Source organism: Salmo salar, chromosome 06, assembly GCF_965601325.2.
Source record: "Salmo salar chromosome 06, fSalSal1, whole genome shotgun sequence".
Lineage (NCBI taxonomy): Eukaryota > Metazoa > Chordata > Actinopteri > Salmoniformes > Salmonidae > Salmo > Salmo salar.
Window position 1 is genome coordinate 62,230,660 of NC_138296.1, and position 144,179 is coordinate 62,374,838.

At 42.3% G+C, this 144,179-nt stretch overlaps 1 protein-coding gene across 11 annotated transcripts; it reads right to left on the bottom strand.

Moving 5' to 3' along the window:
- Nucleotides 1-26,596: 26,596 nt before the first annotated feature.
- LOC106607720 (ephrin type-A receptor 7) lies at nucleotides 26,597-102,362 on the bottom strand. 11 transcript variants are annotated; one of them, XM_045720777.2, is made up of 17 exons: nucleotides 102,164-102,362; nucleotides 100,444-100,508; nucleotides 96,513-97,182; nucleotides 81,334-81,489; nucleotides 75,384-75,719; nucleotides 47,031-47,155; nucleotides 42,980-43,148; nucleotides 42,155-42,263; nucleotides 41,124-41,179; nucleotides 39,044-39,157; nucleotides 38,418-38,603; nucleotides 36,465-36,526; nucleotides 35,864-36,073; nucleotides 35,391-35,540; nucleotides 33,625-33,818; nucleotides 32,697-32,852; nucleotides 26,597-32,424 (listed from the first exon to the last, which is right to left on the bottom strand). In XM_045720777.2, exons 1-17 carry the CDS (start codon nucleotides 102,255-102,257, stop codon nucleotides 32,310-32,312), a joined length of 2,967 nt encoding a protein of 988 aa, XP_045576733.1. In that variant the 5' UTR covers nucleotides 102,258-102,362; the 3' UTR covers nucleotides 26,597-32,309. The 11 variants fall into 11 exon arrangements, with proteins under 11 accessions (XP_045576733.1, XP_014060459.1, XP_082832923.1 ...); XM_014204984.3 differs by having other exon boundaries at nucleotides 35,391-35,606; nucleotides 39,044-39,169; XM_082976797.1 differs by having other exon boundaries at nucleotides 35,391-35,606; nucleotides 39,044-39,169; nucleotides 42,119-42,263.
- Between the last annotated feature and the right edge of the window lie 41,817 nt (nucleotides 102,363-144,179).

Genomic DNA, 144,179 nt, shown 5'->3' on the forward strand with positions numbered 1-144,179 from the left:
CCCTCCCTCCACCCAATTCTCTGTCTGCAGATGTGTGCTGCAGCTGACAGCTGAGTTCGTCACGGAAATAGAGTAAACAATTGTAAATAAAAGTTACATTTCTTGTTAACAATTACTGTTGAATGGAGACCAGGAGGTTAAGCTAGTAATCAGTGAATCTGCATAAACGAGAGAAGTAATGAATTATGTAAACTAGAGGCATTCTCCCCAAAAAGTAAGACATAGGTTGTTTCCCAAAACGCATATTTACACTGAACAAAAATATAAATGTAGCATGTAAAGTGTTGGTCCCATGTTTCACGAGCTGAAATAAAAGATCCCAGAAATGCACAAAAAAACGTATTTCTCTCAAATTTTGTTCATTAATTTCTTTACATCTCTGTTGATGAGAATTTATCCTTTGTCAAGATAATCCATCCACCTGACAGATATGGCATATCAAGAAGCTGATTAAACAGCATGATAATTACACAGGTGCACCTTGTGCTGGGGACAATAAAAGGCCACTCTAAAATGTGCAGTTTTGTCACACAACACAATGCCATATATTATCACAACTCAGGATAAGACTCAGATGCAGACACAGGAGGTGGATAGTATGATTCTCAGAATATTTATTATAACAAAGGGGGCAGGCAAAAGGCAGGTCAAGGGCAGGCGGAGGTTCGTCAAACAGATCAGAGTCAGGCAGTTACAGGACGACAGGCAGGCTCAGGGTCAGGACAGGCAGAAAGGTCAGAACCGGGAAGATTGGAAAAGAAAAACTTGAACAGGAAATAGGAGACGTGCTTTGAGACAGAGGTTTAATCCTAGACACATGAAAAGTGGGATGTACACGGAAGGTTTGGGGCAAAAGAAGACGAACAGCAGTGGGGCTTAGGATTTTAGCGGGGTTAAAGCGAGGTTAAGGTTTACGGGTGGAAAGCCATACTCTCTGCCCAAGACGATAGCGGGGAGCAGGGGTCCGGTGGCGGTCCACCTGTTGCCGATACCTGGAGGTGGAGGCCGAAGACTCAATGAGGGTGCAGAACGCCTTCCAGAACCGGGACGAGAACTGAGGACCGCGATCGGACACCATGTTGACCGGAAGTCCATGGATCCGGAAGACGATCCATGAGCACCATGAGCTGGGCCGTCTGCTTGGCTGAGCGTAACTTAGGAAGGGGAATGAAATGGGCGGCTTTGGAAAACCTATTCACCACTGTAAGGATAATGGTGTTGCCATCTGACAGAGGGAGAACAATGATGAAGTCCAGGGATATGTGGGACCAGGGGCCTTGAGGAACATGGAGTGGTTGAAGAAGGCCAGCCGGAGCTTTCCGTGGAGTCTTATTCTGTGTAGAGTTCAGGCGGCGACAAATGCGGAGATGTAAGGAACCATGGTGGGCCACCAAAAACGTTGTCGGGTGAAAGCCAGGGTCCGACGAGAGCCAGGATGGCAGGTCAGTCTAGAGGAATGTGTCCATTCCAGTACCGGGGAATAGGCAGAGTCCTGGACAAACATCCGGTTAGCTGGGCACCCCCCCCCCCCCCCCCCCGGGCTCTATATACCCCAGATGACTGCAGCCGCTAGACAGGAGATAGGGAGGATGGTCTAGGGGTCAGACAGTGTAGCAACGGGGCTATACAGGCATGAGAGCGCGTCAGGCTTCACATTCTTGAACCCAGGGCGGTAGGATATAGTCAAATTAAACCGAGTGAATAATAGGGCCCATCGAGCCTGCCTTGAGTTGAGGTGCTTAGCGGTGCAGAGATATTATGGTCAGTCCACACTAAGAACGTGCTCTTGAGATGAACGGGAAAAAACAAGTATGTCGTCGAGGTAGACAAACACAAACTGGTTCAACATGTCACGGAGCACATCGTTGACCAGGGCCTGGAACACTGCGGGAGCAGTCCGAATGGCATAACAAAGTACTCGTGGTGCCCGCCAGCCGTATTAAAGTCTGTCTTCCAATCGTCTCCTTACCGTATCCGAAACAGATGGTAGGCGTTCCGAAGGTCCAACTTTGAGAAGATCGTCGCCCCCTGGAGAGGTTTGAAAGCCGAGGAGATGAGTGGTAGAGGGTAACAGTTTTTAACCGTGATGTCATTAAAGCCCAGGTAGTTGATACGCGGGTGCAGGGTTTTGTACTTCATCTCCACAAAGATGAACCCTGCGCTAGCGGGGGAGCAATGCAGAGGGAGAGATGTAGCGAGGGCCTTGTTGAAAAGTTCCCAGAGGTTCTGGTACTCCGTGGGAGTGGTGGAGAGATCTGAGGCTTCTCCCAAGCTGGCAGGAAGACATCCCGCTCAGGTTGTGCCGACTTCGCCCATGGCAGAACGGGCTCCAACCCATGACAGAACCAGTAGCCCAGTCGATCAAGGGATTGTGCCTCTGGAGCTATGAAAACCCCAAAACCACGGGTACATGAGGAGATTCAATGAGCAGGAACTGAATAGACTCACTGTGATTACCTGACACTTGCAGGTTAATAGGAACCGTATTGTGGGTGACTCTGCGAGGTGGGAACCATGGACGAGTGAGTGTGACTGAGAACATAACTCCTCTCCCTCCTACTTTCCCGTAGCCGCCCATCGATGTGTATGGTCAAGGCTATGAGAGAGTCGAGGTTCATGGGAAGCTCCCGGGCTGCGAGCTCGTCTTTAACCACCTCCGATAAGGAACATGTCGAATAGAGATCCCGGTTTCCAGGCAATCTCGGCGGCCAAAGTGCAAAGATCTACTGCGTAGTCTGCCACACAAAGGGAGTCTTGATGCAGTTGAAGTAGGTTCCGAGCAGCCTCTCTCCCAGACAACGGCGAATCAAACACCTTTCTAACCTCCGCCACAAACTCCTCCAGTTTGAGGCAATTGTTGTGGATTGTTGCTCCCACACCACCATAGCCCAGGCGAGTAGCCCATCAGCGTTATCAGGTACACTATCTTCGAGCAATCTGAGGGAAACAAAGAGGGCTGCAGCTCGAAGATGAGGGAGCACTGGGAGAGAAATGCCCGGCAGGTTCCTGGATCTCCAGCATAGCACTCCGGAGGAGGTAAGTGTGGTTCTCGGGAAGCCAGGGCAGGCTGGAGAGAAGTGTCACTGGTAACGGGATTACTGGGAGTCTGGGGGGTTACTGTTAAGGCTTGCTGCCTAGTAGATCATCTCCGGAATTGCTCCAGCAATGCAGTGAAAGCGTAGTCATGGTGTCCCGCCAAGGTCTGGAGTCTATCCATAAGGGTTTAACCTCTTGGGGCTAGGTGGGACGCTAGCGTGCCACCCGTGGTGCACTCCATCAACAGCAGGTGCATTTCAAGAGCGGCAAATTTGAATCCAAATAAATGTCAAAATTCAAATTTTTCAAAAATACAACTATGTTACACCATTTGAAAGATAAACATCTCCTTAATCTAACCACGTTTTACGATTTCAAAAAGGTTTTACGGCGAAAGCATAAATTTAGAGTATGTTAGGACAGTACATTTACAAGAGTTGTGTGTAATGTTTTGTCAAGTCAAAGACAGGGTCACCAAAACCATAAAACCAGCTAAAATGATGCACTAACCTTTTACAATCTCCATCAGATGACACTCCTAGGACATTATGTTAGACAATGCATGCATTTTTAGTTCTATCAAGTTCATATTTATATACAAAAACAGCGTTTTACTATGGCATTGATGTTGAGGAAATCGTTTCCCTCCAATAACCGGCAGTCAAGTCAGCGTCAGAAATTAAATAATTAAAATTAGAAAACATTGGTAAAATATTATATTGTCATTTAAAGAATTATAGATTTACATCTCTTGAACGCAATCAACTTGCCAGATTTAAAAATGACCTTACTGGGAAATCACACTTTGCAATAATCTGAGCACTGCGCCCAGAAAAATACGCGTTGCGATACAGACTAGACGTCATGTTGGGGAGATCTAAAATCGAAAATACTATGTAAATAATCCATTACCTTTGATTCTCTTCATCAGATGTCACTTCCAGGTATCACAGGTCCATAACGAATGTAGTTTTGTTCAAAAAAGCTCATCATTTATGTCCAAAAATCTCCGTCTCGTTAGCACATGATGTAAGCCAGCCGGACTTCTCGTCATGAACGAGGGGAAAAAATATATTTCCGTTCGTTCAAACATGTCAAACGTTGTATAGCATAAATCATTAGGGCCTTTTTTAACCAGAACATGAATAATATTCAAGGTGGACGAATGCATACTCTTTTATAAGGTATTGGAACGAGGGTACCCAACATGAAGTAGCGCGCCAGGTGTCTAATGGGACATCACCGTTCCATGGCTCTTGTTCGGTCAGATCTCCCTCCAGAAGACTCAAAACACTTTGTAAAGGCTGGTGACATCTAGTGGAAGCAATAGGAAGTGCCAAAATATTCCTAAACCCCTGTGTTTTTCAATGGGATAGGTTTAAAGTCAATACAACACATCAGGTATCCACTTCCTGTCAGAAAATGTCTCAGGGTTTTGCCTGCCAAATGAGTTCTGTTATACTCACAGACACCATTCAAACAGTTTTGGAAACTTTAGAGTGTTTTCTATCCATATATAATAAGTATATGCATATTCTAGTTACTGGGTAGGATTAGTAACCAGATTAAATCGGGTACATTTTTTTTATCCAGACGTGCAAATGCTGCCCCCTAGACCCAACAGGTTAAAGTAACTCCTTGTGTCTTCCAATGGTGGCTCCTTTGAAGGAGACAGCGTTGCGGAGCTGGTCCAAGTCTGCTGGGTCAATCATGGCCAGTTCATACTATCACGACTCAGAATATGACCCAGATGCAGACACAGGAGGAGGATAGTACGATTTTCTGAATATTTATTAGAACAAAGGGGGCAGGCAAAATGCAGGTCAAGGGCAGGCAGTGGTTCGTAAACCAGGTCAGAGTCAGGCAGGTACAGGACGGAAGGAAGGCAGACTCGGGGTCTGGACAGGCAGAAAGGTCAGAACCAGGAAGATTAGAAAACAAAAACTTGATAACGGGAAAAACGGGAAACACGATGCTACGACCGGACAAGACAAGACGAACTGGCAACAGAAAATGCAGGAATAAATACACAGGGGATAATGGAGGAAATGAGAGACACCTGGTGGAGGGTGGAGGCAAGCACAAAACAGGTGAACCAGATCAGGGTGTGACACAGATGTATCAAGTTTTGAGGGAGTGAGCAATTGGCATGCTGACTGCAGGAATGTCCACCAGAGATGCTGCCAGAGAATTGAATGTTCATTTCTCAACCATAAACCTCCTCCAATGTCGTTTTAGAGAATTTGGCAGTACGTCCAACTGGCCTGAAAACTGCAGACCATGTTTAACCACGCCAGCCCAGGACCTCAACATCTGACTTCTTCACCTGCGGGATCGGCTGAGACCAGCCACAAAGACAGTGGATGAAACTGTGGGTTTGCACAACTGAAGAATTTCTGCACAAACCGTCAGAAACCATCTCAGGGAAGCTAATCTGCGTGCTCGTTGTCCTCACCAAGGTCTTGACCTGACTGCAGTTTGGCGTCATAATCGACCTCAGTGGGCAAATGCTCACCATCAATGGCCACTGGCATGCTGGAGAAGTGTGCTCTTCACCGGTGAATCCCGGTTTCAACTGAACAGGGCAGATGGCAGACATTGTGTATGACGTCATGTGGGCAAGTGGTTTGCTGATGTCAACATTGTAAACAGAGTGCCCCATGGTGGCGTTGGGGTTGTGGTATGGGCAGGCGTAAGCTACGGACAACGAACACAACTGCATTTTATTGATGGAAATTTGAGTCCACAGAGATGAGATCCTGAGGCCCATTGTTGTGCCATAAATCCGCCGCCATCACCTCATGTTTCAGCATGATAATGCACAGTCCCATGATGCAAGGATCTGTACACAATTCCTGGAAGCTGAAAATGTCCCAGTTCTTCCATGGCCTACATACTCACCAGACATGTCCCCCATTGAGAGTGTTTGGGATGCTCTGGATCGACGTGTACGACAGCATGTTCCAGTTCCCACCACTATCCAGCAACTTCACACAGCCATTGAAGAGGAGTGGGACAACATTCCACATACCACAATCAACAGCCTGATCAACTCTATGCAAAGGAGATGTGCCGTGCTGCATGAGCCAAATGGTGGTCACATCAGATACTGACTGGTTTTCTGATTCACGCCCCTACCTTTTTTTTAAGGTATCTGTGACCAACAAATGCATATATATATTCCCAGTCATGTGAAATCCATAGATTAGGGCCTAATAAATGTATATAAATTGACTGGTTTCCTTATATGAACTGTAACATATATAGAAATCAACTGCCTACAAACTGGTTGAGGAAGACGAGGAAGTAGACGAGAAACATGCCTCCACAACCGACATCTCAGATCATACAACCTATGAGCACAGGCCAAAATCTATATGGAAACATTCTCAGTGCTAGGGAGAAAAGAACATCCTGTAGAAATTCTCCATATAGGTCAGGGTGAATTGCCATAAGTTGATTTAGATCCTTTTCCAGACAGTTCCCTAACTGAAGTATGATTTACACTCATCTAAGTCATATCAGAAATATCAGTGGCACCCCACATCTCTCCCATTAACCCTGGAGGGCTGATCAAGCTGGAATCAGGGCATGATGGATGTTGGTGGGATTTCAACTTCCCATGACCCTTTGCACCACATACCAAACTTCACTGGCAAAGGTGACTGGGAGCTAACCTAGTTTACATTGTAATAACACCCCACCAAGGTTATTAGGGGACATGTACTCCATACATCATCGAGGCTACAGCTGTAAGCAGATTTTCAAACAGGGGCTATACACCATGGAGAGCAGCTTACCTCATGTACCATAAGTTCCTTCAACATAAATTCTCAATATTCGTACAAGTCCGACAAGAGTTCTGTTGCTAGGTGCCATTTTAAATACTCTCTACATTGTTGGTTTATCAAGCGGGAATCGATCTGTGAGATGGAAAATACAATGTGTCTGGGGCACAACAACTACTCGGTACACTTTCCAAGAACAAAACAGAACCATGTGGCCCTTCCTTTTCCCCCCAATTCTAAGTTCAGCACAGTCTTTCCCATTAACCCATGGGGAGAGTACTGGGCCTCGATCAATAGTGGCCCCATTAGGAACACCCGTGGAGGGTGGGCTCATGGCATTGACTGGTCTTTAGCCATCATAATAAGAGTCTGGTAGCAGCAGTTGTGTAGTGTGTAGTGTGTAGTGTGCGTGTGTGCGTGTGTGTGTGTGTGTGTGTGTGTGTGTGTGTGTATGTGTGTAAGGTGTAGAGAATCAGAGCAGTTGGTCAGTCCAGTTCAAGTGTTCAGTAGTCTGATGGCTTTGTAGATATTGTAGAAACGGTCGCTGAGCCTGTTGGTATCAGACCTCATTCCCCGATACTGTCTACCCAACGGTAAGTGAGAGAACGGCGGTTGCCCTGTGTGGGGTCCTTGATGATGCTGCGGGCCTTCCTCAGGCACTGTTCAAGTAGATGTCCTTGATTGGTGGGAGCACGTTCCCAGTGATGTACTTGGCTGTCTTCACCACCTGCTGGAAGGCCTTGAGATCGTGGACAGAGCAATTCCCATACCAGGCCGTGATGCAACTGGTCAGGAAGCTCTTGTATTTTGAGAGGATCCGGCGTGGCATGCCGAAAGTAGAGATGCTGTTTCTCCCTCTTGACAAGAGTGGTGGTGTTGGTCCATGACAAGTCCTCAGTGATGTGAACGTTGAGTAACTTAATCTTACATCTAGACGTTCCGCTAGCAGAACACCTGCTCCAATATCCAATGATAGGCGTGGCGCGAATTACAAATTCCTCAAAAATCCAAAAACTTCCATTTTTCAAACATATGACTATTTTTACAGCATTTTAAAGACAAGACTCTCCTTTATCTAACCACACTGTCCGATTTCAAAAAGGCTTTACAGCGAAAGCAAAACATTAGATTATGTCAGCAGAGTACCCAGCCAGAAATAATCAGACACCCATTTTTCAAGCTAGCATATAATGTCACAAAAAACAAAACCACAGCTAAATGCAGCACTAACCTTTGATGATCTTCATCAGATGACATGCCTAGGACATTATGTTATACAATACATGCATGTTTTGTTCAATCAAGTTCATATTTATATCAAAAAACAGCTTTTTACATTAGCATGTAACATTCAGAAATAGCATTCCCACCGAACACTTCCGGTGAATTTACTAAATTACTCACGATAAACGTTCACAAAAAACATAACAATTATTTTAAAAATTATAGATACAGAACTCCTCTATGCACTCGCTATGTCCGATTTTAAAATAGCTTTTCGGTGAAAGCACAATATTCTAAGTAGATAGCCCGGCATCACAGGGCTAGCCATTTAGACACCCACCAAGTTTAGCCCTCACCAAAGTCAGATTTACTATAAGAAAAATGTTATTACCTTTGCTGTTCTTCGTCAGAATGCACTCCCAGGACTTCTACTTCAATAACAAATGTTGGTTTGGTTCAAAATAATCCATAGTTATAGCCAAATAGCTGCGTTTTGTTCGTGCGTTCAAGACACTATCCAAGGGTGACGAAGGGTTACGCGCCCGACGCGTTTCGTGACAAAAAAATTCTAAATATATTCCATTACCGTACTTCGAAGCATGTCAACCCCTGTTTAAAATCAATTTTTATGCCATTTTTCTCGTAAAAAAGCGCTAATATTCCGACCGTGAATCTGTGTTTTAGTTCAAAGAGAGAAAGTAAAAACATGAGGTTACCCCGTGCACGCGCCTCAGTATGATGGTCCTCTGACCGACCACTTACCAAAGGCGCTAATGTTTTTCAGCCAGCGGCTGGAATTACATCATTCAGCTTTTTCCCGTGTTCTGAGAGCCTATGGGAGCCGTAGGAAGTGTCACGTTACAGCAAAGATCCTACGTTTTCAATAAACAGAGCCAAGAAGCCCAAGGAATGGTCAGAGAGGGTACTTCCTGTACAGAATCTTCTCAGGTTTTTGCCTGCCATATGAGTTCTGTTATACTCACAGACCCCATTCAAACAGTTTTAGAAACTTTAGGGTGTTTTCTATCCAAAGCCAATAATTATATGCATATTCTAGTTTCTGGGCAGGAGTAATAATCAGATTAAATCGGGTACGTTTTTTATCCGTCCGTGAAAATACTGCCCCCTAGCCATAACAGGTTAAAACTGCTGACTCTCTCTACTGCAGTGTCGGGGCATGTTCCCTCCTCGGCTTCCTGATGTCAACAATCAATTCCTTTGTTTTGCTGACACTGAGGGAGAGTTTGTTGTCCTGGCAACACAATGCCAGTTTGCTTACCTCCTCCCTATAGGCTGACTCGTCCTTGTTGGTTATCAGGCCTACAACTGTGGTGTTGTCAGCAAACTTGATGATGGAGTTGGTGTCGTGCAAAGCCACGCAGTCAGGGGGGCCCTCTGTTAAGAGTCAGTGTGAAGCAGGTGTTGTTGCCAATCAGGAAGTCCAGAAAAAAATTATGAAACAATAAAGCATTTTCCTTTTTAGATAAAACTATACTAAATATGTTCACGTCACCAAATACCTGATTAAAACACACTGTTTTGTTATGAAGGTCTACAGTAGTCTCAACAACACACTCTAGTCTAGCACCATTGTGTAGCTGGAGGACAGTTATTCCCCCTCTTCCTCTGGCTACATTGACTTCAATACAAAACCTAGGAGGCTCATATGCCTTAACCCCTTCCATAGATCTACACGGCAATTATGACCACTTCCCGGAGGAAAGTAACCAATCAAAGCTTTTGTAATATGAACTAACGTTGTCCATCCAATCATAGGATTAGGAACAGAGAACTAACTTAGTGTGGTGTATTGTGGTTGTGCCACAGAGCCTTATGGGGGTTCTATGTGTTGAGAAGCTTGGTGAGTTGGTGACATATTGGATAGAGATTGAGAGTGAAGAATGATAGTTGAGCATTTTTAGGATATTATTAAATTCAAACTTCTTTCTTCAAACTACAGGAGATGGATTCTATATTGTTTTCTTGGTTTTAGAACTTTATTTTTGTGTTGAGTTAGTGCAATTAACTTTAGTAGCAAGTGCTAACGTTAGCTAGCTGCCAGAGTGCAGTTCTCTCCTCCAGAATGGCTAGCTAATGCAAGCAACAATGAGGTGGATTTTTTGTTGAAGAATCCCTTTCATTGGCTACATCAGATTCAAGCTCCTTGGAAAAAGCCTCATCGAACATGTAATGGACAAATGCCCGCATATTCATACGGCACAACACAATGAGAAGGTAAGAAGATACAGGGTCATGAGCAGCTTATCGGCAAGAGTTGGCTTTTACTAAGGGGCATGATGAGAGAGAAAGTTCAGCTAAAAAAGGCAACTAAACTCAGCAAAAAAAGAAACGTTCCTTTTTCAGGACCATGTCTTTCAAAGATAATTCATAAAAATCCAAATAACTTCACAGATCTTCATTGTAAAGGGTTTAAACACTGTTTCCCATGCTTGTTCAATGAACCATAAACAATTAATGAACATGCACCTGTGGAATGGTCGTTAAGACACTAACAGCTTACAGACGGTAGGAAATTAAGGTCACAGTTATGAAAACCTAGGACACTAAAGAGGCCTTTCTACTGACTCTGAAAAACACCAAAAGAAAGATGCCCAGGGTCCCTGCTCATCTGCGTGAATGTGCCTTAGGCATGCTGCAAAGAGGCATGAGGACTGCAGATGTGGCCAGGGCAATAAATTGCAATGTCCGTACTGCGAGAAGCCTAAGACAGCACTACAGGGAGACAGGACGGACAGCTGATAGTCCTTGCAGTGGCAGACCATGTGTAATAACACCTGCACAGTATCGGTACATCCGAACATCACACTTGCAGGACAGGTACAGGATGGCAACAACAACTGCCCGAGTTACACCAGGAACGCACAATCCCTCCATCAGTGCTCAGGCTGAGAGAGGCTGGACTGAGGGCTTGTAGGCCTGTTGTAAGGCAGGTCCTCACCAGACATCTCCGGCAACAACGTCACCTGTGGGCACAAACCCACCGTCGCTGGACCAGACAAGACTGGCAAAACGTGCTCTTCACTGACGAGTCGCGGTTTTGTCTCACCAGGGGTGATGGTCAGATTCGCGTTTATCGTTGAAGGAATAAGCGTTACACTGAGGCCTGTACTCTGGAGTGGGATCGATTTGGAGGTGGAGGGTCTGTTGTCTGGGGCGATGTGTCACAGCATCGCCGGAATAAGCTTGCTGTCATTGCAGGCAATCTCCACGCTGTGCGTTACAGGGAAGACATCCTCCTCCCTCATGTGTTATCCTTTCTGAAGGCTCATCCTGACATGACCCTCCAGCATGACAATGCCACCAGCCATACTGCTCGTTCTGTGCATGATTTCCTGCAAGACAGGAATGTCAGTGTTCTGCCATGGCCAGCGAAGAGCCCGGATCTCAATCCCATTGTGCACGTCTGGGACCTGTTGGATCGGAGGGTGAGGGCTAGGTCCATTCCCCCCAGAAATTTCTGGGAACTTGCAGGTGCCTTGGTGGAAGAGTGGGGTAACATCTCACAGCAAGAACTGGCAAATCTGGTGCAGTACATGAGGAGGAGATGCACTGCAGTACTTAATGCAGCTGGTGGCCACACCAGATACTGACTGTTACTTTTGATTTTGAACCCCCCCTTTGTTCAGGGACACATTATTCAATTTCTGTTAGTCACATGTCTGTGGAACTTGTTCAGTTTATGTCTCAGTTGTTGATTCTTGTTATGTTCATTCAAATATTTACACATGTTAAGTTTGCTGAAAATAAACTCAGTTGACAGTGAGAGGACGTTTCTTTTTTTGATGAATTTACAAAGAGCTTGCAGAGGTAATTGTACGGTACGATACTTTACTTGCTGAGCATGTGGAAGTTTCTACTGTCTTCTCTGGGATGTCGAAATCAATTCAGAATTATTTGATCGCTTCCATCGCATCATCCATTAAAAGTGATATTAAAAAGAGAGTTTGATTTAGTGCATTTTTTTGCGCGAGCTTAAGTAGGCTTTTTACTTTCCTCCAGTATTTATTTAGAAAGGTGATTTAGAAAGGTGATAACACATAATCACTCCAGACAGACACAAACAAAAACTCATTACATAAATGTTGAAGCACCCTAGACTACACCCAAACATTAGAGATCTGACATGCTGTATGGGATGAAAACGAGATTATTTTTCAGTCTGATCAACTGTAGGCTACTAATAATAGCAGCTGCATACATCCAATGCGCCCTGTCCATCTGGCCAGGGTAATAAAATTGGTAACGTTATGCATTTATAGTCCATTTGTTTGTCAGGAGAAAATGTGAATGTGATCAAATTTGGTTTATATTCAAACATTGGCTGGCTAGGCTGCCTAAAACTTTTAAATTCAAAAAGATTAACTGGAATGAATCACTCAACATAGTAGTTGTATTGGTCTGCATGATGCAAACGTGCATAAAGCAAGCTCAGCCCTGTGGATTCTATTGTCTAACAGTTGTTGTCTCTATGTCTGGGTAGAGGAAACCCGCCTGTTAGCCTAGTCTAAATATAATTCATATGAACAAGTATAAGGTTGCTGCAGTTTGACAGGGTTGTAATCCCCAGACCTGGAGTTTTTTTTAAAACCATGTGATCTGATGAGAAAAACTGGTCTCATCATAACCCACATAAAATATTTTTACAACGGATTCATCACTCTCATACCCTATAGGGTCCAGAGTTTTCCTGGTTAGCTTACCAGATAAGGAACAACTCTGGGACCCAGGGGGAAAAAATTGCCCCACCACTCTGGGACCTATGGTGCCACCAGTCTGTTCGCAGTTGTCAGGTATGTGGATGATCAGGGCATTGTTCAGGAACATTTCTTGTCAAGTGGGCGAGATGCTGTGTTTGACTTTGTGAATTCGGAGATATCTGAGTCTAACTTCATGGAGAAACTTGTTGCGCTGCTGTAATGGAATGCATCTGCTATTTGTATTTACACCTAAGTCCCACCCTGTTCCCTTATTAGCGGTCATGACCTCTCCACTCCACTACCATTGTCAACTCTCTCCTGGCATGAACTGCAGCCATGTCTCATGTGTCCGCTCATCCACTAGCACATTGAATGTTTCCTCTCCATGCACTGTGAGTAGACCTGTCAGTTTTCCCTCATTACTGTATGTTGAGTCAATCTCATACACAAACACATTATCAAACATCAACGATTTACTCCTTGCTTGGACAAAGTCATTCTTAGCTCTTTTGTCTAACTGTGTAGTGTATTGTGCTATAGTTTTTTGTCTTCCCAGTCAAATCCTGCCCCCAGTGGATGAGTTGAGCTCTTCTCCAACACCATCCATCCATGAGGAGCCTGTCCTGCACTACGAACACCTCAACCCCTGTCCTGCACTATGAACTCAACCCCTATCCTGCGCTGAAGTCAAGCCTCTGAACACCTCAACTCATGCCTCATACCCTCATACCCTCGTTCAATTTCTGCTGTGATCCCTTCCCAACACTGTGTAAGAAGCCCTCTCATTCCCATTCCCCATAATATTGTACTATAAATGTCTTTATTAAATGCTTTAGGTTAAAATAATTAATGTTTGACAATTTTTTAAACACGCTTTGTCGTGTCCGCGCCTATACCGTAGGTTTCCCATCCTCCTCAATTTTTCAAGTCACCAGTCTCCTCTGAACTGTACTCATCCATCAGGCCCTAGTTTATCTCTCCAGCCACAGCCACCACAGCTCCCTCTCCCAGGTACACAGCGCTAATGGCGGCCTCTCATCTATTCTAGTGGGTTTCAGTGTTATTATGAGCTGTGATTATTGGCTACTTAGGCAGCGCATTTATCAGCTGTGTTTATCCAAATCAAGCATCCTGCGAGAGGACAGCCAAACAGCTGTTGACCACTTTTGCTACTGGACTACTATGCATTCACTGTGTATTATTTCAGGTCTCAATGAATTGTTGCTAATTTTATTTTAGTCCTTTGGAGATTTTCTTGTGTTGTTTTTCACATTCATAAGGGCTTATGTACAATACCACTACAAAGGGATAGAGAGGGGAATTGCCGTTCATTTACATATCAGAACGAAAATTGGCACAAGAATGTAATCGTTTTTATAGGGACGGGGTATCATGCATGTATTGGTTCATAAACAATCATAAAGCAAGATTTCTTCTATATCACAAACCCTGGTCTATCACATTTACCCAGCTACCCCTCTGCTGCCTGAGCCCTTGGCATCTCCTATAGTATCTATTCATTTTACCATGAATAATGTGGCACATCTTGTGTGAGATGGAAAGATAATGGTGTCACAAAGCTTGCACACATCTCTCTATTGACAATGGGCTACTCTGTGATTTCACTGCCTCTTCATGCCTCGCATTGCTGGCCAATGAGAGGGCTATTTGCAAAGAAGATGCATGATTGACCCTTCGGCTGACCCTCAGTAGGGTAGCACCCACGCAGCTCACAATACTTGACCTCTTGGTGCAGTGGATGGTAAAGATCAGGTCTGATTTCACTGATTTGTTCCCCACTTCTCCCCCCCTCTCATGATTCCCTTGAGGCGTAAAAACAGAATTGCTTTTTATTTTCTCAGGTTTGATTTATTTCTATCCTCCCTCCTTAGAACCCAGCTGAGCAAGTGGTACCAATGCTCCAAGTCTGGAACCAATAGAACCCTGAACAGCTTTAACCCTCAAGCCATAAGACTACAAAATAGTTACCCGGATGATCTGCATTGACCCACTTTGCAGTAACTCTTTTGACTCATCACATACGCTGCTGTTACTGTTTATTATCTATCCTGTTGCCTAGTCACTTTATCCCTACCTATATTACATACTGTATCTACCTCAAATACCTCGTACCCCTGCACATCGACTTGGTACTGGTATCCGTGTAAGTAGCAAAGTTATCGTTACTCATTGTGTATTTATTCCTAGTGTTATCATTTTTTTCTATATTTTTGTCTGCATTGTTGGGAAGGTCTATAAGTAAGCATTTCACTGTTAGTCTAGACCTGTTGTTTTACAAAGCATGTGACAAATAAAATTTGATTTAATCAATGATCTTTGCACTTTAGCTGACTAACCCTTCCGTAATGTTATGGAATAGTCATCATCATGCTCTCATTACACTGCAGTGAACAGCAAAATGCAAGGAGATAGATAGGGAATATCTATGATGGTGAGCAAACACCATTGACCTATCTGAACCCAAGAATTCTGATTCTTTAGATTTCATAAGAAGGGCAGCTGGACATAAATGGCATTTCAAATCCTCCCTCAGCCCAAAAATGTTATCATGAATATATTCCACCATACTATGTGCAGCTACATGGCTTTGCGAGGCTCGTCTTCACAGTCAGCCATTACTGGGACAGAAATAGAGCCTTGACTAGCTCATGCCATATGAGCTGTCTTCGCTACTGACCAGCTAATGGCAGGGATGCCGTAAATCATTTCTCTCCACTGTGTCTTTGAAGAAACCATCAGATCTGCCAAATCCATCAGCCTTCTCCTCAGAGGCATTTGCCAGCCTGTGAAATTGATCATCTTCCCAGGGGATGGCAGTCCATAGAGTGGGAGCCATATCTAACTAGCCCCTAAATACTTAATGCTGCAAGGTGCCATGGGCCAGGCCGTAAAAAGGAAGCCGTGTGAATCCATGGTGTCCAGGCTATTCCCAATCAAATAGCTCGCGGTAGACTAATATGGTAAAAGCATCTGAAAGGCTTTTCATACACAAGTCATGCAGCACTCTTCATAAAAAAATGAGATATTTTGAAAGGTATTAAAATAAAAAGGATTATGATTTAGTATTCTTTGGGGTAAGACGAATGTCAGATTTGCATCAAAAACGCAAGTGACAATTATCCATTCATCTGCCTTGAGCAAACCAGGCTTCAATCAACTTAGCGTGAGTTTGCGAAGTTTATGTCTTTATTTCACCCTAATAAGGACTGATGATTCTTATCTTTAAGCGTTTGAATGTCAAGCAAAGAAATGACTCTGCTGTCATTATCTTAGGTGTGCAGACAGAGACTGTGGTTATTATCCGGAAACCTTTCCCTGCACTTTGTTAATTATTTCTCTGCGTTTCCAGGAAATATTACATAAGCAAAGAAATTATAACGTTTCTGTTTGTCTTCTGAAGGGAAGTCGTGTCTGAGGTAGATCAGTTAAATTGATGACAGATTGTCTCTTCAATTCATACAATCGTTATGTGAATTACATTCTCTCATTAATTCAACTCATATTTCTTTTAAACACAAATGTGTGTTTTTAAAATGTCCTTGTATTGGATTTTCATGCTTTTAATTTGCATACAATCCTGTTCATTTGTCTTTATATGTCAAATAAATCGAGCCCCAGAGGATACATTTCTTCCTTCGAATATAAATATACTTCCTGATGTAATGATCAAACCCGACTGAAGCGTAAATGGAGACGTTTGAGTTTTGGCTCATTCTTCTTACCTGACAGAGTTGGTGCAATATCACGTCCACTGTAGTCTCAATGACATACCTTACAACAACAGAAGACATATGTTTTAAAATAGTCTTCAATTACATATATTCACATGTTTTGTGGAAAGACTAAAGACAGACTCTCAAACAATGCTATTAACGATCTCAAACAATGCTATTAAACATCTGCAGGTTTTGCTTAACAGATATCCTCAAATTATAGTGTGTTTTTGAATGTTTAATCAAATCCTTAATTGCTTTTAAAAAAAAATATCTTTTAAGAAAATATGGTCAGTCTTTACCTGACTAAAAGAGAAGGTATATAATATATTTCGTTTACAGGAACTCATTCTACAAGTTGTGTAGAAAAGGACGGGGGGCTAAGAAACTCAAAAGGTGTGATGCTAATTATGCTATTAAATATGCTATTGGACCATAAACATACAGTTGAAGTCGGAAGTTTACATACACTTAGGTTGGATTCACTAAAACTAGTTTTTCAACCACTCCACAAATTTCTTGTTAACAAACCACAGTTTTGGAAAGTCGGTTAGGACATCTACTTTGTGCATGACACATCATTTTCCAACAATTGTTTACAGACACATTATTTCACTTATAATTCACTATATCACAATTCCAGTGGGTCAGAAGTTTACATACAGTAAGTTGACTGTGCCTTTAAACAGCTTGGAAAATTCCAGAAAATTATGTTATGGCTTTAGGAGCTTCTGATAGGCTAATTGACATAATTTGAGTCGTTTGGAGGTGTACCTGTGGATGTATTTCAAGGCCTATCTTCAAACTCAGTGCCTCTTGCTTGACATCATGGGAAAATCAAAAGAAATCAGCCAAGACCTCCACAAGACCTCCACAAGTCTGGTTCATCCTTGGGAGCAATTTCCAAATGCCTGAAGGTACCACATTCATCTGTACAAATAATAGTACGCAAGTATAAACACCATGGAACTACGCAGCCGTCATACCGCTCAGGAAGGAGACACGTTCTGTCTCCTAGAGATGAACGTACTTTGGTGCAAAAAGTGCTAATTAATCCCAGAACAACAGCAAACGACCTTGTGAAGATGTTGGAGGAAACAGGTGCAAAAGTATCTATATCTACAGTTAAACGAGTCCTATATGGGCATAACCTGAAAGGCCGCTCAGCAACGAAGAAGCCACTGCTCCAAAACCGCCATAAAAAAGCCAGACTAAGTTTGCAACTGCACATGGGGACAAAGAGCGTACTTTTTGGAGAAATGTCCTCTAGTCTGATGAAACAAAAATAGAACTGTTTGGCCATGATGACCATCATTATGTTTGGAGGAAAAAGGAGAAGGCTTACAAGCCAAAGAACACCATCCCAACCGTGAAGCACGGAGGTGGCAGCATCATGTTGTGGGGGTGCTTTGCTGCAGGAGGGACTGGTGCACTTCACAAAATAGATGGCATCATGAGGGAGGAACATTTGGTGGATATATTGAAGCAACATCTCAAGACATCAGTCAGGAAGTTAAAGCTTGGTCGCAAATGGGTCTTCCAAGTGGACAATCACCCCAAGCATACTTCTAAAGTTGTGGCAAAATGGCTTAAGGACAACAAAGTCAAGGTGTTGGAGTGGCCATCCCAAAGCCCTGACCTTCATCCAATAGAAAATTTGTGGGCAGAACTGAAAAAGTGTGTGCGAGCAAGTAGGCCTACAATCCTGACTCAGTTACACCAGCTCTGTCAGGAGGAATGGGCCAAAATTCACCCAACTTATTGTGGGAAGCTTGTGGAAGGCTACCCAAAATGATTGACCCAAGTTAAACAATTTAAAGGCAATGCTACCAAACACTAATTGAGTGTATGTAAACTTCTGACCCACTGGGAATGTGATGAAAGAAATAAAAGCTGAAATAAATAATTCTCTCTACTATTATTCTGCCATTTCACATTCTTAAAATAAAGTGGTGATCCTAACTGACCTTAGACAGGGAATTGTTACTAGGATTAAATGTCAGGAATTGTGAAAAACTGAGTTTAAATTTATTTGGCTAAGGTGTATGTGAACTTCCGACTTCAACTGTAAATTATTAGGCTCATTAATCTATATGGTCCAAATAATGAAGATCCACACTTCTTTGAAAATATATATCATAATTTATTATGTTTACAGGCAATACATGAGTCAATTATTATGATGGGAGATTATAATACGGTTTTAGGTACCTCAATGGACCGTAAAGGAAATCACACTACAAACTATCACCCTCATGCACTTAAGGATATTAAGAATATTATGGATTTTGGAACTAGTGGATATATGGAGGCTTAAATATCCTGACCTAGTGAGATATACAGTATATGGCAGAGGCTCAGTCAAGCTGGTTGTCTTGACTACTTTCTTATGTCATTTTCACTGGCACCGAATGTTAATAGATAGGAGACAGAATGTGGTCGGACAATCAAATCATTTGTATACACGATGCTCTTACAGAATTTCCGCGAGGTCGAGGATATAGGAAATTTAATCGAAGCCTACTGGAAGACAACTTGTTTTTAACCAAGACAGAAGAATTTATAACAGACTTTTTCCCTACATAACATGGGTACAGCAGATCCCCTTAACTTAACTTAACTGACTTGCCTAGTTAAATAAAGGTTAAATAAAAAGAAAAGAAAAAATATTTGTGTGGGACACTTTTAAATGTGCCTTTAGAGGCTATGCAATTCAATACTCATCTTTAAAACAAAAACTATTTAGGTTATAATAGTTTCATCTTAACAAAGGAAATAGAGGAAGTAACAGTACAGATAGCAATAAAAAGCTGTAACATAGAGGCATAAAACAAGTCAGAGCAAAAACAAAAAGAAATAGAAAAAATAAATGGAAGAACTTATTCAAGAAAGATCAAGTGTATCATATTATAAAAAATAAAACCAATTTGATGGAATATGGGGGAAAATGAACCAAATAGTTTTTTTTTATGTTCACCATAGAAATGCTACTATAAATAATTTACAGAAACTTGTTACAAATGACGGAGTCATCCATGATTCACTAAACAATTTAAAAAAAGAGGAAGCAAAGTACTTTAAGCATATGTTTTCGTTTCAGTCTCCTCCATCTCTACTAACTGAAGTTAATTGAAAGGATTTTTTTGTTATTAATAATGTAAAATGAAGAGCTATACAGAAAGAGTCACGTAAAGACCAAATTACAGAGGAGGAACTTCTAGATGCAATTAAAGCCTTCACAGGGACTCGCACAATTGGCCCTGCGTCGTCCGGGTTAAGGTTTGGCCGGGATAGGCCGTCATTGTAAATAAGAATTTGTTCTTAACTGACTTGCCTAGTTAAATAATAGTTCAAAAAAACATTAAAAAATGTTTAAAAACAACAACAAAAAAGTCAGGGAAAACTCCAGGGCTGGATGGCATACCAGTTGAGGTATATCAAATATTTTTCAATGTACTCAAAGGTCCGTTAACATGTTTTAACCGCTCCAATAGAAATGGTAGACTCTCATACTCAGCAAGAAGATGATATTTCACTATTACTGAAACAGGACCCAGGTGGTAAAGATCCAGTCCACCTAAAAAACTGGAGACCCCTTATACTTCAGTGTTGTGATGCCAAAATCCTAACAAAATGCATAGCGTATAGAATTCAAAAGATATTGTGAGATATTAGTCATTCTAATCAGACAAGTTTTTTACATGGACCATACATAGGAGATAATATAAGACAAGTATTGGAAACAATAGAACACTATGACATCTGGGAGACGCCACACCTGGTATTCTTAGCTGACTTTTAAAGTACGACTGGAATTATATATAAATGCCTGCACTATTTTTTATTTTGGAGAATCTCTTATAAAATGGGTTAAAGTTATGTATACTCACCCCAGGTGTAAAATAATGAACAATGGCTACTTCTCAGAAAGTATTATATTGTCAAGAGGAGTAAAACAAGGTTGTCCACTATTGGCATATCTATTTATTATGGCCATCGAAATGTTAGCTATTAAAATCAGATCCAACAATAATATCAAGGGGCTAGACATCCAGGGCTTAAAAACTGGTGTCATTGTACGCTGACGATTCATATTTTCTTTTAAATCCGCAATTTAAACATTTTTACTTTTACATTACCGTGTAGTTTACTAATAAAATGGTTTTACAGTGAAGTGGACATACACTGTATTTAAATCCCAAAATAAATTATCTCACTGCAATACATTTTAATAGAAAGTTAGCCAAATTAGATAAGATCTTGGTACCATGGAAAGGACAACACCGTCTATTTGTGGAAAAATCCTTTAGTCATATCCCAATTTACCTATTTACTTATGGGCCTGGCTACACCTAACGACTTGTTTTTTTAAATTATATGAGCAAAAGAATATTCCACTTTACTTGAAATGGCAAGCCAGACAAAATTAAACGGGTCTATTTATATAATGAGTATGAATCCAAAGGGCAGAAATTATAAATATTAAAGCATTGGACCTCTCACTAAATGCTTCAGTCATACAAAAACTATACTTAAATCTGAACTGGTTTTCTAGCAGACTAGTAAGAATGGCTCACACCGTGTTCAAGAATGGCCTTTTCCCCTTTATTCAGATTACAACCTCTCACTTTCGGTTATTTTAAAAAGAAATCATCTCCAAAATATTGCTATTTTTTAAAACAAGAAAGCTGGTTGCAATTTATGTTTAATCCACCAGAAAAGACAGAACAAATATTACAAAAAATATTATGTTTAAACTCAAATATACTAATTGAGTAAAACATTTTTAAAAAAGGTTTAAAAACAGTATAATCTTTTAAATCATATCATAAATAGGACTGGTGGAATTATGTAACACATGCAGCAAAACAAATTACATGGATATGTCTGCTCTATCCAAAATTACAACCAACTGATTGCAGCATTACAACAAAAATGGAGGAGGTAAGTGGAAAGGGGAGGAGGTAAGGAACTTGTCTGTTGGCCCTGCATTAAAGACCAATCTTGGCTAAGAAAAATGGTGATGAATACAAAAGTATACCAGTTTAATTTAAAACGTGACAGCTGCGCCATACAGGTTGCAAAATAGCACAGTAGAAAAATATATGGCAGCTATAAATCAACTGGACGGTCTTCAGAGATAGATGGGAGGGGTTGAGGGAAGCTGAAGGCAAAAAAAGAAGAAAAAAGATAACTAATGTAAAATATACTGTGTCCGTAAGCTATAATTAGAAGCATAAATGTTGTTGTCCATTATTTTACTCAAATTAGGTGAGGGGTGGTAGGGTTGGGAGAAAATAATGAAGAAGGAAAATATATAAAAAATATATATATAAAAATAATATATACATATTTACAAAAATATATATATTGTGATTGGAAATGATGCAGACAACTATGTTGATAGAAGACACAATCTATCAGCAATATTAAATCTGATCTACTCCCTAATTTTTATTTATTTATAAATAAATACATTTATATTTTGGCTGCATTAAAACCCCCACAAACAAATACATTTGCATGCTCAACGTCATCATTATTTAGTCATCAACGTCGTCACCTTGGGATCAGACATTATAAATAGTCCCGTGCCCAGTCAATTACAGGCCCAGAAAAAAAAACGAAATTACAGGCCCAGATGACCTTTGATGTAGTCTCCCCCAGCAACATGTACCTTTTCTTTGTTTGGGGATTTTTTTCATGTGTGCAAATTACATATCTGCCCTTGTCTTTTTTTGTTCTGACAAGTCCACTAGCTCCAGTATTCATATTTCAACCAGAAGTGGGTTATATGAGGCATTAAGCAGCAAGGAAGGCACGTTTTCTAGTTAGGCACCTACTACACACCTGACTTACATTGTATACTACATAGAAGAAAACATCAGAATATTGGATGGTGAGCACTTCCGTTATAGACTTTATTGTATCAGAATGGAGTGTAGTTTTAGACTTTATTGTATCAGGATGGAGTGTAATTTTAGACTTGATAGTACCAGGATGGAGTGTAGTTTTAGACTTTATTGTATCAGGATGGAGTGTAATTTTAGACTTGATAGTACCAGGATGGAGTGTAGTTTTAGACTTTATTGTACCAGTATGGAGTGTAGTTTTAGATTTGATCGTACTAAGATGGAGTGTAGTTTGTTTCTTGAGTGTACAACGATTAAGTTGTTTGCATGCATTCAGTCTGGAATATCAGAGCAAGTAGGGCTGCAGTAAATGAATGATGAGCAGGTGAATGTGTATTTGCATTCTGTCCGAGAGCCCAGGATGACCCTACCCTGTCCTCTCTGTACTTTCTACAGTTAATGGAAACAGGAAGTTGGTGACCCACACTGCAGGTGCCAGCCCACACAGGCCTGTGGCCCAGCCAGAGGAGACTGAGGACCACTCCATGGCCCAGGGTGGGCCCAAGAAGACCATGGAGGAGGCCAGACCACCTCCACCACAAGCTTCTCAAGCGCTTCAAGCTCCGCAAGCCACACAAGCTCCTTAAACTCCACAAGCTCCACAGACCCCACAGTCTCGTGACAGGAGCAAGGCAGTGCCCCCAGTCCTGCCACAGCCAAGTCACAGTGAACAGGAGAGCCCTGTCAGTCATTGTGTAAATATTACTTAGCTATGTACATCCTAGCTATAACTCTGGGCTCCTGAGTGGGGCAGCAGTCTTAGGCACTGCATCTCAGTGCAAGAGGCATCACTGCAGTCCCTGTTTCGAATCCAGGCTGCAACACATACGGCCGTGATTGGGAGCCCATAGGGCGGTGCACAATTGGCCAAGTATCGTCCGGGTTTGGCCGTCATTGTAAATAAGAATTTGCTCTTAATTAACTGACTTGCCTAGTTAAAAAAAAGAAAACCTTTATTTAACTAGGCAAGTCAGTTAAGAACAAATTCTTATTTACAATGATGGCCTAGGAACAGTGGGCTAACTGCCTTGTTCAGGGGCATAACAACAGATTTTTACCTTGTCAGCTCAGGGATTCAATCCACCAACCTTTCAGTTACTGGCTCTAACCACTAGGCTACCTGTCACCAGGTAGCCTAAATAAAGGTTATATATATATATATATATATATATATATATATATATATATATATATATATATATTATATATATATATATATATATATATATATATAGATATAGATATTTTAAACCCAGTAGGCAATTTAATGCACATGAATCAAAACACCATATGAAAAGCTTTGGACAAAAATCTAAAAGAGTTCAACTCCCTGTTCACCCATGACTGCATGGCCATGCACGCCTCCAACTGAATCATCAAGTTTGCAGACGACACAACAGTAGTAGGCTTGATTACCAACAACAACGAGACAGCCTACAGGGAGGAGGTGAGGGCACTCGGAAGTCTGGTGTCAGGAAAATAACTTCTCACTCAACGTCTGCAAAACAAAAGAGATGATCGTGGACTTCAGGAAACAGCAAAGGGAGCACCCCCCTATCCACATTGACGGGACAGCAGTGGAGAAGGTGGAAAGTTTTTTAAGTTCCTCGGTGTACACATCACGTACAAACTGAAATGGTCCACCCATACAGACAGTGTGATAGCGTCTCTTCAACCTCAGGAGGCTGAAGAAATGTAGCTTGTCACCTAAAACCCTCATGAACTTTTACTGATGCACAATCGAGAGCATCCTGTTGGACTGTATCACCACCTGGTACGGCAACTGCACCGCCCACAACCACAAGGCTCTCCAGAGGGTGGTGCGGTCTGCACAACGCATCACTGGTGCAAACTACCTGCCCTCCAGGACACCTACAGCACCCGATGTCACAAGAAGGCCAAAAAGATCATCAAGGACAACAACCATCCGAGCCACTGCCTGTTCACACCGCTACCATCCAGAAGGCGAGGTCAGTACAGGTGCATCAAAGCTGGGACCGAGCGGCTTCTATCTAAAGGCCATCAGACTGTTAAACAGCCATCACTAACACAGAGATGCTGCTGCCTACATACAGACTCAAATCATTGGCCACTTTAATAAATGGATCACTAGTCACTTTAAATAATGCCACTTTAATAATGTTTACATATCTGACATTACTCATCTCATATGTATGTACTGTATATTATACCATCTATTGCATCTTGCCTATGCCACTCTGTCATTGATCATCCATATATTTATATGTATATATTCTTATTCCATTCCTTTACTTACATTTGTGTGTATTAGGTAGTTGTTGTGGAATTGTTAGATTACATGTTAGATATTGCTGCACTAGATAATTGAAGCACAAGCATTTCGCTACACCCGGAATAACATCTGCTAACCATGTGTATGTGACCAATAAAATTAGATTTGATTTGATTATAGATTAAAGGTTTTGGTCAGCTGTGAAGAAATGTAATCCATTTGGTATGACTGCATATTATTTTGTATGTTAGCTAGTAAGCGCAGAGACAGACAGATTGAGCCACAGAGGAGTCTGATTATCTCATCAACGGCATGTACCTGTAGCAGCCCAGCAGGCACAAGCACAGATCGGGCTGTACCTGTGCAGAGCCCAGTTATCTAAAAGGGTCATGATCTATTAACCTGTGGCGGCATACTGGTATTTATCTTAGCCAAGTATATTGAAATACATTTGAACTGCCTCTTAAACATTCTTCTCAATATCAATGTTGACCTTAGTATTTGATGTGAATTGTATGAATAGTAGGAAACTAGTGCTTCAGATTATTAAAGAAATAAAGACATTTCTTCCCCTTAATCCTCTACTGGCAGTCTTTCAGTTTTTCTCCCTCCCTGTCTGACGGTTGAGTTTAGTGCATTATATCTGGGAGATATAAGTTTTTCCTATTCAGACACGGAGAGAAGGCTTTTATAAAGAAGATCATTATTGTAACACCTCAAGCAACTGACTGGAAATAAAACCTTGCCTTTTCCAGCGAGCTTGCACTTTGCAGAGCTCCTTTTCTTTACTTGTTCTGTTGGAGTTTGCATGTTTTCAGCATTAATACTATGTCCAATCAGCCTGCAACCACTCAAAGTGTCCCCATGGTCGTGAGAAAAAAACAACCTCTACCAAAATACCTTTAACATAAATCTGACAAACTAGGAGTCATGAGGCTGGAAGAACACTCTGTGTTCCTATTAAATCAGTCCAACTTTACTGTGTATATCAAAATACCTAAACATTTCCCCATCCCTGTTAGATGGCAGGGTGATAAGCAGGCTGCAATGTACTGTAGGGATTAGTGGTGACAGAGGAGTAACCATGGATCCTCTCTTCCTCTCCCAAAAATGCATGGATGGGGGCCAAACTCCCCTGGAAACATACATTATGGATGTGTCTTAAATGGCACCCTATTTGCTATATAGTGCACTACTTTGACCAGAGACCTATGGACACTGGTGAAAAGTAGTGCACTATGAAGGGAATAAGGTTCCATTTGGAACGGATATTATATGTTTTATGATTGAATTCCATCAGCCTCTGGGACGAGATGTTAAGATTCCACCAACTTAATAAAATAAATATTACAATAATGGGAGATATAATCTTTATAAATCCATTAAGGTTCCTTTGTTTAGCCTAAGTCCCTCAGGATGGAGCTTAATTAGATTTTTTTGTGCAAGGTTGGAGGGCTGGTAATGTCTTTTTAATGACACCATCCCTTGCTGTCTTTCTTCATATATACTTTACCCACCCATGTCATTCCCCCCACACACACACACACACACACACACCACACACACACACACACACACACACACACACACACACACACACACACCACACACACACACACACACACACACCACACACACACACACACACACACACCACGCAAACACACACGCACACCATCACGCAAACACACACACACAATCACACACACACACACACCATCACACACACACCATCACGCAAACACGAAAAGGTCATGCATTCCATTTGTTTACATTCAATCAAAACAAGTTCGATCATATTCTTACTTGAACATTCAAAGAACACTGATTAATGATTTACAAAATGGTGCATGCTGATGGATATATAAAACGAGATCCTATGTAAAGACATGACACTAATTACGATGGAAAAGACTCCAATGAGAGAGGATTTCTATAGAGATTGTATTATATTTCCAAAAATATATGTACAGTCTATTACAAAGGTTACGAAGCAAAAAAGAAACGTCTATTTAACAAGAAATCGTCTAAGTAATGATTTTACACTTCTGCTGTTTGGGGAAAATACTCTTGACCAATGAATACTCTCAATACTCTCATCACAGAAAAATAAATAATAAATTGACAATTCGTATTACTGTACATTAAACTAAAAGGCAAAAATAAAAACAAAATACAATTCTAAATGGAAAACCTATCAGCTGTCTTTGGTCCTAAATGAGAAAGTATGTACAACTGAAATCTTCTGGGTGACAGTAATCATCTGCAAGTGAGATAGAAAAATATAGTGCATTTTCAATGTATTCAGAGCTCACTACAGAGTAATGTGTGTAAAAAGACAACAACAATATAAATAAAAATGTACAAGTTTTACAATTAGAACATATAAAAAGTTCCCCTCGGACCTCTGATCTTTCTGACACCATCAACAGTGCTGAACTCTTTGGAATTATCCACCATCTATGCAAAGGCGCGTTCACAATTTCCAACAGTTTGTCCAAAAGGTTTGCAAAATATTAACCAGTCCACTTCATATTTTAAATGACTTCTCATTCTTGAATCCAATAAACCCGCCACACAATCTGCCTTAAACTTAGTTGAAACACAATAACACCCCCATATATTGAGTTAAACATCCTCAACTACAAAATGGGTAAGAAACAAAGTAAAAGCGAACAGTAAAAGGTGACATTGCCCGTGAAGGTTACAGATGATTTATATGGCGGATCGATTGTATCCACGTCTTAATCTCAATTTGGCTCAAATTGCTGTCTCTACAGGACCCCTGACTCAGAGGGAGAGGGAAGGGGGAGTGGGGGCCTCCAGCACCGAGGTGTGAAGGCCCCCAGGGGCCCGCTGTTTGAGATCAGAGCAGGGGAGAGTAGACAGAGAGAGAGCGGGAGAGGGGGAGAGAACGAGGACTGACTGCTGCCTGCCTGTGAACTGGGGAGTTTTGTGCTGACTGAATGCCTTTGCACTGGTATTCAATTCAAAGGGCTGGCATAGACCCAATTGCTGAGCTTTGCTGTATGGATAAAGAGTGGCTCTGTCTGTCTGTGACATGGGGCCCAGAGCAGGCTGGGCAAGGTCTGATTCCCAGGTATCCCCCTACCACAGGGGTGAGTCCCTTTGGACTGAGCACAATGGAAATGTATCTAGGAAAGAATAGACAAAATCGCTAATGGCTTTACAAATCCTTAGCTTACAGCCAAAGTCCATGATGGTGTTTCAGGGTTGGCTTTCCCGAAGACCATTTCAGTCTCTACAGGCAAATTGAAGGGCATCTTAAATAATCATTGGAAAAACTGCAGCTTTAAAAATCTGTATCTATGATGAGTCCACAGGAACAAAGACAGCATCAGCTACAGCCAAATACTCTAACATTGGGTACATATATACAGTACCAGTCAAAAGTTTGGACACACCTACTCATTCCAGGGTTTTTCTTTATTTTTACTATTTTCTACACTGAAGAATAATAGTGAAGACATCATAACTATGAAATAACATACATGGAATCATGTAGTAACCAAAAAAGTTAAACAAATCAAAATATATGTTAGATTTTAGATTCTTCAAATAGCCACCCTTTGCCTTGATGACAGCTTTGCACATTCTTGGCATTCTCACAACCAGCTTCATGAGGTAGTCACCTGGAATGCATTTCGATTAAAAGGTGTGCCTTGTTAAAGTTCATTTGTGGAATTTCTTTCCTTTGCATTGTGTTTGAGCCAGTCAGTTCTGTTGTGACAAGGTAGGGGTGGTATACAGAAGATAGCCCCATTTGGTAAAAGACCAAGTCCTTATTATGGCAAGAACAGGTCAAATAAGAAAAGAGAAAAGACAGTCCATCATTACTTTAAGACATGAATGTCTGTCAATATGGGAAATTTCAAGAACTTTGAAAGTTTCTTCAAGTGCAGTTGCAAAAACCATCAATCGCTATGATGAAACTGGCTCTCATGAGGACCACCACAGGAAAGGAAGACCCAGAGTTACCTCTGCTGCAGAGGATACGTTCATTAGAGTAACCAGCCTCAGATATTGCAGCCCAAATAAATGCTGCACAGAGTTCAAGTAACAGACACATCTCAACATCAACTGTTCAGAGGAGACTGCGTGAATCAGGCCTTCATGGTTGAATTGCTGCAAAGAAACCACTACTAAAGGACACCAATAAGAAGAAGAGACTTGTTTGGGCCAATAAACACGAGCAATGGACATTCAACCTGTGGAAATTTGTCCTTTGGTCTGATGAGTCCAAATGTGACAATTTTGGTTCCAATCGCAGGTGAATGGTTGATCTCAGCATGTGTGGTATCCACTGTGAAGCATTGAGGAGGAGGTATGATGGTGTGGGGGTGCTTTGCTGGTGACACTGTCTGTGATTTATTTAGAATTCAAGGCACACTTAACCAGCATGGCTACCACAGCCTTCTGCAGCGATACGCCACCCCATCTGGCTTGGGCTTAGTGGGACTATCATTTGTTTTTCAACAGGACAATGACCCAACACCTCCAGGCTGTGTAAGGTCTATTTGACCAAGAAGGAGAGTGATGGAGTGCTGCATCAGATGACCTGGCCTCCACAATCACCCGACCTCAACCCAATTGAGATGGTTTGGGATGAGTTGGACCGCAGAGGGAAGGAAAAGCAGCCAACAAGTGCTCAGCATATGTGGGAAATCCTTCAAGACTGTTAGAAAAGCATTCCAGGTGAAGCTGGTTGAGAGAATGCCTAGAGTCTACAAAGCAGTCATCAAGGCAAAGGGTGGCTACTTTGAAGAATCTAAAATCTAACATTTTGTTTAACACTTCTTCGGTTACTACATGATTCCATATGTGTTTCATAGTTTTGATGTCTTCACTATTAGTCTACAATGTAGAAAATAGTAAAAATAAAGAAAAACCCTTGAATGAGTAGGTGTGTCCAAACTTTTGACTGGTACTGTATGTTTATCCACCTCTTCTCAAAATACTGTTAAACCCCCCCCTTTTTTTTTTTACACAACTGCAGTTGGAAATACCTACATTTTCCTTACTTTTAATGAGAAAGAAATGAGTGAACCAACCATTCGTCAGAGAATAATACAATGCTGAAGACATATATGATAACATTCATTTTGTTGTAAAAGGTGAAGACTGATGGCACCATTAGGTTGGCTTTTTAGCACATCTTCGCAGAGCCCATTCCTAATCTCTGTGCCCTGATTAGCATACAAAGGGCCAGGGAAGTAAAAAAAAAAAAAGCATGGAAACACTTTTATGCATGTTACATCACCCATACTGTTTGCCTGGCTCTCCTGAATGGCTAGGGCTGGGACGGTAAGTGATTTTCACAGTTTGATCATCGTAATAAGGAGTATCAGGATTTTCTATATATCATGATATTGGGTTATTAGATACTGTAAGTACCTCATATCAAACTGAAGGCCTTCAAATTCAGTGTGGTGCAATGGAAAGGATGATGTCATGACTAATGCATGTGCCTCTCTGCTGCTTGAATGTCATTTCACCCCACTGTTACAGCCATATATTCCAAATATAATCATACACTGTGACCTCGTTATTAAGTCATTAGCATATTCCGGGATACCATTTCGTAAGTGGCATTACTATTTAATGATTTGATAACTTAGTATACCGGTATATTATCCCAGCACAACAAACATTTCTGTAAAACCTAGCACCTTCAAATCTCAGAGGAGGACCATTTCTACCTGGGCTAATTATTGCTCTGTTTGGTCAATCTTCTACCCTACACTGACTGTGTCAATCATCAATCGTGAAATTCAACATACGCAAGTGTGCATGATTTTCAAGTTCAGGATGAATGGAGCAGGTTGGCATTTACTTTCATGAGTCTTGCCCTGGAGGCAGCTCTGCAGAGTGGTCACTAGCTGGCACAGCCACAAAGTCATAAAATCTGATTTTAAACCTAACTCTATCCTTAACCCTAACCTTGAGGGGTTGGGTTAAATGCAGAAGACACATTCCAGTTGAAGGCATTCAGTTGTACAACTGACTAGGTATCCCGCTTTCCCTTTCCTTTCCTTTAACCACACTACTAACCCTAATGTCTAACCCTTACCTTAAATTAAGACCAAAAAGCGAATGTTTGTTTTCATGAATTTTTACGATATATCCAATTAGGATTTTGCAGCTGGCCCATCTAGCGGAAACTGCTCAGTTCTGCCTCCAGGGCAAGATTCGTAACAATAAACGTCAACCTGCATGAAAGGAACAAAGAAAATGGGGAAACTTTCCATTCAACCCTACACAAGACCTGTCTCACTGAACTGCAAAAAACATTGCCATTGAACAGCCTAAAAATAATGTCAATACATTAGTCTAACACATTTTAAGGCATTATTACTTCTAGAAAGAACGTACACAGCATTTCCTAGACTCACCCTCAACCACTGTATTCACTAAAATACGAAACAAATACTGTTTGCTGCAACATTGTTTTGGGGGGGGGATTTCAATGGCAACACCGTTTGCGGTGGATCAAGTCATCTCATTAAGTTTCAATACAATCTTTCTGTAGAGCTATCTGTGGAAACTTTCAATTAATGAATTAAACAACGGAAATCAAAGTTCAGATTGAAAGCATATTGGACAATATGATCAAATGATTAATGTGGTAAACATGAACATGTAAAGAATGTTGCCACTTTGATGCTTGATATTAGATATAAAAGTTGTGATCAATCTTAAATCAATTTGAATGATTGGTGTCATACTGTTTCAAAATGTCTACATACAAATTTGAAATCAGATTTTTCCATCATAAAATGGGAGTATCTGTGTTCAGAAAAATGCATACAGCAAAGCACTCCTGTAAGCTTCAAACGACCAAGAGGACACTACTATCTCTGAAGTCACTTATCTGAGGTGCAGGATACCATTTTTCACTTCAAAAACATCAGGAAGAAAAAACACAACTCACTGCAAACAGTTAAAACAGCCAGTAGCGTCTCAAGACAAACTGGTCAAAGTACCTCTAAATCATTTCCACCAAAATGTTCAGACACCATATTCATCCTTTTGGATGGGAACGTTTACCCTGTTGTCAAGTCCAAAATAGAAAAAAGGAAGAAAAAAATTGTATGGGGAAAATAAAAATGAAAGATTACTGTACGTACCACATCATATCACTGTGGCTCCTGACACTAACAAAATGAACAAACTAGTAAAGAAAATACTGAAAAACCACCGCAAGGGGAATAAACAAATTGTTTGAAATCTTTTTTCTTTTTCCTTTTTTTTAAGTGAAATCCATTTTCATGGTGCACAAATAAAATCATTCACGAGGTTAAAAGAACAAGGTAATACGTATCAAACTCATTTTCCAAAGCTCCATCTCTGTTTGATATGTTGTTGAGAGTTCCTCAGAGCGTTTTAAGTTCGGCATCATGGTCAGGTAGTATTCTGTCATTCTCTCCTTAGTACCCGTTCTAAAGAGGGGTTAAATCCTTCGCCAAGGATCACAGGAATTATTTCATTCCGAAACATCCGGAAAAAAAATAGTCAGATAGGAGACGACATCACGTCACATGATTTTCAAAGATTATCCTGGGAGGTTTTTGCCTTAGTGCTGCTCTAGATAGCCCGTCCACAGGGGGCACTGTAGTCTGTCATCACACCTGGATTCCTGTGCCATGGAGATGCAGCATCTGGGCTCTCATAGTCTGTATGCTGCTCATGATCTTCTTCTGATGGCCCACTAAACTGATCCCCAAGCTCATCACATCCCTGCAAGACAAGACGGCCAATCATAAATCACAGCAGTGGACAACAGAGGGGCTCAAAACATCCCATGATGTATAGCAGCACCAGGTATTTCATTAATGGACGAATAGATCTGAAAACATGACAGGCTTGTTTCTGAATCACAATGATGAAATAAAAATGCAGTAGTGCCATGTCCAATGATATTGAATGAGAAAATAGTTATATGACAACTCTCCAGAACTGGCTATATTGGATTTGACCTCCACAAGGGTTTTAAAGTTCAGGTTCCTTACTCAATTGACATCCTGGCCACAGAGTCCAGTGAGCTGTAGCCAGCGGCGGTGAAGTTGTCTCTGTATCTCTCCATCTTGATGGCCTCCAGCCACTCCCCAACCGAGCGGAAAGTAGTGAAGTCTGGTGTGCTCTGATCTAACAGGGGACTAATCGGTCTGTTGGATGAGCAAGAGGAAGCCATTAACGTCTCATGCGAAAACTGAAACATTCCCATAACAAACACAAATTGAGCCGGGAGCAAAATACAAAGACAGCCAAAGACATCCCGGGGTAACAGTAAATTGCATGTGAAAAACAAATTAACACATTTTGAAAATTTCAATCGATGTCAAATTCAAAAGTGCCGATGCCATTTGATCCTCTTTTTCAAACAAACGTGTGTGCTATAAGTAACTATCAAAAACACTCAACATCATATGGATGGTAATTTTACTTCAAACCTCCACAAAATGGCCTTCAAAAATGGAAGCACTTTCTAACAGTTATTTTTTTTTGGGGGGGGGGGGGGGGGTTACGCTGTCAATCTCACCCAGGGAGATTGTGTTCTGAATGTAAATAGAGTTAATTTGACAAATGTCCCAGAGGGGTCCAGAGTTCCCACAGCACTTAAAAACCCCAGGAACTCATTACAGGGATTGATTTAAAAGCCCTGCTATTGACCATAAAGCCATGGAAGCTGCTTTGGCTTATTGATTCTCCGGGATTTATCTTTCATCTGTGAACTCCTGTGGATAAATCAACCCCTGGATGCTTTGGATTGTCCACTAATGTAGCTCCATAGGAAAGAAATATGAAGAAGCAATACAAATATACTTCCATAGTCTTACAGCTACTTCGGTCACATTTTATAACTGAAGCTGCTAATTTATTCCATTTGGAGGTTTGTAGTGCTCAGTTACAGGGTTTAATGAGACAAGCTTTCCTTACCTCGTGCAGGTTCCCACCGGGGTTTTCAAGGTATTGGGATTGCGAATCATCTTATCAAGGATGCCAACTATTTGATCAAATTTGGGTCGATCGGCCCTGTCTTTCTGCCAGCAGTCCAGCATTAGCTGGTGCAGGCCTGGAGGGCAGTCCATGGGAGCAGGGAGGCGGTACCCCTCTTCTATGGCCTTTATCACCTGGGAAAACCAAACCACAGGCAAGTCTTTAAGGGCTATTACCACTACCATTACCACCACATTAACACAAGTCACCATTTACTAGAGTTCATTTCCATTTCATTCTCTAATCAAGATGTTTGTAAACAGGAAGTGTCAGTACAAGTCTTGTGTGGTTCCCTATTTACAGAAGTGGTGCTTTGAGGAGAAACAGGCCTAACCAGATGTAATCACTCAGTCTCAGCTTGTTAAGATGATGGTGAGACCCAAGGACTCAGAGTAGCAGGACCCAAATTAGGAGATATTGAGAGTAGCATCTAGTGTCCCTGTATGGTACAGAGATGGGTCTCTAGAACACCTGCTCATGCCTGTCATATTATACAAATAGACCTGATTGTAATTAATTAAGCAAACAGTGGCTCTGTTTTCCCTTAGATGCATCCTTCATATTGTTTGTACTCTTTGTCTCATCAATAGACTGCATTTACACAGGTCTAATGAATAATGAAAATACACAAAGTTGCATGTCTTCAAGCTACTTCTATTCTCACTGTGTCAATAGTTCAAAACAAAGTCCATTGAAAGTCAACGGCGTGAGAACTTTAAACATTAGGGGCAATGGGCACCTTTGATTTGAGACTCAACCGTCTCTTCCTCTATTTCGGGGAATGTGAGGATGTTAATTTTCTGCACATATTCATCTGTTATTCCTGTCAGGGCTATTCAAACAAGACTGAGCTACGGAAGAAAAAGTGTCAAAGGAGCTGTTTGCTGACATCTTGACAGAGGAACTGTAATCTCTGACATTGATGCCTGTCAAGCACCCTACTTCCATAACCAATCATGTTTAGCATTTCTAACAGCTGATTGTTCAATCAGCAGGCTTCCCATTAGGAGGAGCTGAGTGTAATATAATCCTATTTAGTCTTTCTGCTGAGGAGAAGACTGTTTGTCCTACTGGATTATGTCATCTTTAACTTCGCCACGGGAGAAAACTACCACTGGAGCATCTTTCAGACAAGTACTTGCAAACAGTGGCAAATGAAACCATTTTACCGGTTATTAAGTATCATCGTTACAGACTTTCAAATCGGCGGCCAAACTCCTCTAAAGCCACTCTTACGATCAGCACGATGAACAGATTTGCAATGTTCATCTGTTCCAATTTAGACTGAAACAAAGCAACGACCGCAGCTAAAACTGAAAGTTCCATATGACTAACTAGTTAGCTCCGGCATTATTGAACTCTGACAAATAAGGTTCAATTATCATAACTCATTATAAAGGTTAAAAGCAGTTTTGAAGTCCAAAAAGTATTTTGTATGCCAAGTATTAAGTCTCTTTCTTTGTATTATCATATAAAAGCATTTTATGAATATCAATCTCTGATTAAAACAGAATGAATTAATACCTAACAATCCTCCTCATTCAACTCTAAATAGTCATTGTGGCCCACGTTTAAATCAGTCCAAAGAATTCAGCTAATTCTGTTATTCTGTTCATTTCTGTAATATGATGGCCAGTCTCTGAGTAACATGCGAAAGCTGACATGTATTTGGTGAATGATTGACGTCATGTAAGAGAGCAACTCACATCTTGATTGGACATGTCCCAGTAAGGCCGTTCACCATAGGACATGACCTCCCACATGACAATGCCATAACTCCACACATCACTAGCGGAAGTGAATTTACGGTACTGGATGGCTTCCATTGCTGTCCATCGAACAGGTATTTTTCCACCCTGTTCAGTAAAATGCAGGTCAGTGGCTGGAGTAAAGATCAAATTCATTATATCCTGCATCTTCCCCTAAAACATCAATTAGAATAGAGTTACAACTTTGCACACAGGGTCAGCAAAACTTCCAAACGTTCAAGGCTAAAACTTCACCAAAGAGACTGCAGGCCTTGCATATTGAATAACTAGGCCCAGACATGTATGGGCATGCATGCGTAGTTTATACTCCATTCCCATGCATTGGCTGTTGGCTTGATTTGAGTGTTCAGAGAGAGAGCTCAGGGAGTCTAGGCAGGGAAAGCAATACGGGGCTGGTTTAATTGACTCACCGTTGTTGTGTAGACAGCCTCGGGATCGTCATCGATCACTCTTGACAGGCCGAAGTCAGACACTTTACATACGAGATTGCTGTTGACAAGTACGTTTCGTGCAGCCAGATCTCGATGGACATACCCCATGTCGGAGAGATATCTCATCCCTGCTGCTATGCCCCGCAGCATCCCCACTAACTGGATCACTGTGAACTGACCATCATGTTTCTGTACACAACAGAGGAAAACAGTCAGCTAAGCAAAATCCACTCAGTTCACAAAGGTATTGCAGTGCTATTATTTATAGAATAAGGAACTCTTAATGCGAACATACTGTATTTCACATGTATAACTGGTAAGGGAGTTGCGGTTTACATTTTTGTTACATTTAACCTTTATTTAACTAGGCAAGTCAGTTAAGAACAATGACAGGCTACCCCGGCCAAACCCGAACGACGCTGGGCCAGTTGTGCGCCGCCCTATGGGACTCCCAATCACGGCCGGATGTGATACAGCCTGGATTCAAACCAGGGACAATAGTGACGCCTCTTGCACTGAGACGCAGTGCCTTAGACCGCTGCCCCACTCGGGAGCATTGAACGCGTTGAGAGGTACTCACCCTGAGAAAAGCGTCTAACGAGCCGTTTTCCATATATTCAATCACAATCATCACCGGTTTGCCTGAAAACAAGGGTGACACATCCATTATTTGACAACAACAAAAAAATGTCTTGCAATTGTTTATTAACGGCTTGCTAAAATACATTTCCGCCTTTAGTGTTATATTGAACCATTTGTTTCATTGGTTTGTAATTAAGTGTTAACATCTGTTCCTTATTTTAGGCTGTCTAAATGAGACAATATAAAGCAGGGAGCAAGGCTATTTTTATCAGAAACACTATATGTACAAAAGTTTGCGGTCACCCCTTCAAATTTGTGAATTTGGCTGTTTCAGCCACACCCATTTCCGACACCTGTAGAAAACTGAGCACGCAGCCATGCAATTTCCATAGACAAACATTGGCAGCAGAATGGCCTTACTGAAGAGCTCGGTGACTTTCAACGTGGCACCGTCATAGGATGCCACCTTTCCAACAAGTCAGTTCGTCTAGCAGGGCAGATTTCTGAGCTGCCCCGGTCAACTGTAAGTGTTATTATTGTGAAGTAGAAACACTGAGGAGCAACAACGGCTCAGCCGCAAAGTGGTAGGCCACACAAGCTCACAGAACGGGATCATCGAGTGCTGAATCTCATAGCGCGTAAAATTGTCTGAGTTCCAAACTTCCTTTGGAAGCAACGACAGCACAATAACTTTTTGTTGGGAGCTTCATGAAATGGGTTTCCATGGCCGAGCACCCGCACACAAGCCTAAGTTCACCATGCGCAATGCCAAGCGTCGGCTGGAGGGGTGTAAAGGTCGTCGCTATTGGACTCCGGAGCAGTGGAAACATCTGAAGTGATTTATCATGCTTCACCATCTGGCAGTCCAACGGACAAATCTAGGTTTGGTGGATGCCAGGAGAACGCTACCTGCCTCTATGCATAGTGCCAACTGTAAAGTTTGGTGGAGGAGGAATAATGGTCTGGGGCTTGTTTTTCATGTTTTGGGCTAAGTCCCTTAGCCCAGTGAAGGGACATTTTAATGCTACAGAATACAATGACATTCTAGGCGATTCTGTGATTCCAACTTTGTGGCAACAGTTTGGTGAAGGCCCTTTCCTGTTTCAGCATGACAATGCCCCCATGCACAAAGCGAGGTCTGGTATGGAAGAACTTGACTGGCATGCACAGAGCCCTGTCCTCAACCTCATCGAACACCTTTAGGATGAATTGGAACGCAGACCGTGAGCCGGGCCTAATCGGCCAACATCAGTGCCCGACCTCACTAATGCCCTTGTGGCTGAATGGAAGCACGTCTATTAGTAATACTTTTGGTCAGGAACAAAAAAAGTATGTGCACACCTGCTCGTTGAACATCTCATTCCAAGATCATGGGCATTAATATGGAGTAGGTCCCCCCTTTGCTGCTATAACAGCCTCCAGTCTTCTGGGAAGGCTTTCCACTAGATATTGGAACATTGCTGCGGGGACTTGCTTCCATGCAGCCACAAGAGCATTAGCATTAGTGACGTTGGGCACTGATGTTGGGCATTTAGGCCTCGCTCAAATTTGACAAACTGACTTGTTGGAAAGGTGGCATCCTATGATGGGTGCCACGTTGAAAGTCACTGAGCTCTTCAATAAGGCCATTCTACTGCCAATATTTGTCTATGGAGATTGCATGGCTGTGTGGTCGATTTTATACACCTGTCAACAATGGATGTGGCTGAAATAGTCCAATCCACTAATTTGAAGGGGAGTCCACATACTTTTGTATATATAGTGTGGTCTTTGAGTGCACTTGCTTTACTTTCTTGCTGCAGCTGTAGGCGTATGTGTGTGTGTGTGTGTGTGTGTGTGTGTGTGTGTGTGTGTGTGTGTGTGTGTGTGTGTGTGTGTGTGTGTGTGTGTGTGTGTGTGTGTGTGTGTGTGTGTGTGTGTGTGTGTGTTTGAGAGAGAATGCAGTCCTTACCTCTGGTCACCACTCCCTCCAGATGGACAACATTGGGATGGTCAAACTGGCCCATAATGCTGGCCTCACACAGGAAGTCCCTCCTCTGTTTCTCTGAGTAGCCCACCTTCAGGGTTTTAATGGCCACTGACATGTCCCGTTTCCCTGGGAGCTTCATCCGTCCACTACACACCTCCCCAAACTCTCCTGTGAGACAGACACAGAGACAAAACCACTCATGAGTCATGAACCTTCAGAAAAACTAGCAATCATGTTTTTTTACAAAGTGCTTAGTGTACGTTCAGAGAAAACAGCTGTGCTGCAGGAGATAATAAATTGGAGTAGGACATCTTGTTATGCTCAAGCTGTGGAAATATAGATACTCTCATTGACTGCATCTCTAAATCTGATGTGGCAGCAATTCATCAGCCGTGAAGCATCTTTGCTATTGTCGTACCTTTAAAAAAGATGCAGGCCCACACATTAACTGCAATGAACTTTTCCCCCCTTTTTGCAATTGCCCTATCAATATACAGCGAGGATAAACCATGTCCCAATTCAAAGTGTAAATATGTGGCTGTCATTGTGATGTATGAGTGTATGGTATGACTAAACAGAGAGAGCTGGGAGACACCAGCCAGACTCACCTGCTCCAATAACTCGCTCAATCTTAATGCAGGACGCGTCCAGCTCCTTGGCAAATTGATGGACAGCCCTGTTCGGGTCCTCGTAGGTTTCAGGGTCAATGTATGTTTTGGTGCCTGGAAATTTAACTGTAGAAAGGTAAGGGGATTACTGTTATGATTAAATATGCATACAGCATGCCGGGCCGACCGGGCGCTTGTCAGACACACCATTACCAACAGCAACCATTCAGAAGGAATTGCTAAACAGCCAGCTGATGGAAAGCACCTGGGTCAAAAAGCTCTTTTTACAAACACCCTTATACCAGACATTTATTATTTTTTCCTTTTTTATTTTTCCTCCAATAGAAATGAACACGTTATTATATTTTCTTCTCAACCTCCTCACAAAAGGACCAACAAAGGTTTGAGCAGCCTAGAACGAGATTTACTGCCAAGGTTGTCTGCTATACTGAGCAGGTTTTGGAGCTAGCTCAGACCAATCAAGCTCTGCCAGTGAATGAAAAGTCTGTTAGACAGACCCTGATATACAGTAATGCCAGTCATGAATGCAAGTTATTTACTTATGGTCGTTTCTGTGGCTTGATAACCTCCTGAATCATGCTGCCCAGGTAATGGTGACTGTAGTTATATCACAGTTAGATCAGCACAACGAGTACATGTTTTGAATCATGTATCACCATAAAATATGAAGTAACACAATGATACTGGATTGACTCATACGTATTCATGCACACATAGGGGAAATGCGTAGTACAAAGAAAAATAAGCATTTAGCTGACCGTGGTTTGAGAAAAAAAAATATGATATAACGCCACACTAATAAATGACACTGTTATGGTACGTGTGTGTTCCGCTGACCTAATTTGTTCATATCAAATTCCCCCTAATTACAACATAACCTGCCAACTTCCATACCACAAGCTATTTAATGAGATGCATATAGCTGAAGACAATAAAATACAAGGAAAACAGACACACCAAAACACCATAATTAAATTACTAATCAGCTCCAGGCTCAATAACGACAAGCCGAAGAAAAAAAATTCTGCAATATCCTCTGTTTGCGTCCTGGAAAGCCATATTGGCCGACCCACTAACAAACACTATGCATTGTTTTCCAGCTAGGAGCTCCAGCGATGGCAGCTGATATTTCCCTCCACTCGCTCCTATAATTGCTTCGTCCATCCAAGCTGTCACTGGATCTGATAGGGAGACGTCTTATCACGACTTCTCGCGCTACACAGCGGACAAATTAAGCCTACATGTTGAATTCACGCACTATCTGGCTTCTGTCGCCCTGGCAGCGTTTCCTCATTTAATATTGTAGAGCAAGTCCCTCTATTAGGCCCAACAACAGCGGAGCGCTCTTGTTTGTGTTTTCATCACCCAGTGTTTTTAGCAAGAGGACCTGCGCCTTCCTACAGCTTGATCTGTCAAATACTTAGCAGCCGAGGACCGTGGAACGCCAACACAGCCCTATTTCTACCGCTGTGGCCATGCCGACACCCTGAACCTTTGTTTCCAAATCGTCAGTTTGCCTACAGCAACAGATCATTACGGCTTCGCTTGGGAAGATGTCTGCGGCTGCATCTCCAGGGGCATCGTTAGGACTGGGTGGTGTGGTGTGTGTGTTGGTTAAAGGAGCGTGGAAGGAGAACCTTAGGATCGAGTGAATGTATCTCTATCTCTACTCCGAGGAACACCAGGAAACGAACAGTATACGGCGAGCATACGAAAGAGCCTGAAAAGTTAGGTTTTTTTTAATTTTTAATGAAATATTATCACTTTGAGCTCAGCCCTGGCTCACGGCTCTCTCGCAAATCTCATACGCATGTATTTGCAGTTTGGAACTAAGCCTAATGTCCTCATCTCAACAGATTTGTCCATTAAATCCCAAACAGATGCTAGTGCGAGGGTTCCTGTCTTTTGTTAGAATAAAAACCTATCAAATGAAAGGGATCAAACATTACGGCGTGGGGGCCTTGTTGATGGACCCATTTCCCGTGTCACGGCGAGGCCGTGCTGTAATTGAGGTGTTTCAATGTGTGCGTGTGAGCTGACGGGGAAAGAAGGGACTCACATTGGAAATACAGCTCCTCGTCTCCTTCCTGGTCCGCCTTGCTGTAGCCACAGTGTCTGACAGGGAGAGAGGTAGACACACAATCAACTGATTGGGCAGAGGCAGAAGGTAGAATGGTCTGTTTTGCTAGAATCTTAATGCAGCGAAGCCATAATGCAGTCTATACAGATACAGTACCAGCGGAGAGGTATGGGAACAATGTTTGGCTGCTGATGTTGAACTAAAGTACCCTTGTGTGGTACTACTACATGCTGTTCTCTGTAAAAGACTGATCAGCATTCCTTGTTATATTAATTTGCAACACTGATGTATTGAATGCACCCTCAAGCAGGTAATTCATTGCACTATACAATAGTGTTTGCTGGCAAACTGAAAAATGGATGGATGGGAAACATCAAGTAACAAATGGTTGACATGCAGGTTAATATGTCAAATGCATATAGAAATTCCATGTGTACAAGGCTCTACCCCCATGTAAGGCATGCTGTGATGAAATGCTATCCATATAGTAATGAAGCATCATTGGAGGAGTGCAGCAGGAAATGGCGGTAATGGTGACTGACACATAGGAGGGTTGCTCTGGTAGGAGATGGCTAGAAGCACTGCCAAACAGCACTTCATCCTACCCGAGTGTATTACTGTATAACACCACAGATGTAACACACGCACGCACACACATACATACACAAACACACAGTTAACGGACACACACTCACCATCACCCTCTCACTCGCACGCACACAGAAATATGAGCAAAAACCTTTCATTTTAGAGTACACTTGTCTCTATAATGGATCCATTACAACAACAACAAAAAGACATGCAAAAAATACGGTCCGTTTTTCTTCACAGTGTGAGGACTGGAAAATGATGCATCACAAACCATTAGCACAGCATGCCACAGATGATGGGTGCGTGTGGTGTGTGGTGGCCTGACTCCACGGCTATGGAGGCCAGTGAGTGACAGAAAGGCTAATTGACAAGCAGAGACTCACAGCAGCGGAGAGTCAATGGGGCCCGCGAGAGCGTACCTTCTCCCAATGATGAAGCCGAACACCATGAAGACCAGGATGATGGTCCCCGCCACGGCTACCACCGCGATGATGATGACGGGATTCTGCTCGCTGGAGACAATGGTGGCTGCTTGGAGAGGGACACACACACGCAAGCAGACACACACACACACACACACACACACACACACAAAGGGCACACAGTGTGAACTTTCAGCACATCAGACGTTGGAATCTACAGGGCATAATAGAACCAATGAGGAGTGAGCGGGGAGACTGATAACCCCCTTCTCGCCCTTTACCACAGAGACAAGGGTGTCTAGTTCTATTTCTAGCCTCCGTATGCACGGCTCCACTGTTTCAGAAAGTGGGCTTAATAGTCCCAGATGGTAATGCTGGTGCCCTTCTCCTGAAACAACGACACATTCAGGTTGGATTGTCTCCCATACAGAGACACATTACACCGCTAGACTATTTGCATTGACAAACCACCAATTGCTCAAAAGAATGGGTGCAGTGGCACTTTCTGCTGTCAGTGCAAACGGTGCATTACTGGGAGAATTCGTGCATTTTAAATCAAGTGAGTTCAGTTGCTATATAAACACCAGCGACAGAGGACGGCAATGATTTCTGAGCCCTGCCACTTTAGTTGAGACCTACTGCTCCTTGTGGACGATCCTCAAGCATATTTCTAAAAGGGAAAATTGGCGCTATGAGATCAGCAGTAACTCGACGAAGGTCTGAACACACTAATCATCTCTATAGAGTGTGTGTGTGTGTGCTTATGCGTGTGTCCGTGCGTGCCTTTGTGTGTGCACGCCCATGCATGTGTTCTGCTGGTACCTGAGGCCTCCTCCTTGGTGGTGACCTCCAGCCGGGGTCCGTAGGTGCCGTAGCCGGCCGCGGTGAAGGCTCGGATCTGGAACACGTAGGCCGTGCTGGGCTTCAGGTTGTTCACTGTGGCTGACGTGGACCTGGACTTCACTGTGGAGTAGATGCGATCCTTCTGGTCCTTTAGAGAGGAACAGACATTGGCTTTGTGTTATGTTATGTTAGTCCTGTCAATCATAGACACCAAGATACAGCCATTTTTTGAGCATAAATGTTTTGACAATGACAATTGAATCGCGACCCAACATTTATTGTGTGTGTGTGTTTGTGTGTGTGGCCTATCAGTGGGAAAGCTGGAATGTTTCTTCAGTTTGATACATTTATTGAAACTGGGGTGATGGGATGATGGTTGACAGGTCAACTCGGAGGACATGCTGGCTGTCCAGTCTGTTTCTGCTTTAAGTTTTCAGCACGGCCCTAGCAGAGAAGCCACTTTCACACAGATAGGTAGTGCTGAACGGTAGCATGATTCTGATTGCATGACAGGCGAGAGCAGGATACTCATTTCCCGGGAAGCGCATGCTCAGTCCGCAAACAAATGACAGCTCCACCAGCTGATCCTCTTCGTTGCCTGGCAACATGATGCTTACCATCTCCACTCGAAAGGGCTCCCGTATCCAGTCGTCTTGTCTCCTGTTATCCTCTGTGAAGTAGTTGCAAAACTTTCCTGGCAGCTTGACAAGATGCTGTTCAATGGGTTTTTTTTCAGTATGTCGCCGTGCGCTTTGTTGACCAGATTCGGAATCTCTACATCAGCATTGGGAAACATGTCAATCCCTCCGTTAGAAACATGACTTGCCCAAACGGTGAGCTTCATCTCGAAGGCATCTACTTTGTCCCTCTGTTCACATCGATTGTGCCCCCTCCCTAGCATTGACACATTGAGCGAATTCAGATGATCAAAAATATCTGGCAGGTAGGCTACCTGCGCCAGCCATTCCTCACAATCGAAATGTTCAGCCAGAGGTGACTTGTTTTCCGGAAGAAACTCAGTAATCTCCGCTCGAAGCTCATAAAAATGACCCAACACTTTAGCCCTGGAAAGCCAGCGGACCTCTGCATGATAAAGCACCTGCTGGTGCTTTACCGTCATGGCAGCTGCCCCATCAGTGGTCACACCGACGCACCAATCCCAGGCCAGTCCCACGGAGCCCAGGAGCATATCCATTGTGTTAAAGATATCCTCTGCAGTGGTGGTGGTGGGCAAATCAGCACTAAAAAGGAACTGCTCCTCGAAGTTATTATCCAAGACGTGTCTGACACAGACCATTAGAATTGCATGGTTGGCCACATCTGTGGATTCATCAAGCCGCACTGCGTAATGGCCATTTGCACTGATGCGCTGTGCTGTCTGGTGCATTATGTCCTCAGACATGTCCTGGATTCTCCTCATGGTGTCATTGGATAGGGGTGTGGTTTTAAGTTTGTTGGCGTGTGACTCTCCCAAGATTTCAGTGCACATATCAATCGCAGCAGGGAGTATGAGATTCTCTGCGCTGGTGCAGGCTTTTTTGCACTTAGCAATGCGCTGGGCCACAAGGTATGATGCGAGAAGTGCTTTTTCTTGTACCTTGTATACGTTCTTCAATGAATCTTGTGAGGCCTCCAGATATTGACATTTTCCTTTAAAAAAAGTCAGCTGTCTTATCTTTGTGGCTCGGATGCTTGGTGTCCAGATGCTTTTTCATTTTGGAGGGTTTCATGCTATCATTAGCTAACAGCTCACTGCATAGGACGCACTGCGGTCTACACTCACCCTGCCTGTCTTCTATACACAGCACCAGTCAAAAGCTGTCATCAAGGCAAAGGGTGGCTACTTTGAAGAATCTCAAATATAAAATATATTTTCATTTGTTTAACACTGTTTTGGTTACTACATGATTCCATATTATTCTACAAAATATTATTCTAGAAAATAGTAAAACTAAAGAAAAACCATGGAATGAGTAGGTGTGTCCAACCTTTTGACTGGTACTGTATGTAAAACCATATATGAGGAAGTCGGGGTTGTATTTTCTCTTCTTGACAGGGACCGGGTTGTCTGCCTTGCTGTTGACATTGGAAGCAGCAGTAGATGAAGTGGGAGCTGCATGTTTTAAAAACTTATCCATGATTTTACTCTGACAGCTAGCCTGCATGAGTTAAATGACAGTTAACTATTAACATGTGCAATGCCTGCAGAACACATCTGCATAGCTAGCTGTCAATCAAGCTAGCTGTCTGAAGAAATACTGTATTATCTGATTGGACGTGTCACATTTAAAACAAAACAATGTTGCAGAATGCCATTTTTATTGGATCAGTGTGTGTGTGTGTGTGTGTGTGTGTCGGGAAATCTGTCATTTCATTGGATCAGTGTGTGTGTGTGGGGTGAGGACGTTATTGTATTGGTCAGTGAGTGTGTGCAGCGCGAAACCCTGAGAGTCAGAGTGTAGCTAGCCTTTTCACCACTGCGGACGCCCTGCATGTGTAAAGTCAGCAACAATGAGCGGTGCAGCACACACCTGTGTGTAGCGGTAGCGGTGTGTACAGTCTGCCCCAATAAGCGGTGCGGCGGTATCCTTTCAAAATAAATGTTTTGGTGCGGTGTTTACCTTGCAAAGTAATGTTTTTTTGTGTTTTCTTATTATATATTTTATATATATATATGTCACGTCCTGACCGGTAAAGGGGTCTTTTGTCATTGTAGTATGGTCAGGGCGTGGCAGGGGGTGTTTGTTTTGTGTGTTTTGGGGTTTTTGGTCTAGGGGATTTTGGTTCTAGTTTTCATTTTCTATGTTCCGTTTTCCAGGTTTGGCCGAGTGTGGTTTCCAATCAGAGGCAGGTGTCTTTCGTTGTCTCTGATTGGAAGCCATACTTAGGCAGCCTGTTTTTCCTTTGGGTTTTGTGGGTGGTTATTTTCCGTTATAGTCTGTGAACCTTACGGAACTGTTTGCTGTCGTTAGTTTTTTCTTTGTTTACGTGTTCTCTTAAAATAAAGAAAGAAGAATGAGCACTATACCCGCTGCGCCTTGGTCTGTCCTTAATGACGCTTGTGACAATATATATATTCTTGCACAAGTCCCGCAACCCCTTAAAATCCTCCTGTGACCACCAGTTGAGAGTCACTGCTGTAAACGCTTTCTATCAAAGCCAATAGGCAGAAAAGAAGCTCTGCGATGCCAGGCTCGGAATCCGTTTGGAATCTACAGACTGCGTGTACTGTGTATTTTGTTGTTGATCTGTAAATTATTTGTCAGCAAAAACACCAAATGGAATGCCAAAGACTATTAGGAGAGAAGTCATGCTTGTTTCCAATTTTACAGCTGGGCAGACTACAGCCACAGTACGTGACCCAGGAGACTGATTCCTGGCAGCCTGAGAGGTCGTGCTCAACAGGGTCTGGAACCTCTGGAGCCATGGAATCTAGCCCTTTGATTTGTTGTGTTAAACCCACTCTCCTCAACCTCATCAACCTCCTCACTACCTTGCTCATTTGTTCAGAGTTAAAGCACACGGGAGCTCTATTATATATGAGGGGGCGAGGGAAGATACAGTAAGAGATTGTTAATGCTGGCAAGGTAGTGCAATGAAGTGTGTGCTGCCTGGCATGCGTGTGTGGGTGGCTGTGAAGGACCAGGGACTGATTAAAATCTTATGAGCGTCTCATTCAATTTTGAGACAAAGGACGCACTCGCAGAATCCTGCTGATTCCACTCGCAGCGTCTTGCAGATATAATGCAAAATGAAGAGTAGGCTAAATGAAACTAAGAAGAACAGGAGAGAGATAGGGGGAGAGGGTTGAGGAGAGCCAGAGTTGTCTGTGTCCAAAGCTGCCACACACAATCACAGACAGACAGACAGACAGACAGACAGACAGACAGACAGACAGACAGACAGACAGACAGACAGACAGACAGACCAGACAGACAGACAGACAGACAGACAGACAGACAGACAGACGGACAGACTGACTCTCTCTCTCTCTCTCATTAATGGATTCAGCGGGGCATCACACACTCACTTTTTCGTAGTACTTAATCTCATATTCGGTGATGACTCCATTGGGCTGCTCAGGCTCCTGCCAGGAGAGCTGGATGCTGCGCTGCTGCACTCTCTCCTTGATGACTTCACTGACTTGGGAGGGAGCTGTTGAAAAAAGATGTGTGTCAATACGTGATGGGCAAACATACTCAGAACTCACATCGTGGCACCTGTGTGCTGGAGTTTTACTCTATTAAGTATACTTCCTTTACTTTCTCAAACTCACATCGTCTCACACACACACACACACCACACACACACACGCGCACACACGCACGCACGCACGCACACACACACACACACACACACACACACACACACACACACACACACACACACACACACACACACACACACACACACACACACAGTCTTGCAAACTAACCTTGTGGGGACACACAATTCAGTCCCATTCAAAATCCTATTTTCCCTAATCCCTAAACCTAAACTTAACCTTTACCCTAACCCTAAACCTAGAAATAGCATTTGACCTTGTGGGGACTAACAAAATGTCCCCATTTGGTCAAATTTCTGTTTGTTTAGTATTCTTGTGGGGACTTCTGGTCCCCATAAGTATAGTTAAACATGTCCACACAGACACATACATACACACATACTCACTCCTCCACTAGCTGCTAAACAACAGTCTTTCTGTGGCCCTCGTGGCTTTGCTACCACTCTGATGAATATTCACATGGCCACTCTTAAATGTTTACACCTCATAATGGAAATTTCAATTACAGTAGAAACAGCGGAAGATAGCGTTATCTCAACCAGTGTAAAACTGCAACGTGGGTTATGAATGACAATTAAGTTCAATTCATTCCAGTGAGACTATTCTCCCCCATGGCAGAGGCATTCAAAAAGCATTTTAGAGAAATGTACCTGTTACCTTGTGACACCTAGTTTATAGCTGAGTAATTATCTGTTGCACTGGGCATGAACTCTGAAACTTTGTCTATTTTTATCTACTTCTACTGCGCAGATACTGTATTGTTGCTGCACCTGGTGTGACGAGCTGCGAAGTTACGATTGTAATTGTACATTGTAGCAGTTCTGAATATTGAAATTCTCACACATTTTTTATATGTCCACAGTTAAGCAAGAGGAAGTAAACACATCGACACGTTTCTTAAGCAAAGATAATACACTCAAGACATTGAATTCCAATATTTGTGCAGATGGGGCATGCATTGCTCATTGCTGGTGTGAGCTTGAAGATGGACAGATTGATGTCTGATACCCTACTTCCATCTACAGTATCAACCACACAGTCATGCCTCAAGACCAGTTGGCTTCTGAATGAAATGTCACTTTTATTTTCACAGAACCACAAATTATGACCGATACAGTTCAACTCCAAAACTTCAACAGAAAATGGAAAATAGTCCTCGTTGAACTTTAAGTTATTGATATTGTAAGAATATGTCGAAAATACACAACGCAGAGACAGAGGGAATGAGGTCAAGAAGATGAGAAGTCAATAGAATTAACAATCAATGGAAATAGTGTTTTTTTCTGTAATGGGGAATTATTTATCAATGGGTCAGAGTCATGGGACGAATTTATCTATACAGTGAGCCTGAAATAAGATACTTGTTATTTGGCCATTGGCCCAGTTGTACTGCAAGGACTTCTAATTGGTCAACCACATGCTAGGGCTGGGTAATAAAACAAGATCCTGTCCCTTTGTTCTGGGGAGATAATCACAGGAGAGAATCACTGGAGAGAACCACTGGAGAGAATCACTGAGAGCATCACTAAGGACAGGGGAGCATGACCATCTACTGATTTGTCCTTTTTGAATAAACCTATTTTCCTCCCCCTGATTTGCTTTGGGGTCTGTGTTATTAAAGAATAACATAAATTGCTAACAATATTGAGCAGCCATGCTCAAGTGGCGGACCGCAGTTCGGATTCGGACCCAGAACGGGTTCAATATGGACCGAGGGTCCCGACAAACACAAAAATCACATTTGTAGGAACTCAGTTGGGCTTTTAACTTTCTGCACAAGGTTCAAATTCGAAATTAATTTGCTAGTGAATGGGCAGTTATCCTCTTGTTATGTTTATCACTGACATAACAAAGAGATATTTTTAACCTGTCAGAAATGTCCAGATGATTAACTACTGGCCATGTTAGCGAGATGGGTAAGTTAGGCTAACCAGCTACAGTTGAAGTCGGAAGTTTACATACACCTTAGCCAAATACATTTAAACTCAGTTTTTCACAATTCCTGACATTTAATCCTACTAAAAGTTCCCTGTCTTAGGTCAGTTAGGATCACCAATTTATTTTAAGAATGTGAAATGGCAGAATAATAGGACAGAATGATTTAATTCAGCTTTTATTTCTTTCATCACATTCCCAGTGGGTCAGAAGTTTACATACACTCAATTAGTATTTGGTAGCATTGCCTTTAAATTGTTTAACTTGGGTCAACGTTTTGGGTAGCCTTCCACAAGCTTCCCACAATAAGTTGGGTGAATTTTGGCCAATTCCTCCTGACAGAGCTGGTGTAACTGAGTCAGGTTTGTAGGCCTCCTTGCTCGCACACGCTTTTTCAGTTCTGCCCATACATTTTCTATGGGATTGAGGTCAGGGCTTTGTGATGGCCACTCCAATACCTTGACTTTGATGTCCTTAAGCCATTTTGCCACAACTTTGGAAGTATGCTTGGGGTCATTGTCCATTTGGAAGACCCATTAGCAACCAAGCTGTAACTTCCTGACTGATGTCTTAAGATGTCTTAAGCAGTGGCTTCTTCCTTGCTGAGCGGCCTTTCAGGTTATGTCGATATAGGACTCGTTTTACTGTGGATATAGATACTTTTGTACCTGTTTCCTCCAGCATCTTCACAAGGTCCTTTGCTATTGTTCTGGGATTGATTTGCACTTTTTGCACCAAAGTACGTTCATCTCTAGGAGACAGAACGCGTCTCCTTCCTGAGCGGTATGACGGCTGCGTGGTCCCATGGTGTTTATACTTGCTTACTATTGTTTGTACAGATGAACGTGGTACCTTCAGGCATTTGGAAATTGCTCCCAATGATGAACCAGACTTGTGGAGGTCTACAATTTATTTTCTGAATTCTTGGCTGATTTCTTTTGATTTTCCCATGATGTCAAGCAAAGAGGCACTGAGTTTGAAGGTAGGCCTTGAAATACATCCACAGGTACACCTTCAATTGACTCAAATGATGTCAATTAGCCTATCAGAAGCTTCTAAAGCCATGACATCATTTTCGGGAATTTTCCAAGCTGTTTAAAGGCACAGTCAACTTAGTGTACGTAAACTTCTGACTCACTGGAATAGTGATACAGTGAATTATAAGTGAAATAATCTGTCTGTAAACAATTGTTTGTAAAATGACTTGTGTCATGCATGAAGTAGATATCCTAACCAACTTACCAAAACTATAGTTTGTTAACAAGAAATTTGTGGAGTGGTTGAAAAACAAGTTTTAATGACTCAAACCTAAGTGTACGTAAACTTCCGACTTCAACTGTATCTAAATATTGTAGTTTTCACAGCCAGATTATGTACCCATTGACCTCAACCCCCAGGGGTCCCCATTGATTTTGTTGAGTCACTCAGGTATCAAAACACACATGACATGGCAAAATGTTTAGAACTGCCGGAAATTTGCTAAAACTGCAAAATGTTCTATCTGCCCCATGGCATGGTGTTGATTTGGCAGGAATGAGCTTAAAAATGGCAAAATGTTGTCCATGCCAACAAGAGGGGTGGGAACAGTTTGGGGTCACATGGGTCACGAGGTTGGGGTTTGTTACTACGCCGATAAATTACAATATCAATCCGAACCTTTGACGTCTAAGAAAAATGTGTGAACGGACCTTCTCAAATAGTAGTTGAGTACCCCTTATATCCTATAAGATGAGATGGCAAAGGAATTCCCCATAGGAAGGAGGGGAGGAAAGAGCCCTGATTGTGTGGGAAGGAAGGAAGGTTGGTGTTGGAGCTAAAAGCAGATAAAGTGCTGATGTTTCTGTGTCATGCTGCTCAGTGACCCGGTGGGAGAGGGGCTCTCGGCCCTAACACGGCCTGACCCCAGATTTGTTTTAAGATGCCCTCCCCGCTAATGACTGCTGCTGGATTAAAACCTTGTTAGGGCTCATCTGCATTCCTGACAATAATGCACACAGTGGACAGTGGACACCAGAGACGCTGTCACAACCCCCTGTTTTGACATGTCACGTATAATCCCATCAATCCAACCAAAACACGTGAACAATATATCCTTCTCACGATGGCCGGGCAGTTACAGGGACAATTAAGTTTTCCTTTCCGGAGTCACAACAAGCAGTTAGGGCAGCTTAACTTGGACCAGCTTTGATGCTTGTTCTCTGCACCCTGTCATGTGACTAGCCCTTTAATAAGTGCAGACAGCCTCCCTTCTCCTGATTGATGTAAGTCCTGGTTTGAGTTTAGAACTGCCTCAAGACACCTCTAGTGTGTGTTCCTCTCTGAGGTTCTGCTCTGGCATTTTGTTTTCATATAAACGTGTCAATTACCCTGGGAGGATTTCAGCAGCCATTGATGTGGGTAGATAGATAGATAGATGCAATCTAAAGTGACATTTGTACAGCTGAAAGCACTTGTAGCTCAGTAATTGGATCTTTTTACACTTTACTGTCGGTTACTTGGTTCCATCGACTATTTGTTTGGAGGTTGAACGAAGACGCTGGCTATTGTGTGTCTCTCTCTCGCTCTCTCTCTCTCTTCAGCTAAACTAGGACAGCAGCAGCAGCTTGCGTGAGCCACCGTTCCTCACAGAAAACATGACAAAGCCAATAGAATAGATTGAGTCTCTTGCCTGAGATCTGTAATTATACTGAGGTGTTTCTATGATGAGTTGTAACACTGTGACACACACAACCAGACCTCATCATCAGCTCCACCTCATTTAGCCCCCTCTGGCCTTAGGCATTCTGCTGCCATGATTCAGTCAGTCACCCAGCAGCCCAAAAAATGTAACTCCTCCATCTCACTGCTCCCTCCCCTCCCTCCCTCCTTCACTTAGCCATGGGTGACATAGAGACAAACAATTTGCAGATCAGTTCCACAGGAGAGAAAACCCTAATTCCAGGATAGTAATTCCAAAAAGTAAAGGGTAGCATTGGCCTTTAAGAACCTGCTTCTCCCCTGTGGATTACTATTCAGGCAGCACCCTGTGACGGCCATTAACGACATACTTCAAATTATGGAGGCCAGAACCCAGTCAGCCACTCTGAGACTTTTAACATACCTGAGGGGCTTAGTGTACCAGAAAATGGTATAATTGTTATGCCTGTCTCAAAGTGACTGTTTGGGGGAAAGCATTTGTGCAATCGCTCACTCTGCAATATTAGAGATCTTATTAGTGACCTGGCAACACCTCCCCCTGTAAAGCTAACTGATCCAGAAACCCTCTCTCTCTCTCTCTCTCTCTCTCTCTCTCTCTCTCTCTCTCTCTCTCTCTCACGTGCCGCACTTGAAAACCTTCATGAATACATTATGCAGGGACATTTTAATATCCGCTTCTTTCACTCAGCCGGTTGGTTCTGAGTAAGTCTACAGTGGCGGAAGCAGTGTCAGAGGCAGAAAAAAATGGCAGCTCGTTATAGAAGCTTCTTTCTTTCTGCTCCTCTGCTTGGCTTGTGAACCAAACCAAGGCTATAAACTACTCGTCTTTTAATTACCAAACTACTGAAGTCACGCTTGAGTATCTTACGCCCACACTATTGATTGAGTATACTAGATGACTTACCGTACACCATCTTAAAAGCCACAGCTACTTGACAGCATTTAAATCCAATACAAGGGGGAGATTGCTGCGTCTATTCTTCAACAGGCTCTGCACAATAGACAGGAAATCTTCTGACAACAGGGACATTTTGAATCAAATGTTTTTGGTCACATGTGCCAAATACAACAGGTGTAGACTTTGCAGTGAAATGCTTACTTACGAGCCCATTCCCAGCAGTGCAGAGTCAAAAAGTAAGTCACATACATGATGAATAAAAAAAGGAAAGAGCAACACAATAAACACAACAAATACAATAAATAACGAGGCCATATACAAGGAGTGTCAGTACCGAGTCAATGTGCAGGGGTATGAGGTCGTTGAGGTAACTGAGGTAATAAAATATGTACAAGTTGGCAGGGGTAAAAGTGACTAGGCAATCAGAACATAATAAACTGAGTAGCAGCAGCTTATGTAAAGTGTGTCTATGTGTGAGTGTGGCGTCAATATGCATGTGTTTGTGTGTGTTTTGTGGGTGTGAGCGTATGTAGTGTGTACGTGTGTGTGTGTGTGTGTGTTAGAGTGTCAGTGTAGTATGCGTGAGTGTGTGGGTTGAGTCTAGTGAGAGTGCATAGAGCCGGCGCAAGAGAGTCAGTGCAAAACAATTAAGATAAATAAATAAGTAATATAGTGGTCAATGTAAATAGTCTGAGTAGCCATTTGATGAACTGTTCAGCAGTCTTATGGCTCGGGGGTAGAAGTTGTTCAGGTGCCTTTTGGTCACAGACTTGGCACTCCGGTACTGCTTGCTGTGCTGTAGCAGAGACAACAGTCTATGACTTGGGTGGCTGGAGTTTTTGACAATTTTTAGGGCCTTCCTTTGACACCGCCTGGTATAAAGGTCCTGGATGGCAGGGAGTTCGGCACTAGTGACGTACTGGCCGTACACACTACCCTCTGTAGCCCCTTGCGTTCGGATGCCGAGCAGCTGCCATACCAAGTCAAGTTGCTATCAATGGTGCAGCTGTAGAACTTTTTGAGGATCTGAGAGCCCATGCTAAAGTTTTCAGCCTCCTGAAGGGGAAAATGCATTGACGTGTGTTGGCGTGTTCGGACCATGATAGGTTCTTGATGTGGACACCGAGGAACTTGAAGGTCTCGACCCACAATACTACAGCACCGTTGATGTGAATGGAGGTATTTTTTGCCTTCCTTTTCTTGTAGTCCATGATCATCTCCTTTGTCTTGCCCACGTTGAGGGAGAGGTTGTTGTACTGGCACCACACAGCCAGGTCTCTGACCTCCTCCCTATAGGCCAGTTCAATGACCTCCTCCCTATAAACCAGGTTTTTTACCTGTCTCCTCGTCATCGTGTCTTCGGCAAACTTAACGATGGTGTTGGAGTCGTACGCGGCCATGCAGTCGTGGGTGAACAGGGAGTACAGGAGGGGACTGAGCACAAAACCCTTAGGGGCCCCAATGTTGAGGGTCAGCATGACGGATGTGTTGATGCCTACCCTCACCACCAGCGGGCGGCCCGTCAGGAATTCCAGGATCCAGTTGCAGAGGGAGGTGTTCAGTCCCAGGGTCCTTAGCTTAGTGATGAGTTTGGAGGGCACTGTGGTGTTTAACGCTGAGCTGTTGTCAGTGAGCAGCATTCTTACGTAGGTGTTCCTTTTGTCCAGGAGGGAAAGGGCAGTGTGGAGTGCAATAGAGATTGCATCATCTATGGATCTGTTGGGGCGATATGCTAATTGGAGTGGGTCCAGGGTTTCTGGGATGATGGTGTAGATGTGAGCCATGACCAGCCTTTCAAAGCATTTCATGGCTACAGATGTGAGTGCTACGGTGTGTTAGTCATTTAGACAGGTTACCTTGGTGTTCTTAGGTACAGGGACTATGGTGATTTGCTTGAAATCTGGCCTCCACAATCACCGTACCTCAACCCAATTGAGATGGTTTGGGATGAGTTGGACTGCAGAGTGAAGGAAAAGCAGCCAACAAGTGCTCAGCATATGTGGGAACTCCTTCAAGACTGTTGGAAAAGCATTCCAGGTGAAGCTGGTTGACAGAATGCCAAGAGTGTGCAAAGCTGTCATCAAGGCAAAGGGTGGCTACTTTGAAGAATCTCAAATATATTTTGATTTGTTTAACGCTTTTTTGGTACCTACATGATTTCATAAGTGTTATTTCATCGTTTTGATGTCTTCACTATTATTCTACAATGTAGAATTAAAAAAATAAAGAAAAATCCTTGAATGAGTAGGTGTGTCCAAACTTTTGCCTGGTACTGTACGTACGGTCACTGTGGGCACAACGTCTTCGATGCACTTATTAATGAAGTCGGTGACTGATGTGGTAAACTCCTCAATGTCATCGGATGAATCGCTGTTTCGCTAGTCTAGCATCCGCTTCATTGGACCACTTCCATATTGAGTGCGTCACTGGTTCTTCCTGTTTGAGTTTTTGCTTGTAAGCAGGAATCAGGAGGATAGAGTTATGGTCCGATTTGTCAAATGGAGAGCTTTGTATATGTCTCTGTGTGTGGAGGAAAGGTGATCTATAGTTTTTATCCCTTTAGTTGCACAGGTGGTAGAAATGTGGTAAAACGGATTTCAGTTGTCCTGCATTAAAGTCACCGGCCACTAGGAGCGCCACCTCTGGATCAGCATTCCCTTGTTTTCTTACGGCCTTATACAGCTCATGGAGTGCGGTCTTACTGCCAGCATCGGTTTGTGGTGGTAAATAGACAGCTACGAAACATACAGATGAAAACTCTCTTGGTAAATAGTATGGTCTACAGCTTATCATGAGGTATTCATACTCAGGCGAGCAAACCCTTGAGACTTTCTGTTGTTAATAAAGAGACAAACACCACCACCCCTGGTCTTTCCAGACTCTGAGGTTCTGTCCAGCCGATGCATAAAACCAGCTTGATTTATATTATTCATGTCCTTGTTCAGCCATGACTCCGAGAAGCATAGCATATTACAGTTCATAATGTTCCACTGATTCGATAGACTCGAACGGAGCTCGTCCAGTTCATTCTCCAGCGATTGCACATTCGCCAATAGAACATTTGGTAGTCTGTAGTCTCACCGCGCCGGCCTCTATAGGGCCTTGTCCGGGTTAATCAACATGTCATTCGCCTCATTCTCGTCCTAATCGAGGTTAGTGATAGCTGTTCTGATGTCCAAAAGCTATTTTCAGTCATAGGAAAACAATGGCGGAAACCGGTGGAGGCTGCTGAGGGGAGGACGGCTCATAATAATGGCTGGAACTGAGCGAACGGAATGGCATCAAACCATGTTTGATATATTTGATACCATTCCACCTACTCCGCTCCAGCCGTTACCACGAGCCCATCCTCCCCAATTAAGGTGCCACCAACCTCCTGTGGCGGAATCATTATACACCAAAAAAGTTAAGCTCAGCACCAAAAAATACACAAAGTAGCAATTGGTCAGGAGCCGGTAAAACGGCCGCAATTCCCTCCCGCGCCATTATTTCCCCAACACCATAAACACCTACAAACAACATAGACCTACATTGGCTTCTGATATAAATATTAGACTACGGAAACGGCTGTGATATCACACAGACAGGAACCAACTCAGACCTGTATTACACAGAGTAAGTTGTTTTTCGTCTGTCCAGCGTCCTCTAGATTTCCTCCTGTAGAGACCATAATTTTGATATTTATGACCCACTTTGTTAAGGCACTCAACTTTAATAGACTGGGAGCCTTTTTTTAGACATCTTTTCCAGAAGTCTATGAAAACATCAAGATCGGCGACAGAATGGTCCCAGGGTTGACGCTAACGAGCTATGACATAATTCTGATAACTTCCCATTTGACATTGTGACTCCCATAAGAGAGAAAAACTCCCTGGTATTAAATGTTGGCGGCGCCCAGGAGAGAGAGGGACGTTGAAGCAGTGGGCCAGGGGAAGTAGAACTGGTGTGTGTGTATGTGTGCGTGCGTGCGTGCGTGTGTTTGTGTGTGTGTGTGTGTAGGTAGTGGTTGAACTCCCTCATTGTTACACCTAGGTTCCCAAAGCTATATAGCTTGATTGGCTGTGAGGCAGTGTAGTGCTGCCTGGGCTGAAACAAGCCGGGGCCTTAGTAGCCTAGTAGTGAAAGGTATTCAAATCACTCAGTAGTCTGCACACTGGGAGCAGACATGAAAAAGAAGAGAGAGGTGAAAATTCCCTTTTTGTGTTCCGCGCAGTCAGTAGAGGCTCAGTGAGTCCGAAAATAAAAACCTCAGACAATGATAGGCTCGGCCTTTGATGAATGTGAGTGGAACTATCGGAATTGGCGTGACAAGGTTCTGGCTAGTGGGCCTCCACCCGTGAGTGTCCTCCACCCGCCCTCTCTCCTGCCTGCCCGCCAAGACCAGCCACACACGGAAATGTGCTTCCCCATCTGCCGCTCACAGCTTTGTCGCCTCCATTTAGAGCCGGGGAGGGAGACAGAGAGAGCGACCACTGCCGATGTAAATCGTTCAGCCAGTTAAAGTAACGCTTTCATTTTTTGAGGGCTTCAGCTTTCATGTGGATGACATCGCTGAGTGGAGTTCTTTGTAACAGAGAAATGCCCAAGCTCTGCTCTGCACCTTCAGCTAAACGAGGCCTATCTCCTATCACTGCCATCACTTGGCAATCTCATCCTCTTTTCAAACCAGACATCACGAACAGATAATAAGGATCTATGAATTGTAGCTAAAGCTATAATGTCTTATTCATCGGTAGGTTACACTTCATTGATCATCTCTATAGTTTATCTGATTCTAATTCCGTGTGAGGGCTATGTATAAATGTGGATGTGTGGAAATACCCATATATAAGTACCCTTGATGGGGTGTGCTTTAAAATAGAGTTAGAAACAGCTAGAGGACAGACCACTACCTGCATAATGACAATGCTGGAATATAGGACACCTTTGCAAGGGAGGTCACGGGGGCATCTGTTTCAAAGCAATTAGCAAATACTGATTTGGGGAGGCTTGCTCTTTCATGTTCCATCGGAGAACTGACAGCTCCACAACTGAGGGGCCAATGATGAATACATATCTAACACTTCAGTACTGACAGCTAGACGGGGCTTTCAAAATGACATTTCCACATCATTATTTTCCCACTCAAAGACCTTTTTAGGAAACCTAGCCTCCCCGTCGTATATTAATTTGTATTCTCCTGGATCAGTGGGATATCAAATCCAATTTTCTTGGCTTCAGAACTTTTCTGAAAGTGTCACCGTCTATCATGTACTGTATGTTACTACTATTTTTAAATATCATGTGACAATGATATACTATATCTTTTTAAAAAAAATTGAAGAAAAGCTTTCGGACTGGAATTTGAATCACCAATGAATAATTTCACGATCGCCCAATTTTGTGTCTGCAAAGAAATTAGATTGAATGCGTTTCAGTAGGTCTCCTGTGTGTCACCCTCCATAACAACATGAGTAGAGCCTTGTGCCGAGCTGTGAAGCTGTGTGTGTGCCTCATAGCAGAGAGTCCGCGGGGAAAAAATTTGCTCCAGACCCCTTTCATTTTCATGCTACACTGACGTGCACACATTGTGCGCCATGCGCAACATTCCCCCTCCATCGCGTGCTGACAGGGAGTCCGTTCGTTCGACCCTGCCCCTCGATGGCCGTCCCATGCTGTGTGAACACTGTCCTAATCTCTAAATAGCATTCGGTTGTGTAACAGATGCATAAATCACTGGTCAACTTTGTTACATAATTGTTTAGCCAGCAGGGACCCCACTTATTGAAAATCCACTCCGCTGCTCTGTGTCAGTGGCCAAATTAGGGAACAGGGCAACCAGGCTGGCAGCCTATCAACAGCCTCTCTGAGACACACCCCGATGCCTCCAAGAGAACAGGAGAGTTGAGGTTTTGTTTTCAAGGCTGGGAGCCAAAATAATTCTGTCTTCATTAGGACATTTCCCTGCTTAGCATAGTTTGGGCTAATGTACTAAAATGATGGCACAGACAATAATACATGTTTGAACCCAGAAAAAGAAAGACACTGCAACATACGGAGTAAACAAAGGTTTGTGTACTACAGTACAAACCACAACACTACACCGAGACCATGCATTCCCCCCTGAAGTCAAATTTGGCCTCTTTACATTTTTTATTTATTTATTTGATTTATTTCACCTTTATTTAACCAGGTAGGCAAGTTGAGAACAAGTTCTCATTTACAACTGCGACCTGGCCAAGATAAAGCAAAGCAGTGTGACACAGACAACAACACAGAGTTACACATGGAGTAAACAAACAAGCCAATAACACAATAAACAAGTCAATGATACAGTAGAAAAAAGAAAGTCTATATACAGTGTGTGCAAAAGGCATGAGGAGGTAGGAAATAAATAGGCCATAGGAGCAAATAATTACAATTTAGCAGATTAGCACTGGAGTGATAAATGAGCATATGAAGATGTGCATGTAGAGATACTGGTGTGCAAAAAGAGCAGAAAAGTAAATAAAATAAAAACAATAACTTCATCATAAAATGTGCATTTCTGTCAAATCCTCTGTTGCTCACATTGGGGAGTATACGAGAGCTCAATTTAATGCAATACATTTTACTAGCTGCCAAATGAGGGCTTTTGTTGACTTCCGTTGGCAATCAAAATTTCACTGACTATAAACAGAAGGCCTGGATGTGAGAGGAGAAGAATGGAAACGGCGCTAAACGCAAACGTGTTTCACGGCGGTCGTCAGAAATAAATGACAAGGTCAAAAACAGAGTGAGAGCTCTGCGGCTTTGTAAATAAATCTTGGTTTTGTTTGAGTCCATCTGAACTCACTTAATTAGATTAAATCCCAGTTGGAGAACAGAACAGAACAGCCTTCCTGGAAGATGTACAGTGCCACATCCCGGATCCCGGATCCTAATTGCAGCATTTCCCCGAGATCAACGGAATTCACCGCCCAATAATGAAGTCATAAAAATATGTTATGCCCGTGCTACTCCAAATCCCTTTTTTCTTGTGAGTCGTACTCTAATGATGATATCTAAGTCCTGCTCGGCACACTGAATGTCACAGGGAATCGTCTGTGAAACAACAGATGCGGCCCAGATGAGAAATGAAAGTAGCGGGACAGGCGGTAATGCACTAACGTAGACGCTTGGTTCTGCTTATCGCCCGCCTCAATGACCTTTCTACTGCAGGCAGCTGCCGGGCATGTCTTTTCAAATATACTAACAGGCCTAAGCAGAGATATGCGTTTGCATACACAGTGGCTTCATCATTTATCTTAATAAAACAAAGGCTCTGGCGTGAAAAGGCACAGAGGCAGATTACAGCGGTGGCTCACGTGGACAAACGTTCCTAAGAGTTGGTCTGACTGCAACTGTGGATATTTACAGGAATCCGCTGCTAACCAGCCGCAAGGCCCTCCACCTCCTCCTCGCTTCTATTAAAGGTCAAAGCACAGCCCCAGGCCCCCGGCGCATGCATCTAAATCCTTGATTGGATATCCAAGCCATACAGGGATTGAAACGCAAGATAATTCATAAAATGCAGTGTGCTGGTGACTGATGGGGCCCTGCTTGGGTCAGAATCCAGGCATGGCTATTATATAGGGGTTTGTAGCATTATGGCTACTTATCTATGCCTTCCCACAGAGGCAGCTCTGCCTGCCTTAAACTGCCTTAACCCCGCATACTCATTTCCTTATCAGCTGCGAATAAATCTTGTGTTTGGCAACGCCACGGCAAATATTAACATTTCAAATTAGACCTCCAAACAACCGTTTCGCAGGAATGGGGGGGGGAAATGTGATCACCGAGGGTTGGCATCGTAAACATCCATTCTACAAATACCTCTGTCATCACCAAGATGATCATATTAATCAGAGTTCTTATGCCCTTAATCACAGTCTTGGACAGCATCCATCGCAAGGAAATCATATCCATAGCCCCTCCAGCCAAGTCTGTAATTTTGCACTGAGCACTGGTGGGACGCATTGTGCTGATTGCCAACAGATCCAGGCCAAGCCGACAGGCCTCTCCCTGTCTGCCTCTACCTTTTTGAAAACACTGAGTCAGGTCCATACCTGTGGATTCCAGGCCAAAGGCAGACTATCTCTTCCCCCAGTGTGGAAAAGAACCCTGCCTACTTTAAACAATTTGGACAGATGCGGGGGTGCAGTATGTTGGGAAAGAAAGACATCATCATCACCTCTGGTACTGCTGTGGCCAGCGTACCAGAGTCTGTAAAAAGATAAAGCAGGAGCAGCACAATCATCAAGGCTGTGTTTTCAAACACCACGTATTTGTGGTAAAAGTGTATTTTTTTCCGTTTGGCAAGCAGACAGGAAATGATCAGTGGAAAGAGGGACACATCTGTGTGAGTGGGGACATGGTATCAAAATTGGCATCACGGAATCACAACAGTGAGATGAGAGGCGAGCTGTGTTCTATTCAACAAACACTTGAATGTCGACTAAACAAAAAAAAACTGAAAAACAGCTCAGATTATTAGTCCCCCCCAAAAAACGACAACAACTACAAATATCTTAGCCAACCCCAGTAGTTTTCACCACAGCTCTGACACCCTCCGATTACTGCCAGCTCTTGATTCAGGTGAACTGGGTTTCCAAAGCCACAGGTCACGCTCTCAGAGGGGAGGTATGCTGCCTCACAGCTCTCTCATGTCGGCCCGTAAACCCCCCCCCCGCAAATCCAATAAATGCCTCAGCCACAACCCCGCCTAGCAACACCTCATTCTACCTCCTATTTCGCCACGCGATCAATGAAACCTCCTTCGCTACCGCCGCAAACCACAACCCGGCTTGCGCTGAGGTGATAATGACCGTACATGGAAGTCGGAGGAATAGACCAGGTGGGCGTAGGACGGAGCATAACTCATTCCGCCCGTGACAGGCGAGCGTGCCTGTCCATGTAAAAAACAACATCGGCTTCAGCTGTGCCCCATCCGGGAAACGAAGAGAGAAGAGGAGTGCATTACTGGAGTTAGTGTGCCTAGCGATGAGGGACAGAGCTGGCACGCCCACCCAACTCCAAGCAGCCAGTAATGACGGGAAAGGCCCACATACTAGCAGCAGTGGCCGAGATGACTAAACCCTGCCTCACACACCCAGACAAACCTAGCCCTCAGCCCGCCCTCCACTGAGCCATATAGACAGCTAAGACACAGATTGCGCAAAACAGTCTGCTTAGTCACGGTATAGTTTTGGAGGTCGGCTTTTTCAGTCTGTCATCGACGGTGAGCTTCACTATCATTCATCTGTCTGATGTGAAGCAAGCTTGATGTCTTCTTTATGTTCAGACAAAAACAAAATGACAGGGCATGACGAAAAACAGACACACGCGCACACACAAGCATACATTGACAGGGTGTGGCCCCCTTAGCTCATTTTACACTTCAACATCATGCTTCAAACATAGTTCTACCAGAGAATAAAGTAGAAATACACAGTAGCGACGGTTCATTCATCTACACTACGTAGATGCGTTGATGATTTGAAATGTGATGGTCCAACCAGCCATATCTAGCTATTCCTTCTGTCATATTAGCTAAACGGAAACACAAACTGATTGTGACTTAATGTCTGCTTAAAATACACAGAGAAACCCAATGACTGTGTCTATGGTGCTTTCCCATATAACACCACAAGACATTACAACTCCTGCCTTTTGAGAGTCAGTTTGCCACATCTCCCCAGCTTGTAACAATCTGTTTTGATCACAACTGTAACCATGATTAATGATAGTGTCAGGTAAAAGCAGTTTTTTTGACACGCTAAAACGTACGTTGTTTCCAACCCTAAGTTGGGAATGAGTTGAACCGCATCAGAAAGGGCAGCCTTCCCTCCCCCTGGGATATCAAATGGCTGTGATGTGCTACCTGCTAAAACAATGACCTCACTCAGGTTGCTTAGCCGAACCCAGAGCTGACTAGAGAGGATATCTCTCTCTCTCTCTGCCCTACAAAGACCAGTCAGACAGTGTCCTTTGTCCCTCCTCCGCCCTACACAGCCAGCTTCCAGGACATGTGATTGGCCATAATTCGCAGGGCACAAATCGGCTTCAGTTTGCCGTGAGAAGCGCAACACCGCTGTAATACCCAGCAGATAACCAGGTTAGCTCCATTTCCCTAGAAAGCAACCCCCTAATCCTCTTCAACAGAATAACAATAAAAACGAGAGTTTTGAAGGTAGCCGTCCCACCTCTCAGCTGGTGGGATATTGGCTAAGCTGTACTGTCCACAACAGTATGACCCTTAACCCAGGAAATAGAGCCACAGGAGGTTCTGTCTGCTGATGTGAGAGGATGTGGTCTGTCTGCTGTTGTTTTGTATTCAGTACCTGAACTGCCTGTGGTTAAACTAATTCCCCCAGACCGCAGCTCTCAGGAAAATAACTGATCTTTCAACACAATAGCTGAAATGATTCTACTGCTACACAAGTCAGGGAAATCATTAATGGGGTATTACAAATGTAGTATTTTTTGGTATTCTGACAATACTAGTAAGTGCATGTGTGAGTGTGTGAATATGAATCTGTTCTCACATTTTGACATAGTGCCGGAGCCCAGGGTCCCTATCATTATGAGTTACATTGGCATCATTATTTCATGGTAATTATCCCTCAGAACGTTATTCAGTCACCTGACGAGAGGATATATTTGGTTACTAACTCTTGGCCTTTGTAATGACTCTTTCTTCTCCCCTCAATCTCTGACATAAAGCAATATATCGACACTATCAGTGTGGTAGCCTATGGCACTTTGAATAGAATACAAGGAAGTCTCTAGTACTGAATGACAAACGTTATAAAAGCTACAATTCAAAATTTGACTCAAGGTTGAGAAGCGTTTTTGTAGAGGACAGACCAGCTATATTTATGGAGTGGGATTTTGAAGTACCCACAGAAAAGCAGGACAGCTTTTTTGTAATTGTTCCATTAGCTGCATAATGTTTACTGATTTGGGGACCAAAGCGAGACATTTTAATGGCTTTATGATGAAGTTATTGATAGTTGCTTAAAATGACAAACCCAAGGAATGGTCCAATAAAACTCAGCAGATTAATCCGTTTCTCTGGTTGCATGAAAGGAGGAAACACGGCCAGCGGAAAGTATTGAAATGTAAGAGGGGAATAGAAAGGCTGGCAAAGGTCTTTGAAGTCTGATTAAAGTTTGGAGCTTGGCTAGATACAAAAAAAAAAAAACAATCTTACTCCAAATTTTCTCTCGGGAATTGTCATTTATTTCTCTCAAAGAGAAGGCAGGTGCAGTATGAACACAAGTGGGGGGGGGAGAAATTCCCTAATCTAGTACAAATGAAATCGCACTTTGGTCAAATAAAATTCTCAGTCTTCCAACTGGAACTAATCAGTAGTCAATGCCTTGAATCACAATCTCATTGTGTTGCTTCTTAGGGCGTTTTCACACATAATTCTTGGCTATAGTTCAAATCAGAGTTTGATTATTTGCTACATTCTATTGTTGGTTGGTTTCACATTGCCACAGTTTAAACAAACTAAACTGCCTAGACAAAACTTTGTGTCCATGCAAGTCCATTTGTTTATTGGAGAAAAATGCTCACGTTAAATCCATCTATTATCATCATGTAGCATCACTTACGTGTCCTAATCCTCATATTACTTTCGCTTTGGTCTTCCAACAACACGCGGGAGGAAAACAGCGCGACAGACGCTCTAACCGCGTCACGCAGTCAATACGGTATATTCAGTTGCCTTTAACCCCTGTATAACCCTGGTTTCCTCTAATCTGCAAATGGATGTTTCAGAGATATCAAGTTATGATAATGTGTGCATTTTATCAAACGCTCGCAGTCAAACAACAAATAATACAGTTCGAATCGAGTTATTTTCCGTGTGTTTGGTCCGCACCAAGGTAGGAATGGGAAAGGACCCGAGACCATCTTTTTTGAGCGAACCCCAGTGCTTTGTTTGATGCGCTCCTGATTCTGGACAGTGTTCACACCAGTCCAAACGAACCGAACTCAGGGGGCAAACGCATTCATATCCATATCCCACGCACTCTCCATTTTGCCTCGATGTGGATTTAGGACAGGCGATGAGGGGTAAGGGGGGGTAAGGGGGTGTTTGTAATGCAGATAGATATTCTACACCGAGTAGGACCACCAGCAATGCAGGTAGCACAAACACACCACTTTTACACAGATAGTAGATTTTTTTCCTAACAATGGGCCCAAAGGATAACAAAATTATCTGAAATTGGACTAAGGCGGCTAAATGCTGTGCATATTGGGGGAGTTAGTGACCGAGGATCCCTCAATTGAGAGATCAAGTAAACCTTGTTGATGAAGATGAGCCAGCTGTCACTTCTATCAGCCATTGTGTATTAGAGGGAAGGATTTGCCATTACAGTAATTGGTCATTTCTGTGCGTTGTGAGACAGTAAGGAATAGGCTTAGGCCTAAGTGGGAGGGCTGGACAATCGTTTGCTTTCAGGCCGTTGAGCTTGTCCCGAACCCCGTTCCCAATTACCCTCACAGCACAGTGACAGACAGAGGATTTCGCCTCTCTTTGTGTCACACCGTATGTTTGTCTTTAGCAAATCCAAATCCACTTTGTCACCAGTTAATTGGAGGATGTTGTCGTATTATTATGTAAATATCAGGAATGTTCACACAATTTAACATGAGCTACCTTTCAGTTATCTGGAGGTAACAAACGAACAAAACTACCAGTCTGGGAGATCAGCCTCCTCTCACCTGCAAGCAGCAAGCTTAGTAAAGCCATCGTGGAGCAGTATACCTTTACAGTATCAGCCCATGTGCCAGTTACCTGTAATGTCGTATCCACAGTGAAACAAGAAGGTCTTGCCAAAGTGTATTAGTCTAGCCACTATGTGACAGTATTTATGTTTTGGCCATGGCTAGTCAGTGGTGCGACAGCGAGGCAATTTGAGAGGAATTCAACACATTTCATTATGTCGGTCTCTGAGGACATCAGCTCCTCCAAGTTTCATTTAAATTGAATTTTTCCTGTGAGAATACTTTTCAGAAAACAATCCCCCAAAAAAACACAATCCTGGCTCTCTTCAAAGAAAAAGATATTGATAACTCCAGTAAGAAATATGGTCATTTTATATGCATGAGGAAACTGTGTGACCTAGAAAGCACTTTTTTTTTTGCCTAAGCTTTAGGCACATCCACACAATCACAACAAACAACAAACACAAAGAATATCAAAAAGACTGAATCTGGTCATGCAAGAATAATGCATCCCCAACACAGACTATTGTCTAATGTACTACCTGAAGAAATATCCTGAGACACCATAGAGGGTAATTAAGCCATTTATCAAGCAGTGTTAAGTTGTGAAACCATGTTTTTTGGCACCTGAGTATAAAAGTATTACATTTCACTGATGCTCAAGGTTAATTAGGCAATTAAATTCCCTACTACATGACTCCCTAGTTAATATAGGACACCGAAGGGACCCTTCAAAAAAATGGCTTTTTCTAGATCGTCTCACAGGACTGTCGAAGGATTTCGTTTAAGACAACCAAAGACGACCACAGAGATGACCCCACTCTCTCCTCTGGGCATGGATACTGAGGAAAGGAGGCAGGGAGGAACGTTGGTTTCAAAGCCCACAGAAGGTCACTTCTCGACAGTTTAGTCCCAGCTTCTCTCCAGCCCAGATGTGTCCCATCTGCTCCACAACCAGTAACCGACTCCGCGAACTCTGCGGACGCCATAATCTTTTTACTGTTGTTTTTATATCAAATCATTCAAAGCAGCCTAGCAGATGGCTGTCATATATTCCCCGTGCTTTGATAAAAGACAATGTGTTGTTGGTACTGAGCTGCTGGTGTAGCTACGTTGGGGAGGTGAGGGGGCCTCAGTTAGCACAGCTGAGGAGACTAGCAGCTAGTGAGATGAAACCGAGTCGTCGTCGCTGTAAGGCTTTTGAGGCGACAGCTTTGGGGTCAAGAGGTCGACCATAATTACCAGCGGGCCTTTTCAGAGGTGGCAACTGCTGTTTGAAGGTTTTCCTGGATTTTTGTTCTTTTTTCATTTTTCCTCCCGTTCTGAGCCGAAGTGTTCTTCTGACTCAAACTCATTATTATTTCCAAGTGTTATGATCTGAATAAAGGGGAAAGGGTGAAGCATGGGGTTGAAGACATAATTAGTTCCTCTCACTGCAGGAGACAGTGCGCTGATGAGACAATGAAAGAGTGAAACAACAGACCTGTCAATCTGCCTCTATTCTTTTAGTGACTAATGCTCACAGACACAGAGACAAATCTCTCTCTCTCACTGCTATCAAAATACATTGTTGTGTTATGCAACATACAAGTTCTGTCCAAATCCCTTCCCATAAGACAATCTGTTGTTCTCCCGAAGCTGAACAGAAAAGAAGAAGAAAAGTAAGTAGGTAGTTGTTTGCTTGTTGCAGACATGTTGCAGCTCCTGTTCTGCCGCACAGAGTTGTTTGAATAGAACTGTTCTCTCTGTATAAAAGTCATGGTGACAAGTTGAAATGGACTGATAATGGATATCAAATGTCCTTTAACCTCAGGCTGACCGAGCTGTTTTCCAGTGTGTGGCAGTCTAGCAGACAGAGTTAAACCTGTCACCCTGAGATAAACTGTCTTTGTCGTATGAAAGGTATCCCCCTAGTCTACACCCACAGCAGAGCTGGCAAAATACCCTCTGTAAAAGGAACAAACCATCAAGGTCTTGAGATTGGGGAATGGCTTCGTGGGAGTGTGTGTTTTTTTCTCTCAAGTCTATGGGGATTTGGCAACTATCAGGCACCTATGACATACATCACTATTTAGGTTTTATTACCAAACTCCTTTAAGTTCTTCGGCAGGAAATGAAACACTTGAATGCCTATTCTGCAAAGTGCTGGAGCCCTTTCCATCCAGGGGATCTAGCATGCACGAGCATGTGTTCCATATAAACACAGTGCCTGGGAGTCACAGGTGCATGCTGAGTTTGTGTGTGTGTGTGCGTGTGCGTGTGTGTGCGGTGTCAGAGAAAGAGAGAGAGTATATGAGTGTTTACTGGGGCCTCCCAGTCACCCCTATGGGCAGTAAAGGGAGTAGAGCCTCTGCATAGCGTCACAGGCCAGCCTCAGCTTGCTCTACTTACTGGTCAACTGGACTCATCCAAAGCAGATCTCTATGTACATCGTAAACACAATTTCTGTTTCAAGCACTTTATCTTAATAAAGTTGTTACAACATCATTTCATTCAGCCAAACTTATTATTATTTGATCCATTTGTCGCCATGAATATGTACTGTATGTATACTTGTGTATTGTACACATACTGTATGTATACTTGTATGTATATTTGTATTTGTATTTATTAGGGATCCCCATTAGCTCTTGCCAAGGGAGCAGCTACTCTTCCTGGGGTCCAAACACATCAAGACAGTTACATTACACATAAAACAAGACATAAAACAGTACATCATATAACATCGCTAAACCAACACATATCCACAACAGAAAATGCACAATACCACCATAAAATAAAGCCACAATGTACGAGTGTGTGTGCTAGCATGTGTGTGCGTATGCCTGTGTCGGTACCTGTGTGTGTGTGTCTCTTCACAGTCCCCGCTGTTCCATAAGGTGTATTTTTATCTGTTTTTTAAATCTGATTCTACTGCTTGCATCAGTTACCTGATGTGGAATAGAGTTCCATGTAGTCATGGCTCTATGTAGTACTGTTAGCCTCCCATACTATGTTGTGAAGAGACCTCTGGTGGCATGAAGAGACCTCTGGTGGCATGAAGAGATGTCTGGTGGCATGTCTTGTGGGGTATGCATGGGTGTCCGAGCTGTGTGCTAGTAGTTTAAACAGACAGCTCGGTGCATTCAGCTTGTCCACACTTCTTACATCTTGAAGGCGCCGGAGGTAATTACACACAAGAGTTTCATACTAATGCTGAATACATTCTCAACAACTCAGAGGTATACAAAAAGTGTGACGTCATTGAAAACAAAGGGTTATGCATTGCAAAATACATTCCTCTGCATAAGAATGAAGGCATTGTCTCTGAACCTGTGTTATGAGTAATTTTATCAGCGCTAAATATATTTTCATTATTTTCCATTCGCGTTTCATTGTTCGCAGGTCATGCTATTATTTATCCCAGCCCTCATCCGCTATTTCCACCCAGCCATGGACTGCTCCATTTAGGAGCTGTCAGTCAAAGAAACTCGTTAATAATAAGAGTCCAATCAAATTTTAAATTAACTATATTAGAGTTCCATTTTTGTGCTTAATGATATTTCTCAAGTAGACATTTACTTTGTAAGGACATTCATTTCACTGAGCTCATAATCTGTACTACATGGAATTTTCCTATATGCCAGTATCTCCTACATGCCAGTATCTCCTATATGCCAGTGGTCTTAAATGAATGAGTCATAGAGGAAAAATCTAGATTCCTTGTCCTAGACATAAAAAGTGAAAATTTGAATCGTTGGAACAGTTGAAAACTAGCTAGCTGGCTTAATCTGGCATATTTACAGAAATGTTGATTGATGTGCGTTGTCCCTGTCAAATACATGTAAAAAACATTATATGAATATGAAGGGTGTAAATGTTCTGGGACAGTGAAAAGTTCAGCTGCTGTTGCTAAGGTAAACAATAGGTAGCCTGGGAAAAACTTTGTAGCCTCAAACTTGTTTGCAGTTTCACAGGCGTCTAAATAATGGAGCTGGTTTCCATCCTGAATTCTGTGGGAAACACCGGCTAGAAGATAAAACCGAATAAGAATCAGCGCCGTAGCCTTTTCACTTTGACAAGATTCCCAGCTGGGCAAAACAACATCATAATCACAAAAGAATTGCAGTTCCCGGCAGTGTTTTCAATCCAGATATCAAATAACATTCTTTTCTACAAATGTTCACGCATCACTGCCAATGCAACACGCTTAGACACACACATAAACACAAAGAAAGTATAGAATGAGAGACTGAAAGTATAGAATGAGAGACTGCTTTCGTCAACATTATCCCAGCTATGAACGGGTAAGGAACAAAAAGTCATTTTTCGCAAATGCTATTTAGTGGACGGTAACAAATGTGTTTTTCACAGCTCCTCGACACAGCCTGCCTGTAACCGTGTCTGTAAATGTGTCCTTTCCGAGGCAAGAGAGAGAAACGGGGCTGTAATTCTGACAGAGCGCACGGAGCGCTTAAACTATGTGTGTTCTCAGAGAAAGGCCCCTCTGCCACTGGGCTGTCCACTGGTGGTGATAGGCACCAAGTCAAGGGGAAAGAGGGAACACTGTGGGGCTACTGTGAGAGAGAGCCCAGTCATGCACGCCAGATTCAGGGGGATTTAGGTAGCTCGTCTGCCAGCAATAAAAGACTGAAACAGGATACTTGGGGAGATTAATTACCTAGATAGGCCACGATAATGCCATTTAAATAGGAAAGTAATTAAAGTGCACCTTCCATGAAAATTATTCATTGCTGACGGATTGGGTGACAGGCAAATCAGGAGGCATTTACAGAAAGCTACAGGTTAAGTGCCGGAGCGCTTGTGCTTCGGGGAGACCACCGCTGTTTTATTGCAGCTGTTGAATCGGACTGCTTTGCCCAGCTCTCATCAAATTACTGCATGTGGAGGGACAGAGAAAAAAGAGGGGGGGGGGGCTCCCAGGTAACATAAAACCACTGACAAATGCAACAAAGGAGGATCCGCTTAACTTTAAAATGACACCGTCCACGATGGTGGTGGTCAGTGGGGAATCCTCCGAATCAATCCACTCTATCTAAGGCCACCATGACAGATTAGGACATTAAAAAGAATCAATCAATGGGCCTTTGTTTCCATAAGTGTTACTCTCACCAACACATTGAGAAATATCCACTTTGCAGTGATAAAGTGCAGATAAAGTGACCATATATATATTGCCGTTCGAGAACCACAGAGCATCAGCTTGCATGGTAGCCTGTTTAAACACTTCTCACTCCCGACATGTATCTAACTCATTTCACTGTGTTAAAGGGGCAATCAGCAGTTGCCACATCACTTTTTGGACTTTTATTTAATGATATGTACCCATTGATTCTTGAAGAATACAACTTATAAATGCCTCACGATCAACTGTCGTACCCCATCAGAACCCCTGATAAAAGCTTGTTTTACTCCAATGTTTGTAAACAAAGAAAATGTAAACAAACACTATATGGCCTCAAAACACAGTTCAAACTATCATTTCGATATCATGGATGGTCAATCCTTGCATCTATAGCTCGGTCAATTAATTTCTGAGAGTGATTACATTTCTCCAGCCCCTTCCCTCAGCTTTGTTAATGTTTCTACTGCTGATTGTCGCTTTAAGGGAGATTAATTATCCAATCATAGCACTAATATTTGTTGCTGTAGACCTTCATACAAATGAGTGACATCAAACAATAAAGTAGTCCTGACAATACTAGCAGCCTAACAACTTGTGTTGAAAGATGGATATTTGCTTCTCACGCAAGGCTAGAGCATAGAGGCTTTTCAGATCAAAGCGAAATGCTTAGCTTACACTCATGCGTGCCACAATGCATTTTCTCACCGAGTAAAATGGTGGCAAAGGGAATAGCCCGTTGTTCCCTTTGAATGTTTAAATAGGTTTGCACTTGAGGACACTCTGATCTCATTTGAAATAAATATGAAGTTACACAACAATAGTCCTGAAGGAGATGATCTAAAAGGAAACCCAGAAAGCAACACTGTTTTATCTGAATCCATTCATCTGCAACAATTGATTCAAAAAAAGGCTATCAACGTGCAATCTATTACAGTTCCACCATGAAGGAGGATGGAATGAAGAATAAAAGACAACCCCCAATTTTCATTGAAGTGTAAATAAAACATATTGCTAAGTTATATCCCAATCCCACGCTGACTCATACTAGAGGGCTCGGGAACACAAATAGCGGCAGTAGAAGTTTCTATCGGTATGTAACCTGTTCGCTGCTCCTGGCTAATATGAGCAGTCAGCATTAAAATCAATTTCCACAGCTTCCCCCTTTCCATCTTCAAAGGTGCAATGTACAGAAATCGCTTCGCCATTTCCTGGTTGCTAAAATTCTAACAGTTTGCCTATTTTCTGTTCATATGACAAAACAAGCAATGTACTCTATAGTGTAGAGCATTGTTTCCCAAACTCGGTCCTGGGGACCCCAAGGGGTGCAGGTTTTGTTTTTTTGGCCTAGCACTACACAATTGATTCAAATAATAAACTCATCGTTAAACTTTGACTATTTGAAACAGCTGTGTAGTGCTATGGCAAAAAACAAAACATGCCCCCCATTGGATCCCCAGTACTGAGTTTGAAAAACACTGGTGTAGAGAATCATTATACCATATAAACCGCTGTGAAATATCATTTCAATAACCAAAAAGATAGTATTTTCAGCTGTTTGAAACTGTTATACAAAACCGAAAGTAAAATACGCAAAAACGAAACTTAAGAACGGGAAGCATAGAAATAGCGCACATAGAACAGATCTACCGCTTCTAAGACTTCAATGAGATTAATCTATAACTCACATTTCTATGTGAATTTGGTCGGTCGCCAAAAAAAGTTACATATTGCAGCTGTAATACATTGTTTACGCCACTTTATGCTCACACCTTAACAGCATCATCCACTGGTCTGTGGCTGAGTATCCCGTCACACATAGTGCTCCTATAGCCCTTCCCCTTAACCAATTCCAATCATATTTCTACCGTGGTTCTCCACAGGGAATTTTCGGGTTGAGATGTGCACACACACTCTCTTGAATAAATATGAATGGTTATTCCATCAGCGGTTCTCACTCACAGGCTTCTGAAAGAACAAAAGTCCTTCTCTACAAGTGTAGCGGCATGAAAGCATCCGGAGTATGGAGGATCTTCGAGGGCAGCTCTCTAGAGTTATCAAGCGACAATAGTACCCTGATTGAAATGCACTCTCCGTCTAGCTAGCCCAACTTTTTCCGGAAAAATTCCACCTCATCAAGATGTGATGAGAAATTCATATTAATTCGCCCGTGTAGGAGGACGTGGTGAGGATACGATGGGGAGAGTCGAAGACAAAACAAAATGATGAACTTGCATGCGCCGCATCTCCAACAGTAGTTATTTAAACACACTTATAGACAGAGCTGGGAGGTAATTTGGTTTCCCTGGGAACAATAAGCACTCATCCACGGCTGCAAACTGCCTCACTGCCTTACTCCTCACACGTCCTTTGGTATAATCAGGGGAGGTGTGAATTCCTAATCAGATGAATCACCATCTGCATTTTCGCAGTCACCCTGCTCCTCTCCTTCTCTCCTCCTCTCCCTCTGTTCCGCTCCTCCTCTCCTCTTCACAGGTTGATTATCCTTCAGCAGGAGTGAGAGGCACTACCTGCTAGATGGTCTCGCCTCTCCTCTCTTCAAGGCTTTTTCAGGACCACGGCTCACTCTCTCGCTACCTCCATCCTGAGGAAAGGTTCATCAATTCTGGATGGTGAGGCGTAAAAGGGTTTATTATTGCAGTCATTCATTAACAATGTGGCCCGACGGTACATGTTTGCTCGGGAAGGGGCCATTGTTTTAGGAAGCGCCGTCGTTCCAATTAAAAAGCGCTGGAGCGTTCCCTAATGGCCCGGGAACAGCATCCGGACACGATGAAGACCCAGTGGCCAGTGCTGAAAAGCGCCGCAGGACAGAGTTAACGTCTGGGCTGCAACCTGCGCAGCAACACTGATTCTGCTTGCTCTCTCACATGAGGATCTCACTAACAATATGTGTTGGCCCATCATCAAACTGAAGCCAAGCAGTCTGCTACATCCCCAATTGTTGAAATTTGTCATAGTATATCTAGGCTATAGGGTAACAAAACATCTATAAACACATCTAGTTACACTAAATAGTAGTGAACATCTCAAACTATGTAATTCTTGCTTCAAATAGTAGCCTAATACTAGCTTTAAGACGTAAACATAATTGCTTCCTCATCAAACGCTTCCCTCTATTTCCCACTATTTCTGATGGCTAAATATACCGCAGGGTTAACAGAGTAATTGTCTGTTGTCAACATGCCACGTGTAATTATAAGAGGCTCTGAGGGAGCCATGTGTTAATTGTTTCCCCCATCTTTTCCTGCAGGTCTCCCTCCTTGCAGTGTCCTTGTGTCCTTGGCAAGGCAACCCCTAGAACCATCCAGCGTGTGTCTCTGTCATGAACCATGTCACGGAACATACATCATTCCCTACAGTTTAACCCACATTCATTCTGCTGCCTGGCCACAATTATCCATTCTATTTCGCTCTCTCTTTCTCTCTCCTCTCTCTCCTTTTGATAGTCTTAGAATGGGGGTTGTTGCGATATTTGTTCTTCTATTTGGTCTATTTGATATATATGCAAACAAATCTATTTGGTCTATTTGATATATATGCAAACAAATAACACAGTGCAGTATTCTAAATGATTGCACTCCAAACTGTCTGAAATAAAACAGGTACTGTATGCATATTCATCTTACTATGAGAGCGTCACAGGACATGTCTGCATGTTCAGGATTGCCCCAATTCTTTCAAGAAAAAACTCTAAAGAGTTGCAGCTCTTCTGCGTTCATGTAGAGGGCTGGGTTGGGGTGAAGTTAAGTCTAAAAAGACAACATCCCAAACCTAATTTCAGGTCATCTGAAAGGTGGTTCAAAGTCAAACTTAAACATATACCACAAGAGCCTCAGTGTGCGCCACACAAGTCCCAGAATTCTCGTAGCTACTGGTTAGCAACATGGTTATGATGATAATATTCCCCAAACACTCTTTACAAGCTACAATGGCTGTGCAACCCTCTTTTAATGACCCTAGTTAGTATTCCCTTTTGACTCCAACTGCGCTTCATGGATGCTTGAGCATGAAAGATAAATCTTGTTTGGTGGATCCATAGAAATAATGAATTAAAAAAGGGTGTAGTGCTGCCTTCAGTCGGAGTGTGTCACCAAGAAAATACAGCATTTTAATTATGCTAGGTTCCCAGGGGAGTTAGCGACACGCACTGTTTCCTATGGTACAACTCGCAGCAAGCCTTGCTATGCTACTAATGTTTTCCACCATAGCTCTGACACACATATTAAATTAATCTGGCTAATATGCCAACTGTAAATGCTGTGTATCAGCCTATGATCATTAATGCCAATGAGGTATGATTAAGGTACTTAGCGTGTTTCCAGTTGAACGGCAGACCTCAGTGCAAAATGGCCATTTGTTTGTATGTAAAATATGCGAAAGTTTGTATAGTGCATAGGCTAAGTGCAAACGTTTCACATTATTCTGTGTCCTAAAAGGGCCATATCTGCCTTGCTTATCCTGAACATCGAGGAGACCATGAAGTGCTGCATCTGAAAATGTGTGTTTCTTTGTAACTTAATCATGAAGGCAATTCTAGATTCACACCAGCAGAATATGAAAGTGCAAGGAATTTAGCAATAGTTATTAGTGTATAGTGAAGGGTGGATGTTAGGATGTAGGACCTTGTTCTGGAATCTAGCCAAACCCCAGAATTCGATCTCTATGAGCCAATCAGACTCCTTACTTGCTTGACTGGTGGCGATGCTGACTGCGGCGAACAGCCTCTGGGTGCGGCTGAGGTCAGACACCCCGTTGACGGCCTCAACCTCGAAGGTGTAGTTGGCGTGGGCCAGCAGGTCCACCACGCTCACGTAGGTGTCCACTAATCCCGCCTGTTGGGGGGAGTATCCCACGTTCCCCCCGCACGGCACGCACTCCTCCGGCTCCCAGCTGCAGCGACGGCACATAATCCTGTAGGTGACGTCGTTGCGGCCACCCGTGTCGGCCGGCGGGCTCCACTCCAGGCTGACCGTGGTCTGGTTGATGTTGTAGACCAGGTTCTGTGGCGCCGAGGGAGGTCCTGTCAGGGAGGGAGGCAGACAAAGAGGGAGAGGAGGGAAGGAAGGAAGGAAGGAAGGAAGGAAGGAAGGAAGGAAGGAAGGAAGGAAGGAAGGAAGGAAGGAAGGAAGGAAGGAAGGAAGGAAGGAAGGAAGGAAGGAAGGAAGGAAGGAAGGAAGGAAGGAAGGAAGGAAGGAAGGAAGGAAGGAAGGAAGGAAGGAAGGAAGAGGGGGGAGAGTTAAATAACAGAGTGCCAGGGAGGGAAAGTGACAGCGGACTGAGTGTGTGCACTGACTGGATATGCGGTTCACTGTTCTGCTCTGTTCTCTCAGACTGACTGGCACGGGACATGCCAGCTCTGACCCTTTGAGCCACACTGACACACAATTATAACAGAGCTCAGGTCTAAAAAGAAAAACTAGTGCAGGTAGGCAGAGAGGAAGTCAAACACCAGCAAAGCCAAGGTCAATGAGGAGTAGGCTGCAAAACTCATCGGAACTATGATAATGCATAATGACTGCATCCCTACCACTCTGATTTGATGCTGTACATGCTAAATACGAATGCGAACGTGTTAAGTAACGGTAATTGTCATGTCAAATGTGTAATAGTATTGCCTTTGGGGTGTGATTAGCACTGTTAAGGAACAGGTACCTGTTTAAAGGAGTGAATGGGTCATGCAAGGTGACGGTAGGCCCTTTTTGGATGCCCGTTCTGTTCATTCAATAACCGTGCATTCACGAAGTCACGAATTGTCGTTAACATTCAACCATGGAATATATCAGAAATGTAACATTGGCAGGAATATCCAGTTGAAATGATCGAGATGTCGTTCCATTGCAGAACTATTTATCCTGAACAGGGGATCAGAGGGAGGCAGATACGAGGCATTATTAGCTCTCCCTCAGTCCTCCTCAATATACAATTATCCCAGTGTGAGACAAAGGGTTTCCTTTCCAGTGAATCACAGAGACAAGACACTTAAAGTTGATGTTTTTGAAAAATAGCCCCGGAATTTACAAGTGAGATTAAATCTGAGTTATCACCCCACAATAGCCTCTATATAGAATATCACTGGAAGCACACTAACCACGGGTTCAATAAATTATCCATACTTCACTAGAACATAAACCATTGTCATCTCTGAACAATAGCAAGGAAGTACACTCTTCTCATAAAAACAATGATTTACAAATTGCTGCTTTTATCACTCAAATTCAAGCCCTTGCTTTTATGACCCAGATGTTTATATACTGTAGGCCTGCATTTAAGTGATCGTTTTATATCCCTTTTAATGCACTATAGATTATGACTTGTATTCTTTGTTCATGGGCGTTTTTAAAAGCATCTTTAATTTTCTCTGTGAAATACTAAACGACTCCATTTTCATTCAAATCCAAAGAGCTTCTCACCACGTTTACTTAGACAAAAGTCTTTACAAATTGGTAACACTTATGCATAGAGCGAAAACTATAATCGTCTGAGTCATTATTTATTTTATTTATTTAACCTTTATTTAACTTGGCAAGTCAGTTAAGAACAAATTCTTATTTTACAATGTTGGTCTACCCCGGCCAAACCCTCCCCTAACCCGGATGATGCTGGGCCAATTGTGCATCGCCCTATGGGACTCCAGATCACACCAGTTGTGATAGAGCCCAGGATCGGACAAGGGTCTGTAGTGACGCCTCTAGCACTGAGATGCAGTGCCTTAGTGCCACACAGGAGCCCAATATTGCACATTGGGTTATTTTCCTAATTCCTCCCATTAAGAAGAATGAGGCAGGCGGAACAGAGCCATCCATATTCACGGCTACAGAGGGAAATGATGAGATGGAGCCGGTGATACTCTGGGCTCTGGAGATGAAAGAGACACATGTGGCAGCTGAAGAGGAGAGGCGGCACGACTCTCTAGCTAGAGCCAAGGCACGACTTCAGCACTGTCACCTACACTGGACCTGCGCTCATAAAGGGCTAGTTCACTATTTTACAACTTGATGTTAGACAGTTCCTCACCCTAGAAGTAGTCTATGGGCCGGAGTAATGTAATCCAGGGTTCAGTCTTCTTTAAACAGCCATTACAAATTTCCGCTAACCTTAGCCACCACAAGCTAACAATCAATGTAAGTGATGGGGGCATGTGTTACTTAAAGGTGATTTGGCAACAACAACAAAAATGTACACGCTTACATGCCAACATCACTCCCATTCGTTATTAGCTTGTAGTGGCTAAAGTTAGTAGCGGCTGTTTAAAGAGAACTGAACCATGGGTTACAGTTTCTCCTGGCCAATAGACTACTTCCAGGGTGAGGAACCAGCTAACATCAAGTTGTAAAATAGTGAACTAGTCCTTTAATCCTCTTCGGGGACAAAGAGCGAGAGTCACACACATACACACACGTGCACGCACAAACACACACACGCGCACACACACGCACTCATCTCTCAGGCGTTTGTTTGTACTGCATTACCATGGTCACGGTTACCAACAGGCTATAGCTTGTTTTATTTACTCAGCTACTCTCATTGAGTCTCAGGTGACAAGGATCAGGGCAGTGATTTCAGAGATACCAGCTGGAGGAGGATATTGAATTAGAATGAATTTGAGTGGCCTGTGTTTTGTTCTTGTTTTGCGGACATGGAATCCAGCGAGCGCAAGCTTCCCTTCGCTGTCCTAGGCTAGACATAGTGCTTCCCGTTCCCTGGGTTGGCTTTGTTCCCCCGCCACCACACAGTTCTCTCCCTGCCTCTGTAAGGTGAGGTGACACTGTCCTCCCCATCTTACCTGCAGCTAGGAGAGGCGACATCCTGAGCCTCTGCCGTCTGTCTGCTGATCCTCGTAGCTCAAGGGCTTGCCGCCCCCGCTCGCTCGCTCTCTCTCTCTCTCTTTTTCCGTCTCTCACTCCTCTCCTCTCCTCTCTCTGTCTTATCTCTTTACGTTTCCCCTCTCACCCCCTCCTCCCGGTGAAGTTTCATTTCACGGATTAGCCTTCCATAGCCCTCACAGTCTGAGACGTCTCAATCACATGCTAGCTTCTTCCTTCCAACGCCGCATTGTGTGTGTGTGTGTGTGTGTGTGTGTGTGTGGGTGGGTGGGTGAATGTGTCCTGTCACCTCCTCCTTATAGCGTAATACAGCTGATTCTCCAGACACTGGGTGAACCTGTGATATTGCTGATGAATAACCGCCTCTGACAGCACATTCACTCATCAACCAAATCGAATGGACCTTTTTAACTGAATGATATTGCATAAACCAAGATGGCTGACTCTTTTTGGATAATAGCAATAGTTACTAGATAATTAGGTCATCTTGCTGAGCCTGTCTCTCTCTGTAGAGCTGAGAGACCTGAGTTAGTCAGAGGGCTTAGGAGAAAACACTAATGTCCTGATCTGCTGGGAGAGAGAGCAGAGCTAAAAGAGAGAGGTGCTCTTGGCCGTCTCAGCCCTCCACTGCCCTATTAGGGGGCTACACACTAATTGGAGGGATGGAGGGAAAGAGGGGAGGCTGGGGGTGAATGGTATTCAAATCAGCCAAGCACTCATCCTTCATCTGCAAACATGTGTCGTGACCTTTGACCTGGGTGGTTTAAAACCTGGCTGAGTGAAGCCATGTGGAAGAGAGGGAGGCCGTGATAGGAGGAAGAAAGGAGGAAAGGGACTCCTACGTTCCACTGGCCCTCATCCGTCCCCTAGCAACTACAGGCTCCAATCAGGATGGAATCTATCTATCTCTTTCTTTCTTTCTTTCTTTCTTTCTTTCTTTCTTTCTTTCTTTCTTTCTTTCTTTCTTTCTTTCTTTCTTTCTTTCTTTCTTTCTTTCTCTCTCTCTCTCTCTCTCTCTCTCTCTCTCTTTCGCTCTCTCTCTTTATTTCTCATTATTTCCTTCTCCCGCTCTCTCTCTCTCTCTCCCTCTCCCTCTCTGTGAGATGTCAACTTGTTGAGGTTGCAAATTTGAGTGGGACGACGGGGGCGAGATGGGGGAGAGGGGAGGAAGGGGGAGATGGCTGCTCACAACTGCCCTTTTCAGACCCTGCTAGCGCCAGCACTGCTCACAGCTGTCACATGATTGATGCCCACTCCCCAACCTGTCAGCAGCTTCAAGGCTTTGCTCCGCTTCTGGAAAAATGCTCCCAGCCTTCCTGCAGTGCCATCCCCATACATTTCTCATTATCTCCTGGCTTTGCATAAGAATGGAGTGAGCAAATATTGGAAAAACAATATCATACAATGTGTTTTCCCTTCTCTCTCAACACACAATATTTGCAACAATGATAATGGAAAATATATTGTCCGACGGCCTTTCAAAACTAGTGTCTTAATTTCCGTTTTTGCCTGTTGCAGTGAATTACCTCTCCCAATATATCCACGTTTCATCTTTATCTTCCTCTTCGTCCAATCTTAGTCTCATAAAGACATTCCTAATCCATGTGCTGTAGAGATCTGTCTCTCTGTTTGTACAGAGCCTAAGATAAGGGAGGTTTACAAGCGCCCATTTAAAAATCTGTCAATCAAGCTGTTTGCTCAAGCAATGTAAATTCACTTTCAATTACTATTGAATTCTACCCATGACCAGACCAGACCAGACCCCACAAAGGCTGGCCCACGTCGGGGAAAATGTAGGGAAAATGGCGCAGCACACCTTCTAAAAAAAGATTTGCATTCAAACTAGGGACTTTGTGGCTAATTGAGGAAAGCAGGTAATTCTGTTAATAGATTATGCATGTATGAACTACACATTGAAACATCCAGCTCAAAGCGGGAGGTTTAAAAAAAAGTGTAGTAGTCGCCAAAGTTCCAGAGCATGTCTTTATGTAGATAAACAGTGGAATCTATTAAAAAGACAACTTGGCCATGGCCATTTCACATGTCTGTTTCCACCAAAGTAATTCTTCACAGCAGAACAGACAGAGGGCATCAGGAAATAACAAAATAATATAAAACTTCTTCACGGTCAATGGCGTAGCAGTAAAGTTATTGTTTTCATCTTCCGACAGTAAACCCACAGGACGGGCTTGGTGGAGAAAGAAATGGATCAATCTTTCATAAAAACATCTGAGTGGTTACTGTGGAAATGTGGGCTTTTTGTTTACTACCGGTTTCTGGCCCTGTAAAAGCCCCCCGTGGATCTACCTGTCTGGGAGCAACAGATGTGGATTTGGGAGCAAATGAGCCCCGCCTTCTAAAATGAATCCCCTGGCCTGTGTAAACAGGTCATCAATGCCTGTCACATAATTGCAACATTGACCAGAACAAATGGAGACACAGGGTGCTGCTGTTGACTGTAATTGCAATCTTTTAGACGGGAAATGGCAAATTGCTCCTCTGATCATTAACTACCAGCCGGGAGAGGGGGGGGGGGGGTAGAGGAAAAAAACACACTCAGGCCCATGAACATAATTATAAAGACATATTGGGAAGCAGAGGCAGGGGACTGGTATGGGCTCTGGAGTAGATTAGATGGTGAACAGATCTGGGCTTTTCACAATCCTCCAGATTGAACATTCTCAGTGTGGCCAGTGGGGGTCTGGAAGGGAGACTTGCATGTGCACGTGCAAGCATGTGTTCTTGAGTGCATAAATGCAGACTCTAAGACAGGTCCTTCCTGTATTTACCTAGCAACGCTCCAGTACTTACTTGTACAGGCCACAGAGGGCGGGTCCGAGAGTCCCCGGTAGTAGCCGTCCTCACAGTCGCAGCGCCACGAGCCCTCCCGATCATTGTAGCTGTGTGCTGGGCAGCGCGAACACTGCAGGTCCTGGGACGAGGACTTGTAGAACCCACGGCCACATGCTATAATCAGAGAAAGAAGGGAAGGGAAGGGAAGGGAAGGGAAGGGAAGGGAAGGGAAGGGAAGGGAAGGGAAGGGAAGGGAAGGGAAGGGAAGGGGGGGGAAGGGAAGGGGGGGGGTTTGGTTCACACTTGAATTCCCAGAAAAGAGAAAGGGCATGATAGAACAGAGAATTACACTTTTGTTCACATCACAGAACAGCTGGTGTTCGGATCAACCTGCCCCTCTGGCTTCATCAACCAGCTTAACAAACCCCAGTTAAAAACGCATCACCAATATCACCATGTCAAAGCCTGCACTGGATGAGGAAAAATGACTGCTTATTAACCTGAGAGGGAAAATAGGGCTATTTCTGTTCTGTTTTTTATCCCCCGGTCAGTAAATAAATACGTGTTTTGTTTATCAAAGCCCAGTCTGTGCGGGAGTGCTGTCCTAGTCAGGCATACAGTGCTAAGTGAGGTGTGAATAGAGAAAACAGACAAGGTTGTAGAAACCCTTCATGGATTATTTGAGCGTTTCAGCTTCGTGAATATGCTCGTATGCCAGGGATAAGAGACAAGTGTATGAATGATTCCCTGCTGGTCACATGGCTGTTTTTTGGTTGAGCATGTCACATGACCTGGATTTGAAACTTTAAGCCTTTTCCAGAAATGAGAATTACGCCCCAAAAAAAGGAAAGCGTTTGTCTGAGGATGGCGCTGGACCATCTGACATAAAAAGAAAAGAAGAAAGTTTGATGAAAGTAAAGTTTAAAATCCAGGTCACGCGACACGATCAACCAAACAACAGGCCCTAGCGATGAGTTAACTCAGCCACTTGTGAGTTATTAGGGATCATTGTTTCACGCAACAAGCCAAACACTAAATCTGGAGGGGGAAAAAACAGGGACAGTAACTGACAGAAATGCAGCAATAATGAAAAAGAAAATTCCTGTACAACAAATGAAACGATTCATACAGAGGGCTTTGTGAATCACATGCGTGATCCAAATTCACTTTTAAGCATGAGTGAATAGGGAAATGTCTATTTTGGGTTTGGCTTTTTTAGTCTCAACACTTCAAGACAAGTAAGCCACAGTGACCCGCTGTTAGTGGAAAATCCAACGCTAAGCCTTGTGGAGAAATAAAACCTCAATCTAGGCCACATGATTTCTGTTCCAATCTGCAAAGGAATCTATATGCCTGTAAATAGCTCTGCATACAAACTATCAAATTATACAAAACATTTATTTTACATGAGCTGCTGGGGAAACGGGCAAAGTGTTTTTATACCGAGGTCCCCCGTTTCACATCTCCGTTACACTCTTTTTTTCGGAGGTTCAGAATCTTGCCGTACTTCTGTGACAGGTCTAAAATAGAGAGGATAAAGGAACCTGGCTTCCCCTCATTCTAACACCTCCGCAGCGCAAGGAGGAGACCGAGGGACGGGGTATCCCCATTTCAGCAACATGAAAGCCCTGTCACTCTCTATTTATCTCACCGCACTAGCCTCGTGAAACAAGACCTTTTTCGGAGAGGGGAAAAATAGATGATTTTATCTCTAATACTTCCTTACCTGAGAACGGCAGTAATTGAAAACAGGGTTTTAAAAGCTGTGAGAGAGGCGCCTTGTGATGGGAGCTGTGTGCTGCCTACCGAAACATATTAATCACACAAATTCTCATGTACCAATCCACCATAACGTTAGACATTAAGTGCAAACAATGTACCTACACATATATACCCACACCTAATGCACCATACCACTCTCTGATAAGACTACGTAAATATTCACATACGTTAGCGTGTGCCTGTGATAACACAGAGCAGTCCATTTGCAGAATGTTCAAGATTGGTCAGCGGTGCTGTTTGAAAGGCTGCTCTCTCCTCTCCCACTACGCATGGCTGTTTAAACACTCTGATAAGCCAGCGTGTCTGTTTGCCTTTGGGTTTGGGTAGTGGTGCTCCGCTGGGTGGCCAGCAGTGTTGAGGGGAGGCCCAGCTCTCTCCCATTGCTACTGCCACTCTGCCTGCCTGGCTCTCAGGCATCCAAACTGAGTCTCCAGATTAGTGCTATCTCAGCCACTGGAACAACAGGGCTTTCAGAAGTAAACAGTACTCCAAGTTAAAGTTCCCATGCAAAAATATGGTTTATTTCCCGTTTCTTTTTTTTTCATGATGGCCCCTGTGTTTATCAATGTGTCTGACCGGCTGTTTACAGAAGCAACGAGGCGGCAAAGTAGGGCATCAAATCAAACAGCTGTGTGACATGGGTAACCATTTTTCTGGGCTCGCCTTGGCTCTCCCTCTCCCGTGCTCTCTCACAGTGCACTGAGTGACAAGGGCAAACACAGCCATCCCAGAGCCTGCATTCCTGTCCAAGCAGCACAGACGCTCTTGGCCAGTTCCTGGTCTTGGCATCATCAGCTGAAAACACACTCTTTAACAGAGATGTTGAAGCATTAGATGAAAGCGTGTGATAGTGAGTGATTTTTTTCCCCTCGTCTTTCCTTTGCAGCAACATATTTCTTCAGAGGGGGGAGAAAAAAAACGCCGCCGCATAATTACCCTGAGTTCACTCTCTAGTGCTTGTCTGTAATATCAGGGCAAACCTGGCGCGCCTCTCGTACAGTACTTGAGAACTTCGCTAACAAAGTGTTACACTGACAGCGAAACCCATTAGAACCCTGTACGTGTCCCCTGACTCACGATAATCCCTAGCACACCCTAGATTGATCACATCCAGCAGACAAACGTATAATTACACGCATGTGAGGGGGAAAAAGTACATAGTGACAATTTAAAAAGGCCCTTCAACACCACTCAGATGAAGGCTAATACGCTTGTGCTCGTTGACACAGGCGAGGGGGAGAAAAACGCAGAAAACACCAGCCTCATTTACACTACACTGCGAATAGAGCCGGTCCTTAGAGAACAGGGCTGAGGTTGAGCAGAGAGAGCGAGGGAGGGAGGGAGGAAGAAAATACAAATCTGACATTCCACCCCGCTCCTTAGCGAGGAGTAACAGAGCCAGCATCTGTAATTTTCCTTCCAGTGGTCAAACGCTCTCATTCAGCGATGGGGGAAAAACAGTGTGCAGTCAGCGTTTTTATGCACCACACTGATAGAACAGAAAAGGCCTCAGTTAGGAATGACTATGGCCCGACTCACTCTATCTCTTCTGAGGACGTTTAAATCACTCTCCACATTGTGTGAGACAACGAGAGGATAAAACAAGAAGCCGTTATCTGGAACAGACACACACTAAGAGACGAAATTCTCAATATTTATTTTTCCTCCGAGTCTGGCTTCTTAACATTTTTGAATTGCATCCAGACAGCGGCTCTCACTGTTTGGCGATTAAATGACAATCTGGATAAAGGACACGGAGGCGGAAAAAAGGGAAGAGGATGGATGAGATTCCTGCGTTGACATTTTGTGACAGGCTGACATATCGCTTCCTGTGGCCTTACCAGACGATAATTATTCCTAATGTCCCGGCGCAATGGCACTTGAACTGTATTTCCTGCGTTTAATCTTCCACTTAGATTGACAGTTTGCATTTCATTTCGACTTCTAGCTAGTGTTACCATTACGGAAAAGCAAAGGTTTTACCTTTGTTTTAGAGAGTCGGTGAAATATGTAAACAACCCTCTTCCACTTCCCAATTAACCCTCGCAACTAATCAGGTTCTCCTTATCAACTATTGAGGACAGAGGGGACTTCAGGGTCTTAATAGGCTAGAAGTAATATAGAGTTTCACCACATCTGCCTCATTGTACTATGGTAGAGGTTCAGAGGGACAGGCGTAGCCCCTAGAAGTAGTACAAGTAATCCTGCCTCGGATGAGAGTGGGGGGGAATGGTGCTGGTGGTGATGGTGAGTGTTGTGCTCCAGCTCTCCTGGCCAACAGTGCGATGAGATGGACTAGTGTGTGCCAGTCTGTCTCCATGGCCTGCCGTGATGAGCCCTGTCAGAGCCGGGCCTCCCCCCTGGCCACCCTCCCATCAAGCTTGATTATGTGTTAAATCCGCATGCGTGTCTTTCAGGATGGATGTGGAAAGAATGCAAGAGTCGGCCGGCCGGCAAGCGGAGAGGAGCGGAGGCTAAAGAGGCCCGGCGAGAGAGAGAGCAGCGTGGAGAGATAGCACGCCATTAGAGTGATAAAGGAGGCCGAGGGAGAGAACTGCAGTCGACAGGACCAACAGGCAGGCCAGGCTCTGCTCACTGATGAATGCCAGGTGGAGCGGGTCAAACGCGATAAAGGAAACAGTTTATTTTCTTATTTCAAAACGCCGTTGCCTTTCCTTAAACAGTCTCCGTCGCCACCGCCACCGCTACGATAGGGAAATGTCCTTATAAATATCAACTATAAACACAGGCCCCGCGAAGGATGGGATTCTAGTCTACGCTGCTTTTTATTAATCCATTTCCTCCGGGTGTCTTTCTCTCCTTCCTTGTTTTGCTTGTTCTGACCTCGGTGCTCAGTTGTCTGGCTAGACAGCATAAACACATCTACCTCCTATTCTCTCTGCTAGACATTGTTTCATCAACTCCATTATACTGCTAACTCAATGTTAATATTACCAGGGACATTCTTTGCCAGTCATTTTTTTTTTAAAACGTCCTGTTTCTAAATGTTCACAGAGCCACGACATTCTATTTCGGAATCATTGCTTTAGATCCATGTTTGGGTTTTAACTTCTAAAGCATAACTAAGCAATAAGGCACGTGGGGGTGTTGTATATGGCCAATAAACCATGGCTAAGGGCTGTTCTTAGGTGCGACGCAACCCAGAGGTTGTTGCTATTATAAACTGGTTACCAACATAATTAGAGCAGTAAAGATAAATGTTTTGTCATACCCGTAGTATACGGTCTGACATACCATGGCTGTCAGTCAATCAGCATTCAGGACTCGAACCACCCAGTTCATAATATACAATTATGACCGTGACACTGTGTTGTAGCTGGAAAGGGATGCCAATAGCTCTGGAGAAGCTGATTTCTTATGCATTACTTAACATTGGCTACAGGGTGTATACTGTGTGGCTTAGATGTAACTTGTGTGCTTGCCTCAGTAAATAGTATGTGTGCACATCCATCAAGCTCTGTTTACTGACATGTTATGTACGCTACACTCTCTTTTATATGCTAATGAAATTTTGTTTCACTGCGTCCGCCTAGCAACAGGTGTTTTTACACTTTTCCACCTCTGTGAGGAAAACAATATTCAGGTAGCCTACTGCACTTTCTATTAAATCTCCCTTTTTTTATCTATAAAGAAAGAAAAGAAAGGGAAGCTAAGCTGAACAACTGGGCTTTTTCCCTGAGACATGTTAATCTTTCACCTTTGAAAGGCGAGGCGCCTAACCAGCTCCTGGAAACAGTGGCACAACACACACAGAAGTGGAGGGAGACAGAACTGAGACCCTGCTGGAACTCTCTACGCAGGGGACGCAAATTTAGTTTGAATGTCTAACCCCTTCCAAACAAGCTACTTTCAAACACCTACACCTCCTGTGGGCTTTAGATGGGGGGTAGACAAGGCTACAGTGAGCGAAAAACTACAAAATGTTCAGATTAAGAGTCTTAGCTAGAAAGAACCAGATTAAATGGTTAAAACACCTAAAACTATCATATTGTCGATAATTCTTTCCACATAGGCCCACCACGCACAGCTGGATTGGCTGGCTTGGCACATCCAGACAACTGCTCCATTCATCGGTGCTAACTGTGCTTAGGGGGAGATAAGTAGCTTTACCATGAGAAACAAAGAGAAGATTAGCATTCCCTTACACTGTGTTAGAGGGCGCACTCCCTGAGGAAGTGTCTGGTTAGATGTACCGAGCTAAGATCAAAACTATCCTACCAATTTTTTATTTTTTTTAAATCTATTCTGTTCTGGCTAACCAGACATTCCATATAATTGAAGTCTTAAAGTATTTGGGTTATAGAATTAAAAATATACACATCATTGGGAATGAAATCTAACAGGGAAATATGGTTTCAATTTCACAGCAAAATGAACTGATTTAAATGATTTAGGCCTCTGATTTAGGCCCAGTGCAGTAAAAAAATAAAAAAAATAAAAATATCATGGGTTTTATATATATTTCCAAATTATGGAATAATACTGTGAAATTGTGAAAATTATGATAATACACTTTTAATGTAAGAGCTGTTTGAAAAGACCGCCTGAAATTTCCACCTGTTTTGGTGGGAGGGAGTTTTGGCCTTCCATGCAGTACATTAGTTAATAGACCAATAAGTAAGAGAGTTCTAAACCTCTCTACCAATAACAGCTAATTTTCTGTTTTCCCCTGCCCACTCAGACCACTCCCACACAGTCCTAGCAAAATTCTTGCTTGAGAAATTGCTCTTTGCTAAGAAGCCATTTTTCTTTCTTTTTGAAGCTTTTAATTGAAAACAATCACTGCAAGGTGCTTAATTGTTACCCAGAAGTTATTTGATATTGGATCTTTAAGTAAAATAGCAGGGCAATCTAATTACTACTGAATACATTATATTTCTGACAGTCCCATTTGTGTTGGCTCCACTTTGTCATCCGTAGTACCAAAGGAAGTCTCTTTAGCCCCGCTTGTAATTGTTCATGTGTTAAACCTAAAGCCAAGACATATATGTTAAAATGATGTCTTAGAAGAGAACGTATTGTATCGGCTGTGTTGATAATCATGCCAGCACATCCAATTCAATAATCAATATGTACCGTCGTTTTGGTAAATGTCGCAGCAGTTACAAAAGTCACATGATAGGTGTGAAGAAAACATAACATCATTTACTTATAACCAGTTCATAACTAGTTTCCAAACTTTTCAAAAGACATCTGCTCCTAATGCATTACAGCCTGCGCTGCTGCATGTTGTCAGAAATACAAATAAGCAACAATAAACTCCAGCACCTGTTTCCTCCCTCAGCTTTCATATTGATTTACTGCATGGATCTGCAGATGGAAAATGAAGGATGTTATCACATTAAATCAATTATATTACTGAATTTATAGCTCTGGTCCCGCCTGAGCAGAAACTGAACATTGCGTCCGTACAAAACGAAAGCCTCTTCCAGAGAAAGAGAGAGGTCTTCACTTCTTTAATTCATCATGCAGGGTAAAGGCTTTCCAAATGACTTTCCAGTGACATGGAAAATGTCCCTGCCTAATCGTCTTTTATTTAGTTCATTTAACTCGCATGGCGACGGGAGAGAAAAGTCTTAAGGGCAGCTAGGCCGTGCAGCTACATTTTAATGGAGGATGTGGTCAGCTCTGAGAGGACCTCTGCTGAAAGACTTCTAAGGAAAGGAGAAGAGACTGTGCTGCTCTGGAGATAAAAGCAGTGGGCCAAAGGTTTACCCAGACCCAAAGCCCCCTGCAGCCACAACGAATCAGCACTCAAAATGTCCCCAGTCAGCAACTAAGCATTATATCCAGATTGTGCCAATGCTCCCCACTCTCTTCCACCCCACCCACCCCACTCCAATCCCCATGGTCCCACTACTGTGACAGAAAGGACTGAAACACAGGGACAATGTCAAACCAGTCGCTAGTTTCCCCACCGCGGTCCAGCCCCCGTGGCCTCCAGTGACACAAAGGTGTCCGTTTTCCCTCAGATGGCCGTGCTGCCGTGCACGCTGCTCCAGAGACAGCCAGGGCCCCTCAGGAGGCCAAGAGAACCATCGATCAAGATTTGACAACCAACTACACCAAATCTAAACCCAGTTCCTGTCCTGACAACCAACCACACCAAATATATACCCAGTTCCTGTCCTGACAACCAACCACACCAAATATATACCCAGTTCCTGTCCTGACAACCAACCACACTAAATCTAAACCCAGTTCCTGTCCTGACAACCAACCACACCAAATATATACCCAGTTCCTGTCCTGACAACCAACCACACAAAATCTAAACCCAGTTCCTGTCCTGACAACCAACCACACCAAATATATACCCAGTTCCTGTCCTAACAACCAACCACACCAAATATATACCCAGTTCCTGTCCGTGGCCGCTCCAGTTCAAACAAATGCTAATCACAAGTTTATGGATTATAATTATCATGATAATTAGAACAAACTTGCTTTTTTGCATCTGAACAAGCAGTATCACTGAGATGCTTTGCTTACGTGAGCAGATAAAATTATGTGGAGTGGGGAAAAACAGACGCCTTGAGTCAAAAATACATGATCTGTTTTATAATTTTTTATAACTTGCTTAAATGTTTTATTTGGTAATAACCTAGCACAGAAACACACTCATTGCCTGCCTCACAAAGTAGCTTGTATTCCTCTGTGCAGTGCTTTTGCTCTTTGTAACCCCTAGTTATGAGAAAAGGGCAGTTTCTTCTGCTTCTCATTAGTATAAAGTAGCATAGTTCCTTCCTCTGAGAAATGTAAAGAGCACAAAATGGTTTAAATTGTGAATTTGGAGTGCTATTGAATTGTACATTTGGACAGTTAACAGGGTATTCATTTTAATGTTGGATCCAATGTCTCTCCCTTTTAAATATATACTACCACTTCCGAATGAGAAATAAAATAATACAAAATTAAACTTTTCCCTGGATATCAAGTCTCCTAGCTGCACAATGCTGCCAGGCCTGACATTCTGCAGGAACGTCCACATGTCAAATTAAATACAAAGGCCTCGTTTTCCTAACAAAAAGGTTTTACTGGGCTCACTCTTTTCCATTCATTTTGGTTTGGTAAATATTTGTTTCAAAGTCATATGCAAAACTAGAATAGCCGATATGCATCGATTCACATGATTATAGGCCTTAATCTAACATTAATGCATATTGGGTTAGGGCAATATCAAACGAAAAGAAAACTCTATTATCTTTCATGTTTGCTCCTGCTGTTTGTCATTCTTGCAGATATTATATCTATAGATAAAAGTGGATATAATGAGGGTATAAAATCCACACCTAAAAGTATCCGGTATAAGTCTCCCCGCAGACAAAACGTTGTTGCTCGCTTGCTGCCTGGTCATTGGTAAAAGGTTTTTCTTTCACCTCGCTTGATAAGCTGCTGGAACTAACTCATGTTCATATGATTAGAAATCAGAGAGTAAAACATAAACCGCTTAAAACTTGTCGGGACACACCAACGTGTCCAGAAGACACTAACAGATTACATTTATTTAACCCCTTCGCTGAATAACTGTTAATCAAATGGGGCAAAATCAAATATATTATCCCTCTAGTAAGCACACTTTGAGTCATGCTAGTTCAAAATGGAGAGTTCAAACTGACACACATTAATCATCTATAGATGTGTCACTAAATAAGAGCTGTCAGGCCAAATTAGAGACCCAAGTTGAATTTCATGAATAGACAGAAGCCTAGTAAACATTCTCTGTTTTGAAGCAAACAAAGACAACGAGGAGAGGTATGTGGGTAGACATTGTTGACCCTGAAATGGAGACCTTTGCTATTTTGTGTCAGATTGTGTTATTTCCAATGTGACACCGGGGTCTCTCATTGGCTATGCATAAGGTCAGGGAATATTAACTTCCTTTACACACGGCTACAAACAAGGACGGGCTGGACAATGGAGGCCTGCCTCTTGCGCTTAGTAACGTGAGTGCCCTGGATGACAGGACACTGCCAAGATGGAAGATGGATGATCGCAGCAGATGACCCTTGGTCATCAAAAGAGTCACCTCTCCGGCTCCCTCTCTCCGCACAACAATAGCCCCTTCCCCGTGCCTCAGCAGTCCTCATCTCCACTTGCACTAACAGGTTCAGACACCTCCATCGATCCCCAGTTCTATACCTCTTGAGATTGCGGGCTTTACTTCTCTTTGGCTATCTAAACTGTGGCACAGATGTCTTTTTTTTGTAATTGCTCAGCCGCTGACTCTTGGGAGGCATGCGATCGGACAGGCGAACACGATGTCAGAAGACAACGTCGTGCCATTTAGTGGTACTGTCCCTGTGGGTGAAAGTGATATGTGACTGGGCCCGGGGTCTTAGCACCTAGCCGTGTGTCAGGGAGGGCCTTGTCTGTTGTCAGCGAGGCTCTCTCCTCTGGGAGCTCTGCAGACTGGTGGCTCTGCACTTCAATCTTCCTTTAAGAGGAAAATCAATAACTTATTACATAAGCTCACACTTTTTCCCACTTAAACCCAGAGCAGGCAGAGGGGGGACTCAAAAATGTGCTTGGAAGTGCTCTGTAGCATGAAAGCCTAGTGGTTTTGTTTCCCAGTGACTTGTTCTCCTTGTGCAAAACAGGCACATGCTCTATTACACAGTAACTATACATTTGGGGTGTGTAAATAGGTGAGGGTGTTTACTATCTACGTGTCTCTCCAGCTACTAACAAAACAAGCATTACAATCTCCATCAAAATGAACAATAATATCCCAAGCTTGGTAAACATGTATAAGCCTACATACTATTTAGATGAATCCGCCCCAAAATACAAAACAAATTCATTTTCAGATTCGATGTAAGCTGTCGACCATGTTTGTGTTCAAAAGCAATAGATACAATGGCACATCTGTGCCTATATCACTGTGCTACCTGCCAGGTCAAACAAAAAAAACTGGAACAACCCTGAAGCTGTGAAAGAATGCAGCTATTTACAGGAACTTAGCCAACACTGGCGGTGACAAGACTAACCACAATCTATCACCAAATTATTTCAATCTTGAGTGATTTAAATCCAGTTGCGTCTCCTGGGGATTCCTTGTGTGCCGTTATTTGCATAATTAAGCTTGGTAGCGGTTACAAAGGACAGCCATTTGGAGCATTAAATTCACACCTTATCAATCAGGAGGAGCGTCAAGATGCATGAGGTCCCCTGACTCCTGGCTTCCTTTGAAATGCTAAGTAGTTGCCTGGGCCTGGAGCTGGGCTGGGGCCTCTCTCCCCTCCACACAGACACACCTTGGCTTCTGTGGTCAACCCCAACACAGCTAGGTCCTTCCCTCAGGGGCCTCGGCCCATCAATCAGCCCCAGACTAACTCCTGTCTGACTTCCTCCTGTCTGACTTCCTGACACCCCAAGATGGATGCCATCGGTGTCTGCAGGATGCTAAATCCTTTCATTAATTCTCTTGTTAGCATGTAGCGATAGCGCTGGGATAAGTTTGTGTTTTTATCTGTTTACTTGAGGTACCAGGCCTTTCACACTGGAGAAATAGTTGAGCAGGTCAATAGTTAATCCGTTTTCAGGATAGGTTGCTAAAAAGGGCAACTCCGACACTTTTAACATTTGGGTTGCTATAATGAAGTATTTAGCAATGTCCTACACAGTTTTAGTGTATATCATGATTTCATGTATATTGACTCTTTAGTGATGAGGAGGATCCCTGAGATGACGAATAAAATCTGTAGTTTTTTTGATAATTGTGGGACTCCCTGCTATATGTTGCTCTGGTTGTCTAATAACATCTGGAAATATTTCAAACAGACGCTCAAAAATCTAATGACATTTTCAGCCTGCTTACTCCAATATACTTCTGTTGTTCAAGGCTCAAAGTCCCATGATTCCATTCTGCAAAACCACTCCCACCATCCCTGATGAAGTTGCGTGGACATATATTTTTATGGTTACTGCTATCTGGGATCCTTGGGACGTCACTACCATGAACCCTAACCTTAACCCCTATCCTTACCCTAACCTTAACCCTTAACTTAACCATTTTAAATGTCAACTTCAATGGGGTAGGCACATCCCAAGGATCACTAATTGTAAGGAACATATTTTCGTATCAAATTACTTGTTAACTTTTTTTATTAGTTCCAATAGGTCTTCAGTGTTGTTGGATGGTTGCTTGGACAGTTCTTAAGGTTGTATTTGGCTTCTTTTTTAAAACACTTTATTTCAGATGCAGCAGGGTTAGCTATGTAGCTAGCTAGCATTGCTAATATTAGCACCAAAGATACAGGTTTCAAGCATGAGAGACTACGATTCCGTAGTGATGTGCCTGTACATTTCATAACACGTCTGCATGTTTTTTGACTGTTGTTTAAGACAGTCACTAAGATTAAACTTGGCTGTAATTGTTGTAAACACTATTATTTCTGATATAGCAGTCGGGTTAGCTAACTATCAGACACGGTAACTTAGGGTTAGCAATCATTAGAATCTAAATTAGAATTATTTTTGAGTGTAATGCAATTTATTGGTGACAATGTCATGAACATATATTCAGCATGATATTCATGCAAACATTATAATATATTTACAACCCAAATAGTAAAGTGAAATGGACTCAACTTATGACATAAGTTTCGTCTGGGCTTGCTAGAAAACTAAACTAACTGAAGATTGGCGGAGCATTGCATCTTGGGAGATGAAATGCACTCTGGGAATTATAGTATACTGTATATGAGGGCAATGCCGATGATTTTTTTAAAAATTTAAAAAGGAATTGTGCAGTATGACTAACAAAAGCGATAGAAAATGTATATAAAATCTTACAGTTGTGCATTTATTCTAACATCATAATAACTGGTTATAAAGTGGTGGAATTGTCCTTTAACAACATAATTATGTGATTATGTATTAAAATTGGACAACATACAGGTCAATAGTTATTCAGCTCTCAGGAGTTGGTTGCTTAGGAACAATTATGTGATGTGTTAAAATTTGAAAACACATTCCTGGGGTTCGAGAACAACTCAGGAAAAAAACACAAGGGCCCTCTCTTTCTCAAAATGACTCAGTGGCTCCATTTCAGTGAGTGGGCCACTGCTGAACAGAACCTGAAAATGAATGCCTACTATTTTAACACCACACACTTCTATGCAAATAAACCCTGCGCACGCTGCAGGACACTTCAAATGGGCCTTTTTCAAAACCCACAACACTGAATCTCGTAACACTGGGAGAGAGAGAAAGACAGGCATTTATAGTGCTGCAGATTGCCACACAAAGAGTTAAAGAGAGACAGAGACAGGGAGGGAGAGGACTGAAAGACATGCAGCCCTTCTCCAGTGACGGTGATGAATGAGTGGATCACAACACGTTTTGGAGGAGGCCGCTGCATCCACAGAGGGGGGCTGCTAGTCCTCGAATGACATGACTGACAGCTCAACTCACTTGCTCCTCCTTCAACCTTCTCCTCGATATATCACAGACGGCCATTTTATAGTTGGGGGATACTGTAGATATTGAAAATGGGACAGTGAGGGAATGTATGAGGGAATGTGTATCTATGATCTATATAGGAAGGCGCAGTATCCCGATCAGGAAGCTAAAAGAGAGGCCTGGGTAAAGACTGTATGAAATCCAACGCAAGTACTTTAGCTGTACTGTTGTAGGGCAATGGCCTGCAGGATAAGCTAGTCGTGGTTACAAAGGACAAAAACATCTTCCATTCTAGGCCCCATTGCAGTGGTGTTCAACCGATGGAAAACTTTAGTATTTTCCCCTTTGATTTGCTCCAGAGGAAACCCCTGAATGGGCAGTTTAATATCACCACATATCTGAGAAGCTGCTGATGCTGCAGTATGATGTTCATTTTATTTAGATTAACTACCCCATAATACAATAGCCAACCATGCCCCAATCGAAATAAATCTCTTATAAAGTTAAGGACAATTTTTTTTTTTTTTGGATCCGTTCATTGCCTGGAATGGGCAACAGTTCAGTTCAAGCAGACCATGTGCACAATGCTTTACAAGCAGAAGAGCAGGCATAAGCAGGCATTTTTTAGACAAAGCTTTTATACTATATGCTACATTGTTTGCTCCTTTGGAAGTGAATCAGAAAATGGCCCAAATTGCTTTTTAATGTAGCTTTTGTCCCTGGGGCAGAATTGCACAGCTACTTACCAAAATAACATAAACAACACCAGAAAAAAAGATTCCTGGGTGTTGAACGAGCTCTACCACATTTGAGGGAACATAACTCAAGAGGCAATTTTTGTTTCTGATAATATCACCTAAGTACACTTCACAGGGTAGAGGGTATATGCCTAACACGCTGGTGAAGGACCATGTTTGGCAGTAGTGGCCTGAAAGTGGCTAGCCTACTTGGACTTCTAATTTGTGCTGAGAAACATTCCCTTTAATTATTACTTGTCAATACCCCTCATAAGCTGCTTTGATGGACCTTGTGAGGGGGGACATTTTTTTGGCTGACAAGACAGGGCACTTAAGCTATGTGACCTAAGCAGTTCTCCTTTAATCCAATGTGATTTTTATCTTACAAGTCAGGTGGCCACTGAAAATAATCCTTTGTGCAATTATAGTGACATAAAGCATTTTAATGCTAATTGCAGAGGCTTGGTGCTAGGACCAAACAACACAGCCAAGCTTGACTGTAATTGCGTTTCCTGTTATGGCCCTTCATAAATATCCTGGGGCCTAAATGCCACAGTATGGCGGCTATTTGTTTCCCTTTCTGTCAGGGTCGTTTGGATTGGGCAGAGGGATACTGAAATATTGGATGGACTTCCTTCAGACCTGTGTGTTCTGCAAGTGATTGCCTTGGCCAGAAGCCATCCATAGAGGTAAGTGCTCTTGCAGAGGAGTATTGCGCTAAACTGAAGTGCAAGTTATCATTTAATCCCAGTGTCAACAGAACCACGGATATAAATTAAGAGCCCGCTAATCAAACAATTAACATGGATTACAATTATAACACTGAGGATTTCTGGGCCTCCATACTTTATCCATCATTATTATTGCCTTCAAATCAGCTGCTTTAATTTTATTTGCCACCACAACTATTCAATGTGGCCTAACTTGTAATTTGCATGCTTTGCATAATTAAAAACTAAAATGCTCAACAGATTTTTTTTCTGGTGTTTAGGCATAGTATGGGTGATTCTGTGCGATAATGATTCAAAGGGAAAAAAACTATTCTAAACATGTACATTTGAATGAGGCACATTTTCTGCTTACCAATAAGTTTAATATTTCCCTAATTAAAACAATGTTTGGAGTTCAGTAATATTTCTCAATATTGCAAACTGACATTTTTTCAGAGGATGGAAAAAGTTATGCCACTAATGAAAACTGAGTATAGAGAGAATATATACAGCGAGGTTACTATACTATAACCGTACTCACGTTCACATGCATCGCCCTTCTGATGAAATCCCGCTTTACATATACATTTCCCTATAGGCACCAGCCATTCCCCCTCTGCGCTGCAGTGCATCTTGGGAGAGTTGTCGGCCTCCTCCTCGGCGTCACTGACACACATGCCCTCGACCTCGACCAGAGAAGAGAACTCTGATCCCGTCACTGTGTCTGGGAAAGTGGCCAGGTTCTCAATGATGGACCAGCACTTCTTGTAATAAACTTTGACAGAGACCAGAGCGATGCATGCCCCTACATCCTGGAATGCCAGGTAAAACCCTCGTCTGGACAGCGGCCCAATGATGCGCACTTCTGTATTCAGCTTCATCTTCCTCTCTCCCAGGTCCCCCTGGGTGAAGCTCTCGTCTGCTGCGATTGTGTCAATTTTCACATACTGGTTCTCTCGTATATTCCTGCCGACTTCCGAATCGGTTTCCTGATAATACAAGTTGAATGTCTCCTTGCACGTGCCCACCACACCGGGTAGACTGTTACAATCCCTCAAGGTGAACTTCAGTTCCACAAAAATCCTTTGGGCATCGCCCTTCTCTATCCAGCTAGTCCGAAGCCAGTTGTTCTGATTTGGCTCCATGACCTGACAAACCTGGTATGTGCGAATGGGGGTGTAGTTTTCATCCAACCCGCTGATCTCTTCCCACTAAAAAAGAACAGAGCACAAGTTTGGTAAATTTATATTGATTGGCTCTCATCAGCGATATATTTTTGCAATGAAATCAAAACCCAACGATGTAAATGACGGACGGTTTTTATGTCCTACTGTAGTATTGTTTCAACGCAGTGTCTTTGTATGTAATACATAGTAATGAAGTAGTGTATAAGCTGCACAAATGAATAATAAATGTGCATAAAGGTGGTGCAGCAAAATGTTATTCCAAGTACATAGGGAAAGACAAAACCTCCGTTATTGGAGCACTTTCTGAAAAATGTGTAATCCATTATGCTTTTAATCTATTTGGAAATGAGTTTGCAACTATTATACATAACCCATAAACGTATCACTGTTATTCTGAAATCAGGCCCAAAGAAATATTTAGAAATACTAACAGAAATTAACAGAGTAAATACAGTGCCTTCAGAAAGTATTCATAACCCTTGACTTATTCCACATTTTGTTGTGTTACAAAATAAATCTACACACAATTCCCATAATGACAAAGTAAAAACATGTTTTTAGAAATGTTTACAAATTTATTGAAAATGAAATACAGAAATAACTCATTTACATAAGTATTCACAGTCACATACATGTTAGAATCACCATTGGCAGTGATTACAGCTGTAGGTCTTTCTGGGTAAGTCTCTAAGAGCTTTCCACACCTGATTGTACAATATAATTTTTTTAATTATTCAAGCTCTGTCAAGTTGGTTGTTGATCACTGCTAGACAGCCATTTTAAAGTCTTGCCATATATTTTCAAGCTGATTCAAGTCAATCTCATCTTGGTAAGCAACTCTAGTGTATATTTGGCCTTGGGTTTTAGGATATTGTCCCACTGAAAGGTGAATTTGTCTCCCAGTGTCTCTAGGATTTTGCCTGTGCTTAGTTCTATTCCATTTATTTTTATCCTAAAAAAACTCGGTAGTCCTTGCCGATGACAAGCATACCCATAACATGATGAAGCCCCCACATGCTTGAAAATATGAATAGTGGTACTCAGTGATGGGTTGCGTTGGATTTGCCCCAAACATAAAGCTTTGTATTCAGGACAAACATTTAATTTCTTTGCCACATTTTTTGTACTTTTACTTTAGTGCCTTATTGCAAAAAAAAGATGCATGTTTCCTTCCTCTCTGGCAACTGAGTTAGGAAAGGCACCTGTATCTTTGTAGTGACTGGGTGTATTGATACACCATCCAAAGTGTAATTAATAACTTCACCAAGCTCAAAGGGATATTCAATATGCTCGACTGAGGGACCTTACAGATAATTGTAAGTCTTGGGTACAGAGATGATGTAGTCATTCAAAAATCATGTTAAACACTTTTATTGATTGAGTCCAAGCAACTTATTATGTGACTTATTAAGCAATATTTTTACTCCTGAACTTATTTAGGCTTGCCATAACAAAGGGGTTGAATACTTATTGACTGAAGACATTTCAGCTTTCCATTTGTAATTCATTTGTAAAAATGTCTAAAAACATCACTTTAACATTATGAGTTATTGTGTGTAGGCCAGTGACACAAAATCTCAATTTAATCAATTTCAAATTCAGGCTATAAGAAAACATCACGTGGAAAAAGTCAAGAGGTGTGAATACTTTCTGAAGGCACTGTAAGTATACGTAATAAGCATAAAAACAAATGATGGCTCAATTAAGATTACTTCCATACCTGACTTTCCAATCACATTACTGAATTTTGTATTTATTTTTTAAATGTTTTTATTTATGAAAATGTAAAAATATTTAGGGACAAGCTATTATGGAATGTTGACTTGAGGCCTAGGCTACATCAAAAACAAAATGAATATCTCTTCACTTAAATGCCACCCATCCAATAGATTTTCAGGACTGCTACTACTGACATCAATTAACATAAACAAACATCCCACCCAAATGGTCTTTGTTGAACTCAGTCCGACACTGTGGAAATTTGAAAAAGCTTGCCTCTGGATAGCATGGCTGTCAATTACCGAGAGGCACATATGCATGGTAATGAGTCAGCCAGATATAATTATACTGGACCGTGTTGAAATTTCCCATTCCAATTAGCCCTAGATTTTCCTCGTTAGTAGGCCTACAAAGCCCATTCCCGACACCAATAAAGAAAATCTGACTACGAGTTATGAGATAGTATGTCATAACTATTAGATAGTAAGTCATTATTATGAGATATATAAATCATAATTCTGAGATATATAAGTCATCATTCTGAGATATATAAGTCATAATCCTGAGATATGTAAGTCATAATTATGAGATAGTATGTCTGGATTATTGTCACGCCATTTTAAAGGGGCAATCTGGAATTCAAACAAAAACAAAAACAAAACGTACTCCCTGCCACTTTTTTTGGTAAACAGCTGAGGAATGGTGCAGGAGAAATGTAACCACTCTCATACATAGACGCAAGGACTCTCACATATGGAAGCAAGCACTGACCATCCATGATAGTTTAACCATGTTTTGAAGCTGTACCATTTTTGTTTACAATTACATTGTTTACAAACAATGGAGTAAAATAAGCATATATTTGGGGTTCTGATGGGGTAAGAACGTTGCTCATGCATTTCTAAGTTACATTCCTCAATAATAAATGGCTATACAGTATATTAATCATTTAAAAGTCAAAAAATGGATGTACCAATCCCAGATTGCCTCTTTCATTGAGGCACCAACTCGCATGAAAAAACGTTTCAATACATTAATATGGAACAATATCACCACAAACTCTCTCTCTCTCTCTCTCTCTCTCTCTCTCTCTCTCTCTCTCTCTCTCTCTCTCTCTCTTTCTCTCACACACACACACAAACACACACACATACACACACACAATGTGTGATTGACTTTAGGACATACGTAAGGTTGTCCTTGAAAGTTGCGGAGGGCCTGATGTAAAGTGCACATTGGATTCGTGTAATACAGATCGCCTAAATGCATAACATTATAATGATTTACATATCTCATAATAATGACTTACTATCTCATAATTATGACTTACTATCTCATAATGACTTGCTATCTCATAATTATGACTTACTATCTCATAATAATAACATACTATCTCATAATAATGACTTACTATCTCATGACTCGTAGTCAGATGTATTTATTATTTGTGGTGGGAAAGGACTTCCATATGGAGCTTAATAACGATGAAAATAATAGGGTTGCTTTAAGTATTTTATGTTAATGTTCTCAGAAGTGTGTAGGCTAGTTAATGTCCGTCCCACTTACCCCACTAGGAGGATAGGATATCCACTCCAGCTCTGTCTGCTGCGCCTTGGAATCCAACAGAATCACTAGCGACAGGAAATAAAATGGTAGAGCAGGCGATTAAATCTCTGAATGTTTTCACTGTCTGTTCCCTGAATATTACTAATAATCTATACAAGTCTACTTTGCGGCTAGATGAGTAGACGTATGACCCACTTTCTGCAGCCAGCTATTAAAATGAACAATTACAGGCTGAGCAGACGGGCATTGATGGCAATACCTTTCACCTAAATGACACTGCATGAGAATACTGCCATATATTCAAGACATTGCAGCACCAAACACTGGATAAACACATGTCCCTTCCTATAAAGACTTTGGACAACTTGTATCTTCATTTATCTAAAAAGTAAGTGTTGTGTGTGACAACTTTGTGTTCCATGTAGCCCGCAAACCACATAACATGAGGTAAAATAGCAAAAACATTCAAATCGATCTGTGTGTCTTTTAAGTATGCATGCATGCTGGTGCAATAAGGTTAGACGAGAACACCTGCCTCTATACGTAAATCTAGCACATTAAAAAGCAACGCATGAGTCCTTCCTGTGCCCGGGCGGCAGGCGTACTAACAACAGGAAAATTATCCCAAAACAGTTCAGATGTAGTCAACCAACGGCGACATGAATTTGGTGTAAAGTGTCACTTGTAAAATATATCCGGTATAGGCATTCAATAGATTATTAGCGGGTAGTCACGGCCGAACCATTCACCAAATACAGCCTGAGAGCGCACTGCCGTTTTGTCTCCCTAGAACGCAGGGCCGTGAGAGAGTATGTTTGATAACGGCGTTATTATATGCTTAATATCTGTTAAATATATTGATCAGACATACGACCATATGTATATAACCCTATATGCTTTTTAAAATAAAAAACAATTTACACAGCCAATTTCAAACTTCAGACGGACACTCCAGTAGACTATGTCAGAATCAATACAGTGTGTTTACGAACACAACAATCCCCGTATAAGTGAAGGTCAACAGCTTGGTGCCATTATAATCTTATTTCTCTCCTTCCGATTGTATTTATTTATTAACACGCGTATTTCTTTAGATTTCAACAGTTCATAGTGATCTTCCTTTCTATCGCTCTGTGTATGTGATAGACTTTCCTTGCGCGTTCTGAGCATGCCAGTTTGTAGAAAAACAGATTTATTTAAGGTATTTCAAATATGAACTCCTGCAATGACAAGGAGGTTTACTGTGTACCATATGTATGGTGTCTAATGCGATAGTAATTAGCCTATCCAACGATCATGGAAGTTAATTCCTAGTCATAATGTATGTATGATATGACACTGAGTGGCATGACAGTCTTCCTAAATGTAGACTTGTAGCCTTGAAAACTAAAATGTAACCATCGTCCATACGGAGCCTTATTTTTGATTGGGTGCCATGCGTAAAAGCCTGCTAAAATAGCCTACAACGGACAGTTTGTCACACAAACGGTGTGAATGCGCACAGAGACTGCAATCTACTGAGTAACAACACTGTAAGTCACTGAACTAATGTCATGACATATTGCATTTTACAGATTTCACAAATACAGGAATGATCGTTCGTGCGCAAGCAACAGAATGTCAGGATGTGCGCTGTCTTTGGATATCACTTCGCGCCATTGCCGATCAGTTTTCGGGTTGTACCCTGGATGATGAGAGGGTATCAAACTTTATTACATACCTTCTTTCGCATTCTGTGCTTTTCCAGTGTCCATAAAACAACATAAATGAATGCAAAATGTAATCCACAAACACGGAATCGACGTGGAACCCATGTTGTAAATGGAAGTTAGCTAGACAGTATTCGCTTTTCCACCGTGTCGTGTGCTTCCCATTGACGACGCGAAACCCCCTGCTACTTTAGGTTAATGTACAAGAAACTGCCGTCTCTCACTCAAATAGCATCAGCAGCTGCTGGGCGGGGACTGTAACACAACCGATGTCACTAAACTAGACTGATAGAGGAATTATCCACTCACGGCTCGTAGAAAAAGATCATGTGCAAGCTTTGTGACCAATACATTCTTTGCAGATTCTGTTCTTAGACATAAGGCATACAGTATGATTTTAGGAAATGTTACAGTCTAGTCCTCTTTGGCCAAGTTGGACCTCTTTTGGGTAATATGATGGTAAACGCGTTTATTTATGTACAAGACAACACATATTTTTTTATCAGCCTTACATTTCCTTAGCCTAGATAAAAAATATCAATAGGCCTATTTGACCCCGTCTCTCGCTCGCTCGCTATCTCGCTCTCTCTCTCTCCCTCAATTCAATTTCAATTTAAGGGATTTATTGGCATGGGAAACATATGTTAACATTGCCAAAGCAAGTGAAGTAGATAATAAACAAAAGTGAAATAAACAATAAAAAGTAACAGTAAACATTACACTCACAGAAGTTCCAAAAGAATAAAGACATTTCAAATGTCATATTATGTCTATATACAGTCTTGTAACGATTTGCAAATAGTTAAAGTACAAAAGGGAAAATAAATAAACATAAATATGGGTTGTAATTACAATCCTGTTTGTTCTTCACTGGTTGCCCTTTTCTCGTGGCAACAGGTCACAAATCGTGCTGCTGTGATAGCACACGGTGGTATTTCACCCAGTAGATATTGGAGTTTATCAAAAGTGGGTTTGTTTTCGAATTCTTTGTGGATCTGTGTAATCTGAGGGAAATCTTTCTCTCTCTTTGTCTCTCATCTCTCGAAGTAAGGGTTTGAGGATGAGGGTTGGAAAAGAGAATATACTCAATAGTGGAAAAAGTGCACAATTGTCATACCTTAATAGAAAATGACTCAAGTAAAAGTGAAAGTCACCCAGTAAAGTACTACTTGAGTAAAAGTCTAAAAGTATTTGGTTTTAAATATACTTAAGTATAAAAAGTAAATGTAATTGCTCAAATATACTTAAGTGTCGAAAGTAAAAGTATAAATCATTTCAAATTCCTTACATTAAGCAAACCAGACGGCGACATTTAAAAGAAAAAAAGGACGGATAGCCAGGGGCACGCTCCAACACTCAGACATCTTTTACAAACGGAGCATGTGTTTAGTGAGTCCGCCAGATCAGAGGCAGTAGATGACCAGCGATGTTCTCTTGATAAGTGAGTGAATTAGACCATTTTCATGTCATGCTAACCATTTAAAGTGTAACAAGTACTTTTAGGTGCCAGGGAAAACGTATGGAGTAAAAAGTACATCATTTTCATTAGGAATGTAGTGAAGTAAAAGTAAAAGTTGTCAAAAATATAAATAGTCAAGTAAATTACAGATACCCCAAAAAACGACTTAAGTAGCACTTTCAAGTATCTGTACTTAAATACTTTACACCACTGGATATACTCTATATCAAAGCATGTGGTGCATTAACCTGAAATAACAACATATATACACTAAACTTAAGGGGCATCTGGGAAAATAATGTTGTGTTCATAACTTGTTACCATTGTTTACCATGTTACCGCTTGATTCTGTGCTGTAATGTATTGAATTGAAATTAATTTATTTGGGGTAACAGACATATACAATAAAATGTACAATGTGGACCCAGAGGATATCACTTGAAATTATTATTGTTTCCAAAGTGGTCCTCGATTGTAAAAACAATAGCACATATAATGCAGTACGGAGTAACATGCTAGTAAGGAGCTTCCATTTTAAACTCCACAGTCCCATGTATTTTTGTATTTGCTGAGAAGAGTGAGTAGAGACAGCGAGACACAGTTGTGTGCATCATCTTCAGAAGGTCACCTTAAGATAGGAGGAGTCCCACTGAGTCTGGTCATTGGGAGGAGGAGTGTTTGACTCATTATGTTGTGTTGTGTTTCTGCATGAAAGACTGCTACCATACTGATTGAACTAACTGCATCCTGGGGTTCTAAGTAGCGCTCTAGAATCAAGATAAACACAAAACACAATTAAAAAGTGTAAAGTTCATTTCCAGTCACTCAGATGACTTGGCAAATCACTGATAAATTGCAGCATAAAAGAGAAACTCATTAGCCCTTTACATATAAAGCATGTGTTTCAGGTCACTAATTAATCTCCATTTACCTCATACCAAGTAAAAAACTGCTATAATTATGACTCACAAATATTGATTAATAAACGATGTACATCATGAATGGATGGTAGGAGACAAGGACTAACTTCAAGGTTTATTTACATCAATTTTTTGTTTGGCCTGTTTATTATGCAAATTCCTGTTAATCCTCTTTACCCTTGATACATGTTCCACCATGGCATTATTCTGTATGCCGCATTATTAGAGAATTAAAATGTATTAAAGTTAACTTCATTACACAGCGTTTTGTATTATTTATAGCTTAACTTAACAATATAAATTGTGCCATTTAATTTTTGATTCGAATAAGAAGAAAAAAAAATTAAGGAAATATAAGGAAAAAATAATATGTTCAGGAGGGCATCATTTCAGACCTGTTGCTTGTGTTTTTTTACTGTTCCACTGACTGTCAAAGGTAGATAGTACTCTGCCACTTGGATTTGTATCAAAGACGTTTGAATATTCATGGTTATTGGTAATTCACTCTCCATCTTTGGCTTGATTCCCATGTGACAAACTAAGGCATTACAAGGCTTCCTCTTCCAATTCTCTAGAATAGACTGAATCACTGGATAATAGATTCATGAGGATATATACAAAGAGTAAGCAATCCATATATGTTTGTACACTTACATTGTACAATAGTTATATGTAAGGCGTGATGCAGTCTTTTTATGATATTATTAACATTTGGGCATTGCTACATCATAGAAGATCTATATTCTGTATCATGCCAAGGAATTGTCAAGCTAGGTCAGATTTCAGGTCATTATAAGCTTCTGAGATTAATTAGCTATATTTGCTTTTATTATCTGTTGCTTACTGTTACCATGGCACTCTCTAATTGGGTTCTTGTTATTATACCATGCTGTGGTCAGGTGGAAGTGACACTCTGGACAAGGGAATAAGACTGTATTAGTCGTGTGTTCAGGGTTTTCAATTAAAGCTATCAGCAGCAACTAGTCTATCCTTTGGTCTGGGGTGTGGATTGGTTATTACACAGGAACCCATATAACCCATACAACATGTGACAGATGAAATCTTAGTTTTTCAAAGGTTTAATATTTAAATTATAGTGGGTGAGAGTTGCACTTGAAGCTATTTCAGTTTACGGCTGTCCAACTGCACATCATATGGGGAAACAATGATGAGGGAGTGTCCGGAGGGAGAGATGCAGCTGTTGCTGCAAAACCAAGTGTTATTGCAAGCTGTGAACTGACAGACACTTACCGCTCCCATTCAGTCTGTTTGAAGACCCCCCTAGTTGTCGAGATATCAATGGAAATTAATGTGAAATCATTAGGCAAGTGAACGTAGCTAGACCCACTCCCCAAAACCAAAATAAATAATAGAGCCTGAGAAAAAATGACCACCTGTGACCAATAATTCACAAGAGTAACTACAGGTTTAATGACAAGGACACGATAGTTTATTATACAGTATTAAACATTCATTACTTTTCTGGTTCCCTTCCAGTGAAAGCCAAACCTCCACCAACCAGACTGTCCTCATCAGCAGGAAGTGACACGCCACTTCTTTTAAAGCTTCTTTCCCTGCAGGACTGAATGATGTGGTTCTCACCCAGAGCAACGTGAAGACTGCTGAGATGTAAAGAGGGTGAAGGACTACTTCTGTATACAGCTCTGTCTTGTTCCCATGTACCTCTGGCTGTGTTGGTAAGTAGTGGGAAACACCTTCACAGCAGCTTGCTACAGGCTGATCCTGGCATCCTGCATGGCTGGGCGGGGGCAGTCGGAACGTCTGTGAGGCCCTGGAGGAACACACCATCCAGAGGTTTAATAGCGACAAAGAGGAAAAAGCCATGAGGCCCTGTCAAATGGTGGTTGGATTGGTCTAGCAGGTAATTCAGTTCTTTTTATAGTTCCCTAATATGGAATTGTGGTCCCATAGGAAATCTCAAGTGTTGAAAATTCACTGGGGCTGTGGGGCAGCTCACACCCATTTGCACCTGACACCGGTTTGTTGATATAATCACATTCCTGTCGGAGTCTGTCTCTGTTAAAAAAAATGCAAAGCACTGAAGAAACTGTAATCATGCCACCCAATTTCCCCAGTGTTAAAACAGATAGAAGCCTCATATTCATGCCTTGGGTCACAATTAAGTTAATATGAAAAAGTTTTAAAAAAATTGGGAAGTATGCTGGAAATCCTTAATATGCAGTGATCCAATTAAACAGTTCAAATAGAGCGATATGCAAACTTATCTTTATTAAGCATGTTCCTATCTGGCATGTATGTCTATTCCGAGATAACAGGAAGGAAATAGCAGGAAGGTTCCATTCGAGGCATATGTATAAAAGAGAGAACATAGACTGTGTTCTAGGCTACTTGTATAGGCCATTGGAACCACCAGTACGATGATCTGTCAGTGTATAAAGGCAGGCTGGTTAGTGTGACTAATTGTCATAGCAACATTAAAAAAAATTAATAATAATCTTTAATTTAATTACATGAAGAGATAAGTCAGAATGGAAAATTACAGACACAACCGAAGACTAATGGAGCCTCAAACAACACAACAGTGTCACCAGAGGAGGAAAAAACATGTATTGACCGATGTGCTCATATTAAAGTTAAGCAGCAACAACACTTGTGTTTTCAATTCGAGCCTGTTATTTCATAGCGAGTGGAAATGAATTCAAACTCTCAAACACGATCTGCACTGTGTATGCAATAGCGCTGCCTTTATGCAACGATTTCAAATTAATCGGACATTTTACCAACTGCAAACGGGGATAGAGCCAGTTGGTTTTCTGAAAATGTATACTCTGCTTTCCATCAACATTTATAATTCAAGATTCAGTAGTTTTGAGGGGAGCCCTTGAGTTCTGCTTGTGTCCTGTGAGTTCTGCCTCTGCGTGTCGGTTCCTTAGAGGTCTTCCTTACTAATGACTGGGTCAGTGCCTGCACCATGGGTCTTTGGGCTAGCCCAGACATGGAGGGATTCTTTTAGTGACAGCTGAAGACATCCAGACATCAATATGTATGGAAATCCTGTGGTTGGTACGTTCCTCCTTCATGTTTCAGGAGAAGCAATTTGATTGGCTCAGCCAGGATCATTAATGTCTCTCTGTGTATTTTGGCATTGTGAAAAAGACCCGCCTACACAGCCTCAGATGTTTACTTTAAACGGCTGCCACTTTGTAGCTGGAAAAATTAGGAACAATAAGGTTCCTTTGAGCCAAGAATAAATTCTCAAATCAACCGTTTGCATAATCTGTATGAGGAAGGGTGGGGCATTGTTGTGATCAATGATTGAGTTGTTTTTAAGTGTGAGAACATTATGGTGTAGCAATGATATACATTACAATTTTTCTCCGTATACCTGACAATAAATGTGATCTTTACATCCTCTGAAACACAGATGAAAGCATAAGGTGAGCACTGATAAGGTTAGAACTGGATCAGATCATAAGGCCGCTATATCTTCTTATGATATAATGAACCCCGAGGAGTTTAAAAGTTAAGACTGAAAGGATGTGGAAAGATGAGGAGTCACAATGACGCTAAGAACCTATAAGCCTCCAATTACTGTCCATGTTGCATGCAGATCACTGTTCCACTAACTGTACGCGTGTACACTATTCTTCTCTAATAATTCATGCAAACATAGTGTCTATGTATGTAGTGTGTAATATAAAGTGTTACCATACATGTATTAATATCCTGCTGAAGTACTTAAGCACGGGGTATGTGCTGCAAGGTTTTTGTGGTGGAGACAAAGTCACAACTGAACTCATAATTTAAAGTTATCATTGTTCAGCTGTTCATGCAATGATAAATCTAATTTTACCGACAAAAATAGATACGGATTTCTGGGCTCAAATAACGGGAACGCATCCCAAATGGCACCCTATTCCCTACATAGTGCGCTGCTTTTGACTAGGCCCCAAAGTCTCTCTCTTTCAGGTATTGCAGCTCTGTCAGACTGTTACTGTACGTGTCACCAAGATCCAAATGTGGTAACAGTATAGCATTACTCAACTGTCTCTTATAAATCAACTACCTCAGAGAGAAAAAAACAGCCAGGGAGTTGGTAAGGATTTCCATAGCGTGAAATAGTAGTCAGTGGCCCCTGTGAATCTGAAGGATGCCCAGCAGAAAGGTGTTTTATTTCACTGTTTCTCCAGCTGCCTGCTCCAAAATGCTGACGGCATCCACTTTGGTGATGGTTGGCTTGCGTCTCCCTGGCCTGTTCAGTCAGTCAGCCAGGCCAAAGGGGGCCCACAGCCCAGACAGAAGCCAAGCTCGGCTAGTTGCTGTCTGGCAGCCATGGCTCCTGAGAAATATTACATGTCCTGTCCTCCAATCGTGGTTTAATCAGTTCCCTGCACAACATATTGACCAATTCTAATTCCTTTAGGCCTTTTTGTTTTGGATATTGCAACAGTATCCTCTTGTGCCATTGTCTCACTCTTTGGGGAATGTTATTAGATGGCATGGCTATTTTTGGATAATTTGCTTAGGGGCTTAGTCTGTAACAAACTTGCACAAACCGCAAACTTCAGAAATAAGAGATTGGGGAACTTGCTCAGTGCAATAATAGTGTATTGACAGGGAAATCATAGGGGTTCAGCATAAGCAGCAAAAGAATGATTCAATAATCAACGACAAATGAATTGAAAACTTTAGTCCTACCAGAACCTCTGGTTGGGTCTGAGTCTTGAATGGAAATCCAAGTCTAGGTCCAAATAACTATTTGTAATCCAATGGAAAACCCCCCCCAAAAATACAAAAAAACGAATCCCTACAAAATCCTGGATATTATAGTTTCGCCGGTCGGCACGACTATAGCATGGGATTGGTTCAAGCTCAATGTTAAATTCAAATATCCTTACCATTATATTTAAGCCAATATGACTTGTCGATGAAAATTCGCAAATCAACTTGATGGCAGGTACACAAAACTATCCTCGCCTTTCATCATGATCAAAGAACTACTATACCTGATTTTTGACAGAGTCATTAGCATTAGGGTTGCCAGACAATTTTTTTGCCCAAACCTAGCTCAAATTCTAGACATTGGATTAAAACGAGGCTGCAGCATCCATAAATTGACCAATAGACTTAGATACATTTGGACTGAATACGTTTGTAGGTGCAGCACATTTCTGCCCAATAAAAAACAACAATATGCTACCTTTTTGTAGCATGTATGACAATGCTGACTGACATCTTTTCTGCCGAATCTCAGTGTTCTAAAACCGGGTTGAGCAATTTGGTTGCTGTGCAACAGTAGCAGCTAGGTAGTAGAAGGCTAGAAGCTGTAGCTAGCTAGCTAACACCAGTTGGATGAGAAGCAAAAGAAAGGTATATTCTATGGAAGGTTTTTCATAGTCATCGGTGTAAACTGTTGAGCTGTGGACAATTGCGTGTAATCAGAGCACAAACAAATAAGCAAGCAAATGTCCTTGGCTGCCATTATATCTGACCAGTTAGATACACAAAACTTTGGGAAAACTGCCATGCTGCTAAATTCTGTCAGTACAATTTTCTTAATGTCATTAGAATCCAAATGTGCGCTGACTTTTCAATGTGCAACCCGAAAACCTGAAGTCGCCATCCGCAAGTAGAAAATAGCAGGGGTTCCGGTTGCACACGAAGCATCCAGATAAAACAACAACAGCATCATAATGATCATTGCTTGCTTGCGCAACCTATGCTCAGTCAAAATAAAACGCCGTGCTTGCTAACTTGGTTGGCTATGTGATCAAATGAAACTGTTTTCAACACGTCAACTGTTTTAGACAACAACAAAAAATGACCAAGCCAGATAAATAAACGTTCAATCAGTACTGGGTGAATTAAAAAAATATATAATTGGAACGAACACATGCTGACATCCTCAGACTGTCCATTTAAATAGTGTCAACTTGACAGGTGTTTGTAGTGTAATGGTTAGTGTCACTGCCCTGGGATTTGGTTCTGGATTTGCCTACCAGAGAAGATATTTTGACCATTCTCTTTCCCGACACACACACACGGTGTATGCTTATTTTCATTTATTAGGTGCCTCTTAAAAGAGCCATTGGGTTTGTTAGGCATCATTGAGGTGACAAGGGACAGGGAGTGTGACGTGTACTAGCTGAATAAACTAAGTTTGAGCCTATTCCTGGAAACATTGAACCACTGTAGTTTACATCAATTATAATTTCTAAAGTGGAAGTTGGAAAAGTTATATTTGAGTGTTTCAGTGAATGGTTAGTGAGGGAGGCCCTGCTCTCTCACTTCCCCAGTTGTTTAGTTAAGTTTCATTCCAATCTCCCTTGCATTAGCGTAGCCTCTCCTGTAGCCTGTCAACTATGTGTCTGTCTATCCCTGTTCTCTCCTCTCTGCACAGGCCACACAAACGCTTCACACCGCAGGCCGCTGCCACTCTAACCTGGTGGTCCCAGCGCGCACGACCCACGTGGAGTTCCAGGTCTCCGGCAGCCTCTGGAACTGCCGGTCTGCGGCCAACAAGGCAGAGTTCATCTCAGCCTATGCTACCCTCCAGTCCCTCGACTTCTTGGCGCTGACGGAAACATGGATTACCACAGAAAACACTGCTACTCCTACTGCTCTCTCCTCGTCTGACCACGTGTTCTCGCATACCCCGAGAGCATCTGGTCAGCGGGGTGGTGGCACTGGAATCCTCATCTCTCCCAAGTGGACATTCTCTCTTTCTCCCCTGACCCATCTGTCTATCTCCTCCTTTGAATTCCATGCTGTCACAGTCACTAGCCCATTCAAGCTTAACATCCTTATCATTTATCGCCCTCCAGGTTCCCTTGGAGAGTTCATCAATGAGCTTGACGCCTTGATAAGTTCCTTTCCTGAGGATGGCTCACCCCTCACAGTTCTGGGTGACTTTAACCTCCCTACGTCTACCTTTGACTCATTTCTCTCTGCCTCCTCCTTTCCACTCCTCTCCTCTTTTGACCTCACCCTCTCACCGTCCCCCCCTACTCACAAGGCAGGCAAAACGCTTGATCTCATCTTTACTAGATGCTGTTCTTCTACTAATCTCACTGCAACTCCCCTCCAAGTCTCGGACCACTACCTTGTATCCTTTTCCCTCTCGCTCTCCTCCAACACTACTCACTCTGCCCCTACTCAGATGGTATTGCGCCATCGCAACCTTCGCTCTCTCTCTCCTGCTACTTTCTCCTCTTCCATCCTATCATCTCTTCCCTCTGCTCAATCCTTCTCCAACCAATCTCCTGATTCTGCCTCCTCAACCCTCCTCTCCTCCCTTTCTGCATCCTTTGACTCTCTATGTCCCCTATCCTCCCAGCCGGCTCAGTCCTCCCCTCCTGCTCCGTGGCTTGACGACTCATTGCGAGCTCACAGAACAGGGCTCCGGGCAGCCGAGCGGAAATGGAGGAAAACTAGCCTCCCTGCAGACCTGGCATCTTTTCACTCCCTCCTCTCCACATTTTCTTCCTCTGTTTCTGCTGCTAAAGCCACTTTCTACCACTCTAAATTGCAAGCATCTGCCTCTAACCCTAGGAAGCTCTTTGCCACCTTCTCCTCCCTCCTGAATCCTCCTCCCCTCCCCCCCCTCCCTTTCTGCGGATGACTTTGTCAACCATTTTGAAAAGAAGGTTGAAGACATCCGATCCTCGTTTGTTAAGTCAAACGACACCGCTGGTCCTGCTCACATTGCCCTACCCTATGCTTTGACCTCTTTCTCCCCTCTCTCTCCAGATGAAATCTTGCGACTTGTGATGGCCGGCCGCCCAACAACCTGCCCGCTTGACCCTATCCCCTCCTCTCTTCTCCAGACCATTTCCGGAGACCTTCTCCCTTACCTCACCTCGCTCATCAACTCATCCTTGACCGCTGGCTACGTCCCTTCCGTCTTCAAGAGAGCGAGAGTTGCACCCCTTCTGAAAAGACCTACACTCGATCCCTCCGATGTCAACAACTACAGACCAGTATCCCTTCTTTCTTTTCTCTCCAAAACTCTTGAGCGTGCCATCCTTGGCCAGCTCTCTTGCTATCTCTCTCAGAATTACCTTCTTGATCCAAATCAGTCAGGTTTCAAGACTGGTCATTCAACTGAGACTGCTCTTCTCTGTGTCACGGAGGCTCGCCGCACTGCTAAAGCTAACTCTCTCTCCTCTGCTCTCATCCTTCTAGACCTATCTGCTGCCTTTGATACTGTGAACCATCAGATCCTCCTCTCCACCCTCTCCGAGTTGGGCATCTCCGGCGCGGCTCACTCTTGGATTGCGTCCTACCTGACAGGTCGCTCCTACCAGGTGGCGTGGCGAGAATCCGTCTCCGCACCACGTGTTCTCACCACTGGTGTCCCCCAGGGCTCAGTTCTAGGCCCTCTCCTATTCTCGCTATACACCAAGTCACTTGGCTCTGTCATATCCTCACATGGTCTCTCCTATCATTGCTACGCAGACGACACACAATTAATCTTCTCCTTTCCCCCTTCTGATAACCAGGTGGCGAATCGCATCTCTGCATGTCTGGCAGACATATCAGTGTGGATGACGGATCACCACCTCAAGCTGAACCTCGGCAAGACGGAGCTGCTCTTCCTCCCGGGGGAAGGACTGCCTGTTCCATGATCTTGCCATCACAGTTGACAACTCCATTGTGTCCTCCTCCCAGAGTGCTAAGAGCCTTGGCGTGACCCTGGACAACACCCTGTCGTTCTCCGCTAACATCAAGGCGGTGACCCGATCCTGTAGGTACATGCTCTACAACATTCGCAGAGTACGACCCTGCCTCACACAGGAAGCGGCGCAGGTCCTAATCCACGCACTTGTCATCTCCCGTCTGGATTACTGCAACTCGCTGTTGGCGGGGCTCCCTGCCTGTGCCATTAAGCCCCTACAACTCATCCAGAACGCCGCAGCCCGTCTGGTGTTCAACCTTCCCAAGTTCTCTCACGTCACCCCGCTCCTCCGCACACTCCACTGGCTTCCAGTTGAAGCTCGCATCTGCTACAAGACCATGGTGCTTGCCTACGGAGCTGTGAGGGGAACGGCACCTCCGTACCTTCAGGCTCTGATCAGTCCCTACACCCAAAGAAGGGCACTGCGTTCATCCACCTCTGGCCTGTTCACCTCCCTACCTCTGCGGAAGCACAGTTCCCGCTCAGCCCAGTCAAAACTGTTTGCTGCGCTGGCACCCCAATGGTGGAACAAGCTCCCTCACGACGCCAGGACAGCGGAGTCAATCACCACCTTCCAGAGACACCTGAAACCCCACCTCTTTAAGGAATACCTGGGATAGGATTAAGTAATCCTTCTAACCCTCCCCCCCCACCCTCCCCCCCAAAAAGATATAGATGTACTATTGTAAAGTGGTTGTTCCACTGGATATCATATGGTGAATGCACCAATTTGTAAGTCGCTCTGGATAAGAGTGTCTGCTAAATGACGTAAATGTAAATATAAATGTAATAGTGCACGAGGAGAGAATGGTGGAGAGACCAACTCTCAAACTATCAAGGAAGACTTCATTGCCCTCATCCGTCAGATGCACGCCATCCCTACAGTACATCCTAGAGACAGTTGATTACCCCCCTCTACCGACATGCAGGGAAAGCCCCAGTCTGCTTAATGGCCAGGATAAATGCCATTTATAAAAGTGTGAATGTGTACTCTATGACTGGAGTTGGACAGCTGTGTACAGCATTACTAAGAACATTTGTAGCTAAAGGATTTAGAGCACCTATCCCATGTCATATTTGTAAATATGTATTCTTAAGTGTTTTGTACTTGTTTAACTGCACCTTAGCAGTTTGTCATTTGTCACAGTGTTTGAATCAGGAGTTACCAAAATTGCTATTGACGAGCCACAAGGTTATGCATGTTTTTTTGTTCAAGCCCAGTGCTACCACACCTGATTCTACTACTCAGCTGTTCATCAAGACCTCAGCTGTTCATCAAGACCTTGAATAGTAGAATCAGGTGTGGCAGAAATGGGCTTGAACAATAAAGCCTGCATAACTCTATATATGTTTAAGTGCAATTGTGGCCATTCCTGAATTGTATGACTATATCTGATGAATGTACGTTTGATTACACATTTTATATTTTGTAATAACTCACTATTGTTTACAGGTAATGAAGTACTAGGCTTTTCTTCAGTAAACTTTAAAGTACGTTTTCATGTTAATAGTTTATAGTTTTGATTATTTGTGTATTTTCCAGGAGCTTTCTCGATTGTCTTGTTAAAAGAGATCATGGACATTTTCTCCAGTTTATTCCATATTGGCTTAAATGGGTTTCAGTTTTTTTTTTACTAATAACTACATTATTTCTGTTGCAATTTGTCATTATTGTGTACTCTTACTTTACTTTTATTGCTGTGTTTTGCTGTATTATAATGTTGTATAATAATGTTGTATATAATCACCTAAAAACCACGAAAAAACAACAAAAAGAAACAACGTTTTAAGTGAGAAATAGTTATTGGACTAAAGCCGAAAAATAAAGGAAATTCACATGATCACCACAATGTGTACTTCACCCATGCTCTACCAAGGTTTTCCAGCACAAAGCTTTGACCTACTACAGTAGCTATGTTGGTCAATTGTACCTCCAACAATGTGTAGGCAGATTGCTTAGGATACTAACCTTCTCAAAAAGCCCAATTCATACTCTTCAGAGGGATAATGGATTTTACAGTGTCCTGCTATTCAAATAATGTATACACATATATACAGTATATACCATACAGTTGAAGTCGGAAGTTTACATACACTTAGGTTGGAGTCATTAAAACTCGTTTTTCAACCACTCCACAAATTTCTTGTTAACAAACTATAGTTTTGGCAAGTCAGTTAGGACATCTACTTTGTGAATTTTACCAACAATTGTTTACAGACAGTTTATTTCACTTATAAATCACTGTATCACAATTCTAGTGGGTCAGAAGTTTACATACACTAAGTTGACTGTGCCTTTAAACAGCTTGGAAAATTCCAGAAAATGATGTCCTGGCTTTAGAAGCTTCTGATAGGCTAATTGACATCATTTGAGTCAATTGGAGGTGTACCTGTGGATGTATTTCAAGGCCTACCTTCAAAATCAGTGCCTCTTTGCTTGACATCATGGGAAAATCAAAAGAAATCAGCCAAGACATCAGAAAAATAATTGTATACCTCCACAAGTCTGGTTCATCCTTGGGAGCAATTTCCAAATGCCTGAAGGTACCACGTTCACCTGTACAAACAATAGTACGCAAGTATAAACACCATGGGACCACACAGCTGTCATACTGCTCAGGAAGGAGACACATTCTGTCTCCTAGAGATGAATGTACTTTGGTGCGAAAAGTGCAAATCAATCCCAGAACAACAGCAAAGGACCTTGTGAAGATGCTGGAGGAAACAGGTACAAAAGTATCTATATCCACAGTAAAACAAGTCCTATATCGACATAACCTGAAAGGCCGCTCAGCAAGGAAGAAGCCACTGCTCCAAAACCAGCATAAAAAAGACAAACTATGGTTTGCAACAGCACATGGGGACAAAGATCGTACTTTTTTGAGAAATGTCTTCTGGTGTGATGAAACATAAATGGAACTGTTTGGCCATAATGACCATCGTTATGTTTGGAGGAAAAGGGGGAGGCTTGCAAGAACACCATCCCAACCGTGAAACACAAGGGGCGGCAGCATCATGTTGTGGGGGTATTTGCTGCAGGAGGGACTGGTGCACTTCACAAAATAGATGGCATCATGCGGAAGGAAAATTATGTGGATATATTGAAGCAACATCTCAAGACATCAGTCAGGAAGTTAAAGCTTGGTCGCAAATGGGTCTTCCAAATGGACAATGACCCCAAGTATACTTACAAAGTTGTGGCAAAATGGCTTAAGGACCACAAAGTCAAGGTATTGGAGTGGCCATCACAAAGCCCTGACCTTAATCCAATGGAAAATTTGTGGGCAGAACTGAAAAAGTGTGCGAGCAAGGAGGCCTACAAACCTGACTCAGTTACAGCAGCTCTGTCAGGAGGAATGGGCTAAAATTCACCCAAGTTATTGTGGGAAGCTTGTGGAAGGCTACACGAAACGTTTGACCCAAGTTAAACAATTTAAAGGCAATGCTCCCAAATACTAATTGAGTGTATGTACATTTCTGACCCACTGGGAATGTGATGAAAGAAAGAAAAGCTGAAATAAGTAATTCTCTCTACAATTATTCTGACATTTCACATGAAGTGAAGTGGTGATCCTAACTGACCTAAGACAGGGATTTTTTACTAGGATTAAATGTCAGGAATTGTGAAAACTGAGTTTAAGTGTATTTGGCTAAGGTGTATGTAAACTTCTGACTTCAACTGTATATGTACTATAACAGTACCAGTCAAATGTTAGGACACACCTACTCATTCCAGGTTTTTTATTTATTTTCACTATTTTCTACATTGTAGAATAATAGTGAAGACATCAAAACTATGAAATAAAACATATGGACTCAAGTAGTAACCAAAAAAGTGTTAAACAATAATATATTTCATATTTGAGATTCTTCAAAGTAGCCAGCCGTTGCCTTGATGACAGCTTTGCACACTCTTGGCATTCTCTCAACCAGTTTCATGAGGTTAAAAGTTATTTATGTCCTTCTTAATGTGTTTGAGACAATCAGTTGTGTTGTGACAAGGTAGGGGTGGTATACAGAAGTTAGCCCCATTTGATAAAAGATCAAGTCCATATTATGGCAAGAACAGTTCAAATAAGCAAAGAGAAACGACAGTCCATCATTACTTTAAGACATGAATGTCAGTCAATACGGAACATTTCAGGAACTTTGAACGTTTCTTCAAGAGCAGTCGCAAAAACCATCAAGCTCTATGATGAAACTGGCTCTCATGAGGACCGCCACAGGAAAGGAAGACCCAAAGTTACCTCTGCTGCAGAGGATATGTTCATTAGAGTTAACTGTACCTCAGAAATTGCAGCTCAAATAAATGCTTCACAGAGTTCAAGTAACAGACACATCTCAAAATCAACTGTTCAGAGGAGACTGTGTGAATCAGGCCATTATGGTTGAATTGCTGCAAAGAAACCACTACCAACGGACACCAATAAGAAGAAGAGATTTGCTTCGGCCAAGAAACACGAGCAATGGACATTCGACCAGTGGAAATCTGTCCTTTGGTCTGACGAGTCCAAATTTGAGATGTTTGGTTCCAACCGCCATGTCCTTGTGAGACGCGGTGTGGGTGAACGGATGATCTCTGCATGTGTGGTTCCCACCGTGAAGCATATAGGAGGAGGTGTGATGATGTGGGGGTGCTTTGCTGGTGACACAGTCTGTGATTTATTTAGAATTCAAGGCACACTTAACCAGCATGGCTACCAAAGCATTCTGTAGCGATACGCCATCCCATCTGGTTTGTGCTTAGTGGGACTATCGTTTGTTTTTCAACAGGACAATGACCCAACACACATCCAGGCTGTGTAAGGTCTATTTGACCAAGAAGGAGAGCGATGGAGTGCTGCATCAGATGACCTGGCCTCTACAATGCCCCGACCTCAAACAAATTGATAAGGTTTGGGATGAGTCGGCCCGCAGTGTGAAGGAAAAGCAGCTAACAAGTGCTCAGCATGTGGGAACTCCTTCAAGACTGTTGGAAAAGCATAGCAGGTGAAGCTGGTTGAGAGAATGAAAAGAGAGAATAGTTGAGAGAATGTGCAACGCTGTCATCAAGGCAAAGGGTGGCTATTTGAAGAATCTCAAAAATAAAACATATTTTGATTTGTTTAACACTTTTTCGGTTACTACATGATTCCATACGTGATATTTGATAGTTTTGATGTCTTCCCTATTATTCTACAATGTAGAAAATAGTAAAAATAAAGAAAAGGCCTTGAATGAGTCAGTGTTCTAAAACTTCTGACCGGTAGTGTATATATATATATATATATATATATATATATATATATACACTGCTCAAAAAAATAAAGGGAACACTTAAACAACACAATGTAACTCCAAGTCAATCACACTTCTGTGAAATCAAACTGTCCACTTAGGAAGCAACACTGATTGACAATACATTTCACATGCTGTTGTGCAAATGGAATAGACAACAGGTGGAAATTATAGGCAATTAGCAAGACACCCCCAATAAAGGAGTTGTTCTGCAGGTGGTGACCACAGACCACTTCTCAGTTCCTATGCTTCCTGGCTGATGTTTTGGTCACTTTTGAATGCTGGCTGTGCTTTCACTCTAGTGGTAGCATGAGACGGAGTCTACAACCCACACAAGTGGCTCAGGTAGTGCAGCTCATCCAGGATGGCACATCAATGCGAGCTGTGGCAAGAAGGTTTGCTGTGTCTGTCAGCGTAGTGTCCAGAGCACGGAGGCGCTACCAGGAGACAGGCCAGTACATCAGGAGACGTGGAGGAGGCCGTAGGAGGGCAACAACCCAGCAGCAGGACCGCTACCTCCGCCTTTGTGCAAGGAGGAGCAGGAGGAGCACTGCCAGAGCCCTGCAAAATGACCTCCAGCAGGCCACAAATGTGCATGTGTCTGCTCAAACGGTCAGAAACAGACTCCATGAGGGTGGTATGAGGACCCGACGTCCACAGGTGGGGTTGTGCTTACAGCCCAACACTGTGCAGGACGTTTGGCATTTGCCAGAGAACACCAAGATTGGCAAATTCGCCACTGGCGCCCTGTGCTCTTCACAGATGAAAGCAGGTTCACACTGAGCACATGTGACAGACGTGACAGAGTCTGGAGACGCCGTGGAGAACGTTCTGCTGCCTGCAACATCCTCCAGCATGGTGTGGGGTGCCGCACAGCCCTCACTGTGCTCGCCAGAGGTAGCCTGACTGCCATTAGGTACCGAGATGAGATCCTCAGACCCCGTGTGAGACCATATGCTGGTGCGGTTGGCCCTGGGTTCCTCCTAATGCAAGACAATGCTGGACCTCATGTGACTGGAGTGTGTCAGCAGATCCTGCAAGAGGAAGGCATTGATGCTATGGACTGGCCCGCCCGTTCCCCAGACCTGAATCCAATTGAGCACATCTGGGACATCATGTCTAGCTCCATCCACAAATGGCACGTTGCACCACAGACTGTCCAGGAGTTGGCGGATGCTTTAGTCCAGGTCTGGGAGGAGATCCCTCAGGAGACCATCCGCCACCTCATGAGGAGCATGCCCAAGCGTTGTAGGGAGGTCATACAGGCACATGGAGGCCACACACACTACTGAGCCTCATTTTGACGTGTTTTAAGGACATTACATCAAAGTTGGATCAGCCTGTAGTGTGGTTTTCCACTTTAATTTTGAGTGAGACTCCAAATCCAGACCTCCATGGGTTGATAAATTGGATTTCCATTGATTATTTTTGTGTGATTTTGTTGTCAGCACATTCAACTATGTAAAGAAAAAAGTATTTAATAAGATGATTTCTTTCATTCAGATCTAGGATGTGTTGTTTAAGTGTTCCCTTTATTTTTTTGAGCAGTATATATATAGTTAGGCTGTATGTATTGTTAGATATAGGCCTATTGTAAATGTGTATTATTGTAACATCGTTATCTTTATTGCAAAAATAAATACAAATGCACACAACTTTAAGCTACATATTCATTTGACAGAGGTAATGAACTGCCCATTGATCAGCACAGCAATTGATAAAACAGGACCGTGTTTGAAAAACAAGTGGTTCTGAGCTTATGTCAATATTACACAGGTAAGCTTACGATTACAGAAATTAGGAATGAAGACATGCATGCTCTACAGACCTCTATATCTATATGAGTGACTGTACCAACACACCACCGCCTGTTGTTATGTTGGGCACCTACTGACCAAAAATGATGTTATGAAATATATATTTTTTTCAATGTATTGTTAAAATAAAGGTTTACGGAAATACAGTCAAGCACCATATTACTACAAGATAAAACAGCTCACTCACTCAAGCCTTATGGTGTTGCAAGTATAAAAGCAAAGCTTGCTTTCATATAATAAAAAAAGCTTGAAAAGGTAGTGGAATGGGGTAATGTCTAAGTGTAGGAAGCATGCAGTACATTACCTTGTATGCGGTACAAATCACATTATTGTGGGATCACCTCCTCTAAGAGCATGAATTAGGCTTTTTGAGAAGGTTTGAATCCTAAGCAACCGGCCTTCATATTGTTAGAAGTACAATAGACCAACATAGCTTCTTTAGTAGGTCAAAGCTTTGTGCTGGAAAACCTTGGTAGAGCATGGGTGAAGTACGCATTGTGATGCTCATGTGAAGTTCTTTCTTTTTTGGCTTCAGACCACTAATAAAGTAAATAATACAAAAGAAATGGAAGGTGGTGACTATCAATGTATACCAAAACAGTGGAATATGGGAGAAAAAAGTCCTGAAAACCATTTGAGCAAACAATGCTAGCTCTCAATGGGCCTTCATTTTCATTGTATGCTTTCATGTTAACACATTTTACAACTCTACTATACTTCATTGCAATTTACCCCAAAAGTAACATTCACCAATTCCACAGATGGACACACACTGTAATTTTTCACTGTATTAAGCTGTGAGATGGTAAGTGTAATTTCAGAAGTTTTGTCCTAAAAGGCCAATTAGTACTTACAGTACTCCCTATCCATCTCTATTATTAATTTAGTATGTCTTTACCCATGGAGAAAAATGGCCAAGGTCCTTAATCTGGTGAGTCAAAGTAAAATAATTCTATCCTCTCTAGATTTTGCAGAAGCCCTGAGCTTTCATATAATGAACGAGTGGCCTTGGGAAGAACCTGCTATCATAAAAAAATAAATTGTCATTCTGCTTTTCTTTCAGCCCTTTCTTTTTACTCAGAAAACCCATTTTCTAACCTGTATGCCTTAACTCAGAAGGGAGACAAAATAAGGGACCAGGAAGAAATCCTTTAACACCGCCTCTAACCTGTGAGACACGTTAATGAGATACCACTGGCTCGCTACAAAGTTTCTGCTCATCTCTGTCATTAAGGCACCGGAGTTGACTTTTGACTTCAGATTTAGTTCATTTTTCCTGCAGGGAAACAAAAGGGATCATGTAAGCTTTAAAGAGATTGGCCTGCATCTAGCCCTGCTCCTCTGTTCCGTTTCATCTCCTGATTGGGTCAATTTTTGGTTGGGGTAAAGGAGGAGAGAGAAGTGCTGAGTGATAGAGAGAATGACTTTGAAGCAGGGCCAGACATGCCATGCTGCAACCATACATACACTGTTCTACCAGAGCCCTCTCTCTGCTCAGAGTACACAGGCTGAGGAGCCACTCTCCTTCTCTTCTCTTTCTCTCTCTTCTTTCTGTCCGCCTCTCGTTTCTTTCTACACATCACCATGTGTCTACTGTCTCTACCTATGTTTCCTTACCTCTCTCTCTCTCTCTTTCTCTCTCTCTCCCTCTCTCTCAATTCAATTACATTTAAGGACTTTATTGGCATGGGAAACATTTGTTTACATTGCCAAAGCAAGTGAAATAGATCATAAACAAAAGTGAAATAAACAATACAACTCTCTCTTTGCGTGTATGGATTTTGCGCCAGCTCTCAATCTCTTTGCACTGCCCCACTCCCCCTCTATCTATATGTACAGCATTATGTGAAACTTCCTCCTTTCCTCTACTACTCCCTCTGTGAAGCCACACTCCTTCATTTCTTCCTGTGTACATCAGTTAGAGAGAGAGAGAGAGAGAGAGAGAGAGAGCAAGAGTCTGACTATACTTGAGCTGACAGCCATGCAAACCCCAAAGTCACACGCAAGTTAACAAGTGCCATATTTTCATATGCTAATTCAGGCGCCCTGGGTAGTGTGGGTATGCAACAGTGATCTCTCTCCGAGTCAATGTACGCCAATAGCATATTAATGCCAACATAAACATACTCCAGGGGTAAATTACACTAGTAGGGCAATACCACCTACATTTTAATCAATATGATGTATTATTTCACATTTATGGTGTTTAAAATGTCCACTTACTGTAACATGAAAGGGCAAGAAAATAAATGCAAGATAAATTACGCCAAGCAAGCCCCTAAGGGTAGTACTGTATTTGCATTTTTGTCCCCACCCCAGAAAATACAACAATCATCACAAAGTGACCTCAAGAACTGCCAGACTCCCACACTCACCTACACTCTGAGAAAAAAAATGCTTCTCTCGAGAACCTAAAAGGGTTCTTCGGCTGTCCTCATATTAGAACCCTTTAAAGTAAAACCGTTTTGGGTTCCATGTAAAACTCTTTCCAGGGTTCTCCCATGGGGACAGCCTAAGAACCCTTTTGGAATCCTTTTTTCTAAGTGTAGACAAGGCATCCTGAGGGAGTGTGAAACACATTTGACCTTTGTCTCAAATTACAAACACGGTGGCACAATACACATTACAATATCTTTATCAATGAGATACCTATAGAAAGACCTAATACAACATTTTCAATGTGTAGCCAGAGGTTGACATACAGCCAAAACGGACATTGTCAAAACGAATATTATCATATGTGACCAAAAGGAAAAAGCAGATAAAGCATCAAAAGATTTGATTTGAAGATAGACAAAATACACCATTAACTTTATGACCCTGAGGACTGTTGGGAAAAGGGCAACAAAGTGTTCGGGCTCTTGTGAGGATTGACAAGACAGATCCAGATACCTGGGATTTAATTGGAAAAGTATACCTCTTACAATGTTATCAGATAATTAAATCATAGAACAATTGTGTTTCACATGTCCTTAAATGTCTGATTCAACATGTGAAATCTAAACCGGCACTCAGAGACACAAAGCACAAAAAGAACAGACACTTTTAATTCCCAGCGATAGCTCAACATCAAAGGATTAGAAAGCTCAATGTTATGAAGAATTACATTACCAATCGTTCCCCGTTCCGAGAGCTTTCGCTTAATAATAGCCACTGTATAACAAAGGGAGCACTAAAGTGCACTTTATGGGTTTAAATGGATATAGTTATATTTGCTGTTAAAAAATAAATTCCTGTTCACTTCACATAAGATATGGCATTGAAAATAATAATAATAAGTCATTTTAACAGCTCATCAACATTGCCCCGCTAGCTTGGGCTCTGCTCAATGGACATTTATGTCTCTTTGGCTTGAGGGGATAATGTACTTCCTGTCAAGTTGGCGGTAGAGTGATATTCTAAGACAGCTATTAGACATTCCCTCCTAAGCATGTCTTTTATTAATGTCCTCAGAGTATGAAGACGCAGGGTGAGACAGACATTGTTTAGTGAAATGATCCTTGCTCCATGCTGCTTTCGCTAAATAAATGTTTTTCTACTCCCCTGGGCAAGTCATCAGTGTTAGCGTCGTATCACCACATGACACTCATATTAGTTCCCTCAGTTTCATAGCGGTGCACTACTAGACTTTATAAGACTGTTAACATTTCTCTCTAGGCCCATGCATCTGCTGCATGTGATTGTCAGGCCCGAAATTATTGGCACTTGATAAAGATGAGCAAAAAAATACTATTAGAACAATTTTTCAAATACTGTATTGTATGCAAAAAAAATTGTTCATTATATTATTTTATATTCATCCAATTGCTCAGAGAAATATATTTTCTTATTATATTTCATATCATATTTAAAATTTCTCACAGAGACTTTTTCTGAAATGTTTTATGACATTTGAGAACCCGTTGGTAGGGATCTTAGACCATTCCTCCATACAGAATCTTTCCAGATCCTTGAAATCCTTCATCTGTGACTGTGCTTATGGACTGCCCTCTTCAATTCAAACCACAGGTTTTCAACAGGGTTCAAGTCCAGAGAATGGCCATTGCAAAATGTTGATTCTGTGGCCAATTAACCCTATAAAAAAAATCTGCTTTTCATTTATCTGTATGTCCAGCCCTTATATTTAGCCTCACATTGAAGTGTTTTTACCATTTTCTTTTCAGGACAACCAGGGCTACAAGTAGAACACAAAACTATTTGACATAAATAGTTGCATTCATGAGTTTTATTGACAAATGTCCGCCAACACAAAAACCTGATAAAAATGAATTTATATGAATGTTGTAAGTACAGAAACGGAATATCCAACTGAATATGAATATCAGTGACAACTGGGTGGAGGTTGGAGTTTGTGACAGCAACTATGTGAGCTTATTACAGTATGTAGACACTTATGTCCTGGGCTTTCCTATGACCTTCTATGAAGAAAAACCCCTTACCTTCTAACGACTCTTGCGAAGCTTGATGTTATGGGGCTATTTTGCTTCCACTAGTCCTGAAGCCCTTGTTAAGGTCAACAACATCATGAACCTTACCCAGTATCACAACATTTTAGCCAAAAACCTGGTTGCCTCTGCCAGGAGGCTGAAACTTGGCCGCAAGTGGATCTTCCAGCAGGACAATAACCCAAAGCACACATCAAAATCCACACAGAACTTGTTAATTGACCACAAAATCAACATTTTGCAGTCTCCGGACTTGAACCCCATTGAAAACCTGTTGTTTGAATTGAAGAGGCCAGTCCATAAGCGCATATGAAGGATATCAAGGATCTGGAAAGATACTTTATGGAGGAACGGTCTAATATCCCTCCCAATATGTTCTCCAATCTCATAAAACATAGAAAAGGGCTTTGTACCATTATCCTCGCAAGGTGAGGCATTGAAAGGTATTGAAAGCAGGGGTCCCAATAATTTTGAAACCCATATTTTTTTGGAAAAAATGTATTATTGTTTAACATGACTGCTTGGTATGGCAACATCACCACCCTCGATGGCATGACGCTACAGAGGGTGGTGTGAACAGCCCAGTACATCACTGGGGCCGAGCTCCCTGCCATCCAGGACCTCTATACCAGGAGGTGTGAAAGGAGGGCCCAGAAAATTGTTAATGACTCCAGCCACCCCAAGACACATAGAGCACATGCCCTCATTGATTTTGTTAGTTACTCTCACTCAGAAATCATTAACATGGCTTAAGACATGGCAAAATGTGCTTTAAAACTGCAAACATTTCCCTCCACCCCATAGCAAAATGTGTAGAATTACAGGAAACTTGCTTTAAAACTGCAAAAATGTCTCTCTGCCCCATGGCAAAATAAGTAGAATTGCATGAAATGTGTTATACAATTTGCAAAATGTTCTCTCTAACTTCAAAAATGTTGCCTGCTTGGTGGGGGTTCCTCCCAACCAAATCTCACTTAGGGCCTCCAAAAAGCTAGAGCTGGCCCAGTACGACATGAGGAGCTCTCCTAAATTCAAAGTGTTTTTGTCTTCAATATTTAATGACTCTAGGCAAAACGGTGAAGTTGAACATGCAGAAGTTTAGTCCTGCACAGGCATGTCACAGCGTTTTGCTTTTCCCCATGCCTCTGTGTTGAAATACTGTTTATGTACAAAGGTCACATCCATTCACATCTCGCTCACTGATCAGACAGAGCTGACCATTGTGGCTCACTACACACATAATGACATTTACCCTCTGGCCTTCACAAACATAGTGATCAGCTGGTAATTGCTTAATGGTGCCGGGGTGCTAGGTCAAAATGAATGTGTTGCTGTTAATAGCTGAGCCTCATGCTGTCTGTATGCACCAATGTAATCTACATGATTACTTTGACTCTGTAATAATACAGTGCCTTCAGAAAGTATTCATACCCCTTGACCTATTCCACATTTTGTTGTGTTACAGCCAAAATTCTAAATATATTTAAAAAATAAAAAATTCTAACCCATCTACACACAATACCCCACAATGACAATGTGAAAACATGTTTTTACAATATTGAAAATTAAATACATAAATATCTCATTTACATAAGTATTCACACCCCTGACTCAATACTTTGTAGGAACACCTTTGGCAGCCATTGCAGCTGTGAGTCTTTCTGGGTAAGTCTCTAAGAGCTTTCAACACCTGGATTGTGCAACATTTGCCCATTCTTTTTTACAAAATTCTTCAAGCTCTTTCAAATTGGTTTGTTATCATTGCTAGACAACCATTTTTAGGTAGTGCCATAGATTTTCACGTTAGATTTACGTCAAAACTGTAATTCGGCCACTAAAGAACATTCACTGTCTTCTTGGTAAGGAACTCCAGTGTAGATTTGGCCTTGTGTTTTAGGTTATTGTCCTGCTGAAAGGTGAATTAATCTCCCAGTGTCTGGTGGAAAGCTGACTGAACCAGGTTTTCCTCTAGTATTTTACTTTTGCTTAGCTCCATTCCATTTATTCTATATCATGAAAAACTCCCCAGTCCTTAATGATTACATGCATCCCCAGAACATGACGCAGTCACCACAATGCTTGGAAATATGGAGAGTGGTACTCAGTAATGTGTTGTATTGGATTTGCCCCAAACATAACACTTTGATTTCAGGACAAAAAGTGAATTGCTTTGTAACATTTTTGCAGTATTACTTTAGTGCCTTGTTGCTAAGAGGATGCATGATTTGGAATATTTTTATTCTGTACAAGCTTCCTTCTTTTCACTCTGTCAATTAGGTTAGTATTGTGGAGTAACTACAATGTTGTCGATCCATCCTCAGTTCTCTCCAATCAAATGTAATTTGTCACATGCGCCGAATACAACCGGTGTAGACCTTAAAGTGAAATGCTCAATTATAAGCCCTTAACCAACAATGCAGTTTTAAGAAAAATACCTAAAAAAAGGGGGAAAAAGGAAAAATAATTAATGTGCCGCAGTAAAATAACAATAGTGAGGCTATATACAGGGGGTACCGGTACAGAGTGAATGTGAGGGGGAACTGGTTAGATGAGGTAATATGTACAGTTGAAGTCGGAAGTTTACATACACTCAGGTGGGAGTAATTAAAACTCGTTTTTCAACCACTCCACACATGTCTTGTTAATAAACTATAGTTTTGGCAAGTCGGTTAGGACATCTACTTCGTGCATGACACAAGTCATTCTTCCAACAATTATTTACAGACAGATTATTTAATTTATAATTCACTGTATCACAATTCCAGTGGGTCAGAAGTTTACATACACTAAGTTGACTGTACCTTTAAACAGCTTCCAGAAAATGATGTCCTGGCTTTAGAAGCTTCTGATAGGCTAATTGATATAATTTGAGTCAATTGGAGGTGTACCTGTGGATGTATTTCAAGGCCTACCTTCAAACTCAGTGCCTCTTTGCTTGACATCATGGGAAACTCAAAAGAAATCAGCCAAGACCTCAGAAAAAAATTGTAGATCTCCACAAGTCTGGTTCATCCTTGGGAGCAATTTCCAAACGCCTGAAGGTACCACGTTCATCTGTACAAACAATAGTACGCAAGTATAAACACCATGGGACCACGCAGCCGTCATACCGCTCAGGAAGGAAACGCGTTCTGTCTCATAGAGATGAACATACTTTGGTGCGAAAAGTGCAAATCAATCCCAGAACAACAGCAAAGGACCTTGTGAAGATGCTGGAGGAAACAGGTACAAAAGTATCTATATCCACAGTAAAATGAGTCCTATATCGACATAACCTGAAAGGCTGCTCAGCAATGAAGAAGCCACTGCTCCAAAACCGGCATAAAAAAGCCAGACTACAGTTTGCAACTGCACATGGGGACAAAGATTGTACTTTTTGGAGAAATGTCCTCTGATCTGATGAAACAGAAATAGAACTGTTTGGCCATAATGACCATTGTTATGTTTGGAGGAAAAGGGGGAGGCTTACAAGCCGAGGAAACACCATCCCAACCGTGAAGCACGGGGGTTGCAGCATCATGTTGTGGGGGTGCTTTGCTGCAGGAGGGGCTGGTGCACTTCACAAAATGGATGGCATCATGAGGTAGGAAAATTATGTGGATATATTGAAGCAACATCTCAAGACATCAGTCAGGAAGTTAAAGCTTGGTCGCAAATGGGTCTTCCAAATGGACAATGACCCCCAAGCATACTTACAAAGTTGTGGCAAAATGGCTTAAGGACCACAAAGTCAAGGTATTGGAGTGGCCATCACAAAGCCCTGACCTCAATCCTATAGAAAATTTGTGGACAGAACTGAAAAAGTGTGTGCGAGCAAGTAGGCCTACAAACCTGACTCAGTTACACCAGCTCTGTCAGGAGGAATGGGCCAAAATTCACCCAACCTATTGTGGGAAGCTTGTGGAAGGATACCTGAAATGTTTGACCCATGTTAAACAATTTGATGGCAATGCTACCAAGTACTAATTGAGTGTATGTAAACGTCTGACCCACTGGGAATATGATACCAGGCAGTGATGCAACCAGCCAGGATGCTTTCGATGGTGCTGCTGGAGAACCTTTTGAGGATCTGAGGACCCATGCCAAATCTTTTCAGTTTCCTGAGGGGGAATAGGTTTTGTGGTGCCCTCTTCACGGCTGTCTTGGTGCGCTTGGACCATGTTAGTTTGTTGGTGATGTGGACACCAAGGAACTTGAAGCTCTCAATCTGCTCCACTACAGTCCCGCCAATGAGAATGGGGGCGTGCTCGGTCCTCCTTTTCCTGTATTCCACAATCATCTCCTTTGTCTTGATCACGTTGAGGGAGAGGTTGTTGTCCTTGCACCACACTGTCAGGTCTCTGACGTCCTCCCTATAGGCTGTCTTGTCGTTGTCGGTGATCAGGCCTACCACTGTTGTGTCATCGGCAAACTTAATGAGGGTGTTGGTGTCGTGTCTGGCCCTGCAGTCATGAGTGAACAGGGAGTACAGGGGGGACTGAGCATGCACCCCTGAGGAGCCCCCGTGTTGAGGATCAGTGTGGCGTATGTGTTGTTACCTACCTTTACCACCAGCGGGCGGCCCGTCAGGAAGTCCAGGATCCAGTTGCAGAGGGAGGTGTTTAGTCCCAGGTTCCTTAGCTTAGTGATGAGCTTTGAGGGCCCTATGGTGTTAAACGCTGAGCTGTAGTCAATGAATAGCATTCTCACATAGGTGTTCCTTTTGTCCAGGTGTGAAAGGGCAGTGTGGAGTGCAATAGATTGTATCATCTTTGGATCTGTTGGGGCGGTATGCAAATTTAAGTGGGTCTAGGGTTTCTGGGATAATGGTGTTGCTGTGAGCCATGACCCGCCTTTCAAAGCACTACATGGCTACAGATGTGAGTGCTATGGGTTGGTAATCATTTAGGCAGGTAACCTTAGTGTTCTTGGGCACAGGGACTATGGTGGTCTGCTTGAAACATGTTGGTCTTACAGACTCAGACAGGGAGAGGTTGAAAATGTCAGTGAATATTCTTGTCAGTTGGTCAGCGCATACTTCGAGTACACGTCCTGGTAATCCGTCTCGCCTTGCGGCCTTGTAAATGTTGACCTGTTTAAAGGTCTTACATTGGCTGTGGAGAGCATGATCACACAGTCATCCGGAACAGCTGATGCTCTCATGCATGTTTCAGTGTTACTTGCCTCCAAGTAAGCATAGAAGTAATTTAGCTCGTCTGGTAGGCTCGTGTCACTGGGCAGTCCTCGGCTGTGCTTCCCTTTGTTGCCCGTAATAGTTTGCAAGCCCTGCCACATCCGACGAGCGTCGGAGCCGGTGTAGTATGACTCGATCTGAGTCCTGTATTGACGCTCTGCCTGTTTGATGGTTCGTCGGAGGACATAGCGGGATTTCTTTTAACCTTCCGGGTTAGAGACCCGCTCCTTGAAAGTGGCAGCTCTACCCTTTAGCTCAGTGCGGATGTTGCCTGTAATCCATGGCTTATGGTTGGGGTATGTACGTACAGTCACTGTGGGGATGACGTCATCGATGCACTTATTGATGAAGCCAGTGACTGATGTGGTGTAATCCTCAATGCCATCGGAAGAATCCTGGAACATATTCCAGTCTGTGCTAGCAAAACAGTTCTGTAGCTTAGCATCTGCTTCATCTGACCACTTTTTCATTGACCAAGTCACTGGTGCTTCCTGCTTACATTTTTGCTTGTAAGCAGGAATCAGGAGGATACAATTATGGTCAGATATGCCAAATGGAGGGCGAGGGTGAGCTTTGTACACGTCTCTGTGTGTGGAGTTAAGGTGGTCAAGAGTTTTTTCCCCTCTGGTTGCACTTCACAGCCATTTCTCTCCAGCAACTGGGTTAGGAAGGACTCCTGTATCTTTGTATTGACTGGGTGTATTGATACACCATCCAAATGTGTAATTAATTAATACATTTTTTATTTTTATCCATCTGCCAATAGGTGCCCTTTGCGAGGCACTGGAAAATCTCCCTGGTCTTTGTGGTTGAATCTGTGTTTGAAATTCACTGCTTGACTGAGGGACCTTACAGATAATTGTATGTGTGGGGTACAGAGATGAGGTAGTCATTAAAAAATAATGTTAAACATTATTATTGCACACAGAGTGAGTCCATGCAACTTCTTATGTGACTTGCTAAGCACATTTTTACTACTGAAGTTATTTAGGCTTGTCATAGCGAAGGGGTTGAATACATTTCAGCTTTTCATGTTGAATTAATTTGTAAACATAATTCCACTTTGACATTATGGGGTATTGCGTGTAGGCCAGTGACAAGACATCTCAATTGATTCCACTTGAAATTCAGGCTGTAACACAACAAAAGTTGGGAAAAGTAAAGGGGTGTGAATACTTTCTGAAGGCACTGTAGGTCTCATTAATGCTGGACTGGAAGCTTTAGTTTCATGAGTTCATTGGTGTTACCTTTTACCTTTAAGCTTTTCCTCTGCTTGTGATTTGCTATCTTTTCTCATCTTTCAGATCCTCCTGATATCTCTCCCTTTCAACATTCTGCCCTTTCTTTACCTGTCAGATGGAGAAGTGCAAGCTGTCAAAGGGATGCATCCAGTTTTTGTCTTTCTTACCCAGGACACATTGCAATCACACACTCAGATAGGTTTTCCATTCCCTGCTTTTCTTTCACTTCTTCTGGAAATAGCAACTATAGACTTCAGGTCAGGACACCGCCTATCCCATTTTGACAACAGACACGCACAATAATTTATCTTCTTAATGTCTCGGAAAACAAAACAATTTAGACTTTCCAGAAGAACCCTGCCCATATAATTCCAAATGTAGTTTTCTTCCGTAGAACCAGAACATAAGAACTAAGCTAGGAAAAGCCTGAGTGTAGACGTCAAGTTATTTGACACCGACGACAGCCCAGATGACTAAATCTCCCATGGGAATGCTACTGTACAGTATGCATAGGTGGAAAACTATATAACATGCTTTTGATGCAGTGTCCTCTGCATTTTGCAACTCAGCAACATTTTTATACAGGCTAGTCTAAAGGGATACTTTGGGACTTTGGCAATGAAGCCCTTTCTCTACTTCCCCAGAGTCAGATTAACTCATGGACAGCATTGTTATGTCTATGCATACATTATGAACGAAGTTAGAGGTATTTTTGGAAGTCTATGATAACAGCTAGCATGCTAACTGATTACGCGAGTAGCAGGTGAGCTAACGCTAGTTAGCAACTTCCTTCAAACTTCCTTCAAACTTCAAACTGACATAAAAATGGTATTCATGAGTCCATCTGACAGTGGGGAAGTAGATAAAGGGCTTCTTTGCCAAAATCCCAAAGTATCCCTTTTAAAACATATATCCAGCAAGTTCAAATATTTTATTATTACAAAACATTTACAAACAATTATATATCATTACAAAAATCTAGCTTTTAAACACCAGCAATAACAAATCTGTACATAACCATTGTTTCAGTTGAACCTAAATATTACATTTTATTCATGTCACATTCATTTCTGACACAGGAACCTATTTCAGGCGCTCTAAACGATTACAAGAGGGTGTACAGCATTATTAAATTCAGACCTGAGACATGACATGAGCACCATCTGTGGTCATGCGATATCATTATGAAATGTTAAAAATGGTTTTGGTGAGGAAATGTATATGGTTATTGCACCTGGGAATATGGGGCTAAACCACAGTGACTTTAATGGACTATCAGTGGCTTCAAACATAATTGAATGACCTGTATAATCAATATATATCTCCAACAGAGTAGATTGCTGTAGGCTACGACATTGCAAACATTTGTTCGCAATTCTATCGTTGCCATTGGCAAAGACAATGACCAGTCAATGCAGTTTGTATTCAAATGCATTGGTCCTCATAGGATTTACTCTCATTCAAATACATACAGCCTTCCACTTATAAGCCTAAACCCCCACCTCCCATTCTCATCCCCACCCCAACAGCTAACCATGATCTGCCTGAACATTGATACACACAATACTGCACAAAGCTAATTAAAAGTCACATGAGATCATTGCATTCCCTATCATTTTATTTGAGTCATCTGGCACAAATAATAATTTGACTCACGTTTGGATGATTCCACAGATGTGCCCCAAATGAATACATTAAATGGGTATATTTTGGGAATCAAAATAATTTTATTGTGATTTCCTGTATTCACTCACTCATGAAAACACTACTCATTGTCTATCCTCTTTTAGATTGAAATCAGATGAGTCTAACATGAAAATATGAATTACAGTAATGCGTCATGAGCAATGATGGGGGAATTTATGTTGTCTTTGAAGAGTGTCCTCTATCTTTGGAGCGTGGCCACCGGCTTTGGAATAAGGTGGTCACCCTCCCATGCTGCTGGGAGGCTTTTAGGAAGTCCTACAATAAGCAAAGCCTTATGTCTCTGTGTGTAACGACCCCAGCACTTCCCCTTTTTGTTTTGGGCATGACAAACCCACCAATGAAAGCTCGTAGCCTGAAGGGAAAGGGCTACAATCGGCTGTCTGTTTAGCGCAGGTCTGCAAAGTTTATATCGGAGCAGGGTGGAGGAAAAACAGAGCAGATTCACAGGATCACTTCTGTTACCAGATTTCCCAGCAGGTAACAGGCCCAGATTGCTTATCTCCCCACCTGGGTGTTCTTCTCTTCCCATTCCCCTCTGCATTCCCAGTGGCTCCTGAGCTATGACGCTGTGTGGACGTTTTGTTCACGTTCTTGGGTTTGTGTGTTCTTTTGATGTACTGTACATGCTGCCAGTGCTTCATACAACCTGTCATTCGCACTGGCCTAACAGATTTGATGTCCTGCTTTTGGAAGAAAGCATGAAAGACATAAGTGGTGTTCTTTTTCTCAGGGCTTGAGTTCCACATCAGAATAATGTGGGTTTACTTATTCCCCATAGTGAACCTGCATTGCAGTCCTGTTTCCTATGCCAGGGATACATGTCTGTGTTGTATTGTGTTTTGGACGATGTTAATGTAATACAAGCCATTTCTCATTTATCTTCTCTAATTCAGATCCGTCTGTCGGTGGCAAGTAGTGCGGGGTCTTGCAGCGCTCCCAGTGATTATTTCAGACACAGACCTGGCTTTGACTCACAGCTGTCACTTGTATTTTCAGAGCTCCTTCACAAACTATTACCATAGCAGTACATGCAGGCTAAGAAATTAAATGGGAACAGTGAATGCATGCTAGCCAACCACACAATATTTGTCCCACTTTACGGTGCCTGTTCTCCCTGAGTCAGTATTTTGTATTCTGTTCTCACTCTACACCATGCCTTTAGTGATCAGGGAATCAACCCGGCAGAGCATATAGTTCAGTAACACAGTAACTGCATTTTCTTTGTCCAAAATATCGCTACTTATGAGGTCCAAATAAGTCTAACTGAATAAATTGTGGAGGTACTGTGCAGTAGTCTGGATCTGACGTTCTATTAAATGGCTCTGTCTGGGCCCTTGCATTTGCAGTGAAGCATTTAAGGCACTGTGCACTGCTAATAGATCCACAGCTAGGGCTGGGAGACCAGAGCACGACGACGACAATGTCTGTGGGTCTGGGATCAGACGATACGCTGAAGTCTTAACTCCCTCTGGTCACATGGCACTTATCTCAAAGAGGATTATCATTAACCTCTGCATACTGGACAACTTCCCTGCCCACTTCTCTCATTGTCTCCACCTAATTATCCCAAAGTTTAATTGGCTAAATAAATCACAGCCAGGCCTTAACAACTTCAGTGTCGGGGACTAGTCTGGAACCCAATGGGCAGTGTGAATCAAATCACCCAGGTGATTTAAACATAATTGAGAAACATAGGTCACTTCAGGGCTTTTGTCTTAGTGTACTATGGTGTTGATTGTGGTAGAATGCTAAATTGAACAGATATTGTATAGATGTTTATTTTATTTAATAGATAGCCAGCATTCATATTCGTATAAGAGAGTTATAATGGAGTATCAAGTATGGTTCCCAAAAGGGTGCCATGTACTCCCTTTATACAAACCATGCAAACTCAAAGGGTTACCTGCAAGCGGTTTGATTAAACCATGGCTTGGTTCAGAACAAGGTACAAAAGGTTTTTTGAATTGCAGGTGTAATGGTAGTCAGCTATTGAAGTCCCCCTATCAGGTGGTAAACATGTTGTCAAGCAGAACCTGAAATATCTGTGGTGGATTGAAGGCATAGCACCCTTCCCATTTCATGCTGCAACGGTTTAAAGAATTCTAAGCAGTCAATTCATGGCTCAGGTTAGACACGATCTGAGGTGCACCTCAGAAATAACTGGTGAGATCGGTCACAGATGAAAACCATGTTTAATAAAGCCACTGTGTTGTCAGCTCATAACCAGAAAGCTTTTTTTCACACCATGCCATTTGATCATGGGGGATTTTCGTGCTCTCGCTTCTTTTTTGTTGTTGTTGCAACTGCTTAACCCTGTGAGACCCAACATTGCAAAAACGTTTCCTAAATTGCATCCTGTACAGGGCCTAAACCAAAAGGTAATGTCAAACACTACGCAGTGGATCTTAGAACCAGAATCTCTTAGTAGTATGTGTTGTGTATGATTATAGTGGCCTCTGTAGCCTCTGAAACATTAGAAACCTGTCCTCTCATCTGACACCACACTTGTCCCCTACACAAGCATGTGTTGTAGGCCATCCATGTAAGTACATGATTTCAACAACAAAAAAATCCTGTCTTCTCTAAGATGTAGTGATTATGTAGAGAAGAAAAGAAATTGAGAAACAAACATTCTGCGCCAGCGCTAGATGTCATTTGTAAGTGTTGCAAAAATGCATCATCGGGCTTAAGGACTGTTTGAAAAGACCGCCTGAAATTTCAGCCTGTTTTGGTGATAGGGAGTGTTGGCCTTCCATGGTGACAACACCATGGGGTATATTAGACCAATAAGACAGAGAGTTCCAAACCTCTCTGTCAATCACAGCACATTTTCAGTTTTCCCCTCCCCACTCAAACCACTCCATATTGAGAAATGTTTCCGTGCTAAAAAGCATTTTTTAAAATAATGTTTTATCATTTTAATTGAAAACAATCACAGGACAGGTTCTTAATTGTTACGCAGAAATAATTTGATATTGCGATAAAAACAGCATTTGATATTGCGATAAAAACTTTCTACCTCTCTCTTTGTGAGGTAGAAAGTCCAATGCAGTGGGTCAGCATGGGTCTCTTGTTCTGTGGGGAGGGAATGTATGATACTAGATTGACTCTGACACATTCTTTACCAACAATCTCTTTGTGATAGAAACCAATGAATAAAAATCCTAAGCTATTTGTTGTCCAGTAGAGAACACTGAGGTACGGAGGAGGCTTTTTTTAATCCATGTAATAGGTTATTGACTTTGACCCCTTGGGAGCTCAGTTTGAGGACATTGGTGTTCCTATTTTACTTACATTACAGTTCTGCAATGAGACAGTCAGAATACACCTATTTACTTTCATCTGTTTAAGAATTTGAAATGCGTTTGAAGCATTTCTTTTCCAAGGGTGAAACAAATTGCTTTCAGAGCCTATATAGGTGTATTTACTGCTTTGATTTATCCTCTAGTTTTCTGTGCGTCTCAGGCAGATCAGGAAGATAAACGCGAACACATATACTTCTACAATTATTGTTCAAACACAAATACCATTTAAATTTGTTATGACAGCTTTATACTTTTCTCAATTTCATCCTTTAATTTTTCTACAATGGCATTTTATAAATGACAGTGAAATCAAACGTCAAGAGATCTCTAATTGATCTACCTCAATTTTCAAAAATAACATTTACATCAGCCTACAATTTCTATGGAAAACTGCTATGTTAACTATATATATATATATATATATACGCATTGTGGATGGACAAGCTACAATACGAGGCAAAACAATGCTATAGGTTTGCTATATCTTTTTATTAGTTGGAGAATGCGCATATGAAATATCACCTGTGGAAAGCCATTACCTAGTAGCGTAGAAAGGCATTTGTGATTATGTTGATTGCCACTGTCAAAATCTCATGTCAAAGTTTGTTTTAATTATACTAAACAGGTGTTGCTAAGCAAGAGACAGATAACGGAATCATGAACCACATTTGCAAAACAATGAACATAATGCAACAGATTTGGCTGTCATTTTAAAGACTTTGCATAATTACGCTCCCATTGAATAACTCTCCATAATTGCCCATGCACTAATGCTCACCAAGAATAACACACTATTCAGTAAACTAGAAACCAGAAGTGTGTTTGTCTTTAATTGCTGTCCATTCTTTTTAACCTCATCTTCAAAGGTCAAGTGTATTCAAATCTATTATATTGTGTATTAAATAATATTTGATGAAGCTAATAGTAAAGAACGAATTCAAGGTGGACAAAGGTGCCAAATCAGCTATTCTCCCATAAGCACTGTTCATTAATATTTTCAAAGGTGATTAATGTGCCTCTCCCCATCCCTTCTCAGTAACACTGAATATATGTGTGTGTGTGTGTGTGTGTGTGTGTGTGTGTGTGTGTGTGTGTGTGTGTGTGTGTGTGTGTGTGTGTGTGTGTGTGTGTGTGTGTGTGTGTGTGTGTGTGTATTGAGTTGGCCTGAGGAATATGCTAAAATGCAGGGTCCATACAGCCCATTTCCAGTCAGACTCTGGCAGCCCCACTGGGCCCTAAAGCTTCAGATGAGGTGATTTCAAACCCACTATTGTCAATTTCACATTTCTGTCTTGAAAAGGTAGAAGAAAGCAGACGTGACTGTTTTTTATTTCTTCTTTGAAGTGTGGAAACCTGAAGGTAAACAACCTACAGGACGGCACGGGGGTCAGCAGCGTGTCTGGACCGAGCCTCTCCCCATAGACTGAGGCTGTCAGAGGCCTGGCTCGGCCCTGTTTGGCTGAGCCACCTGGGCTGACTGTCTGACACGCCGTCAAGCTCCGGGGCAGGGATTGTCATGGAGCAGAGCTGCCTCGTGAATCCCCCACCCCTTTTAGCATGCAGGGGTCGTACGTCATGGCTCATGTTCTGGGAGCTCCCTCTTGTCAAAGGCCGGGGGTAGCTTTGGAGGGCTAAATGGCTGGCCAAATGAACCCATAATCCCTTGCAACCGTTCAAAATGTATGGGCAGAGAGAGAAGACAGGGGGCTCAAAGGGGGGTGCCCAGTTCTATCAGAGTTGGGGACTTCTGGAACAGCACATCAGCAATCTCATCTGTCGCCCTGCAGGTAGCCTCCCACCCAGCCTCAGCACTGGAGACACGCAGAGCTGAAATAGCATAGAATGTGTTCCTTCTCTGTGCCCCTGAGGAAACAAAGTACACTGTCACCAAGTTAGTTTCAGGATCCGAGTTATGGAGATCTGTTCAAGAGTGAACTGAGGGAATTATGTGTGGGGGTTGTTAAATAGTCATATCGACAATATCAAGGTTCACATAGGGAGATGTTTAATTAATAGAAAACATTGTATAACTTTTCTCTTTTGTTAGTCACTATAAACTACTTGAAATGAGATTTTTCAAACTTTTCAACCATCTACTCAGTCTTTCAATCTTTCACATATAGTATAACGAAGAGGACTAAGGTTAGGTTATTCAATATGGACAGATCTTAAACAGGCTCCCTTTTTAAAGTCACAGCGAATCACGACTGGTTTGAGTGTCTTTCACGTCAGTCTTCTATGTCTATGTAGCATTATGTTCAGTGAATTGACCCAGAGCGTTCTCAAGTAATATGTTGACGGAATCTTCATTTAAATTTGCCCTTGAGACATATGGAGGCTATGAATCTGGTTTTGAATGAGTCGGCAACATTGTCATATTTTCTATCCAGTCCAGATATGTTAAGAAAAATGATAATCTTCATGATGGATTTCTTCCCTTTGTGAACACAGAGTCCATAAGCATTTATGTAACTCACTTGGAATGCATCGTCTGATCACATTGAGACCGTGACTGTTTTGACGTTCCCACCTCTATCCACTGAATCAAAACCCAGACAGTTTAGCTTGTTTAAATATCTGTGTTGGGAGAAAATGAAGCAGTGAAACTTTCTCAGACCCAGCTGACTGGGAGCCCCCCGTTTCAGGGAGATTAGGTTGCTTGTGTATCAGCTTAAAACAGGGGACAAGACAAGCACCCTGACCTGACCTTTTCACATCTGTAGTGGGCCTGAATGTCCTGCAAATCACCGACATGGGCGGGAGCATATATGTCCAAGAGCTTAGAGCTCAGTAAGACCTGCAGGACCTAGGCACTTGACGACTTATTAAAAGCAGAAGGCATAGAAGAGGGAGAATGTCTGCCTCATCACCCCCTCAATAAGGCACCAGATGTCACCCAGGCCAGCCCTGTTCCTATGGCATTTGATTAAACCATCATGTCAAAATGATGACTTGTGGGGAGAATATTGGGTGACACTTTACTTGACACCTACCGTCATAACATGATAATTTGTCATAATATATCATAACCCATCATAATATGGTCATAACACTGTCATGACCCATATATTTACACCTGTTGTGACATAAGAGTGTCAAAACCCACATTTATTTAAATGTGTTTTTTCCCTGCCAAGAACTTTCCTTTCATTTGAAAGTTTGTTTCTTAAATCCTTTGTTGTTGCTACAATTAATTCTTTAAAGTCATGTTTTTACACTTTATGACACTGTCAAGAAGCATTATGACTATACCGTGTCACTTTACTTGGACTAAGAAAATACACTTTATGACACTGTCAAAAAGCATTATAACCATCAGAATCTTACAAGCCAGATAGGTCTATCACGTACATGCACTTATATCAATCGTGTTATGACGCTAGGTGTCAAGTAACGTGTTACCGAATATTGCAAGCTAAATCGATTCTGATATACAATCATCCACTGTAAGATTTTGTGTATGCAATTATGCATAAAAGCTCAACAGTACAGTGGCAAGAAAAAGTATGTGAACCCTTTGGAAATACCTGGATGTATTCTTGGGATGTCTGGTGTGAACTGCTCTCTTGAGGTCATGCCACAGCCTCTCAATCGGGTTGAGATCAGGACTCTGACTGGGCCACTCCAGAAGGTGTATTTTCTTCTGTTGAAGCCATTCTGTTGTTGATTTACTTCTGTGTTTTGGGTCGTTGTCCTGTTGCATCACCCAACTTCTGTTGAGCTTCAATTGGCGGACAGATAGCCTAACATTCTCCTGGAAAATGTCTTGATAAACTTGGGAATTCATTTTTCCATCGATGATAGCAAGCTGTCCAGGCCCTGAAGCAGCAAAGCAGCCCCAAACCGATGACGCTACCTCCACCATACTTTACAGTTGGGATGAGGTTTTGATGTTGGTGTGCTGTGCATTTTTTTCTCCACACATAATGTTGTGTGTTCCTTCCAAACAACTCAACTGTAGTTTCATCTGTCCACAGTGTGACGTCCTGACCAGTATAAGGGGTTATTTGTTATTGTAGTTTGGTCAGGACGTGGCAGGGGTGTGTTTGTTTTGTGTTGTCGGGGTTTTTGGGAAGTGTTCTATGTTTTGTATTTCTATGTTCTATTTTCTAGTTATTCTATTTCTATGTTTAGTTTATTGTTTTGACCTTCAATTGGAGGCAGCTGTTCCTCGTTGCCTCTAATTGAAGGTCCTATTTAGTAGGGGTGTTTTTCATGGGGTTTTTGTGGGTAGTTGTTTCTTGTTTAGCTGTGCCTGCGGACGCGTCATTATTTTTGTTCAGTGTTCATTTATTTTAATAAAGAAGAAAATGAGCATTCACGTACATTTTGGTCCAATTCATACGATGCCCGTGACACACAGAATATTTTGCCAGTAGCATTCTGGAACATCCAGGTGCACTTTTGCAAACTTCAAACGTGCACCAATGTTTTTTTTGGACTGCAGTGGCTTCTTCCGTGGTGTCCTCCCATGAACACCATTCTTGTTTAGTGTTTAACGTATCGTAGACTCGTCAACAGAGATGTTAGCATGTTCCAGAGACTTCTGTAAGTCTTTAGCTGACACTCTAGGATTCTTCTTAACCTCATTGAGCATTCTACGCTGTGTTCTTGCAGTCATCTTTGCGGAACGGCTACTCCTAGGGAGAGTAGCAACAGTGCTGAACTTTCTCCATTTATAGACAATTTGTCTTACCGTGGACTGATGAACATCAAGGCTTTTAGAGATACTTTTGTAACCCTTTCCAGCTTTATGCAAGTCAACAATTGGTAATCTTAGGTCTTCTGAGATCTCTTTTGTTCGAGGCATGGTTCACATCAGGCAATGCTTCTTGTGAATAGCAAACTCAAATTCTGTGAATGTTTTTTATAGGGCAAGGCAGCTCTAACCAACATCTCCAATCTCGTCTCGTTGATTTAACTCCAGGTTTGCTGACTCCAGGTTAGCTTTTGGGGTTCACATGCTTTTTCCAACCTACACTGTGAATGTTTAAATTATGTATTCAATATAGACAAAAAAAATACAATAATTTGGGTGTTATTCGTTTAAGCACACTTTGTCTATTATTGGATGAAGATCAGATTAAATTTGATGACCAATTGATGCAGAATTCCAGGTAATTCCAAAGGGTTCACATACTTTTTCTTGCCACTGTATAAGATAATGACGTACATAACATGATCATACATAGACAGACGTATGCCAGGAAGACAAAAAAACAGCTACATATTTAATGGACCAACTTGCCAACAGCACACACCGGCAAGCACTCAACATTGACTTGTATCAGATCAAAGCCTGTGTGGACCTTCAGGCCATCCGTCATGCTTTTTCCTGTATACATTGTCTAATGAGAGAGCCCTCAACACACCATTACAAGTCAGCCCACAGTTTTATGGAGCTAAACTGCCATACTGCATGTCACATTTCAAGTACCTGGAATGGCGTGTTAGGCAGCAGAGCTGTACTCATCAGTGAGGAGAGGAAGACCCTGCGATACCGTAGGTGGTAGACCACTTGGCAGTGGATGAAAAGTCATTTTTATTTCCCCTGCAGTCGGAGAGTAATTAAAATGCATGCCTGTTTCTCTTCATCATTTATCCCCAAAAAAACTCCAGATACTAAATAATAATCCTACTTTAAAGGGATGTAACTTTGAAATATTCATGGTAGATTAATGAAATGCCTGTTTGTGTCTTATTTTAAAGCCCATGGCACTGTTATGCACTTTGGCCGAACCCAAAGATACTAGCAGTTTTACTTTGGGTCTGTATCAGCGAGATCAGTTTGTGTGTTTATGTGTGTGGGGCTGGGTGTGTTTGTGTGTTGTGCTTGTTTGAAGTAAAGTTCAACCCCACAATTAAAGTAACACACAACCTCAGCATAGTGGGGGTGATGTTGATGAAATTAGATCTATGACTAGAGCTAGGATCTTTGGTGACTAACATCATTGCTTGTTATTTCAACTTACTCTGATCACTCCTTAAAGCTAAAAGTTCACCTCAAAAATTGTTGCAAAAAGATCAAAGAAAAAAGAAAGAAAAAAAAAAAGGATTGTATTTCTTTTGGTAGGTTATAGTAGGTTATACACTTCACAGTGCATACTACATAAATAGCTCATCTTTAATGTTGAAAATATGTTAAATAAGCTTGTAACACATGCCTGTTTGTTGAAAGATATACATGCTGTAGCCACAATGTCGCTTTTCTTTTCTGTAATCGAACATAAACTAGACACATGAAGAACATATCAAACATCCAAACCTGGCAAATGAAAGAAGAAAATGGTGCAAGTGACAAACACATCTGAAGTGCTTTGCAAATCACCTGCGAGGATTAGTGAGGGGATTGAGTCTCCCCTGCACCAGCTGCAGGTCTCTGGGCTTCCTGTTCTTGTTTCTGAGGCTCGATGCACTGCAGGAGACTGCGGCCCCACTGTGCTGTTTGTTACTGTAAGGCAAATGTTCTGTGTGTCAGAAATTTGTCCCTGGCACAGGCCCCTTCCCCACAGCCACAACGCAACACAGCTATGTGCCATGGCAGCAAGTCACCTCTGCAGGCCCTCCGCTGAACAACAGGAGAGAGAAGGGGGGAAAGGGGAAGGAGGGAGGGGGGGGGGGAGAGAGAAAACGAGGAGGGAGGAGTGACAGAGAGAATAAGAGCGCACTAGAGAGTTCTATTGATCAGGTGCTGATCGAGATTTGCCAATTAGATTTATTGACCGTGAACATCATCAGTGTGGATATTTATGGGCTGAACTATCATTTTAAGAGGCTGTGTTGTCACGATAACAGCCATAAACTCTGATACTGTATTTAAAATGGGTTTCTGTCAAGTGATCCTAGATTCATAGGACAGATAGAGGCAGGTTGTCTTCTACTCGGGAATCAGGAATGCATGTCCACCCAGCCCAGCAGACTAGGGCTGGATATGCCATCGCATGACCCTTCCCCGCCCAGCTCTCTTCACTGGAGGACTGAATGAACTTGCAGCGTTATTCACGCTCCACAGATTTTCCCTCTGCTTTTTCGCTTTTCAGCTGTGATTGAGCGTGGCTGGACAGGGGGAAAGTGTGTGCAAGTCCGGGCCACAGGAAACATGAAAATCTCAGTTTACACTCCGAGACACGTTTCTGTTTCACACCAGATACTCTTGATCTCCCGTGCAGCCATTTTAGTCTTCCCTCTCACTGTCAAGGGTCCCCCCAAGACTCTAGGATCCACTCTCCAGCCTCTAGCCTTACTGGCTCTACACGTCTAGTTCAGATTCACAAAGCCTATGTTCACATCTTCAACAGACTAAAAATTCCTCCATCTTTAAAGGAAGGACTATGAATCATGGATTTTTCTCTCACTTTATATGGCCTTCTTTACACCATAAAGGCAGTGGTTGTAGAAAAGATACCTCATTAACTTTTAAAACAAAGATCTCCTGCAGTTAAAATTGGTAATCAATGGAAATTGTTTCCTCAAAGATATTTTAAGTTAGTTAACTAAACAATAAGTGGCCATGGTTAGACAGGTATACTCTTGGGAAACATAGATGTCACCTAGATGCATGCATATATGTAGCCTATGTAAGGGATTTACCAAAACAACAACACAAAAGCCATCCACACCTATTATAAAGGTACAGTATGTGCTTAGAAAGCAGTTTCTGCAAAAGCACATTATAGCTGCTCTGAGAAGTGTCATGTATAATTTCTGTAGCAGTTTACACAGTTCTTCCAATTAGCAGTCCGGTGTACACAGGTCCGGGTTCAGCCGGGAAGCCTTGAGAGTGAAATTGGAGCTGACTGCTTCACATCAGCTCTCAGTGTGTGCCAGATTGATTTACTCACAAGCAAGCCTCCGTGTTTTGTCCTATACGTTTTCTCACTGGTATTTCTGCTGCACAGCACTTTTGGAATCGATAACAATCCGCTTTGTCCTTATGGTATCTGTAAGCGTAAGGTGAGGATACAACATACTGCTAAGTTTATTCCATGACTTAGATGAATGTTGTGGTTAGCAGCTTAAAGACA

Excerpts from the sequence above, each read along its gene's own strand:
- LOC106607720 (XM_082976796.1), bottom strand. The coding sequence starts at position 102,257 with ATGGGTTCCACGTCGATTCCGTGTTTGTGGATTACATTTTGCATTCAT. Across the intron at positions 43,149-47,030 it reads AGATTAAGTACTACGAAAAA|GACCAGAAGGATCGCATCTA; the intron begins GTGAGTGTGTGA and ends TCCTCTCTAAAG. Across the intron at positions 41,180-42,118 it reads CCCATTGACTCTCCGCTGCT|ACACTGTGGCTACAGCAAGG; the intron begins GTGAGTCTCTGC and ends TCTCCCTGTCAG.